The 106,549-nt window shown below is 33.7% G+C and overlaps 8 protein-coding genes and 2 non-coding genes across 13 annotated transcripts; 4 read left to right on the top strand and 6 right to left on the bottom strand.

Moving 5' to 3' along the window:
- Positions 1–9,466: 9,466 nt before the first annotated feature.
- Positions 9,467–11,525, top strand: LOC130622402 (potassium voltage-gated channel subfamily KQT member 2-like). Its single transcript, XM_057437858.1, has one exon. The coding sequence runs from the start codon at positions 9,585–9,587 to the stop codon at positions 11,094–11,096; it is 1,512 nt and encodes a 503-aa protein (XP_057293841.1). The 5' UTR covers positions 9,467–9,584; the 3' UTR covers positions 11,097–11,525.
- A 2,730-nt stretch (positions 11,526–14,255) lies between these two features.
- On the bottom strand, positions 14,256–15,018 carry LOC130621334 (putative nuclease HARBI1). The gene is made up of 2 exons (XM_057436629.1): positions 14,350–15,018; positions 14,256–14,291 (listed from the first exon to the last, which is right to left on the bottom strand). Exons 1-2 carry the CDS (start codon positions 15,016–15,018, stop codon positions 14,256–14,258), a joined length of 705 nt encoding a protein of 234 aa, XP_057292612.1.
- Positions 15,019–25,187: 10,169 nt separating this feature from the next.
- Positions 25,188–25,260, top strand: Trnar-ucu (transfer RNA arginine (anticodon UCU)). Its single transcript has one exon. It is a non-coding gene; the product is annotated as a tRNA-Arg (tRNA).
- Positions 25,261–28,333: 3,073 nt separating this feature from the next.
- Positions 28,334–28,406, top strand: Trnar-ucu (transfer RNA arginine (anticodon UCU)). The gene has a single exon. It is a non-coding gene; the product is annotated as a tRNA-Arg (tRNA).
- Positions 28,407–36,592: 8,186 nt separating this feature from the next.
- Positions 36,593–46,652, bottom strand: LOC130622675 (WD repeat-containing protein 49-like). The gene is made up of 2 exons (XM_057438164.1): positions 46,456–46,652; positions 36,593–41,201 (listed from the first exon to the last, which is right to left on the bottom strand). The coding sequence occupies exons 1-2, from the start codon at positions 46,481–46,483 to the stop codon at positions 37,840–37,842; spliced, it is 3,390 nt and encodes a 1,129-aa protein (XP_057294147.1). The 5' UTR covers positions 46,484–46,652; the 3' UTR covers positions 36,593–37,839.
- Positions 46,653–49,564: 2,912 nt separating this feature from the next.
- LOC130622681 (M-phase-specific PLK1-interacting protein-like) lies at positions 49,565–72,666 on the top strand. Of its 4 annotated transcripts, none has more exons than XM_057438170.1 (4): positions 49,565–50,939; positions 52,942–53,178; positions 54,988–55,144; positions 72,216–72,666. In XM_057438170.1, exons 1-3 carry the CDS (start codon positions 50,910–50,912, stop codon positions 55,105–55,107), a joined length of 387 nt encoding a protein of 128 aa, XP_057294153.1. In that variant the 5' UTR covers positions 49,565–50,909; the 3' UTR covers positions 55,108–55,144; positions 72,216–72,666. The 4 variants fall into 4 exon arrangements, with proteins under 4 accessions (XP_057294153.1, XP_057294152.1, XP_057294155.1 ...); XM_057438169.1 differs by lacking the exon at positions 72,216–72,666 and having other exon boundaries at positions 49,568–49,803; positions 49,970–50,939; positions 54,988–55,342; XM_057438172.1 differs by lacking the exon at positions 72,216–72,666 and having other exon boundaries at positions 49,572–49,803; positions 49,970–50,063; positions 54,988–55,342.
- LOC130622677 (uncharacterized) lies at positions 55,880–60,787 on the bottom strand. The gene is made up of 4 exons (XM_057438166.1): positions 60,430–60,787; positions 59,925–60,006; positions 58,080–58,327; positions 55,880–56,750 (listed from the first exon to the last, which is right to left on the bottom strand). The coding sequence occupies exons 1-4, from the start codon at positions 60,712–60,714 to the stop codon at positions 56,343–56,345; spliced, it is 1,023 nt and encodes a 340-aa protein (XP_057294149.1). The 5' UTR covers positions 60,715–60,787; the 3' UTR covers positions 55,880–56,342.
- LOC130622676 (glycine receptor subunit alpha-2-like) lies at positions 65,604–79,197 on the bottom strand. Its single transcript, XM_057438165.1, has 10 exons — positions 79,106–79,197; positions 73,378–73,428; positions 72,989–73,068; positions 72,692–72,759; positions 72,131–72,357; positions 70,676–70,758; positions 69,728–69,856; positions 69,107–69,256; positions 67,184–67,437; positions 65,604–66,440 (listed from the first exon to the last, which is right to left on the bottom strand). Exons 1-10 carry the CDS (start codon positions 79,126–79,128, stop codon positions 66,099–66,101), a joined length of 1,407 nt encoding a protein of 468 aa, XP_057294148.1. The 5' UTR covers positions 79,129–79,197; the 3' UTR covers positions 65,604–66,098.
- A 1,303-nt stretch (positions 79,198–80,500) lies between these two features.
- On the bottom strand, positions 80,501–87,233 carry LOC130622679 (uncharacterized). Its single transcript, XM_057438167.1, has 4 exons — positions 86,747–87,233; positions 85,102–85,339; positions 81,230–81,370; positions 80,501–81,097 (listed from the first exon to the last, which is right to left on the bottom strand). Exons 1-4 carry the CDS (start codon positions 86,975–86,977, stop codon positions 81,009–81,011), a joined length of 699 nt encoding a protein of 232 aa, XP_057294150.1. The 5' UTR covers positions 86,978–87,233; the 3' UTR covers positions 80,501–81,008.
- Positions 87,234–93,869: 6,636 nt separating this feature from the next.
- Positions 93,870–101,558, bottom strand: LOC130621333 (uncharacterized). The gene is made up of 10 exons (XM_057436628.1): positions 101,440–101,558; positions 101,112–101,361; positions 100,910–100,935; positions 100,415–100,455; positions 99,600–99,621; positions 99,428–99,527; positions 96,421–96,591; positions 95,354–95,591; positions 94,824–94,964; positions 93,870–94,632 (listed from the first exon to the last, which is right to left on the bottom strand). Exons 1-10 carry the CDS (start codon positions 101,556–101,558, stop codon positions 94,349–94,351), a joined length of 1,392 nt encoding a protein of 463 aa, XP_057292611.1. The 3' UTR covers positions 93,870–94,348.
- Positions 101,559–106,549: the final 4,991 nt, after the last annotated feature.

Below are 106,549 nucleotides of genomic sequence, written 5' to 3'. Positions count from 1 at the left end.
ACGGTTAGTCCCAAGTAATCGGTAGTTACCCAAGCAGTAGAAGATGTCAGTTACTTCCAACTGGCTGCAATATAATTAGTCTTATACTTAAATTAAAATTACAATGCAATGGCTTCACTTTAAAAAGAGTTAACATCAATGTAATTTATCGATGTTGTGACGTAGCGTCAAACAAGTAATTTGTCGTTAGGCAATCAAGTTTTTTGCTAATTTCTAAGGAGAAAAAGTGCATGTCACAATTGCCCCTCAAACTTATTAAATTTTTGTATTATTATATCAGACTAGTCGATAAGCGCTTGGAAATATCTACTTAAGGCAGAAGAGCAATTAATAAGATCATTTGAATTTTGATGACGTCAGCAATGACAGATTAATACACAACAAAAGTTTTCTTCAAAATTTGTATACCAAGACCCTCCATTGCGTGAAGCTTAAAACGCTGATTAAGTAAATGTATAGCATTTTGTGGTTTTGATAAACAGTTATGAACAGTCTGTTCCATAACGAGTGAGTTGACGCAGTTTTGAGAAACCTACCCAATTTGATCTCAAGTGGCCTCTTGATACCTACGTGGTCAAACTTTTCATATCAATATAAGAGATGAAATTTATGAATAACTAATGAGTCAAACGTATACGTAACGAGTATACAGCTTGAAAAATACAACTAATGTTCGCTAACTAAGACTAATTACCTTTGTCACTTGCTATATATTAGGGGGAACAAATTTTTTGGGTTTTTAGCAGTCATGATTTGCTGCATTTCCTTAAAGTCTTGCAAGAGTGTCTTCACAAAATTGTATGTGCAAATCGTGGTGAATAGTTGCGTAGACTCAAGACGCGAGACTTGACTTCCGAGACTCGAGATCCGAAGATAGAGAACCAAGACTCGAGAACGGAGACCCTAATACAAATCCCAGAGACACAATATATTTACCTGATAATTATGAATAAAAAATATATGTATGTAGTAATCAAACCATTTACCCTGTCTCCATTCCTCGCCATCTTCATTGAACTTTAGACCAACCCAATTGTATGTATTGGCGACAACCATCAACACCTTCAGTGACTCGCTCGACATTTGTGTCCTCACTGAAGTCAGCAACGACCATCCTACCCCAAGAGTTGAACATAGCATATTTGCTGTTTCCCAATCTAAACTTTCCTCTTGGAAGCTAAAAGTGATATTATCAACGACGTATTTTGTAGCAGCTAAAATATAAATGTAACACTATTCGGTATTCAATCCGGGATGTTTCGAACATATTATGACCGGGCCTTTATGGGGTATCGCTTTTGTTGTCGTATAAAGTTTCATGCTTACTGTGGCTTTTCGAAAACCTCTTTCCGACTGTGTGATTTCCAGACCATATAGTACTATAATATACTACTATGTGTGATTTAGGCGGAATAATTTACCATCCCCCCTCTTAATTCCTGCAATTAATCGCAGCAAAGCTAGATAGAAAGCACCTTCCAAAAACTGTTTACTCCCTTACCTTGACAACCCACCACACACGCGATTAAAATTATCTTCCACATTTTGATTGCGCGCCAATTCTAAAAAAATAACGTGCATTAAGTGTAATTACTATCTCGGCTGCGAGGGTAGTATTAGTTTCCAACTCTTAACTGACTATGTCCCAAATGGTCAACTGCCATGTCATCAACGAGATTTCGTTCGCAATGTTTTAGCAAAACGTCTTCTAGGCAGATTCGAATCGGCACCGCAGCAAAACATTGCTTCTAAGTGCAACGCGCCAGCAACTGGACTACTGTGACAGAACTAATTCGTGAATATTTAATATTTAATTGAAGTTGCTAACCTTGATCTTTTTCGGCATTTTCTTCTTTGGGCTGGTGTTAAACAATACAAAACAATTTTCTTTTACCACCGTTGTATTTATTTGAGGAAAATAATTTCGTTCTTCGTAGTATAACAGTTTTTATAACACGGTAAACTTCAAAAGGAAACGACGTATTATGAAGAAAGATTTAAAAATACGCTTTTTGATAAAGGTGAAGTAGGGGAGGGGGGGTTCAGGGATTTTTTTTGTCTGTTAATATATGAACGAAGTAAAACCCATGCAATTTTTTATCATAAAAGATAAACGAAAACGCATTCTAATTGAAAATCATTCTAAGTACTGTCCAGTTGCGTATTCCCCATCTCAGCATTTTTAAAATGCAGTAAAATTCCTGTGTGCAAAATAAAAAAGGAATGACGATTCTGTTGTGCAGAAAACAGAAACAACAATTTGGGCAAATAAATTCACGTGCAGAACTTAGATTAAAACGTGTCAATTTAATAAATATTATTGCTTGTGGTGCAAAAGTTTCCGCGAAAGTATAATTAACATTACTTTGGTTTTGCAAAAGGTATTTTTTTTTTCTAAAGCAACACGGATTTATGTTCGCTTTGATTAATGATCCAATCACGGTGTCTGACAACGGACAATTCTTTAGCATGTGGATTAACACTTCGCAAGGGCAAAGTATTCATTTGTTCTTCAAAATGCTGCACATAACGTCCAGGTCAGCGGGTGCATTAAAGTCTTAAATTTCGTAGCTTCCCTTCTTTATACCAGCCAACGTAATGCATAGACGAAGTAAATCAATTCGCCGTATATATTAAATTTGATATCTTTTACATACTTTATGTGTAAGAATATCCAAATCCTAACCAGGTTGGTCGTTATTCTTATTTCTCTGTTGTTGAAACCTATTGTCATTAACTAAAATTTCCAGCCTGGTATTCTTATAAAGCATGTTCTTATAAAATAAAAAGCATAGGTGTACACTATTCTCACTTTATTTAAAGCTTTTATACCCAACCGTTTTCCTCGTTTTTGCTTTTTTTAGCAACCCTTACTACTTTGTTTAGTTTGGTTATAATGTACGCAAATTTAGTGGCTACATCTAGAAGCCTTAAGTTTTTATTGTGTCAAAAATGTTCTTTTTTTCTGACCAGAGTCATTTAAGTGGCTTTAAAACCTAGCATTGTTTGTGGTCACAGGCCAAGTTGCATACACCACTTTGATTTTTCCCGAATGTAAATTAAACAACAGGATTAGGTGTGTAACTATTTTGAATGTATTGTAGTTGCACCTTTTTTAAAAAGCGAGATAGTTTATGCAGCTTCTGCATCTTGTTATGCTAACTTTTACTTTCTTCAGAAACATTTTTTATCTTTTTAACTGTACTTTATTATCCAGATTTATAATATCTGAACACGCTAAATTTTTTAAATGTTTTTCAAAATGTTTTATGACATCACAAAGCAACCAATTCGGGTAACTCTTATCTATAGTTTTAATACTTTTATTTAATTATTGCTGCGGTATCAGATAAATAGCTAATCTGGATTTTTAATTAGCTTTAGGATCGTCAAAAAGCATTTAGTATCACATAACAAAAGCTAACAAAGACTTCTTTCTTAGAATATGTATGACGGCCTTGCAGACTCCATTGTGCTCAGTAATCACAGATCAGTGAGAGATGTTCCTTTTGTCATGGGTGATTGCACGCTTTCGAGATGTGAACGCTATTGGGGAATAACGCGAACTATATAACGCAAACCGAGCAATGTGTTGCAAACAGTTGCGCTAAATTAGAGCCGCCACAATGTTAACCTTTAGAGCAGTCATAATTATGTTCATTAAAGATCCAATATCTATTGATGCGTTATTCACGCAATTTTACCAATTTGAATTGCTTGCAAGACTTTTTACTTATTCCAAGATTTAAGTTTCTACTTTTTCGACAAACAATGTCGCCTTTCTTCACATTTGAAAGTGTCTTGTCAACGTACAATTTGGTATAAAGAACTAATACTAACGAAAGAAGGTTTTTAAACAGACGAGTAAAATATTCTCAGCCTTCTGATTGCGGTTTAGATAGCGAAAATTTTTGTTTGTTCGTTGTTTGCTTGTTTGTTTTTATCTACGTTATATAAGTATTAATTACGTAATTTTACGAAAAGAACCATTGTGAATGGATATTAGAAATACAGGCGATGCTCGATATCTCGTTCTCTAAGGTGACTGTTAAAAAAAGTTCTAGATATCGAAAGTTTGGGATAAAGTGTGATCCAGATATCAAGCGTCGAAGGCCTTTAAAGTTCGAAATAGCGAAATGCCCGTACCTGTTTACAAAGATTTACGCTTTGATTAGATTATTTAGCCGAGAACGAGGAACAGAAAAAAGACAGAATATATTACTAAAGAATGTATTACTAAGTTTACCTCTTCAAAAAAGCTTAAATTACTAATCTGCTTTCTCTTTATTATTATCCTTAAAAATAAGAGATTCTACAGGCTGCAGCAGAGTGAGCATTCTTTTGTTCGAAAAATAAGAAAAAAGTACGAGATAACGTGATAAAATGAGCTGAAGGGAGATAACGAAGCTCGAGATATAGAATGTAATTTTGCCTACAAGATATTGCAATGACTAAAGGGACCGAAAACAAAGTTCGAGACAGCAAAAATTCGAGATAACAGGTATTCGAGATATCAAGCGTCGGCTGTATTTATTATTATTATTATTAATATTATTATTATTGTTATTATTACTATTATATTAAACGCCTCGTGCGTGGTAATCAAAATATAGATATTATTAAATGGTGTGTAGAAGAATCGACTAAATGCGCGCTCTCTTTGTTAATTGACCGAATTATTAATGACATTGCTAACAGTGGGTTATAATTGATAAATCGCAGAATGAAAATAAATAGATAATACTTACTACTTCCAAAACCGAAGGAAACTTTATTCTATCAATTTATTAATGCGTAACACTAGCTACAGAAACAGAAGATATAACTTTAATATAGTTTCTTTAATATATGACTGCTTTAGAATTATTTTCACACTATTTGACAACAACAGGGAGGGAAAAATTATCCTTCTTTATTTTCTATTGTAAAAAGTAATTTGAACAAATGTGAAATTCACTGGGTTGATTGAATTAGCGGTATTTATTGATATTGATGAAAACTGAATCGAATTTATAAAAGTTTATATTTATATTTAACTGTTCTTCTAAAAACATCATGACGAACGCAAATTTTCAAGATATCCTAAATGAATGCTTGTTTTTTTCCTAGGCCATTGTGCTAAAGTTATTTGAGAAACCTACACTAAGTAGTTCATGGATGAAGAAAATGTTGAACAGCAGTGGGAAAAACGTGAAAAAAAATTTAAACGAAACTGTAGTTGTACATGCTGATATGCACTACCTGAAAAAAAAAAACACTAAGAGCAACTGCCTATTTAAGCATTTACTTTGAGTCCATTAAAATCTTATTAATTAAAGTTTTATAATGGTTTTAATGGACTGAAAGTGTTTTATCAGTTGTTTTAATTTTAATAACCAAACCTGACGTATAAACACAAAGTGTATAAAAAATATCAAATATCTACTGCTTTCTTGTTGTTCATAACACTATCAAGTTAGGAATTATTATAATTATAGACAGCATTAATTAAACTTCACATAATATGTAATTATTTATGTGTTATAATATTGCACAATGAATTTCCTTTTAAGGGTTTCCAATATTTGTTTTGTCCTCTATACTGAGACGCCATGGTTTTCAAGAAAGAGTTGCACAGATAGCTACAGATATATATGCGAACACACCCCCAAAACAGCATGTATGTTTTATTTAATTTGTTTCTTTTTTTACTTGCACTATATATGTCAACTACATGACCATTTATATACTACTACCTGAAAGCCCTATCATATTTATCAGCCTCAAGTTACACCGAATGGACAGGTTGTTCAGAATGTGTTGATTCGACACAAAGTCGAACGCAGGCATGTCTATGTTTCTGATAATTAATACAGAAAAAACGGGCTTGCAATTAAGCAACCGACAAAAACACTAGTACTGCAGTACTCCACCACTCTAATAAACATTTACAATCCTTGGCATACTACTAGTGCTACTTCTCACCAGCAAAAACCTTTCGACTAACAGCAGACATTCCACAATCTCAACTGTTACGACCAGCAACAGAGGTAATGTCTTTACATCTCTATAAAAAATCTTAAGTGTATCTACTGCTAGGAAGAGCCTGTTCCCAGGTCTAATCTATAATCTGCTGTCTAAAACATTTAATGAACTTACAACTTATAGGAGTGCCGAGGACAAAGTTGACCGTTAAAATTAATTTAATTCAATCAATTACGCCTTTACCTACGGGCGATATAATTCACCCAGCTGTTTCCAGACAAAGCTTAACCTTATTTGGTTCGGAGTTTGTTTCCGAACATAATATGACCCTCGGTCATAGACTTGATCCAATTGAATCAAACTTTCAGGTACTATAAGTACCTCACAAAAGGAACAAAATGACGTCAATAAGTTATTGCTTGCGTCAGCACATTTTCTGTGACGTTATCAAAAGCCTGAAATTTGTTCAAAATGCCACAATCTGCTAAAAATTTAATTACTTTACTGTTAGACCGAATTTTTACATTCTGTTTGAAGTTTCTAAAAGCTACATGAAAGTTATTTAACATATTTTCCGGTTTTTACATAGCTCGCATGAAAAGTTGCCAAAAATTGCCTGAGAATCTGGATTTTTCCGATTTTCTGGCAAAATCCGAAAAAATCGGGAAATCGAATCACGTGTCCAAAACATGGGTGGGCACTAAGGCACAGATATTTATGCATAGAAATATTTAAAATTCGGAGAAACATCAGTCCTTCTTTCATGAAAGATATTTTCCTTTTTGAGGAAACTGATAGGCCAGTAAGAAGTCAAAACATGAACAACCTAAAAACCATCAGTGTAAGAATAAGCACCTTTGGTCTATACAGTTTGCGATGTTTAGCCCCAAAAGTTTGGAATAAACTTCCTTTTCATACGAAGAGTTGCGAAGATCTAGTTAAATTTAAGCAAATGATTAAAAAATGGAATGGCTCTCACTGATCATGCACAGAGTGTCGGCAATTGATTCCATAACTTGCGTAATCAATACGAAAATGGGAGAGGGGGAATGTTTATCTTTTATTTATTATTTATTCATTATTTATTTATTATAGTTTTCATCTAAATTGTAAATATATAAAAATATTTGGTCGGTTTTGATTAGTTTTTTGCAAAATATTTTTTTTTTTAAAGAACTATTGTATATAATAACCGACGGTAAATAAATTAAATCAATCAATCAATCAAAAGTAACTCTTCATTACTATGCTGCATGGTTATACTGATTTTTTAAATTTAAGTTGATTAGATACTCAGTCTCACATTTACAAACTCTTTACTTCCCTATCCCTAGTATTAAACAACAGAAGGATGACTAAATCTCTCTAGGTCTCAAACAATAATTTAATCTGAAGTTGAAGTGAATCGAGTTAAACTTGGATGTCAAAATTGGGTAATTGATCATTATTAAAGGGATTATTTTTGAGTCGCCATTTAATTTAATGTACGCTCAGTTAAACTAGATTATAATTACGGAGAGTCGTTAGTTCTGCCTTTACAGTGAATAGAATAATCATAAAATTATATGGGCGTATCCAACTAAAACATATGTAATAATATTAACGCGGGTATTAAACGGTTTTTTATCACTTGTAATCAAACTAGCTATGATGTGCATATAATTTTAATAAGTTGTGAAGTCAACAAATATAATAGGATTTTTTAATTAAAATTATAATAACTTTAAAATTAAAGAACAAACATTTCATAGCTACAATATACAGTAACTCGATGGTACTAATATTCGCGGGTATTTATTTTCGCGCTTTTGACCGATTCAGATCAAATTTCCAAGTTATGCATGCACAAAATATTATTTAAAAAACCATTCGCGAAATTCGTGAAATTTTATGTTAAGGTGAATAAGAGCAATTCCATTCACGGAAGAAAATGAGAAACAAGTTTTCATTTTTAAAACATTCAATAACATTTTTACCTCTTTTGCATAAACCAATGTCCGCGAAACATTCTACAAGCGTGTAATATTAAAAGGCAAAATATTTGAAATCTTTGAGCTTGACTAGTTTGTAAAGCTAAATTAAGCGGAAGAATTCATAAATCATAAATCTATAAGCAGCTAAATTTTATTAGCACTTGAAATAAGAGTTAAAGGCTAAAATACATGGTAAGTTTAAACGTTTAGTTGTAAGAAAAAAACTTAAAAGTGCAGTTGCAGGTACTACACCTGTCTACACGTTAAGTTAAAATGTATAAGTTTTTCTAAAAAAATTTTTTTACAATAAATACCAAATAAAAAACACGTTTATCTTTCATTGCGGTTATTGCTATAGCAGCAGAAGGGGTAATCGTAGAAGAAAAAAAGCGGACTACTGGTTAGAAACCGAAAATATATGCTCAAATCTTTAGTTTAGCAATAGCTCATTAATTATTCTGTTAATATCAATAGAAAAAACTTAGCAAAAGTTGAACATGTCCAACTTTTAAAAAAACTTATAAAACCGAGAAAAGTTGTACATCTTTGCTGTTTACACGGTCTTAGCCTATAAGTGTATAAATAACTATTTATATGTGTGACCAAAACAGATAGCATAAATAGAAACAAAACCTTAGCCATCCCTATTTTAACCAGGAATGTTAAATGAATTGATTATCGAGTCAAATTAAAGTGGTTGTTAAATCAGGGTTTGGAGGTGGAAATTGTGTTGAACCTTTCTTTAGTCGCTTGGCTAACGAGCAGCCGGTATCGAATCTTAGTGATCCTTGCTAGAAAGTCTGCTTGTGAAAAACAGCTTATTTAATAGTGTTTATTGTCTGTCTCTTCATAACCGTTACTCGAAATGACGCACTTGCAATGCTTTTGAAACGAGTATCTCATGGACAATACCCAGATCAATTTCCTATACATAAAATAAAAAAATCAATTTGAGGAAATGTTATGCCAAATGTTTTCATAAGTCGTTCACATTTTCGGCTACTGGAGACTGTATCATCAATTAGTGTGTTTATAAAGAAAATTCAAATGAACATTCTGGTGGAAGAAAAAGTGTCGTGTATTTTGAGCGCGAGTAGAAAGACTAATCCATGTTTGAACATTTTAAATGTTTATTTTTGTTCTCCTCTGGATTATAGGTCAAGCATTTATCGTCATGAACGTTTTAGAACGCAGTCTCCTTCCAGATCTTCTTCTACAAGATTCACTGGGGAAAAGGTTGGTATTCCAATGAAGATACATGTAGCTAGAGAACTACAATATTACGCTGTTTGTGTAAACTGGTTACTTTGGTTTTCCCGCCAAATCCTACCGTTACGCATTCCAGATTAAAACTTATTACCAAGATGTGTAAGACGGGTAGCGTTGCAAATTAAGATCTTACAAATTATAAAGATCTTAAAATAAATTAATAAATAAATCAATACGCAGTCGACGCTAAGGATGATACGTTCACACACTTCTAGCTTAGCTGAAATTTTTTAATAGATTCTTGTGGTTTATTTACCCTCCTCCTCAAGTGTTTTAATAAGCTCAATTTCAACTATCAATGCAAGAAAGCCTATTAAACCTTGTTTACGAAACATTTTAATCAGTTTTAAAGAGAGAAAAGCACGACCCAGCTTCAAAATGAATGTCGAGAAAGAAACGAAAATAATTGAACCTATGAGTTCCTATAAACAAACAAAGCGTTTTGTTTACATTTTGCTGGAACGTCCAGAGAATATATTTCACATGTTTTATCACTTAACTCTGTTTATTTTCATATTTGGAAGTCTCGTGATTGGCATTTTATCAACAGTGGATGAATTAAACGAAGACAAAAAGTTGCTTCGTATAATGGTTTATTATGAAGTTGTGTTGCTAGTTTGGTTTTCTATCGAGTTTTTACTTCGATTGTGGTCTTGCAGCTATGTAGGGCGATATAAAGGCTTTGTTGGTAGACTCCAATTCATGAAATCAATATATATGGTTGTTGATGTATTTGTAATTTCCTCGACTATGGTAACAGCGATTCTACACGTCAATTACGCGTATTTTACAATACTACGGACAACTCGGTTCATGCAAATATTACGAATCCTAAGGATTGATCGACAACGTGGCGACTTGAAGTTTATGATCAAGGTTGTACGTCAACATAGTAAAGAACTCCTGACGTGCTATTTCGTCGGATTTGTTCTTCTGTTTACTGGTGCGTATGTGGTGTACTGGTGCGAAAAATCGGGTCCTGAAGATGACAAAATTAATAATATGGTCAATGGGTTGTACTGGGCTATCATAACGGTTACATCTGTCGGGTATGGTGATTATAGCCCAAAAACTTGGCCCGGAAAAATGACAGGTGGCTTATTTGCTTTAGTAGGTTGTGCATTCTTTGCTTTACCTGCTGGTATTCTAGGCTCTGGATTTGCACTACAAGTAGACAAAGAAAAGAAAGAAAAGCGTTACGTGAAAATTCGGAACCCGGCTGCGTGCCTTATCCAATCTGTTTGGAGGAACGCTGCTTTGCGTACAAGGCACAATACGGTGGGAGCAACATGGCTTTACCTTTTACCTGTGTTAAGACATCATCATCTACCTTATAACGAAGTATCGGAGATAAAAAAATTGATGATTCAGGAATTCAACAAAAAGCGTGGCGAATTGCCGCTTAAGACGTATAATACACTTATACCAAAAGATGAGTTACTGACAGACATACCAGATTATAAAAACACAGGAGCAACAAGAAAAAGTTCTAAAAGTTCAAGGTATTCCTACATCAAAGATTTACAAGGAAGGCATGTAAAGCCGAAATATAAAGTCGCGTTGCGTTTTATTATGATACTAAAGTATTGGGGTTTGGTCAGAAAATTTAAAGACGCCCGTTACCCTTTTGTTAACGTACAGGACGTCCTAGAAAAAACAGAAAAGGGCCATGTCGAAATCATAGGGCAGATCAAAGACGTAAAGGAAACTTTGAAAGAGTTTCAAACTCAGCTTAACGATATCAGACGTATGATAGCTTCCGCTAATCCTGTAAATCCAGTGGACGAGCAGTTTGCTTGCCCACAGATTATAATCACCGACGCTGATAAAAGGGAAAGACCTGATTCTGAAAATTTAAGCACTTCAAATTCGAGTTTGTGTGAAGCTTAGTCAGTCGGTTTAAAAAATTTGGACGCATGTGAGAATGATTTGAGATTTGTTTTGATATCAAACAGAAAATAAACAAACCCTCAAACTAAAAACTTGACATAGTATGACAAATCCAAATATACAACAATAAGTTATTGCTTTTTAGGATTAGCTTTAGTAAACTTGCACAATATTTTTTAAGCTTTAAAGCGTGGTGCCAAACGTAAGCAGTCGTGAAAAAGATCATAAAATGATAAGAAGAAAAAAAGTAATATTTTATATATCTTACTGTATTTACTGAAATGAGCACAGTGCCAATCATTCAATTTGGGACTTCTAGGGGCTATTTGTATGCAGTGACCTGGCACGGTTAACCGGGATGGCTTGGTTTTTGCATTATTTTTGTTTTAAGCCTAGGCTATGCCACATATATAGAGCATACACAGAGTTTTTTTTCCAATTTTGTATATAAAGCCTGCATGAATGTACAAAGTCTTGTATTTATTATTTTGGCAAACAAAATTGTTTATTTTGCGAACCAGAATTTAAGAAAATACAAATCAGCTATATTTGAATCGAATGTGTTATCGAATATCGCCTATGTTTATACCAAACCAACCGGCAAAGACAATATCTTTTTTACAATTTTTTTTAAATGCACCTGAAAACATCCTCTATAAATATGTTTTGTGTTTTATAAATGTTTTCTTTACTTTTTTTAATGGGTTAGAACAAATTACGTGATAAAGTGAAATAACTTCATTGACAAAGAATTTCGCTATTGTATTCTAATTTGCTGTGAAGAGTTTTAAAACCACGTGGAATGTAATTGCTTTGTTATAAATTAATGTGCACGCAAATTTTAGGCAATTAAACGTATTATTTGCAGTCTTTAATGAAATTTACAATAAATTGTTTTATGATAAGAGGCACTTTAAACGTGGTTTCTTTTAAGGATTTAAAAAACTAGTCTTTTTTACATAATTTTAATAATTGTTGGAATTTTTGAAATTTTATGTCTGTGTCTGACCATATAGAACTGCTGTTCTGCACGTAGCAGAATGGACATTGCTCCGATGTCATAGTAAAGTTTTTTTTATTATCTTTACTCAAAATAATATTTTTAAACATATTACTTTCATACCCGCTAAGAATATCAAAATCAGAAGTATTGTGTTTTATCTGAAATCTTAGCCTGATAGCTATTCTTATAATCTATTCCCATATAAAACATATTCTTATAAAAGAAACATACTTCCCTGTACCCTTAACCGTTTTTGTCCCAAGAAAAATAAATACAAGGTAACTACAAATAACTCGTTTTCATGCTATTTCTAGCGCAACTCCTCCAGGTAGAGAGCTTATCAATAGACCATGTATGGAAGACGGTTAGATGAACATACCATATTACTGAGATCATAACATTCTCTTCTAGCTTATGTATTCGCCTATCATAAGAGCTGCCTGTTTATATGGAGGCCAGCTAACCCGGTTAAATAGGCTGCCATTACAAACTATGGTGCATAGAGAACAATAAATATATAAAAACCCTCCATATGAATAATATCTAAATATTAGGTCACATGAGGCGAGCTTGGCTGGTGTGAATAACGCTTATCTAACAAATAATGCTTATTTTGGCAAAACAACGTTAAAACATTGCAATAAAATAGTCGGATGATATTATGTCAACCTATTTTTCCAGCGAAAAATAGGTTGATAAAAGAGTTTGGAAAGGGGGTCGAGGTGGTGCAAATACACTTTTGTACAACTTCAACAGGATCTATTCAAAAGCTGAGTTTATTATTGTTTTATAATATTTATCAAGCACGACATTTCTAAATCACAATACTTGTTAATTTTTAGTTTTCGTGAAATAGACGACTGGCATAAAATAAGTTTTGATTTCTTATCCTTGCTTGACTGTGTACAATACAGTGGTTTCCAGACACGAAGTAAAAATAGTAGAAAATGGCCTATTTAACAACAGGTCATGGTTTGCAATAATGATTGCAATAATGATCGGCAATAATGATTCGTCCGATTGACGATAACACTGTCCAGACGGTATGTCTATTACCATTATGCTATTAAGCTGGATTTCCATCAGTGCGAATTCTCTTATCGCTCTGGCTTTTTTGACCCATTGATCTTTTTTCGCACTAGTGGAAATTGCAGAGCGACACTTTTTTTGCTCTTATCGCCCAATTTCAGTGCGATAGTCAGAGCGACAATTATCAAAAAGTTTTGATATTTATCGCTCTGAGTTTTCGCCCAAAAGTGCAACTTCAAAGAAATACCGAATGTCCATTTAAAATAATTGAATAGATTCTATTGAAATTTAACTTCAGCACATGCTTACACTGTTGAGTACAAGAAATAGTTTCATATGTGTTGTGAACCGAGCAGTGTTGTAAAAAAAGTTTTTATAAAATGGGAAAAACAAATAGGTGCGACTTAAGGGAAGATGAATATTTAGCAGAGGCTGTTCGAAATTTTTCATGTCTGTACGACAAAAGTTGCAAAGAGTATCGAGAAAAAGATCGAGTGGCAAATGCTTAGAAGAATGTTGAGGAGGAGTTAGGATGTGAAGAGGGTAAAGTTTATCCTTGTTTGTCAGTTCAATGCGCTACATTTTTGCGCTGTTAAAACTTGAGCGTATTCAATAATTTTCGAATAACCTAAAAAATAAATCTGCGTCGGGATCAGGTTTGGCTGACGTTGAATCATGTGTCAAAGATTTGAAAGAATACTCTTTTTTATCTTGGCTTGATAAGCATTATCAATTGAGAGACACAAAATCAAATATAGCGGCTCCGGAGGATGAGGAAGATATTGATTCTTATTCGGAGGCAGCGGTTGAAGATTATTTAAATAACGAGAATGACCCTGCTACAAAATCACCAAGTTTGGCCAAGATGACAACTATTGATCCACCATCTGTTACTTCAACAAAGAGGAGCGGGCGTAAGAGTACGAAAGAAGAAACAGAAACGTTTGCTTTGAAGAGCATCGGCGAGGCTTTTGCATTGAAAGCAACTCAACGTGGTAGTGCTAAAAAGGACGCAGATGGGCTGTTTGGGGAAATGGTTGCTGAAGAATTAAGACAAGTATCTGGGCGAAGCAAGATTATGCTAAAGCACAAAATTCAAACCGCAATCTATGAATGTCATTCATAGATTATGAATGCTTCCCGCATTTCTGTAGCACTTCTTTCTGGCCGGGAGCCCCGTACATTACATAAGTCATAAAGACATCCTTCGTTCTGCCCCACCTGTCTTCTCCATTCCCCAGGCGTAATCTCCCCATTCGTGTCTGTGCTATCGACAAAACCATTTGGACAATACATTGCGGCTTCAGTTTGGCGTAAGTAATTGTGTAAAGCAATTGCTCCGAGCGTAAAATTTTCAACATTTTTTACCCATGCTTTTATTGGGCGGCTAAATATTCTCCATCTAGCCCGCAATAAGCCGAACGCGTTTTCAATAACACGCCAGGCACGAGAGAGGCGATAGTTATATACTCTCTCAGGCTCGTTCAGCTTGCCAGGATATGAGTGCATCATATTTTTCTTTAAGGGGAAAGCTTCATCTCCAACTAGAAAATAAGGTAATGGGTCAAATTTACATCCAGCTAGTGACGTAGGTGGTGGGATTTGAAGGGATTGATTTTCCAGTTGCATTCCAATTTGACTCTTTGATAAGACACCACAGTCGTTGTTACTTTCATATTGTCCTACATCTACGAGAATGAAGTTGTACTTAGCATCACAGACTGCTAACAGTATGATGCTGTAGAACCCCTTGTAATTGTAATAGAGCGATCCTGAATTGGGAGGGTTTTCCATGGCAATATGTTTCCCATCGATTGCCCCTATACAATGTGTGAAATTCCACGTGTCTTCGAATTTATTTTCGATTCTTAACCACTCTTCTTTGGACATAGGGGGTCTTACATATTTGCTTAGGTTCTCCCAAATTGCTGCAGCTGTTTCAGACAGAATTCGTGAAATAGCACTCGCGCTAATGCGAAAGTTGAATAATAGAGATTGTTGAGAATCACCTGAGGCAAGATAACGTCAGCTGCAGGAATTGAATTTCGAAAATTTGTGTCTCTTTTTTGGATTGATGGACCTACCAGAGACAATAAATGTTCGAATCTATCAGGAGACATTCGAAGAAATCTATGAAATAAAATATTAAATAAAGTTTCAAAGAAAGAAATAATAGAAATGCTCTCCATAACTATCAAAAGGAAGCAAACTTGGAACTAAAATTTACTAGATACCTAAAGTAAAATTCTCTATCGTGCAATTTCATTTCTTGAAGCAGTTGATTATACATTCCTTTCAATTCTCTTTCTCTATAAATTTGACGAACCCAAGAAAATGGCGATTTTCTTCGTCTCTTTTTAATTATACTTGTAATGACTATTAAGGCAGCTACAGCTTCTCCTTCTTCTGAACTGTCTGCCATCTTGAAATGTGTGTGTTCACATAAGAAAATTTCGCACAAAAAATAATTTGTATTGGCATGCTATCGCACTGAAACTCATTTGCAGCGTAGAACTCCTGTCGCACTAAAATTTTGTGTAATTTTAGAGCGATAGAAAGATTCGCACTGGTGGAAATCCGCCTTTACTGACCCAAATAAGTATCTACGTATATAATTAGTAATAGATTTCAACTTCAAATCCTTAATATTATTCTTTTGATAGTAGGAGGCAAAAATAACTGAATTCACCGTTCATATAAGTCTTTATTAAAGTCTAGTAGTTATCGTAGTAAAATGTATTTATACATCTGTCGTTATGGTTTTTGTTCAGACTTTAAAGAAATATACAGACCTTGTGGTGTCTATTACGAGGTTTGAAATTATTGCGGTTTTTAAGGCATGTCTTTTAAGCGAAAATGACATAGCAAACATTTCCTGCCGCTGTCTAAAATACTCTTAAATAAACAGCATTTATTACTTTATGTTCTGCGAAGGAGAGACAAATCCTTCGGTTTAATCTGATAATTTGATAATCCTATCATATCAGATAATCATGCGACAATATTTTAGTTATACAAAAAATTTGAAGTTTGGGGAAACTTTGAGAAAAAAAATGGTGTCTGAAAAGACTTAGACAAGTAAAATAAGCGGGAATCAAAAACGAAAAAGATATTACGATATTTCTCGAGAAACAAGTGCGATAACTGGTTTATCATATAAACCAAGCATTAATCATTGTAATTTGATTTACGGTTTATGAAGTTCAACAGCGAAAAAATTTATTGCAAGATAATAATGTCTTTTAATTTATAAGGTGGTAATTATTTCGAAAGAAAAACAAAGCTTGTTTATGTAACGTCTCAATAAAATTAAATGAAAACAAGAAAGACATTCGTTTGAGACATCTACGTACTGATTCCAGCACTCTTTTTGCCGTTTTTCTTATCACCTGTTTTAGCCCATTCTTTTTTTTTAAACCATACGATTCATAAAATAAGGTATATTTGTTAAGCAACTGTGGTAGTCTAAAATTTCCAATCTCTTTATCCTACACTTTTCTGCGTTTTTATGGCATACAGACATTGATAAGTTTCTCCCGTGCGATCATTCTCAAGGCACCTTAAATAACTAGAAGAAATGAAAAAAGTTCTAATTAATTACAAACGCCTTGACAAGGAATGAAACCTCTTTTTAATTTTTTATCACACGTGAGACAAATATATTCTCCCCTATCAAACCTGCTAACATGCGCAATATAAAAAAAATCCACTTCAGTCATTTTATAATTGTCACTATCAAATACAATCACTGATCTCCTATAAAGGCATCTGTTACAACACACACAAACATAATATGGCACTTTTCTTACTTTAACTTTGAATCTTTTTACTTTAACATCAATTGGAACCAAATTTTTGAACGCTTTAGCTGCATAAGCCTTCATTACTTTTTTTCTTATGCTCACACTTAGAGAATTTTCAAAGTGATGATAGTTTTCAACCATTCACGTTTTTTTTTTAATTTATACTTTTCGAAACTTTTGAACTTTCATAATTATCAATCATTCGTTTCTTTTTCAAACCATATTTTTCATAAGACTTAAAGTTTTCATAGTTTTCCATCGTTCGTTTTCTTTTTAATTCATATTTCTCAGAACTCTTCAACCGCTGGTAATTTTCACGAGGTGTTTTTTCTGTTACTCATACATTTCATTTTTGACAGCAAGCGTATGACCACTCTGTAACGTTTTGCAAAATTCAACATCACAGGGTGTGGTCCTACTATGTTCTGATATGAGTTTAAATGTTAAACATTGCATATCATACACAGAGGATTGGAAACCATTTAAATAAGTTGCTTTAATATACTTCTCAATTACTATCAGGGATCTAAATTTTAATAGCATTGATTGACCATTCTCGATAAACTTCCCTTCATCACTGCGACTGTGAGAATCAAATAAAAAGAAATGATATATATTCCACGTAATACTGAGTGTACAACCTCCAATAATCTTTCTTTCTTTCTCTCTTAATTTTTTTAACGGAGAAATAAATTCACAAATATACAGGAAACTAATCAAATCCGACAAAAATTTGTGTATAGTTTTATGAAAATGTATAAAAATTATGAAAAATTAGTTAAATAGACCGAGTGACTAAAATCAAACTCCTTTAGTTTCGTTTTAAATTTTTTAAGGCTGTTACAACTTTTCAATTCGGAAGGTAAAGTATTCCAAATTTTAGGCCCCAAAAACATTTTTCCTAAGAATTCTTAATATTAAAGTTCAATATTTTAAGGTTATTTACATATTGACTTCGTACAGGCCTTTTTTCTTTCGCTGCGTTGAAAGATGTCTAACATAAATGGCGGATTTAAATTATTAAGAGATTTAAAAATCTCTATACATAAATTTCTTATTCGCATAATTTTCATGTAGTTACTCTTGTTCTTGCTAGAAATTATTTTTCTTTTCTCTCTAAATATTTGATATCTACAAAATTTAGGGCTCGCTTATGAAGTTTTTGGACCCTAGAAAGTGATTTTGAGCATGCGAAATTCCAAATAAGTGGACAATAGTTGAAGTTTGAATACACAAAACTTTCTGCTAAGACACTCTTAGCTTTAAAACGAAGTATGTTTTTTAATTTATACAAAGCATTTTGTTGCGCAGATGCTTTCTTGCAAACTTCATTTAAGTGCTTATCAAATCTAAGGTTATTGTCAGTTTTAACTCGTAACAGTTTGACTGTGTCTTCCGAATATATGTTTTTATCTCCCATTCTTATCAGTTTACTACTTGTGTTTTTCATCCTATCTTTGCTAATGATAATGCATTAAAATTTGTCAGGGTTAGCAATCATTTTATTTTCATGTAGCCATGCTAATGCCTGCTCAGACTCACCTTTTAAAATTTTATTGAGTTTTTGAAGTGAATTGGAAAAGCTTGACAATGTATTATCATCAGCATAGTTGTGTTGGTCACTTTTGGTTATGAAAAGAAAAATATCGTTAAGACAAATATTAAAAATTATCGGTCCTAAGATTGATCCTTGCGGCACACCTAAAAGAATCATTTGGAAAAGACTGTAGTGTCCGCTTATACGAGTAGATTGTTTTCGATTTGTTAGGTATGACAGGACAAATTTCAGGGCATTAATTTCAAATCCATATGCTTCAAGTTTAGCGATTAGTAAATCATGTGGCACGTAATCGAAAGCTTTTGATAGATCCATTAAAACTGCACCAACCACATAATTTTAATAAAGTTTTTTCTTCTATTCTTCTATTAAACGAATTAAGACATGCTGTGTATTATAGTTTTTCCGATAGGCTGACAAAAATATTGAAAGTTTCGATTCTATAAAAGACAGGATTTTTGTCTCTACCCGGAGAGGAATTTATGTTTAAATTAATAAAAAGTTTTGTGATTATGTTGTCATCTACCTCCTCAATGTTAAAAAAAATTATATTTTCGTTGCAGGCTTTAATTGTGACAATACTCGGATGACTCTCGTATGTTTTAATTATGTCATTAATTAGTTTCTCTTTTTCTAAGGAATTTCGATAATCAATTGATATTGGCTTGGTTCCACTACTTTTCTCTACAATGTTTATATAGTGATCATTAAATAATTCAGCAAGCTCACTGTCATTGGTTACCTGAGCACCATCTTTGATAATCATAATGTTATCATTGTTCAAACCACTTTTATTGTTTATAACCGCCTTAATAGTTTTTCAAAAAGTTTTATTTTCTACAATCCCAGAATCTATAACATTTTTAAAATACATTTTTATGGCTTTCTTTCTGAGGCCAACACACTTATTTCGTTGTTTTTTATATTTAATCTTGTTTTCTTCAGTAGGATCTTTATTGTATCGATTTTTAAATCTTGACCTGGTATAAATGGCTTGTTTAAGTTCTTTATTCATAAAAGGTGCTTCATTTCCCCTGAGCAGTTTCTGTTTTAAAGGAGCATGCTTTTAAATAATAGAACAAAACGTTTTTGTCAAGTTGTCGTAATTTGAAGCAGGGTCATTTTCATTAAAATCAAAACGTATATTTTCAACATCAGAAAGAAACTTTCTCGCATCAAACTTTCTGTAACTTCTATAAAAAATTTGTTTTGGTTTTAAGCTTACCAGATGAGATCTTAGGAAAGCTGTAATCATCAGATGATGGTCACTAAGTCCAGTCTCAGTAACCATAGTTTTTTGAAAAGACCTTTGTTTACTCGTTAAAATAACATCAATTGATATTCCTTGTTCACTTGCAAAACATGTTTTGTCTTTGGCTAAGTTTTTTAAGTCAAAAGTATCGCAAAGAGAAGTTATGTAATGATAATTTATTATCTCATGTTTATGTCCTCCATCACAATGATGTTATCACAAGATGAGAGTGTTTTGTTTAGAATTTTCTCCAAATCTTTAAAGAAACTTTGAAGATTAGAATGACGTGGTGGACGATAAAGAGTGACAATAGGCCATTTTTTGTTTCTGATACTTAGCTCAGAACATATAATTTCATTACTTGTAAAATTAGCTGTGTTTATTTGCTTACAAACCACTCCCTTTTTACATACTCAATTAGCCCACCCCCATTTTTATCCCGATCTTTTCTAGATCTTAATTCATAATCATCAAACTGACTATTTGGAAAAGTAATATCTAATTTTGTTTCAGATAATACAAAATAATCTGGAGTAAATTTCACAAAGATTTCCCTTATGATGTCAATTATTCTTTTCCTTAAACTATTTATGTTCAAATATCCTATCTTTTTTATGAAAAATAATCAATAGAATCCCATTAGCTTTGGCGTTTTTACTTGCAATGAAAACATTTGTGATAATCAAGAATAATTTACGTTCATTCACAACATTTGTATTGATAACTTTCTAAGCATTTCTATAGCACACAAAGATTTAATACATATCCAAACTAGCTTATTGGGTAATAGTTGTTCCATTGTTTCACTGCGAAAAAAACATTTTTTCTCAGATATCGTAACATTATTACCACGTTACATGTAGATTTTTTTGTTTTAGATTACTTATACAAAATATTGTCTTTAGGATCTTCTACCACTAAAAAGGATGTCGAGTTTTTCTCTCTATTCTTACCTGAAATGTATAAAACAAACAAACCCTTTCTCCCCCATTTTGCAAAGTTAAGTTCTAAGGAACTTAACTAAATTAAATCATTGTGGAAATTCTTTCTGTGGACTTTTATCCTCATCTAAGGAAATAAAAAAGTCATACTTTTAAGTTTCATATTAATGGTGAACATGGTTTTGTATCTTCATGTATGATGTTAATGAAAAACTTAAAGTGAATTTTGTCATGTCAGATAATTTTTCACACCAGTGTTAAAATCAATCAAATGTATTTGTTATTATTATAGACTACAACACTGGTGGTTACGCCACAAACTTATCCCCAATGAAGTCACATGCAAGTGATAACAACAACAAGTTTTTCAACTTCATAAAGTGTAAGAATGAGAATCGAGTAATATGTTTTTTTCCTGAGAAGACAAATTCCTTTTTGAAATTAGTAAATGTGAAGATGGATTTGAAATAAAAAAGGTCAAAAGAGGAAATGGTGATAACATAAAAGTAAATAACTGGTCAATAATAAAGCAAGCTAAACCTTCTTTTACTAGGTCAATGACACCCAAGAAATATTTCACGATTGTCCAGATCACCAATAATTCTTTCCTATATGATTTGGTGAACTCTGTGGCGTACCTTTATAGTTTAAGTTTATAAGAAGTTCATAAGAGCACTCTACTTTTTATACATAAAAGTCCACAGAAAGAATTTCCACAATGAATTTAATTTAGTTAAGTTCCTTAGAACTTAACTTTGCAAAATGGGGGAGAAAGGGTTTGTTTGTTTTATACATTTCAGGTAAGAATAGAGGGAAAAACTCGACATCCTTTTTAGTGGTAGAAGATCCTAAAGACAATATTTTGTATAAGTAATCTAAAACAAAAAAATCTACATGTAACGTGGTAATAATGTTACGATATCTGAGAAAAAATGTTTTTTTCTCAGTGAAACAATGGAACAAAGCTAGTTTGGATATGTATTAAATCTTTGTGTGCTATAGAAATGCTTAGAAAATTATCAATACAAATGTTGTGAATGAACGTAAATTATTCTTGATTATCACAAATGTTTTCATTGCAAATAAAAACGCCAAAGCTAATGGGATTCTATTGATTATTTTTCATAAAAAAGATAGGATATTTGAACATAAATAGTTTAAGGAAAAGAATAATTGACATCATAAGGGAAATCTTTGTGAAATTTACTCCAGATTATTTTGTATTATCTGAAACAAAATTAGATATTACTTTTCCAAATAGTCAGTTTGATGATTATGAATTAAGATCTAGAAAAGATCGGGATAAAAATGGGGGTGGGCTAATTGAGTATGTAAAAAGGGAGTGGTTTGTAAGCAAATAAACATAGCTAATTTTACAAGTAATGAAATTATATGTTCTGAGCTAAGTATCAGAAACAAAAAATGGCCTATTGTCACTCTTTATCGTCCACCACGTCATTCTAATCTTCAAAGTTTCTTTAAAGATTTGGAGAAAATTCTAAACAAAACACTCTCATCTTGTGATAACATCATTGTGATGGAGGACATAAACATGAGATAATAAATTATCATTACATAACTTCTCTCTGTGATATTTTGACCTAAAAAATTTAGTCAAAGACAAAACATGTTTTGCAAGTGAACAAGGAATATCAATTGATGTTATTTTAACGAATAAACAAAAGTCTTTTCAAACACTGTGGTTACTGAGACTGGATGTAGTGACTATCATCTGATGATTAGAACTTTCCTAAGATCTCATCTGGTAAGCTTAAAACCAAAACAAATTGTTTATAGAAAACAGAAGCTGCTCAGGGGAAATGAAGCACCTTTTATGAATAAAGAACTTAAACAAGCCATTTATACCAGGTCAAGATTTAAAAATCGATACAATAAAGATCCTACTGAAGAATACAAGATTAAGTATAAAAAATCACGAAATAAGTGTGTTGGTCTCATAACGAAAGCCATAAAAATGTATTTTAAAAATGTTATAGATTCTGGGATTGTAGAAAATAAAACTTTTTGGAAAACTATTAAGCCGTTTATAACCAATAAAAGTGGTTTGAACAATGATAACATTATGATTATCAAAGATGGTGGTCAGATAACCAAAGATAGTGAGCTTCCTGAATTATTAATGATCACCATGTTAACATTGTAGAAAAAAGTAGTGGAACCAAGCCAATATCAATTAATTATCGAAATTCCTTTGATAAAGAGAAACTAATTAATGACATAATTAAAACATACGAGAGTCATCCGAGTATTGTCTAATTTAAAGTCTGCAATGAAAATATAATTTTTTTTAACTTTGAGGAGGTAGATGACAACACAATCAAAAAACTTTTCACTAATTCAAACATAAATTCCTCTCCAGGTAGAGACAAAATACCGCCAAAACTTGTGAAGTTAGCTAGTGAATATCTGATTGGTCCATTGAAAAATGCTATAAAAAGCAGCATAAAATTGAATATTTTTTTCCGATGGAGCCAAACGTGCAACAGTAGCACCTCTTGACAAAGAAGGCAAAGACAAACATAGCATTAGAAATTTTGAACCTGTTAGTGTGTTGAATGTATTTTCAAAATTCTATGAAAACATGATGAAGAATCAAATCATGTCTTTCATAGAATCGAAACTTTCAATATTTTTTGTCAGCCTATCGGAAAACTATAATACACAGCATGTCTTAATTCGTTTACTAGAAGAATGGAAGAAAAAAATTGATATAAATTATGTGGTTGGTGCAGTCTTAATGGATTTATCAAAAGCTTTCGATTGCGTGCCACATGATTTACTAATCGCTAAACTTGAGGCATATGGCATATGAACAAATAGAGAACAATCTACTAGTATAAACGGACACTACAGTTTTTTTCAAAGGATTCTTTTAGGCGTGCTGCAAGGATCAATCTTTAAAATTTTAAAAGGTGAGTCTGAGCAGGCATTAGTATGGCTACATGAAAATAAAATGATTGCTAACCCTGACAAATTTTAATGCATTATCATTAGCAAAGATAGGATAGAAAACACAAGTAGTAAACTGATAAGAATCGGATATAAAAACATATATTCGGAAGACACAGTCAAACTGTTAGGAGTTAAAATTGACAATAACCTTAGATTTGATCAGCACTGAATTTAATTTGTAAATGTTTTACGTGAACAGTTGCATCACTGTTTAATTATTTTAGTATATAGCTTCTTTACAAGACGATTATGAGGGGGACGGTCACCTTTTGACTCAATATCGTTATACCATCGTCCTTTACACTGTAAATAGGCATTAACATCAAATAATGGCCACAAATCCTTTTACCAACGGCATTTCTTTTTAAAGTGTTTTAAGTTTAAGTTAAAAAGCTATTTTTATCAAATTTTTTTATTCAGAAACAGGCGTAAATCTGTAGCTGCAATTATTTATAAAGGTTTGTACTTTTTAAAATTTGAAGATCTTATTTTATAACAAGAAAGTGTAAATTATGAGGCGTAATCAACATTGACCTGGTTTTGACCTTTCGTCAACCACATTTTCCGGTCTATTAAAAACTCAAAATTGCAATTAAAGAAGGCTTCTTTTATGCAACATTCAGTTATTTTTTGTTACGAGGACGTATTCAAATTCAAGATCGAGTGATATTGCCCCCACATATTATACTTCGCATGTTACACACACACTATGTTATATGTTTAGTAATAATTATTTTTTTCTTTACTAATGTTTGAACTCATTTCGAATTTCAAGTCTTTATTTTATATCAGAAAGTGTAAATCATGCGAGGTTTCATCAACATTGACATGATTTTGACCTTGCGTATATTACTTTTTTCGGTTTTACAAATTGTTCTTGATCTAAGATAGCCAATATTTAATAAAAGCTTGTCTTTCTGTACTTTATACTGTGACAAAAGTGTAGCAATCCACCTACTTTTCGTAGTAGAGAACGGTGATAAGATAAGACCCACACAATTTTATTTATTCCTACGCTATTGCGCGTAAAAAGAAAAAAGAACTAATGATTAGATAAAGACAATTTTTTGTAAAGTGAATAATTCTTTTTACACAAACGGTGAAATCTCTTTATAGCACAATATTGGGGCCAAACAAAGTGTTCGCGATAAAGATTGTTCGCCATACACGATTCTTTCTTAATAGGCTTAAATAAATAGCAAAGTGTTCAGGACCAGCAAGAACCTAGAGAGAACATATTGTAAATCTATTGGGAGTTATCACTTCTTTGACCATGAAGTAATCATAAATAATTGAAATAAAAAGACAGAAAAGAAATTAGCGAAAATGCATCATCGTTAAGTAAAACATGAAGCCTTGGCGTCGAATCCAGAATAAACCAAAATTGCGCACATCTCAGTTACTTATATGTGAATCTATATTTATCATTAATTTTTTAAGGCTTGTGACGAAACTATGTAGTACCAAAAAAATTAATCAATGATGCAACTGTTCACGTAAAACATTTACAAATTGAATACGTTCAAAAGCATGGCCGCGTGGCCCAATGGATAAGGCACCTGGTTTCTACCTAGGCGATTGTGGGTTCGAGTCCCATCGCGGCCTACATTTTTTTTTCACTTACTTGTCTTGCTTCAAATGCGTTGAGATAAAATCATTTTGTATTAAGGAGGACAAACAAAAGAAGCATAAGGAATCTCAAAAAAAGTAGTAGTTCCACCGCAATATCGGTACAAGCTTGAAATTAGCAATTTGAAAATCAAATATCTTTCTTCTTCTCACCTTTATATATTCATTTGTTTCACGGTAATCCACGCCGTGAAATACCGTGACATGTGCCTTTATTTGTAGATTGATCATGTAGATTTATTTCACAGTGTATGCGAAAATCCGTAAAAAGATTTCAAGAGCTGCAGTTTTTGGATTACGAAAAACGTCTTAATCGGAATTAAAGTTGTATAAACATTGACTGCTAAGCATTTTGTTGCTGAAAGGAATATCCTTACCTGTATAATTAATTACCAGGTTAATGTTTGTATATTTATAAATATGGGAAAACAAGGCAATCTCTGAGTAGTTTTAAAAAAGGATTGTATAACATATATGTATTTTAGACACTTTTTAAACGCAATAAAATGCAATGAAATGTTATAGATACTATAAATCTTAACATCTGATCTCTTTTTGACAATAATTTTTGTGTAGGTCCAAGCTGAGCCACTAGATGCATTGCGTCACTTCTTATTAACCGGTTTATTCACAAAAAAGGAGACGAACTTTGTTCTAAAACTATACGGTTTTTATATGTCGATGTCGTTTCTAGGTGCTATTAGTACTGTAATGGATGTTTTTGGATTGTGTATTTTATGGCACGAATACATGAAAGTATGGCTAAGCCTATGCAAAAGCTGCGCGATTTCCATTTTTGTAAATGCAGCTCTTTATCGGATTCCGCTAAAACAACTGGTGAACTTTATATATGCTGAACGAATTGGTGATAAAACTTTTTCGAGAATTTTTGGTCACTGATTCTTTCGGTTCAAAACCTGGAAAATCGGGAAAAAAATTTTTTCGGAGCGATCTATGTAAAAATCGCAAAATATGTTTAATGACATTTTCTAGCTGTCAGACTGTAACTACACGCTCCAGAGAGAATGTAATAATTCGCTCAGGAGCGTAAGTAATTGAATTTTAAGCAGAAGTATTAAATTAGATAAATTTCAAGCTTTTTAGTGCTGACATAAGCAAGAATTTTTTTGGCTGAATAATAAATAAATAATCAATAAATATACAATAACCTTTCCACAAACATTAACCTGGTAATTAATTTTACAGGTAAGGATATTCCTTTCAGCAACAAAACGCTTAGTAGTCAATGCTTATACAACTTTAATTCCGATTAAGACGTTTTTCGTAATCCAAAAACTGCAGCTCTTGAAATCTTTTCACGGATTTTCGCATACACTGTGAAATAAATCTACATGATCAATCTACAAATAAAGGCACATGTCACGGTATTTCACGGCGTGGATTACCGTGAAACAAATGAATATATAAAGGTGAGAAGAAGAAAGATATTTGATTTTCAAATTCCTAATTTCAAGCTTGTACCGATATTGCGGTGGGACTACTACTTTTTTTTAGATTCCTTATGCTTCTTTTGTTTGTCCTCCTTAATACAATAATGATTTTATCTCAACGCATTTGAAGCAAGAGAGAAAAAAATGTAGGACGCGATGGGACTCGAACCCACAATCGCCTAGGTAGAAACCAGGTGCCTTATCCATTGGGCCACGCGGCCATGCTTTTGAACGTATTCAATTTGTAAATGTTTTACGTGAACAGTTGCATCATTGATTAATTTTTTTGGTACTACATAGCTTCGTCACAACCCTTAAAAAATTAATGATAAATATAGATTCACATATAAGTAACTGAGATGTGCGCAATTTTGGTTTATTCTGGATTCGACGCCAAGGCTTCATGTTTTACTTAACGATGATGCATTTTCGCTAATTTCTTTTCTGTCTTTTTATTTCAATTATTTATGATTACTTCATGGTCAAAGAAGTGATAACTCCCAATAGATTTACAATATGTTCTCTCTAGGTTCTTGCTGGTCCTGAACACTTTGCTATTTATTTAAGCCTATTAGGAAAGAATCATGTGTGGCGAACAATCCTTATCGCGAACACTTTGTTTGGCCCCAATAGTGTGCTATAAAGAGATTTCACCGTTTGTATAAAAAGAATTTTTCACTTTACAAAAAATTGTCTTTATCTAATCATTAGTTCTTTTTTCTTTTTACGCGCAATAGCGTAGGAATAAATAAAATTGTATGGGTCTTATCTTATCACCGTTCTCTACTACGAAAAGTAGGTGGATTGCTACACATTTGTCACAGTATACAGTAGAGAAAGAAAAGCTTTTATTAAATATTGGCTATCTTAGATCAAGAACAATTTGTAAAACCGAAAAAAGTAATATACGCAAGGTCAAAATCATGTCAATGTTGATGAAACCTCGCATGATTTACAATTTCTGATATAAAATAAAGACTTGAAATTCGAAATTAGTTCAAACATTAGTAAAGAAAAAAATAATTATTACTAAACATATAACATAGTGTGTGTGTAACATGCGAAGTATAATATGTGGGGGCAATATCACTCGATCTTGAATTTGAATACGTCTTCGTAACAAAAAATAACTGAATGTTGCATAAAAGAAGCCTTCTTTAATTGCAATTTTGAGTTTTTAATAGACCGGAAAATGTGGTTGACGAAAGGTCAAAACCAGGTCAATGTTGATTACGCCTCATAATTTACACTTTCTTGTTATAAAATAAGATCTTTAGATTTTAAAAAGTACAAACCTTTATAAATAATTGCAACTACAGATTTACGCCTGTTTCTGAATAAAAAAATTTGATAAAAATAGCTTTTTAACTTAAACTTAAAACACTTTAAAAAGAAATGCCGTTGGTAAAAGGATTTGTGGCCATTATTTGATGTTAATGCCTATTTACAGTGTAAAGGACGATGGTATAACGATATTGAGTCAAAAGGTGACCGTCCCCCTCATAATCGTCTTGTAAAGAAGCTATATACTAAAATAATTAAACAGTGATGCAACTGTTAACGTAAAAGATTTACAAATTAAATGCGTGTAACAGCATGGCCGCGTGGCCCAATGGATAAGGCACCTGGTTTCTACCTAGGCGATTGTGGGTTCGAGTCCCATCGCGGCCTACCTTTTTTCCTAAGAATTTTTTTCTAAATTTCTTCTGATTGAAACGCATTAAATGAAAGGATGGACACTTGTTTACCAACTAATTGAATACTTGAGGCGCACCATTACTACAAACTCGTAATTTGTTCGTCGCTGTTGTTGCCTAGTCGAAATCAGCAAGCTTAAAAAAAATCCTTTTTCTCTTTTTCATCGTCATGTGATCTTTTTCATCTTCATGTAATAGTTTGGTAACATGTTAGTGCACGCTATAGCATGCTGTAATTGCGTGTGTTTTTATATTGACCAACCATTTTTATCGACTTAAATTTAAGAGTTTTTTTGTTTTTGTTTTTTAGCGTTTTAGGAACCATAAACCACTAAAAAATACGAGGTTACAAATTTTCCGTAAATATTTTTAGTTGGAATTATTTTATCAAAATTACTCTGGCATCCATTTTGTATTTGAAAGACTTAGTTGGTACTTCTTATAATTAGCCAGAAACAGATGGAAGGTTTTTAAAATTTATTCCGTAAAAGGGACTAAATCTTGTGCTGGTGACTAATATATTTACTGACTAAGATTTTTTACTGACATTTCTTTAATCCACTATTAGTTTAGCATTAAAGTAGTTAAGAGATCCACACAAATTTTGATATTAAAGTCGATCAAATCAAACAGGCTATTGTTGCAGCATACTGCAGTGGAATACCACGGCCCAATTTGTAAGGAAAGAAGTGACGTAAATATGTGTTTAGCGGAAAGTAATACAAGTGGAGATATATCGGAAAATTTAGTTCGAGTGCTATTAAAATAGCAGGTATCAAAGCATGAACTTGTCCTTTAAAAGAAAGTTTTTTGTTGGATATGCAGTTCCGTGAATTGTTCCATTTTTCATATAGTATCTAATAATGTGTTTTCCTTAAATTACCTGACAAGACATATGGAAATATGGTACCTTCATGCTCCTGGCAATGATTTTAAAAAAGGGCCTTCTTTATCAGTTTTACGTAGTTTTGGAGGGGTGTCAATTGTCAGGGGGTGGAACGTATTGCAAAAATATACTGAGTGGGAAGTCATAATCACAACACAGAAAGAGAATTACGTAGGAAAGAGTGCTGTCATAATTTTAAACCTGAATGGAAGTATTTATGTTGTCAATATATTAGCGTTAAATAAACTAAAAAATGAGATGTATATTTCACAATGACCCGATTTATCAGTAGCTATCAGACGCTTTAAACTGTTGTTAATTTAATCTATATTTAGCTTATGATGTGTACCCATTAACACCAAGAATGTTCTGCAATTTAGACGCAAATTGTTATAAATTGTCTTTTGGATGTTCATGTAAAGATGCTAATGCCGGCACAGGTTACGTTGGAAACGTGAAAAAGATGGCGGAATAGACCCTTTTACTGATAAGGCTACCATTTTTAAATTTATGACTGTGCAATGCAGTATTGGGAAATCAGGGTATCTTATGTAGTTTCGGCAAAGGTTACTTACTGTAAACATTGGTAAGAAACTGTCTAACAATGGTGTATTCACAAGAAGAATTAAACAAGCGGAGTGTTGAAAACTTAAGGAGTTATTTGTTAGCTAAGGGGATTCCTTTAAGTGGGTACTTAAAGTTGATTTAATTAAGAAAGTGCTTGCAGCAGAATTGCTTAATCTCCCTGTATCTTCATCGTTGGAAAGAAAACAAGAAGACATTTAAACCGACTGTCGCATGTATCAAAATACTCTTTCCAGAACAGATAACCACTGGATGGATGACTGAATACGTGTACTTTCCTGATATCCCAACCAAATGCCTTCTGGATTATGCACAGAAAAGTCTGGCTATCCAAGCTTTAAATGAAGGAGAGAATTTAATGAATGCTGGACATGTTAAATTTTAAGTTCAATAACATATCTCAATGTCTGCGTTATTGTTTTGTTCGTGGAGATGTCGATGGATACCACAAACACGGGTTAATGAAACTCTTTATAAAACCTGGGTGCGTATGAACATTATTAACCATGAAGTTTTAACTAGTGAATGTGGTTGCATTGCTGGATACAGTGAAAGCTGCAAATATGTTTTTTCACTGCTCGATTTTGCTGTACATCAGGTTGCATTGGGTTTAAATAAAACATGTACGTCCAAAACTCAATTTTAGAACGAAAGAGTGGTTGAAGGTCGACATAAAGTTCATCTTCCTGCAAAAATGTCGTCAATATCTTTTAAAAGACCACATCCCGAGCATCTACCAGACCATGTTAAAGTACGTCGAACTTCATTTGATTCTCATGCTGTGCATCAACGTACAGCTAATAATATTAATTGAGATCAATTAGCATCGGCTACTGATGGACAGGATTCATTTTATGTATTCGAAAGAATGTTTACCTTGAAAATGACTACAGCTACAACTCTTACCGGAAAATATATTAAATGTGGAACTATGAAGGACATCTGCAAACAATCATCATCGCCATCTGAATTTTTTGCTACACTTGCAGAAAACAGGACAGAGAATCATATTACCATTATTGAAGATTTGACTAAGGGTAAAGCAAGTAATAAGCACTGTGAATCTAGCAAGCTGGAAATTAAGTGTCCGTTTGATCATCGGGAAAAAACTATTGAAGAGTATGTGAAACAGAGAGATGCATGTTTAGAATTAAAATCTGGTGTATACAGTTTAAAGCTTACACATCAATATTACATTTAAGTACTGTATCAAATGTTTGTTACTGGTTCTACATACACAAATTTTGTTGTTTATCTACCCAAAGAGTCAGGCACAGTTAGAGTTCTTAAAGATTCAGAATTCATTAATGTTATTCCACTTTTGGAGGGTTTTTTCAATATGCATATCTTACCAGAAACGTTTAAAAAAACATGATATTGTTTTATGCTCGGATATATCAAGTAATGAAGTAACAGAGGAATTAAACCAATTGTTTCCCCTATGAGCCCCTTAGCTAACAATACTCCGGTTAACGGCTTTTTTTAAAGCGACACATTTGTAAAAAACATTGCTTTGGTAAATGTATATGCTTATGTATATACGACGAAGACTATCACCAACGTTATATAAAAGGAGAATAATTAAATTTCACGATTTTCTCCAACGACAACTATCACACCTATATAAAATAGTTCTAAACTAAATTTTTAAAATAAAAACATAAAATCGCGAAATTATAATGACTGCAAAAATTTCATGCAATAAGTAATAATTTAATAATTAATAATATGTATATATATGCTTGTAAAAAACATGATCAAAATTAACATTTTTTATAAGTTTGTGGCTTTAAAAAATGCTTTATTGTTGATAATATGTCAAGAAGCCTTGTCACTGCAATCAATTGAGGCCAAAACTACTTTACTAATGGGGGTTGCATATTAACAATAGCTGCAGCAATTGTCCAAATGTGATTACACATATCGCTCATTGATATTGGTGATATGTTTTTCAATAATCAGAATTCTTTCAACCGTCCATTAACCCTTTCAATATGTGTTCTTGCGCGTGCTACTCTTTTACCATGATAAATTTCTGATCTTACAAATTTCCTTTCTTTTTTGGCGAACAAAAGGAAGTAGAACACTTGTAACTTGGTGGAGCAAAAACAGATCTTGAACATTGAAATCTTTATCAAACAGAACCATAAAACCAGGATGAAATTTTGAAACAACATTTGTATCTTCAGTAATAAAACGATCTGCGCTAGATGCAGCATAGGCAGGAGATAGTACAAAATTTAAGTTTTTTAGCGTGTTTCGGCTTTTGTGGGTGCTGTATGTTTGGTATTGTGCTGCAACATTTTTTGAATGTTCAACATATTGTTCAGTGTTGTCACCAATACCTTCACATTTGTTGAAAGTACCAGAAAAATGGTGGTGCTTATATGCTAGCGTTTCATCAGGTGTTGGCAAATATATTAGTTGTTCAAATTTCAAACTAAGAAAAGTAATGAATGTTGTGATAATGTTGGAGGCATGTCGATATTCCAAATCTGAAAGCTTCAATTTGCTATAGAAGGCCTCTTTGGGAGGTAACTCCGTTTCCTTAAATCGTTGCCAGCTATCCATATACTCATAAGGATAGATACCTTTCCTAAGCATCAGCCTGAATACATCATCTTCGCTGAAAAAGAAGCTCAAGGCTGGTGCGTTTGCTTTTACCTGCTCCTTGTCTAACTGCTTCGTGGTACTAGAGTCGCAATTCTTGCACCAAAAGCTTGCTACATACTCATCATCAATGTTCTTAAATTCCAAGCATGTATCTGCGCACTGCTGGCATTTCATTCCTGCCGTGTTCGTACCAATAAGGTTACTTGCCAATTTCTCCAAGCTTGATGCCATGAATCTACAGCTGTCTATGAATCTGATCTCGATCTTCTTGTACGTTTCACCATCATCGTGCCCCATACCTGCAATGGGTACCTTTATTTTTACATTGAAGGAGATATACTTTTCAGTGTTTTCAGCGATGCAACCAATATCCTGGGTATCATACTTCTCCGCCAATTCTCGAATGAACAAGTGGGCGTCGTACCACAAAAGATTGTGGAAGATCACTGGCACATGGCTGGGTATCTTGTAGTTGAAATTGCAGGTATTGTGCGCGGCACCTCTGTATAGACCCGTGTAGTGACAATAGTCTCGAACTTTGCGGTTCTTTGGATCATCGTCGAAGGGTTTCATGCAGATGTGACATATCTTTGCCGCTTCATGCTCTCTTTATAACACCTCCATTAGGGGCAGCATGTCATGCTGTGGAAAGGTAGCGTAGAGCCGCTTTACCTCATCCTCCAGGTGTTGAACGAACATCTTCACACAGTTTTTGCCACGATATCTATACAAGGGATCTGGTACATCCCTATATGCGAATGTAGTATACGTGCACCACCCACACGGTACGTGCGTATTCAGCTTTTTTGTCTTGGTCTCCTTCGCATTCTCTTTCATTGGGATCAACAGGCTCTCGAAATCTGCATAGACGGCTAAGGGTACTTTGAATTGCTGCTGACCATCAGTATAGTATAGCCACTTTTCCTTTTTGCTTGGCATCGTGATCTTAACCGCTTCGTTGTCTTTGCAGTAGGCATAATGCTTGTCTCGCGATTCGATTGTTGGAAACGCCTGCAGACAGTTCATACAAAAGTGCATCTTTAAATGATTCTTTGATGTGTCACTACCCAATAGCCGTGAGAGATTTTTGATGGTTATGTAGTGAGTCTTTTTATCATCCGTAAGGAGTAACAGATTAACCTGTTTCTCGCGTCCATTGTATGTAGATCGACGCAGGATATTGAAAGTCTTCCCCGTCACGTACAAGACGTTCACCGCGATGTCTGGGTTGTTTTAGTGATATCCTTGATGGTTGTGGGAAACTCGATGTCCTGCCAGTTATACTGTTCCATATAGGGTTTCAGCTTGCTGATTCTCTGCGGATCGCTGGTTATATCCTCATGATGTAGAGCGGCTATGATACTCCACTTAAAACACTCTTCATCGTTGTTTTTCGGGTTAATAATGGCTTTTTTGCTAGCTATCCACTTGGGTGCTTCGACATACGAGGAACCTCTCGTCAGATTAAGCTTGTGGAAGTCCACGTCAAGATGTAGGATGCGGCCGATGCTAAAACCGCTATTAGGAAGTGCTGGGTTCTCCACATGCGTTTTAACTTGGGTAAACATTGTATCCAGCACCTCGTCCACGACGCTACCCTGAAAGACCGATGTCATGTTGCTGTGAAAGACCTTATTGATTTCAATAAACTTGTTTGTATCATCCTCGCTGGTATCCTCCACTCGTTTCTTCCATAGAGTCGAAAGGGAACACTGCACCTTAGCAGACTCCATGTCTTTAACCTGCTTCTCAACCAGGGTTTTCACGTGTGATCTCACCATCCCCAAGTACCCATCGACAATCGTACCGTCTATGCAAGGGATGCGGAAGCTTCTGAAGGTTTTATGGTGAGCATGTTTAGGTTCTTGGGGTGTGAAATCTTGGTTCGGTTTATCTTCAGTATGATCCTCCTTTGCCTCTTGCTCAACTTCACCGATCAGGGTCTTTCTTGCCCCATCATAAAGAGCAAGGATGCTATTTTTTAATGATACAAATCTATCTTGCACCGACTTTCTAATACCCTCTGGTACATATTTCACAAGCCAGTCAGACCACTGTCGCAGTTTACTCTTGACTACTGGACGTGTCTTTGTCATCTCTTGGCGCTCCAAGACATTCATGGCTTCGGGTGTGGGAAGTCGAGGTTCAATCTTGCTCTTAATTGGACGAGTTTTTGCCATCTCTCGACGCTCGAATATATCCAAGTCATCTGGTGTAAATGCTTCTGCCCTTGATTCCGGCGTAGGAACAGGTCTTAATAAAACAACAAGGTCGGCTTTGCGTAGCTTTGAATAGCCCGTAAGTCCATACGTAAGTCCATCCGTAAGTCCAAATAAATACACATACTGTTTCACAGTATGTGTATTCATTTATTATATATAATTTTTGATTTCAATCAACAATATTTCTAGCGCGGTCGTATTTTAAGTAAGGTAATTCCCCTACTTAATCTCTATTTTTGTTGATGTCAGCAATATTCCCGTTAGTCGCTATTGCGCATGCGTATTTCATGCGGTATTTCCGGAATTTTTCGGATTTGTGGGATTCAGGGTGATTTCGGATTTCGGGAATTTAGGGAATTTCCCTTGTCGTCGTCATCGACTGCGCTAGAACGAACATTTCTGCTTTGTTGGCGGCTGGTACTGGTTCAAGCGAAATGAAAAACACGGACGATTGCGGAAGAAGTTGCGCGTAGATGAGTTAATAAAAAAGCAACTAAAAAACTCAAAAATCTTTTTGAACGCCTCCGTAAAAGGTGAGATTTGTGAATTTATTATATACAGATCAAGATACGTGTTTTTTTTTTATAAATAAACGCATTTTGTATAAGAAAACGCATGTTCGATTTTGATACTTTTCGAATTCAAGATAGTTCGATTTAAAAATTTTGTAAGTACACAAAACAAATTCGAATCATTGTTTATGTGAATTGAAACAAAGAGATGGTTTCAAGTGAGCCACTTTTATATCTTTTGTGTGCTATAAAAATGTTTTTTATTTCCTTACGTTTTTATGTTACAATGTTAATAATGGCTTCCAAAACCGGTTAGTATGGCTGCATACAAAGACCAATTAAATCATCGGATTTTTCATACTAACCCGTTTTTTGTATTAGTCAGGTAATAATGTTGAATATTGTATTTCTGTTGCTGTATCAAATATGCAATTAAATTTTCGCTTGTTAAAATGTGATTTTTTACATTTTCCCGCTTCTCATTGAATGTTTATTTTTTAATCGATTTGTTTACATCACGTGGGTATCACTCAATGATCTCATTAGGTAAATTTCAATCGATCTACGAAAAAGTAGAATGCAATCAACTTTGAAACTCGATCGAATTTGACTACCAGATCGATGTAGCTATTTTTGGTAAATGCGTCGCTGCGATTTAATCGCCGGTGGTTTGGAGATTTTTGTAATCAAGCGATAGAAAAAAGCTCCCTCGCAAAATTGAATGAATTCAAAATTGTGAGGAAACTTTTGAGTGATACCAATCAGATGCCTTGAAAATAAAATGAATGCATCACCCTTTACAGACATCGCTTGCGGCATTTAAAAACAAAATGGCATATGAACTTAATGGAAGTCACACGAGCGATAAAATCGCAGTCACATTTTGTGCTCAGGCACAAATATCTGATCTATGGAAATTCACCTTTATAATGAGATGGCGCCAAATTTATTAATAAACAGACCGGAGAAATTTCACAGAATATTGAACGCGGAATATGGAGGCTTTATTTTTATTTACGATCAATATCAATATGGATTAATATCAAAGACCAGATTCGCTGGTCTGGAATGTCCCGTAAAACCGCATTAGACCAATTAAAAAATGTCTTTAAACAAGAAACATGTGCTGTTTTTATATCAAAGGGGTACTTAAAGCCGTTTGTTTAAAAAAGGCGCATTTTTACCTTACACTTTTACGCACATTTTACCCAGAACACCTGTTAATAGGCGTTTGTTACAAAATACCAGTTTTTACATTCACCCTTGAATCCTGAGTTATTTTATAGGTCAGTATATTTACACATTTGTCAAACTCGTGGCTATATTCAGAAAAAAATATTAGATGTTTCTCTATAATGTGATGATAGCACCTTTTTATCAAAAATAATAAATTAGAAAAAAGTTAAAGATTAAAATACAAAAATTGCTATTATATAAATATAACACGACGAAAATTTTTTATTACTGAACTTACTTAACCTTGTTTTCTATGTTTACCGCAAATGACAGATTAAGCGCCGCGGTCGAATAAGCGCCCTGGTGTTAGGGAAAAATTTGTAAGTAAGCGCCCCTCCCCTAAGGGAAAAGAGGGCCCTTATTTGGATCGGTATGAAAAACACCGTATATAGACATAAAAGATACATTACTACTATTGTATTTTTTCTTTTTTGTTTGTATTTCAATTTTGTATTTATAAAAATTATGAGAATGAAGTTTACAAAATCTGCTTTTCTAAAAAAAATTAATAAGCGCCTCTGCTAAATTAACCGCCGTTGCCAATTAAGCGCCCCCTGTCAAGATGAAATTTTTAAGTAAACGCCCCGGGCGCCTGATCCGTGATTTACGGTATTGGTAAGCCCATCTAAAACATCTTTTGCGCTATAAAAACTTTGTAAAAATGTTGCTTGTAAGGAATATGAATATTTAGTTATGAAGCATAGTTATTATATGTCGTTATAGCATATTTTAGTAGATTTGGGAATTAAAAAGTTTCTTTGTGGCTCCCGCAAAAAAGTTTTTTGTTCGACTCTCCTTTAGGGTGACTTTTACAAGAAACATGCATACAAGAAACATAGGCTCAAATTGGCAAAGAACTAAGAAACATCTAAGAAACATGGGCGGGCTCAGGAAGGCAAGAAACAATTTTTTTCTAGGACATATTCTTCTTCAAGAACCAAAAACTGAACAGAAAGCTCTAAAAGTCAAACAAATCATAAATATTTCTATCATCTGCACACTCTTCTACCAGCATAGCAAACAGTGAAAAAAAATCAGCGGAGGTTGTATGCACATTTTTATGGTGAAAGAAAACTCACAGGAAAACATTTGCATCGATTTTTCTCAGGTAGGAAGTATGTTTGTTTATCGAAAAAGCATGTTTTTGAAACAATTGAGAATAAGAAACAAATAAGAATCATTCGAGGCTTATTTCTCGCAAAAAATAAGAAACATTGAGCCTAAGCCCAAATGCATCTTTCTTGTAATAAAAAAACGTGTATAAACAAATTTCTCAATGAACACAAATATTACTTTTTAAGACACCCTGCTCCCCGAATCTTCGTTAAAAATGCTCTATTACGTCATCTTCACTTATGATTCAGTGACACTCGAAGAAGAAACCGAAGTACCATCTTCTATTATGTTTTTCCATCGATTACTTTTTAAAGATGTTTTAGCAAACATATAATTCGATCTGCTTTGACCAGCTCGACTGACAGATTCTGACAAGCGAGAAAAAACCGTCTGTCTGGAACCAATTAATTTATGGGCGGCCTTCATTTTTGACTCCATATCCAGGATGTACTTAGGAAATATACTTTTCTCATCATGGCGTAAAGTCAGCATTTCAACAGTGGGCGGTAATAGATCATTCGATGTCGACACTTCGTCTTGACTGCCTAGAAAATACTTTTCTGGATGTGTAACAAAGTCTGGTTTTTCAAATGAGCAAACAGCATTTATTTCCTTTGTTTCCAAACAACGATATGACCGTGTTTGTTTATCATTAGAAACAGATGTAGAGATTGTCTCTAGCTCGTAAGGTTGCTTTCGATTTCGTTTCGTATTTCGCACTTCCTGATATGTTTTACCTAGAATAGTCCTATCCCATGCTTCGCTATGTACGTCTTCTACTGGTGTGTATGTCTGCGAGACACTAGCTGTTTCAGTCAATGGTGTCAGATCATGTACAGGTTTTTGGATTGATTCAGAAATATCTCCTTCAACGGTGGGTAAAAGATTCTCAACCTCGTGTTCATTACCGAGATCACTTTCGTCAACTAGCATTTCTTCAGCGTCTGTATGAATCACTGAAGGGTCCAATAGCATATCATTTAAATTCCAATGTGTTTTTTGTCCAAAAATGCCAATGAGTTGGTCAAAATGATGCAAGGCTACAGAGCAATCACAGGATGCTGTCAAGATCAGTAAATCATCTTTCTTTTCAACAAATGCAATTCTCGTTATGGCGTCAATGTGTGGTTTGAAAGATGTAGCTAACAAAGGCGCACTAAAAACACTTACAGCGGTGGAATAACTAAAATCCGCCTGTTTGTTGATAGCGTAGTTATCAATGTTCCAAATTTTGCACATTCCAGATTCATCTCCTGTGCCTAAATAAATATTATTAGAATCAATGGAAGAAACTACAGCGCCAAAATAATTAAAAGCTTTGAATTCGTTTATTTTTTCACATGTCGAACTGTTCCAAAAACGAACATGCCCATCCAGATGACATGAACACAAATCGGCTGTGTATGGTTCTAGACTGTTTCTCTTTTTTAAGAAGTTTATCGCTGTTACAGCGCTAGATGAATCTGGAAAATTCTCTTCCGGTAACTTATTTATCGAAGTTGCACGAGCAACTCGTTGTCGATTTCTACTCGCGGTACGACTCAATCGTGAAAAAGGACGTTGTTTATCAGAAGATGACGTCAAAGGTGGCAGTAATCTACTTTTGGTCCGTTTTCGCTGCTCGCTTATTTTCTTGGTTGAATTTTGAGTGTTGGTATTCCAAAACACTATATCGCCATCATAGCTCCCTGTAACTAGATGTCTTGGTTCTTGAAAATCTGCTACTAATATATCATCGCAGTGTTGATTCTTTCCTTTCCAATTAATCGGATATAATTCATACGATTTCATTTCACTTGTTGGGAAGCAACAAACCTCCTTGCTCCAACCAAATGCTAGTACCATTCTGTTCAAACAAAGAATTTCACCAATCTCACAAGGACTACCATTCTCAACGATCAGATCGTGATGACAATGTCCGTTAATATCCCAGATCTTTATTATACCGTCTGTTCCGGCAGTTAGTATGCGAGTCTGCGATTGATCAACTGCAACAGCAGTAATCTCCGCATCATCATGTGCGCTTAGGAAATGCTTTATTTTCTGCCCCGTGTTTAAAATCCATATATTGATAGAAGACCTCTCACACACGCTAACAACTTGATCAAATTTGCTATTATAAACAACATCTGTAACAGCAGCCTCGTGACTTACAATACGATCTCTGACTCCTGTTTTCATTTTCAACAATACCAAAGTATGGTTAAACGATGTCAACAAATTCAATCGCTCATGATCGAAAAACATAAATATGTTAACATCAGGACCTTTCGGAAAAACACCAGTCAGTCTCTGCAAACAAAGCTGCATATTAACATCCCAAACTCGTAAAACTTTATCCTTTGATAAACTTATCAACTGTTGCTTGGAATGATGAAACTGAACGCCGACGATACTTTGCATGTGTCCACGCAACACTCCCACAGGCTTGGATACAACGTACGGGTTCCACAAACATATGCGATTATCAATACCTGCTGTAGCAATAAGATTTAACTTTTCTTGATAATCAAAACAATTCACACCTAAAGGTATTTTAACCTTTGTCAATCTGACGCCTTTCCTAGCTTTACCTAACCATGCTAAAACAATCGAATCCGTAGCGTTTGTTGAACAAGATATAAAACAATCTAACAACGAAGCATATCGAACCTGCCGAACCCAGGCGGTATGGATATGGTATGAGAGATAGGAAACAGAGGGATGTATACCTGCAATGAATTCCTTCAGTTGCATTGGAAAACATGAATCCGGGTTATTGTCAGACTTTAACGGTCTATCAAACAAAATACCGTTTGCCACACTGAAAAATAATATATGAATTTCGCCATTGGTGTCACCAAATGCTAATATGGACTGTCTTTGATTATTACGATTAGTCCAATAGTTTACACAAAGAGGGATGGATTTCAATCCGTATATTTTATACTGGCACACAAAGTCTGTCTTACTTGACAAATCATAGATCCATAGTTCCCTACTAGTTGTAGAGAATACAACTTTATTTACATTTGACATTAACATTGCATCTGTAATCCACAAATCTTTCGAGCGTATTACTTCAGGATTTGTATGCACCTGACAGGTCCTTTTTAATTTAAACTTTTCATTCATCATACAGAGTAAACCATCTTTGCTAACAGTACAATACCTATTCGGAGATGATAACATAATCCTGCATATAAAGCCTTTGTGAGGCGTTGGTATTGGTTTAAGATCTTGCCATTGTGGTATCTGTGTAGCTTTTATCCTGTCATCTCTTTCATAAAACTCTAACAAAAGATGATTTGAAAACCTATCCCAACTAATTTGTCCTTCTCTGGAGATATCAATTAAATCAAATAAATCCGAATAGTCTTCAGTGCTACCTTTTAATAACGTCGACTCTAAAATCTTACAGAATTTCCCTCTTGACATGTACTCTTCGTCAGTTAATTTCGATGCTTTCAGGAATGCATTTTGTATTAGCATAAGATCATCTGCATTTAACGAAGTGAGAAAAGTTCCTTCTCCATCTGATGACTTACTTTCGTTGTCCAACATTTTACTTCGTGCAGAAGCACTAAACGTTAGTAACAGAGCATTTTGTTGTTTGTTATCTTAAAGGAAAAAAAATACATACAATAGCAACAATACACAATGATTTGTCAGATTTATACAGAGCACGTAGACTAAATATTTCGTGGATTTCTTTTTATTAGTCGATATACTTACATTTAGCTACACGAAAGGTATTTCTACGAATAGATCAGAACTGACATTTTCGTGTGCATTTATTTTAGCAAAGTTGACTTGTGTTATCACTTTCAAACCTGACTTTGGCTTATTTGGTGGCGTACCTGCTGTCTAGGCGATGAGCAGTTTTGGGGATTGAAACATACATCATTACGACAATATTCACATATTTCGCAGATTATCATTAGAAATTAGGGGTTTAAGACAATGTGGATAATAATCTTTGAGCGTTGTCCAAAATATCCTCGCGTAAGAGTAAAGTAATTTTACGATTTACGAAATCCCTTAAAAACAACAATTTTTGACAATTATGGTTTCCATCATTCGTAAGTCATTTGCGAGTTTTTTTTGGGAGTTTTTACAACGCCTATTATAGGAAGGTAGAATGTTACAAATTATTGCAGTCCAAAATTCACATTAATACAGTTACTTTAAGATAACAAGTGCTATCTTAGATAGCTCTATGGATGTGATTTTGGAATGCGTGAATATTCACATCAATGTCTTGATTGTAAGAACTCGAGTTATCTTGAGATTACATATTACTGTGATAATTATATCTTTAGTTTGTAGTTATTTCGAGATTAGAGGTGTTACTAATACAATTTTACGATATTTTGCTAATGGGGTGTTTCTGAAGATAACATTATCTTCGTTTCAAACTTAAATTAAGCAAATTAAGATAAATTTAGAAATAAATTAAAATAAAATAAAATAAATTAAGAAAAATAAATTAAGCAAACTTAAATTAAGCAACAAATAACAATTACAGCACATATTTCAGTAACATTTTTTCCGAAATTTTGTAATGCACTAATTTTCAAAATAGTCATTCTACTTGTGTCTCAAAATTCATTTGGTTAGGATAAAGGTCTGGCAAAAAACAAACAAGTAAAAATAAGATAAGTTAACTCTGACGTACAAATTAGTCCGTTGCCGAAAGCGGTCATTTAGGCGTACAAACGAATAGAAAACAAGATATATAGATAGACAAAAACATTAAAACAGTATATACAAACAACTCAACAATATTATGATAAGCCAATTGTGGAAAACATTAAGTAAAAACATACAGGCGAGAGTGAGCGGCAAAAAAGGTTGTTCGTCTGAAACAGTAATTTAAAGAACCAAACCCATTGGAATATAAATCGCGTGTCGAAATAATAGGTCAGGTGTGGGAAATTTTCCTTAAAGCATTTGAAAAAGGAAGGCATATTTTTGAAAATAACTAACAAGCAACACAAGCAGTACTTTTACTACTTGTAACTGCTTTTGTGTTGTGTTGCACGTGCTTGCTACTAAGGTTGGTTGTTAGGGTTCGGACATATTTAATTAATCGATAAATCTCCAAGAAATTAACCAAGTTGGGCAATATTCCGTATTTACCGGCTGCTAAAGTTTAAAACGCTTTTTTGTTTCGCGTATTTTGAGTACTCTCCAGCTTTCCCGTAACTTAAGATAACTTTAGATAGCTCTAACATCAAAGGTTGAAAAGCCGTTAATGTTACCACGATCAAGAAATCTTACAATATTTTTCTTACAAACTGTTTTCTTAAGATAACTCGAGTTATCTTACAAAGAAGACAATAATGTAGATATTCAGGCATTCCAAAATCTCATTAGTAGATTTATCTTAGTTAGGTTAGTGCTTGTTATATTAATAGATATTAATGTGACTTTGGAGTGCCATAACTAATATATACCCAAAAAATCACTCCGAATTCTATAATTTTAGGTTTTTACATCATCACCATCACCATCATCATTCTCGACCCAATTTCCGTTTTCCATGGTATGATGGGTTTCACAGGGTATATTAACAACCCTCTCCCCATCTAATCTAGACTGTCTTGATCCAAACTCAAATTCCTCTGCATCAAGTCTGTCCTTATTGCCTCCTACCAAGTCTTTCTCGTTCTACCTCGGGCTTCGCCCCAGGGACTATAAGTCTACACTTTCTTGCCCCATTATCATCCTCCATTCTTTCGTGTCTCAAACAACTTAATCTTCTTATCTAGATAACATCTTTAATGCTACGGATACTTAGCCTCCTTCTTACCTCATCTGTACTCTCTCTGTCTCTAAGACTGGCGTCACATCCACCTAACCATTCTTATATCATTCCTTTCTAAACGGTCAAGATCTTCCTCCCCATGTCTCACTAATGTATAACATAACACTTCTGGCAGGCTCATACAACCTAACTTTTACCTAAATTGACAAAACTTAATTAATACTTTAAATATCACGAAAATTCTGACTTTTTAAAATAATATTTAGAAAGTATCAAAACCACCAAAAAACACTTTTTAGAATTCAGAACAATTGACTATTAAGGCCACAAACCAATCAAACAATTTGTACCTATGTTTGATGGAATGCTGGAAGAAAATTTAAATGTTTCATGGAATTAAATCGCTTACTCTCAATGAAAGTATCAACTACACAAAATAACAATTCAGACGGTAGACGTTCGAAAGAATAAAAACATTCAGAAGTCGAAATGTCGCTCAACTGAACTTGCTGCAACAATCTCTATCAACACAGTGAAATTGAAAGTTAACGATGGCAAAATGGTCGGTGCCGCATTTTTAGACCTCACAAAAACATTTGACATGATAAGTCATGGTAAACTACTGTCAAAATTAACTAGTTTTGGAATTGTTGGAGACGTTTTTTTAGTAGATTTCAGCAAGTTTAATACAAGAATTCTTTGTCTGATGAATATCCAGTCAAGAGTGGAGTACCACAATGGTCAATTTTGGGCCCACTTCTACTTAATATGTTTTTCAATAATTTTTGTACCATAGTGAAACACTCTGAAGTAGTCAAATATGCAGATGATACTGCTTTATTTGTTGCTGGTAAGGACTTAGAGATCATAGCAACCCGTCTTTCTTCCGACATGAATTGTGTATATACTTGCATGGTGTTTGGAAAATAAATTAATTTTAAATCTCGGAGCAGGAAAAACTAAAGCAATGCTATTTGGCTCAAAAAATAACCTCTCTAAACAAAACAGCTCATTAAGCGTAACCTATGGCTACCAAACTGTGAGGGTAACATCCACATATAAATATCTTGGTGTCTTATCGAACCATCATTAAATTTGTGCAGCAACTTTGATTTAACGTATCAAAAAGCTTCTGGTAAATTACGTTTACTATGTGGCATTCAACCACTGATTACAGAAAAGCTGCATGGGCAACTTTTCAAACAATGATTCAACCAGTATTAGCATATTGCAGATTTGTCTTTACATAGACGAGCAACTTCAATTATTGGAAATCAATCAAATCTATCATATTGACACTGTCAACATGATAGAAATGCAAGCTTGTAATTTCATTGGCCTTTGCTTGGACAACGATGTGTGTGAAAATTTTAAAAATTACTTAACAAAAACAAAGCACACAAGAAACACACGTAAAAACAGAAATAGCTTGAAATTACCTAATCTTCGTTTGGAATATGCTTGTGGAGCTTTCTGTTACACTGAAGCACATATTTACAATACACTTTAGTCTTTTATGGCTTTTTGTTTGTTTTTTGTTTTTTGTCTTGATGAGCTCATTTTTTCTAGTGTGGTATTTTGATTTTTAGCCTTTTTGTCTGTGTGTTTTCTGAAGTTATATTTTTTATATATATTGACCGTTTTTTATTGTATACGTTTACACTTTCTTGTTTTATTGTTACTAATATTTTTTATCCTATTTATTTCAAGGACCCATGTTGATAACAGACTTTATAATGTTTGAAATGGCTATCCTTGTAAAACATTCGTCAAATAAATAAATAAATAAATACCAACTTTTATTTGTTTGGACTTATGACAGTTAAACTGAAGCTGCTGCCGCTTCTTGTGTAGGCAGTTGAATAACAATGGTAAAAGATCTGGAACAAAGTAGTAAGTGCAGTGATAATATCATTTCTGAAAATATTTTTGACAGATTGTAGAGGAGATCTCCAAAATTAGCAACACAAAACAGGGAAAAAGGTCCAGGAATGAAGTTTCGAACAAAACAAAACATAACAGGCAACTATTTGTTGTGGTTTGACTTTCCTGACTTTTTTACTGTGAAAATTTGTTTGAAATGTATTAGCTAGCTAAGAAGGACAACAATAAATGCTTAAGAAACAGCACTGAATGTAAATATATACAGCATCGTTTATTACAATTGTATTTCCTATCACAAGAAGTTTAGTAACTAAAGTAAGAAATAAACTTTCAATGAAGGAACGCCAGAGAACGCTATACCTACCTACCTTGGGCTACACATTTTTGATCAATGAAAAACACAAAGCAGCACAGATTTAACATTTTTTAATGGTCTACTTTTGTATGAAGTTTTTGGTAGAGATGTGAATTCAGGTTCATAACGATTTTATTTCAATTTTCATTAAAAAAAGAAAGTTTTCTTTTTACGCATGATCTGATAAACAAATGCCCTTTAAACATAATACGCCATATGCACTGCTTTTTCTTGATAATAAAATAAGGTAAAAAATGCATTACATGGTCTTTGATTTTGAAACAATCAGAAATGTTGTTCTTTTACAGAAAATAAAAAAGAAGGTATATAAATGTATATATACAGGGAAAACATAGGCACTTTCGTTGTGTCATACCTACATTTTTTTAAAACTTCCTTTATAAGAACACAAGTCTCAAAGTATGAACAGAGGCAGTTAAGCTACTTTGGTATTGTTGCCTGTCATGCCTTTCCTACCCCTCACCTTGTCTTCTTAATTTCTTTTCAAGTTTGACTTGCTGTTTTGTGCTTTTTTTGCCCTTATTGTGTCTGCTAAGATAAAAACGCTTAATTGGACATAATGGAACACATCAACTAAAAGTGCTACCTGCAATTCTACGCTTGCTATCCTTCGGGACCTTGTCCCTTACTCTGCATCCCTTTCTATATTGATCGCTTAGTTATCTTAAAAGAAGGTGTAGATGGTGATGGTGTAGTCAAAACAATAAAGTTAGTAAGAAATTGGAATGGGCATACTCGTTTTATGTAATATGGATATGGTGCACACACTACACAGCTAGCTTAAAATGGGAGCTTTAAACACTCTTGTGATCCCTTCTGCTGGAAACAATTGAAAAGGACATACCTTTAGAAATTACTGAGGATAACCACATAAAATAAAAATTACTTCAAGGCATAATAAAAATGTTTAGCTAGCTAACTAATGATAAATACAAAGATGCATGGGTAGAAATCACGGTCAATGTTTATCCAGCCTTGTTTCTTCAAAAAGTATTTACAAAGAATAACAAAAGCATTTAGAATAAGCGAGATGGCAATATTGTATCTAAGGAAGAATGCAACATTTGCTAAATGCTGATGTTCTGCCCAATCTTGGAACGCGCCCCGTCTTAAGACTGGCCAGGCCAATCTTCCGACAGTGACAAATGGGTGGCCAGTCTTAAGACTGGACTGCCCAATCTATGGACGTACATGCCCAATCTTTAGAACAATTGTGGAAGACAAACAGAACAATAAAATTTTTAGAATTTACCTCTTAATAGGAACTTTAAATTGAAACTTTTCTTGGAAAATCAAAAGCCAAAAATTTATATATACCATGTATTTTATGTATATAAAATTGAAACTACTCAACCATTTTAGCATAGTCTATAAAGTTTTTCTTCTATAGACTATGATATTAGCTAGCTGGCTACAGCTCGCTAGCTGACTAAACATCTCATCCAATGAAATTAACGTCTAGCTAACTAATAATATGGTTGAATACGACTTTTCTGATACTTCATAAATATAAATATTTTATTTTTAAAATTTAGCCACTATTACAAGCTGTATGTAAATGCTAAATGTATAACACATGCTCTACCAGCTACCTAGCTACGATTTTCACTCTACTGTGTCCAAAAACAGGCGGGGTCAATTCAACAGTACCCAAAACAAGATGTTTTAATGTGCCTGAGAATGTTTGTTGGGAGTCGCAAAAAACACAGCTCGTGTGGTGCATCCCTTCCTTAAAATTTAAACAGCGCCAAAGATGGGCCTAACATGGTCTTTTGCCCAATCTTGTGACGCCCTGCCCAGTCTTAAGACTGCCCGGCCAGTCTTAAGACTGGGCAACTTTATGTCCAAAGATTGGGCAGCGTCCTAAGATTGGGCAGAACACTGAGATTGTTCTGACCAGATTGCGAAAACGGCCTATTTGTAAAGAGGACGGCCCGATTATGTGTTTTTGGCCCTGTTATGTCGTAGTGACCGGATTATGATTCGCTTTTTTGATAATCGGGGACAGAGCGAAGAAGACCCTGGTCCCCGGCCAGTTAGGGTCTATTTCGTTCTATGAAAAATTTTCTTAAAGTGATAAATACTTTATTCGGAGAAACTTTCGCGAGAGAAACTTTCGCGCATTTCGCGTTTTTTGGCCTTTTTCGCGAAACTTTGTCTCGTGAAACTTTCAAAAATGGCCATTCGGGAAAGTTTATTAAGTACAAACTTTTTAAATTGTCGATCCGCGGTAGTTTATCCACTAAAATTTAAAAGAAATTTGCTGTTACTGTGGAAACTTGCTGGTTTTAAAAGTTATTTCTTGACACGCCCTCACTTGGCTCGCCGTCCCCATAAAAAAAGAGACAACTAGCGCTGGGAACAAGATTGGAATAAACTATGAATGGTATGACTTATAACCGAAAAACTAGCAATTTTTGTAAACATTGGCAAATCATCTATGCCACACAAAGCTAAGAAACTCATCAAATGTCAGTTCAAATGGGCCAATTATATAACATATATACAGTGTCTTTCTGAGCTTGTAGGGGGGAGTGGGTTGATTTTGCCTTCCCCTGCATGAATACGGCTAAGGTATTATTGAAATTAACTTTCTCAGATACACTTGATTTCCCCTTCACGGACGTTTTGCAAATTGGGTCCCCAGAAATATACATATTTGTAGGACTTATTCTTGTGCATCTGATTTCAGACAAATATGTTGCTACGGCATTTTATACAGGAATAAAGTCTTTTATTCTATCATAAATTGCAAGCATTGAAAAAGTTGAGCTATGTAATTGCTTAATGTAAACAAAGTACCAAGCTAAAATACATAGCTGTTATCAGCACGTCTGCAGAAGGTTTTTCATCACCTAACTACGTGCTAAGCATATTAACAAGCTCGTTTTAGTTAGATAGCTTAGCTAGAGGTACAAAAACGCTCTAAAGCATAGTGATAAGAAAACAGGGTTGTTCTTTTATTATACAGCAGTCTACTATTCTTTCTTAATGTACAACGCAGCACCAGGACTAAGTTAGTTATATTTTAGTAAATCTAACAAAGTAACACCAAAACGTTTTTCATAAATTTTGCTGGCTTTATAAAGTTTTGCTTACAAAACTGATTGATCACGGCTTCATGCACCATTATTATTAACCTGAAAAAGTGCTGACTAAGGTAAAAAAATCATCATAAATATGCGAAAATGTGAAAGCCAATCATTTTTCAAAATCCGGTTAACGATGCCAGGGTATTTTTCGACGTCATCTTTCATATCAAAAATTCAAAAAACCCTGGGGACGAGGGTGGTGGAAAAGCAGCCTGTGATTGGCATTTTCTTCAAACTTTTGGCATAGCAAAGGAACAAAAGTCTCGACGTAATTTGTTTCTGCAAGATAAAACAACATTGTGAGTTGTCAACGACCTTGATGCTGACAAGGAGCTCATGGCAATAGATTTGGAACTTCACACAATATACTTTGAAGTAACTAAATTTTACGTAACTAGATTTTGCGGATAGGGATAGCATATTTTTATTTTTCGCGGAAATTAAGCTCTTGGGATGACTAAATTTTTCGTTTTGCAGAAATTAAGTTTGATGAACAGTTTTTGAACTTGCGTATCCCAAAATTCAGTTTCCACGAAATTTCGTTTTATTTGAGAACAACAACAACTTTGCCACCAGGACAGACTATTTGCTTGTCAAGTGATGACGAATGATATAAAAGCCGGACATGTAAAGTGTCGCACATAGCCGGCCGGCCCCGATTATGTTCGTTTTTTAAGTAACAATTGATATTAGACTGTCCTACATCAACCGGCCTTTGCTGATTATGTTCGTTCTATAAGCATCAAATAATATTTTTAACTGACGTACATAAGCCGGCCTGTCCTGATTATGTTGCCCCGATTATGTATTTTCTGCCCTGTTTATAAACGGGGCAAGCTGCAACATAAATAATCCGCACAGCGTTCATAATCCGCGCAGAACAAGATGTCTCCGACCCCAAAAAGTTCCTGTTTTACAGAATACATACTCTCTCCGTTTTAGTTTGAATTACTATGTGTTTACTTACATGGGGGCTCAAAAACACACACAAAGCTTTACCTTTTCTTTCTCAAATAAATTGAATACGATCAGGTACTCCTGATCGACAGACTCCATGTAAAAGGATAGCTTTAAATCTCTAAGAAGCTATTTAAAAGAATGTAAGTCCTAATTGTTTAACGGAACTGTCGTTAGCTAGGGCTAGCTAGCTGGCTAGATAAACAGTAGCAGTCGAAAAAGGCGACGAACTAAGAATCAGACAACGAAAACAGCCTTGAAAATCAATCATACATGCTTATGTGACCAGCAGTTATTTTTTCACTTTAGTTGGCCCTGCCAAGTTTTTCTTAGCTGTTTGGGTTGGTTTTGCGTGATTTTTGGTGATTTTGGCTGGTTCTGGGTGATTTGGGTAGTTCCATAGGTTAGTAATGCTGTTTTCATGTTGGTAATTCAATTTTTGTTTTGTGTTCATCTCCTCCCATAAGTTAAAAAACAGTGTTGTATAATAAAGTTAGTTTAATTGCTATGGTTTTGAAGCAACAACATAAAATTAAACAACAACAATGACAGATAATGTTGATGTATATTTCTCTTGTTTCATGCCATAACTACACTTAAGTTTAGGGAAAGGGGGGATATCAGGTTTGGTATCAGGGGCTCCCAAACCAGATGCATGTGTCTCCATCCTTACACTTAGTAAGACGTATCTCGTGGAAACGTCTGTGTATCTCGTGGAAATACAACCCTATTAGCAAATCTTGCTTGGAAATTGCCTACATCTCAGCAACTCGCTTGGAAATTGCCTACATCTTAGCAACTCGCTTGACAATTGCCTACATCTCAGCGAATCTCATGGAATCGCCCACACCTCAGCAAATCTCATGGAAATGCCTACTACCTGCTATGGCGTATCTCATGGAAGCACAACTCATTTGTTAGGAAAACTAAAGCATCTTCATCCCATTTGGCTGACGAGGGAAGCCCGACGTCTTAGCAAAATGTGATGAAGGAAACTAGTTGACATTAGCGGCTCCCTTTTTATGGGCAGGCAAGGCAATCTTAGGGGCCTGCATCTACAACAGTATTGGTTAGTTACCTTGAGGGCCTGGGATAAGGGGCACCCTAGTGTTCATGCCCTGTGACCACCCTTTTCACTAGTCTACCATTCTAGATTTGGAAAAGCATTGGGCTTCTAAAATATATCCTTCAATGATGCTAGTAGCCATCTTTGTTGGCACTTGAATTCAGTATTTAAGTGCCAACAAAGATGGCAATCAAAGCCAAGCCCTTCAACAAGGTATAAATACTTACTTCAGCAACTGCAATTAACCTGTGGTGAACCGTTGGTCCACCATGTTGTTGCTGTATATCCAATAAATTAATATTTCTAGGCTTTATATATTTGTATACTCATAACTGTAGATTGTTGGTAAAAATATATATTATTATCTTGTTCAAAATTACATAAATTGAGGCTGGTGAGTTTTGCTTTTTTAAAAAAAACCCTATATATATATATAAATCTCTATGAAACTTATAATAGGGAAAATATAATAACTCTTGTTAGGATTATCCTTAGAACTTGAAACTTACAACACAACTTTGTTTTATCAAGTAGAATCATTTTCCATGTTTTGGACACGTGATTAACGCGATCTCTTCAGATTTTACCCAAAAAAACAAAAAAAGAACGGCAATTTTTGGCAATCTTCCATGCGATATATCCAAAAACGGGAATATATGTTAAATAACTTTATGAGGCTTTTAAAAACTTCAAACAGAATGTTAAAATTCATTCTAGAACTAAAGTATTTGAATTTTAAGCAGATATGTTCGAAAAACCCTGGACCAAGTATGGTTAAGGACTTAAAGCTTACCTCCTGCAAAGAAACAAGTTGATTTCATATGAAATAAGAGAATAATTCTTGAAAGTTTAAGGACAAGTTTATAAATATCAGACCATATTTTGATGATTTTTGGACATTGGTATAAGTTGTTTTAAGTTTACCAGAAAATGTTTATAAAGAATAAGTTAAAAAACGAATTTGATTTTAAGCGTTATAGCCAGAAGTTCCTGAATATGAAATCCCTGTTTTCATAACAGCCAATATTAACATAGTTATTAACGTTTGTTTCAGGAACAATAAATTGATAAAAAATTAACAAGTGCAGAATTTTGAAATTGATAAACACTCTAAAGCTACAAAATTGTTAGGTTTTATCAGCTTGTGACACCAAAACAAAAAGAGACAGATAACTATTTTTTTGTAATAATTTTATATGAATATACAGTTAACTGGAACACTACTGAATCCTATGTAGAGAAAAAATGTGATAATTTCTTAACAAATCTGAAGTGGGATATTTTTCTTTGTAAATACTCCACTTCTAGTAATTTTGTTATCAAATCCTATCCAATTCATTCATACATAGTAAACATAGTATGGTAAACATATATAGTAAACATTTTCAACCATATGTGGCAGTAATCATTTATACTCTCAATACTCAATGAGTCTAACATAACAGTCTAAAAAACTTAAAAAGGCAATAATAAAGTAGAGTTTGGTTATGTAAATTGTTAAGATTTTATCATTTTATTACCCCTAAAATTGTTTTTAGGCATTATTACATATATAAGACTTCATATGATTTTAATGTTCTTTACAAAATACAGGACATTTATCTAATTGAAAAATGAGTATCATTATGACATTTTCGTTTGTTAAAAATTTATCAGTATATTGTTAAAATACTCTGATAAATTTGTGTCTTGAAATTTTTTTTCATAAACAAACAAGGAGTGCTTTAAATAGAATAAGGAGATTGATAACACAAGGATAACCAAAGAAATGATAAATTACTAACAATGTTACTTTTTTATCAAAATCATGTCCCACAACAGTTTTTTTGGTATTTTGACCAACTTAGCATTTAAAGAACAAGCATAGCAGCATCCCTGAAAATTTTAGCAACCTAGGCGGATTTATAAACAAATTATGAGGAACTTTTGCTTTTTGCAATGTCCAAATCAGTGTCTGATATTTATGAATTTGTCCTTAACTATTTATGTGGAAATATTCCATCATCCAATTGCTGTAATAATTTATCAAGGAAACTAAATATTAATATTCATGTAAAATAATGGTAAAATCTTAAAAACTGATTGAGATTTGTCAAGCTATGACACTAAAATGACAATTCTGTTGACTTCCTTTATCCTCAGCTGCAAAAATAAATACTGCAAAAATTTGATCATGTTTGAAATATCTTGATAAATCAACATATTATTTTTGTAGAAAAAAATTATGCAGAGGTATAATTCTCCTGGAAGAAGGGGTGGCTCATTTAATAACAGTGGAAGTTATTCACCAAGAAATTCACCGCAAAACCAGTTCAACTCATCCTTTCAATTTGCACCACCTGCGTATCAACAGCAACATTTAAACCAATCGACACCCCATGCAAATTGGCAGCAGCAGCAACAGCATAGAAGTTATCAATTCCGGCCAAGATACGAAAGTCCTTATAAAAAGGTAGCTTTTTAATTAGCACTATAAATTGCACTTTTTTTGATTGTACAAATCTCTTGAATTCCTTTTTTAAAAAAATGCAAATTAAAGTTCTAAATAATTGCTATGGTTGTGAAGCAAGTCTTTGGTTTATGTCAATGGTTTATGTTCCTGAGCCTAGTAACTAGCCACTTATGCTACATAGGTTTTAACATTTTGGACGAATGTACAACATGATCACTTTGTTAATTATAGTATTGCAGAGTTTGTATTTTGAGCAAGTTGTTGGTTGGTTGAAAAAGTTTTAAACTTTTTATTTCTGAAATTTCTATTGTATTTTCTGCATTTTGTTCTTCACAATTTGGGCTAACTCGAACATTTTTTTGTATTATGGTCAGATTTTCCTAAAAAAAAACAGGATGTAAAGATACTGAGTCCACTGAGTTTTAAACAAAATTCTTGATCTACCACTTCCAGACATTTAAACCAAAATTGTTCTTCAAAATTTAATTTTTCCAGGAAAAACCAGCAAATGAAAATACGAAAAGTCTTTTTAACCAGCAACTCCCATTTGACCTTGTTATTGAGAAAAATAAGTAAGCTTTAGTTGCAGCATTTCGTTTCGCAATTCAACTAAGCCTTTTCCCTAATAACAGCAATCAAAGGCTAGGTCCGGTGTGGCAGAAGTATATAAAGAAATATAGTCAGGATGATTTTCATTGCAGGATTTTCAAATGAATTTCTTTGTGTTTTTTTTTTTATTATTTCAAACTTGTATTTTTGTTTTGCTTGAATTTTTACATCACAATTTCCGTTAGTATGTACAACATTCATTTTCTGCTGTTCCATTTGTTCTGCTAAACAGCTCTTTGGAATTTTCAAAGAGCTGTTTCAAAGTCACTGTATAATTTTCACGTGTTTTCTCAGTATTTCGTAATTCCATTTCTAATTTGTTAGACATTGACATCAATGTCATTTGGTGTTTTAACTTGATGTTTCGTTTTGATACAGTTTCTATTGTCAATTTTTCGCTTTATTTACCTTTTTTTGTGTTGTTTTCGGTACATTCCATTTACCTATAGCTTACTTGTGAATGCAACTTTTTTCATTCCGGCAAGCTGTTTATCACACCCAAAAATTTTTTTTTGGATAAAAAGAAATTTTGCGAGTGCCAAATGACTGCATAACGTGAGCTTGCTAAGTAAAACCAGCTTACTGCATTGCTCAAGGCACTGATAGCTCAAAAATTTTGCGAGTTTGTAGCGCTGATTCAATATAGGCCGAGCGAAATTAACTTCCGATAGGCTCAGTGAGATTGTAATGCGGTGTATTATTAGAAGATAACTTTAGCTAGTTTAAATTTCAGCGCAGTCAGTTTTCGAAAGCATTGCCAGTATAAAAAGAGCTATTGTTGATCTCTTGGTATAAACAAAGTGTATTCCTGTTTAGAAAATATTACCATGAGTTATCTTTGCTTAATTACATGCGAAAGGGATTTATTCTTGCCTTTTTTTCTATACGTAAACGAAGGATTTTTAAATAAGGTGTAACAAGTGAAAATTTTGTGTAATGAATCTTTTTTCATGTTCATAAATTCTTGGAAAACCGGCTTTTGAGGCTTTTTTCAGAGTTTGCCCCCTCTCCCCCACAGTCAGTGATGATTTTGTGTTGATTTCTCCTCCAAAATATTGCCAGCGACTCTGTAAAAGACCTCCAATCGACACTGAAGTGGATTTTTCAAAACTATGATAAACATAGTTGTAGATTGATAAACATAGTTGTAGATCCTGCCTATCGGTTCATGTTATCATTAAAATGTCTAACTTCTTTTAGAATTACAACGAACGAAACACTTCAATCGAAGCCTACTTCAAACCCTCAATGCTTGAAGATCCGTGGAAGAAATTGGAAGAAAAAATGTTGAAAAAGAAGATGGAAGAGGAGGAAAAATGACAAATTAGAAAAAGTGCCTGTTAATTGAGAAATAAAGGTAATCCCATTGTCAAACACAAACATCTGGCGAACGTCATTGTCAAATTTGTGGGAAATTGAACATGTTGTTGACAGAAGTGAGACTCACTTTCGATAAAGGCTTTATAAAAAACTGGACAAAAATGGCGTCTATAAATTGATATTCATTTTTGCTTGTATTGCAAATTTTAAATAATTTTTAAACACTATATATAAAGCTTAGTTTTCATTATTATGGGTTAACATGAGTTAATTTCGATGAGTTAATCTAACCCAAGTTAACCCAAGTAAAAACGTGTAAAAAACAGGTGTAACTTACATTAAATCATGGTTAACAAGATACCAACAATTTGTATACAAGTCATAGTTGGAAAGCGATACTATGCATAAAATCACATTTTAAAACAGAAATAAAATAAATTTAAAAATAAGTAAGGTAGAGTTTATTAATCCAGGAAGAAGACAACAACGATAAAACGGCGAAAAAGATAAAGGGTAAAGGGTACTTGGCAAAAACAGGAAAAGTTTTCGATTATTTTAAGTTAATAATTAATAAATTTTGATATTTGCTTGGTATTTCTTGCTTAGTAAATATGCTTCGCACTCAAATCCTTGATACAAGTAAAAGCAATTCGTCCTCTATAAACCATCCCAGCACTGTCTTCAAGAGAAAAGTGCGAAAGATGAGTTAATTTCTTCTTAAGTGAAAAATATTCAACCTACGAAACAAAACAAAGAAAAAGACTTCATAAAATTAAAAGCCACACTACCACATAATTTTCTTCTCAAGGGGGAACTACAGATAAATTTTAACCCATGTAACATGTAACAATAACTCAAAAACATTAGATTAGTATTATCTTCAACGTAATTCGTAAAAATCATAAAAACAAATAGGTTTAGCACAAATTTGTAATGAAAAACACAAAACAAGAAATGCGTAATATAAAGGACGGGCGACCCTGTGGAATTTTCCACGGGCTAACGACTGGTATTTTCTCTGTCTGTCAGCAAGAAAAGGGTCGTGCAATGGGCACACTAAATAGCATGTAATTTAATGACAGACGACCCTGAGGATTTTTTTCAGAGTATAACGACTAGTATTTTGTCTGTCTGTCAGCAAGAAAAGTGTCGTGCAACGGCCACACGAGATAGCGTGTAATTTAAAGACAGACGACCCCGAGGATTTTTTCACGGGTTAACGACCGTCTATACGTCTATGTCTTGAAAGGGTAATCTGTTAACAACGCTTCTTTTCCAGTAACAGTACTTCGGAATTCGTCCCATGTAACTAATGCATCAGAGTACGGTGGTTTGTTCTCGTAAGCAGCTGCAATTTCCTTTGCCGTTAAAATTCTATTCCATAAAAAAAAATTGGTTATGCTTCCTCCAATCCCTTGATTCACTTCATTCACAACACACCTATCGTTGCTCCCTTCATCGGCGTCATTGCCGAGAGCAAGCTGTATAAACTGCTTGCTGTTGCTAGAATGCAAAGGAATTATTTTTGAATTTTTGATTTTTGATTTTTCTTGAGCGTTAATGAAAAATTTCATCAATGACTTGTTTCCGTCGAGCGTCATGACAACGTGACTCCATTGGTTATCTAATGGTTCCTGATAATGCTGAAAATGAAGAACATGTAGTAAATAAAAACAAAGAAAGAACAATATGTACCAGTTTTTAAGTGTAATTCTTTTAGGAATGAGAGGCATGGTTAGGATTAAATCATGTCAGAAGTTATGTGGAACACGCAGCGAAATAATCGTTTTTCAACCTTTATTTGAAAAGTCTTCAAATGTCAACCTCGATCCCAGGGCCTGTAGCGTTTTTTGATGTGAGGATGAAACGCGTTCCATCCTCATATCAAAAAACGCTACATCCCCTGGGATCGAGGTTGTTCAAATGTGACAAACAAAATAAAACGTAACATGCGTAAGCTAGCTCGCAAAACAACAGCCAAAATAAATTTTGCTTTACTGTAATAGCTAGCCAAAGTTCTTAAACCCAATTATTTTTATTTTGCGCATGAATCACGAAGTTAAATTTTCGCGAAGTTAATTTTACGCCGCAGTGAAAAGGTTAGTGTTTACATTGCATTTCACTTCGGGTAGCAGAAGATATTCAGGGGTGGTCCGTGTTGAAGGGCCTATTTTGCTAAAAAGATTTGTTAACATTTAATTCCGCATGCTCAATATTTATTTGAACATGCGCATTGACTTTTTTCACTACGGTCTCTATACATGATGAATTGTCGAGCGAAGTGTAAATCAGGCCGAAGTGAAACTCACTTCGCCTTGCTCATGTAAACAGTACCAGTGTTTTCATAGCGCATAGAAGTATTGAATTTTGACTTCAAGCGAAGTGAAACCTTATGTGCACGCCGCCTAACTCAAACAAATACAATCCTCTTGATTTTGGACCAGACACAGTGCACCAACTTTCATTTTTATCCGAGCCCTCAATCGAATTAATTATTCTTTGTGAGAAATTTCCTAAGACATCTAAATTCTTTGTTTACGGAAAATTTCCTTTATAAAAATACAGACTTTATCAATCAACTAAAAATGTTTGGTCCACAAGCAGAAATATTGGTTATTATGATACGTGATAGATAATGACGTCAAAATCTCCGAAAGGGACAAAGATCACTCACCCCTCTTTATCAATACTAGCCCTGCGAGCTGGTAAACAAAAAAATTTTGTGTTACTATATCGAGAAAAATTTCCCCCTTGTGCCGGCTGTTATATTTTTTTTATTATTTTCACAATGTTCAAGGCTGTCAATTTTTTTGCCACAATACACTAAATCAAATCGGTAAGGGATAAAACGGTTAAGCCATTTGCGCACCATCTCTTTCAGCTTGGGTAAAGAATCAAAACTTGTAATTGGAAAACTCAATTTTACATTAAGAAAAAAGTAAAAATGTAGACTACTTAATGTTATAACGTACCAATCTGAATGAGTGCTTTGGAAATCTCGTTAGATATGATCCGGATGTTCCGTAAAGTAGACCAAAATCGTCACAATGCTTTCTTGGTTGAACCTTCGATAGTAGAAACACAGTCTGTGTCCTTGTCGGTGGATCAGTCATTTTCATCCAAAAAGAAACCGAAACTTCAGTCAGGGGAGCCAGCAATTCTTTTCTTAAGACAGGTATCTCAGTTGTAGACTTCACAAACCGGACGGCGAAAGATCCGTCTAAAAAAGTGTTGGTATGGAAGTAATATAATCTGCAACTCACAGGCAGACAAGGAGAAATATAGTAATGCTCCCTGCTTTGTCAAAGATGGTAGTTGTAACACAAGGTTGGGTGTTTACGTACAGGTAAACTGCACACAGCCTAGTGGAACGCGTAGTGCAGGTATACTTTGCGCCGTACACCAACAGTTCAAATAAAAACACAGGGTACATGCTATCGTAACCTCGTCTTAATTAAAATTTGTTATAAGAGATTCAAACAAATTTTAAAGGAGAGGCGAACTGCGCAGGGCACGGCTGCTGAATATACGTTCATGATGCCAGTGTTGATTTTAAAGACCAGACTGATTGGCTTGGTCTGCCCCAAAGCTATCATAACAAAAAAACTCTATAAACAATGACTAAGAATGTTTTGATATTGAAGATATTCGTAGAGTTACAGCACCTTGGACAAAATATAATAAATCCACGGGTTTTGCCCCTCCTTTAAGTACCGCATTTCGTATGTCTCGCTACTAGTGGTATTCAAAATTTTCGTTCCTAGCCAAAAATTCTAAAACTGAGGCTTTTAAGATCTGTACGTGGCTAAAAACAACCCTACCAGCAATACTAGCCAGATACGAATTGAGGGATTTCTTCAATGCAGACGAATGGGTCTTTGAACATTTGAGGCTATAACGTTGTGCAGGTGGAAAACACAGCAGATTGCGATTAACCGGGTTGGCTGCGTCTGATGAAAAGCTTACAATATTTGTGATTAGAAAATCTGAAAAACTACGAAGCTTCAAAAACGTACGCAATTATTCTTGTCGATATCAATCTCAAAAGAAAACATGGATAGATGAAGCACTGTTTGCGGAATGGTTGCGCGAGCTCGATCGTAAATTTGATATGCAGGGAAGAAACATTGTTTTGATGGTCGATAATTGTTCTACCCATGAACATAGGAATAAAAGCCATCAATTTACAATTCCCGCAAATAACAAATAACACTTCCTGTACACAGACAATGGATCAGGGAGTTTTTAGGTTTGCACCAGTTTTTAATCTACTTCCTTTCAAAATAGAAGACGCTGTATGTAATAGTAATAGTAATAGCTGTAAGGTAATAGTAGTATCGAATGTTTTCATTAGGAATTGAAGGTTTTCAAATTTCTTTCAAAATAGTTCTTTAAGCACGAAGCTAGTGCGAATGATAGCACAATATGGAAGCAAATATTATTGAAATTGTTTACCCGGGATAGCCCCTTCAGTCCCTACTGGTACTGCTATTAACGAGGGTCTTGCGACAGGGGTCCTAGTGCATTTAAAGCTCCCATTTAAGCTACGAAAGTCGTGCGAGCACATCAATCGCTCAACTAGACAAACCACCGAGATATCAATCTTATTCTCATGCTGAGCGTTAAGCAAAAAGGATAGATTCACATTTTTAAAAACTCTGGCATGACTCGGCTAGGGTTTAAATCCAAGATCTCCCGCGCTGGAAGTAAACGCTCTACCACAAGGCTACCAGTTGGTCACTTATAAAAAAAGTCAAAATATATTTATTATAAATAAAAGTAGAATTAATTTGACTAACAGATAGAAGTAAAGCTACCTTTTTCACAGTTCCTTCCAAAAAATCCTGGTTTGCAAGGCTTTTCTTTCGACTTGGCAAGGCATACATCTGCTGGACACACCTAATACGCAGAGCAGAAACTGTACACCTATTGTCACCATTGTATAGAGCATGATTTGTGAACTTTACAATCAAGACTGATAAAATAGAAAGGATATTTTAATATTTGTTGAAGTAGCTAGTAAAAGAAAGAAATAATGACAGAATGTCAAACACACAAAAGTCTTTTAGCAGCTTTACTAAAATATATTCAGTAATCCACCAATTTTTTAAATTTCAAAAATAAAATTCAACTTTGCTGTGTAGAAAGAGGTCTTTGTATTAACTTACTCAACAATAGAATAAACCACTCCAATTCTCTTTAACTTACGCGGGTGTTTTTCGTGTGGAAATACCACAAACGGTCCCGCGGTTACGTAATTGACTAAATGGCTTAATTGCGCACGAAAAGTTTATATTCATATAAAAAATAGACAAAACTAACCTTCGAAATAACATTCATCTTTAACCTTTTTTCCACATCGTTTATTTCATTTCGATAATCTTTCAATAGGAAGCAGTCATTATTTTGGTCGGTCGATAGAGCAGCTTCAAAACATTGCGTGTGTTGCAAGCATTTCAAATAACACGATACTGTGGACGAACGGTCTATCTTTGTTAGAATGTTACTAACAGCAATATATTTAGTGCTTATCTGACCATACTGGCCATAAGTACTGAAGCATAAACGCCATAAAGTTACACAAAAAAATATGAAGAATGATTTCATCTTAATATTTATGTTGTTAAGAGTTGATTCTACGTTTACAAGAAAAATTTCCTTCTTGTTTTTAATTAGAACTATGTATCAGACAGGTGAATAGCTCTGTTTCTAGCGTGTTTTATTTCTTTCTTTTTTTTGAAACATCTTCCTAGGTGTCTTTTGTAAAATGTTTGAAAACTGCCCGTTTATTCTTTTGTATCTCTGTTACACAAACAAAAATTCTTTGCTAAATAATTATAAATAAATAAATAAATAAAATTACCTATAATGAATACAAAATAAAGTTTTTTTGCAACATGTTTATGCGTTCACACATTCATTATTTAGCCTGTTAATTGGTACTAATTTTGTTGTGTCTAATCTTTCATAGTTAACTGAAACAATGTGTATTTCGTATAGGATATTAGCGAAAATTGGCAGTCTATATCGGTGTGAAAGTAAATAAAATTAACAGATTTGCATATCTTAGTCTTGGAAAAAATAGTGTGATGTAGAAAATTCCATGATACAAATCAGCAACAACGCCTTAACAACCCCAGTAATCATGTAGTTCAATATTCCATTTAGTTAAACAATTTTAAAATCTCTGCATTTAAATATCTTGTTTTTAGGCGTTTGAAACTTTTTTGGTGCTTTCTGGCCTTTCTGGTGGTTACTAGTGCTTTCTAGTGGTTTGGACACTTTTTTTTTTCTTTTAGTGGCTACATTAACATCAAAAAATTTCGAACGTTAATTTTCAGATACTCGATTTCAGAAAAATTTCGGACGTGAAAGAAATTCACTTTTAAGTGGATTTTTGTCTATGTCCGCAAATGTAGAAGTACAACGAAAAAATATAGGCAATATAGGCTATTTTAGGTGAGTTAAGTAGTGCCTATATAAAAAATAATTTTTAAGAAAATTATGTACCGGTTGCGTTTAATGTGTAGAACTTAAAACACTGATTAAGAAAATGTATAGCATCGTGTGATTTTAACTAACAGGTGAGGGAAAATGAGAGTTAAAAAATTGTGTTGACGTCAGCAAAAAACCACTGAAGTACAAAAAGAAACTGTACACCTATTGTCACCATTGTATAGAGCATGAAACGCTGGTCAAAAAACCTTACATGTCCTTTAAAAATATTACCATTTATCTGTTTATTTATTGTCATTGAATATTATAAATATTATCATGTCCTGGACAAATGAGTTTATTCTAGGCTACGTTTCCACTGCTACAGTGCTAGCATATTCAGTGGAGAAAATAACCAAAAGAAAAAACTATCTGATACTTGCAAATGGGTACTCGAGACAAACCATTAAAAAGGTTGAAAGGAAAATCAGGAACAGAACTGATAAAAACAGTGAAAGGAAAGGTGCAGAAAATGAACCAGTCGCTACAGTGTGTATGCCATATATACCAAAAAACAAGTAACATACTTCTTTGGGTATTGGAAGATAAATAAAGCCAGTGTTTCAATCTAAAAACACGCTACGTAGTACACTGTCGCATCCGAAAGACAAATTATGTCTAGAGAGTTAATGTAATACTGTCTACGAAATTTTGTGTAAGGATTGTGTGATGCTAATGTTAAGAGCACAAAAGAACAGTACGTAACGCAGAGACAGACTAAAATAAGATGGCGGACCATAGCCCGAAAAATAATCAGACATGGCGTAAAAAAAACCCATAAGCCGAGTCCAATTGGACAACAGGAAAAGTGAAAGAAACCATAAATAGTATGGACAGAAATATTCATATCAATAGTATTTCCTATCAACCTCCAGAAATATGGTTACCTGCACTTCGGAAAGCGAATATTTAGAAGAAAAGTGCAAAATGGTGCGGGACAAACGTAACAAAAAGAGAAGTCATCACTACCGGTTGCAGGGTTGGTGCTTTAGCAACAGGTATGGAAGGTATAGCGATGAGAGTCAGCCAATCAGGTCTGAGGAATGCTTCGAAAAGGCTAGGGGTGAAGGCTATGAAGCATGTGAGTAAAGGCTGCTCGTACTCCAAAGTAAACTCCATCATAGATGTCATCTCTAAGGTCATAAAGAACGGTGTTGTTAGCAATTACGAACTTAGCTTGATCATGCAGGAAAAGCAGCGCTATATGAAGCTGAAGAAAGAGATGGCAGTGTGTAAAACGTATGGTGAATAACATCGATTAATGATAGCATGCGGAGCTGGTCGTAAGAGGTAACAAGGCAAAAATTGGGTACTAAAAGAATTAAAATCTGTTCAGAATGTAAAAGTTGCGGAGAGGATCCGCCGTATTTGACAAAAGTTTTGTATGTGACCTTAAAAACGTCTTAACTTTTGTGTCCTTGCGTAACAATTTGCCAATGGGGAGACCATATTTCTCCAGCGCAATTAATCACCTCCCCAATGGCAAAGTTGATTAGTATACCACCGTCATGAATTATACGACTTTTTTTTTGTCAAGTTCCTCTATGTATAGATTTAGATTTACTACTTGTGACGTCTGCACACACAACATACAGTACGACCCATGGTCTCCGTTGTACCGTTCTTAAAGTTGACTTTTCAGATGGAACTCTCCAATTCCTCTCTTAACATCTTCAATCTTTCTTTGATACCTAAAATCGCCGCTTCTTTCTTAAGGATGTTCATGTTTCTTACAGGGCCATTCTTTCAGCCAGCATCGGAGAATGGGCAAACTTTTCAGGTTGTTGCATACACAGCTCTCTCCATTATAGGTGATGTGTTTACTTTTAGCAGCACCAGCACAAAATTTTACCCTTCACTACAAATCTTCGTCTACACTTGCATCTATCATTAAGTCTACGTTCACAGCCATCGCGCACTGTTGTGTCGTGACTTTATCTTATGTCCCCTGGAAACATAAGATCCTTCGTCATTACTAGAGTACAAACCCTATCCGATATCAACCGTATATAATAAGTTGTCAATATCATTCTCATTTTTTTCTTCCTTTTCACTTCTTGCTATAAGAACCGTGACCATGAGGGACACAAAGAACTCAATACCAGCGAGAAATGTATTTTTAAACCATGCGAATGTTGACTTCTCTTACTTTTTTTGAATTTCTTTTTTTGAAGGGGAAAAATGTGGGGCAGCTCCGGAGATAATCGGAAGCGGAGAGTTCGAAGATAGATTGAAAAGGTGCTGAGAAGCGATGCATCGATTTGCGAGAATGTTTATTAAGTGCGTCATGCGGAGCGGTCGAATGCGAGGATGCACCAATATTCAGAAGTGTGTACGGATACTCATGACAGAGACGATGAGCACAGGTAGGAGGTGGGGATGCGTCGATGTGTGCGAGTGGTTATGGATTTTGTTGATAAAGATATGCTCCTAAAAAACCCTCTTGTTTTATATTTTGTATAAACGTTTGTGTGAAAGCACCATATACAATGTTTCCAAGATAATAGTCTTTGTTGATTTGAAAATTACTCATTGCTTTTTTGGACATTTTGATTTAAAATATTTAGTAAAGGGCAGTACGGAAGATCATACACAAAATAAATAGGTAAATAATTTTGTGTTCTTAACCGGTTATTTTTTTCAATTTGTGTATGTATTTGTGGGAGAGGATAGTATGCAGCCCAATGAATGATTTTTCCAAATTTCCAAGCAGAAGGACAGTAATAAGTAAGTACTTTTTTATGAGAAGAACGTGAGTGATAAAAAGTTATAGTTATAGGTGATTTTGTGACTGTTGATGTTGTAATTTTCTATCAACTAAATTTCACATCTTGCGCGCTGTTGTTTTTATATTTTGTGTAAGGTTTAAATGGAAACAAAATTTCAAATTTGACTTTCAACAACTTGCTTTGTTAAATTAGGACTGTTTTCCTTGAAAACGTTCATTTGCATTTTCAGCTTAATTTTTTTGGCAAAGGGCAGTATTCAATGTACTGAAATATTTGCTGATGTCATCAAAATTCAATTGGCAGATCTTTCCTATTGTTTGTTTACCTGAGTGGATTTTTCCACAGGCTTTTATTTATTATGCATATTTTAGATACAGTTAGCTCCCAGTAACTGGAACACCGGATAACTCGAACTTTAATTATCTCGAACCATTTCCTAGGGTCTTTTGAATTTTCGTTAATACTTTCCTATAAAGAAAATTCGGTTAACTCGAACCAGTGAAACTCGAACATTCGTTAACTCGACCCTTTTTCATCGTCAAGATTGCATATTATCCCGGTAACTGCCACCTCAACTCTTGAAAAATTGCATTTTATCGAACTATAATCTCATTGTGCACTAAATTCGACCTTACGGGAGCTTCGTTTAACTCGAACATTCGTTAAGTCGAGTAATTTCCACGGTTCTTTGGAGGTTCAAGTTACCGGGTGTTAACTGTATATGGAATAGCAATATTCTAGCTACCACTAGAATCTTAAAACCAAAAAAGGATGGCATTTCTCAATCTTGTCTGATATCACATCGTGGAAATCGCATCAAAGCAATGTGCTATACGCATTCTCTTTTAGGAAACCAGTGAAAGGCTCTAGCATTGGCAGTTTTTCTGAGTTTTTGTTCTTATTTGGTTTTTTAAACTTACACATATACTAAATAAAATTGACATGGACTTGTTTTTGTATTTTATTTCATCACACAAGCATATCTACAAAGTTTCAGCCGTTGTGAGAAATAAAACAAAACAATATATATTCTGGTTAAAATAAATGAATGGAAATAACAAGTTTCGTGATTTTTAAATGTTGTCGATAAGTATTTCGATTACCTAGTTTGGTAGAAATTTACCATGTGCAAAATATTTACCAAAATTAATAGCTATAGCTAATCAAATATGAGTTAGGACCAAAATTTCTCTTGCATATTTTCTCCAATGCTTACTAAAACCTAACTTAAAATAAAACAAATATAACAACAAAATACAGCACAACATGCTATTATATATATCCCTATATATCCCTAGCTAGTTGTTAATAATTATTACACTAATATGTACAATTGTAATTTCCAACAAAAAATTTAAGCTGGTGATAAATGTTCTGTCAAAGCCAGTCATTATAATGTCATTTTAAGTGTGTATTTTATTTTTGCTCGATTTAATCAGCGCTCTTTTTTGATACAGCTAGCTATACTTTGCTAGCTATAATTTGTTTATTCCCTCTTGTCATAGTGCGCTAATAATTATTAAAAGGTAGAAGGTCAGATTATTGAAAATGCTGTGTGTGGCGCACGTCAGAAAAATTTTGGGGGTGGTGTACGTCAAATTATTGAAAATGCTGTGGGTGGCGCAAGTCGGAAAAATGCTGTGGGTAGTGCACGTCAGAAAAATGTTGGGGGTGGTGCACGTCAAACTAATGAAAATGGAGTTGGTGGTGCACTTCAAATTTTTGAAAATGCTGTTGGGGGCGCACGCTAGAAAAATGTTGTGCCAATTAGTGAGGTCCGTCTAAAAGTTTCGATGTAGTGTGATGAGTCATATGATATGATACCCAAAACACCATGTTAAAGCAAAAATAGCTGAAGGGAAAGAAAAATCTGCAGATAACATCAAGTGTGGTTGGTTTTCCCTGAACACGGTATGCTTTATAATAGTATGGCATCTTGTCTCGATCAAGTTTAGGCGGTGATGGTTTTTTCTTATCTGCTTCTTTCGTGTAAGTGTAAGCAATATATCTGCCTCGATTATCTAATTCTGTTTTAGTAACATTTTCTTTAATTTTGAACACGCTTTGAGGAGGAACAGGTTTCCTGCAGCTGCCTGTGAACATGTCATTCTAAAAGTAACAATGAATAGAAGAAATCACAAGAAGTAATGATACAGCAGATGATTTTTTAGCCAGTTTTAATTTTTCATATGCTATCGACATTTTGATCAATGCGTCCTGCAATGGAGCTCCTAGTGTATTGGAAAATAGTGCGAGGGGAATTCCCATCATTACCAAAATTTCAAAGTTAGCTACAAAACCACAAAATTTTCCACAACTAAAAATACCAGAAGATGATGAAATGAAAACCTAGAAAAGTTCTTCGAATTGAGAAACCAGATTGCATGCGCAAATGGTCCATGTAAATACAAAGATCTAACGTCGGATCTGTCTAATAAGTGATGAGCAACATTTTGTTTCAAATTTACTATAAATTCCTTGAAATGAAGTACTAGTAACGCTAAAACCGCCAAATTCATTCACGGATTGGTATGTGGTCGGACAATCCAATCAGTCAAATGTTTGTCAGGCAAGCTGCACAGAAAAGCAACTCTCAGTTTTATTCTTAAATTCTGGTCAGAATGTGGTGAAAATAGAATTTTAGGTTTATGACTACATTCAGAAATTAGTGCCTGTACTTCCAGGTCTTCGTGACATGTCTAGATAACTATAAAACGCATTTTTGTGGCTCACACCAAGGATTGATCATTTGATGCTTTCGAGAAAACACCGTTGTCCCAATACTTGTATGCAACACTGCTATCTTATACAAAGGATATACATAACATAGTGTAAAGAAATGTTTCACTCACAAATAACGGCGCTGAATCTGCTCTACCTTCTTTGCCACGAAATGAACTTTGTCTTTTTATTGTTAGACTTTTCTTTTTTTTCGCCTTGAAATTTAAGTTCTGCACAACAGTATATTCTAGAAGGGCGCAAAATATAAAACAGAATGATCCGATGAAGTAAACATCAATAGCTTTAACGTAATTCACTCTTGGTAAACTTCGATTGACTGATCCCCATATGGTACTAATAGTAAGAAGTGGTATAATACCAAGTCCTGAAATAATACAAAAATATGAAAGTGAAGTAAAAATTAACTAATGAAAACAAAATATGAAATTACTGAACGGAGCACTTGCACAAAATTGTTTTAAATAAATCAACTTCGTTTCTAGTTCCTATTATATTGCTTATATCATAGGGTTGGTAATGCGATTAATTTTGCCTGTAGAAGGCCATGGGGACGAGGTTGCAGGTGAATTTTCTTTTTCGTTTAAAAATGTTTCTTAGATGACTTAATCGTTATTTTTTCTTTAGCTTGCGTGTGGACTATAGAAACTTGGAACTTAGATGGCCAACTAGATATTGTCTCTTTAATAATAGCCGTATTCCGTCTGTCTGTTCGTGCGTCTGTTTGTGTTTCTGTTACGGAAACACGGTATATAAATGAAGGGCGACTCCGTGGATTTTTCCACGGGCGACTAGTATCTATAATAACGGCCGCATTATGTGTGTTCAAAATGGTTGCGCGCAGCTTTTTTCGGAAAAGTTGCGGGACCCGATATTTACGGTCTTCCGTTTTTCGGCTGGACGCAGCTTAAATTCGAAGTAATTTCGGATTACGTTAGAACCGGATAAACAACGGAAACATGCTCGAAGGCCATTTTGGTTTGAAAATGATGTTGTCTGGCTTGTAAGTCTCCTTTTGACTTTTTTCTCTTTTAAATACTTTGTATCTATAGGAATATTTATTTTGATGTTTTCAAATGTTGAGATTGTCACGTTTTCTAGCAAGTATAATTCTTAAACAAACCAATTTTTAAGTTTTAACTAGGATTGAGATTTTAAGGCAGCATTCTGCTAGGAAGCTATAGCTGCCCTTATTTATTCCCATTCTTTTGATGTTTTTATTCAGTTTGGCATATCAATATTTATCTTTATGTATTGGTTGTGGCTAGCTCTTCATAGCTATCTCTGGCTAAAAAGTTAAAGTAGCCAAATGTAGTTTTAAGCTAGCTACTACAAAACAACAAAATTCTTATGCTAAATGCAGTTAGGTAGCTACACCTTTTATTACTGTCATGAAAACTTATTCTGCAAAATTAAATGGCTGAGTTATATTTTTAATTGGACGGGTTACGACAAGCTCTTTTCTGTGTTTTTATTTAAACCAAAGTTGCGAGAAATTTTTTTTGGAAAAGGGTAATGCGCATATATGCCTGTTTAACTCTGTTTGACTGTACTAACCGCTCAGTCATGGTGTCATTATTAATTTTTTAACTTTCACAAAATCTTGATTGTTTCTGCTATGACAGCGTAAGAACGGTTTGTAAACTCTGTTTTTTATTTCAGCTATCATTGCGGGAAAGTGATTTTTTAAAAATATGCTACAGTTGCAACACTGTGTATTGGTGTATGCACTTAAGTCGATTTGCGACATGCCGTGTACCTGTACTAAAACGCTCCACCTGAATGTGTGACACATTTTACGGCTCCTATTCAGCGCTCCACAGAGTATTTAACGGCGAGTCACACCTTGACTTGTGGATTACCCCGGCGCTTGCCGGGTTTCCCTGGCTAGTTTCTTTAATGATAGCCGTATTCCGACTGGCTATTTGTGCGTGTGTTTGACTTTGTGTTACGGAAACACGAAATAGAATATATAAAGGACTTTTCCACGGGTAAACGGCTAGTATCCAATTAATAATTTTAAAATTCGTACTTACCAACCCTCGCTGACACACAGTTCTTATGAACCCAAAATGAAACGAAAGAAATGCAAACAATAGCGGTGGAAGGGAAGAAGATTTGCATCAGAGAGACTGCCATGCGTCTTTGAAATACGAAGGTACCTTCCAAGATACTGTACACACCACCTAAACAATGATTTAAAGTTTAAAATTTTAAGCAAAGTTCCATCTTTAGTTTAATATACTGTCTTTTTAAAGATTTGCTCCAGAAAAATACGAAAGTTGTTTCATCTAACGATTCACATTTTAAGAACATACTAAAGGAGGATAAGATTACTAATAGTCACGCTACAACAGGATTGTTAGTTAAAACAGCCTACTTAACTAAGTTTTCTTCAAGGAAAAAAATTCGCATTTCTCTCATACGATTCATGCAGTTCAACTGACAATTTTTCATCACTAAACATATACTGTAAATAATGAACCTACATATAGGTTTATTAAACAGTTAGGGATCAGTGAAGCAACCAATTGATTAATGAGCCGAAGGAGCAGGGTAGACAATTATCCAGGAATATTCTATATCTAAAGGTTGTCCTGTTACTATGAAACTCACCCTTAGATTTCATTCAAATAAGAAATTACGATAGATCATACTTGATAAATATTTCGTTAAGTGTGCTGATTTACTGAAATTCACAAGAGTGTATTGTGAGATCTCCGGCGACACTATGCTCAGTCCTTTCTGGAACCACCGATATCGAACATGCTCTTCTGTGTATGCATCTAAAACATATTCACAAAAATTTAGAAAAACATTTTGTTAACACCTACACAAATCATATCTTAAGCAAGCCTAACCTCGCCTTAGATTTGTTTTGCCCTTCTTGAAATTAACCTGTGCGAAATAGGTTTATTTTTACGAATTATTTTCGCGAACATTTAAAATAGGCGAAATAAAAAATGTATTTACGTTTAACTTTGAAGACTATATAATTCATTTGTAGGAGACAAATAATGAAAATAATATAAAGGTAAAAAATATTTATTTGAAAATTTAAAATATACAAAACGGACTCCGTTAAGACAAAATTTAACACAGCTTTTTACTTTTTGAAGAGAATTATAGAAAGCAAATCTAAGCGTAGCACAATTCTTGCAACAGCCAATCCATTTTTTTTCGATCTGATCATGTTTTACATCATAGTCCTGACGCAGAAAAAACTGAAAGAAAGTTAGTATGTTCACGTTGTTTAGATTTTGAAAGTAGCTACGGAGAACAAAAATTTATATTTGTTTTAAGTGAACAATTTTATCTTTTAAATGAGGCAGTAGCATTCACAGGCGCATTTTAACCAAGGGATTATATAATAATCGTTTGGCTAACATGTAACTTTTAAATAAATGGTGCTGCTAGTGCTCTTTAATACAATATAAACAGTTTGTCTATCTACACCGAGAATTTTAGAATAGATCAATTTTATATCACGAAAAGGGCAAAATTCATCTGCGAAGGTTAAAATTAATCGGTGTATTGCGAGCACTCGCACCAACAATTTCAAAACATTTCTTAGATTGCGTAGGTTAACAAAAAAATCTGCTTACAGCTTTCCAATGCAATGCCACAAGTTTGAATATCCATCGGGTATGTTTTGAAATCCATATCGCATGTAGCAACTAACGTCACTCTAAATTAAAAAATAATAAAAAAAACAGAGAATCCCACTTTACTCCTGTTTCTGTTACGAATTTAAAACCGCGCAGGGTTGGGCACTAGCTAAGCGCTTGTAGGGAGAAATTTTGATTTTTTGTTTTGTTAGCCTAAATAAATTTAATGATCAGTTTTTCATAGCTGGGTAATGCTACAACAAGAGGTAAGAAATGCATGCATAACATCTTACATTTTCATAATACGCTTAAAAAAGTTCTTGCATTGAAGATGGTATTTTTATATGTTGTAGGGAAAAAGAAGTTGTTTGTTGATTCCTTTGAAACTTTTTTAAAAAATATTTTTTTATTCTTAAATTCATGGGTTAGGGTTAGGGTTAGTGTTCATGTTTAGATTACTTAAAATTCAGCATCTTATGATGTCGTAAGTAAGTTTTGAAAAATGCTGAAATTACATTTTATCATATAATTTAAAGATGAGGACATTTTTAAACAATAAAACTTTACAAATGTCAACATATCATCAACATTAAAGCCAACGCTGTTTAAACGATTTGATATTATGTGAATTTGCAAGATATCTCAAGTGTTAATTTGAGCTTGCTGCCTTATTACATCAGTGATGACAATGTCATAAGTTCGACAGTAAGCTTAATATCGTGAAAAGGAAAAAAGAATCTAAAAAAATCCAAAAACCTTGATAAACAAATTTTCATCCTCTTTAACATACAAAAATATCATTCTCAATGCAGGAATCCCTTTTTTTACGAGTCAAAATTGTTCATATGCAACATTGAGGCGCACAATTTTAAAGTAAAGTTGGATTTGGCATTACACTGTATTCATTTCTATACAAGGTTAGCAATGTTAGGAAATCATTGTGTTTGTGATACAATTTTTCGCATTATAGGCACTTACCAACCCACCCATTGGCGCAAATGCGTTAAAACAAATAAAAATCGATATTTGAGTGACCCTAAGGAAAACTGCATTGAAATTCAAGAATAAGTTTCTTCACCAATGATAAATAATACAGAGCAGAGTCAGATACAGCTAGTTTTGAAAATTTTTAATTTGCATGTTGGCGTATAAAAAAGTCGGTAAATTTTCTAGCGAATGCTAAATAAAAAAAATTGAATTCTTGTTTAATACAACTTTTCGCGGAAGCTTGTCTCTTCTTAATAATATACGCTCTTATGTCAGTACTGAATAGCTTTCCTTTAAATTATTGTATAAATAAAACACCAGTTCAAAAGTAAGTATATAAAGAAAAAAGTGACTGCGGGGGGAGGTTCAACATTTGTCCCTACAAGCGCTTCTCTAGTGCCAGATCTGCGTCGAATGAAACTCCGTAATAAACTCGATTCTTTGTATAATATTTGACAGTATTACCTTGTTCCCCAGAACACGGTTCCATCCGGGTATATATCAAGTTTTTCGTTACTCACAGTAACTGTATGCTTTATTGCTTTTATAGCGTTGATGAAATGTGTGTCCGGAGTCCAAATAAAGTCCGGTGGTGTGTTTCGCCCTAATAGCGGAATGATTTTGTTTGTCATGTTATGACGCAGCCGATAGTCGATCCATTTTTGACGAAGAAAAATATCAAGTAAGAACGTCTAAAAAAGAAAGGTTTTTATATTGTAAGCTCATATTTTTTAATTTTGATATTGACTGTTCTCGAAAGGGACTATTTAAAGCACTTTTTAGTTTTGTTGTCGTTTTCTATCACACGCCAGTCTACATTTCGAATGTTTGTTAGAGTGTTTTCACTTAGGTGAATATAAAATGACACTCTATATGCATGATCGCTATCTCGATATTTCAAGAGTGCTCATGCTTGATTTTATGCTATCAATTATAAAAAAAAATTTATTTGGTAATTGGATAATAGTCTACTTTCTTTGCGCCAAGATGGCAGCAGTATCGAGTGATATTAATTGACTCACTTACCATTTTAAGCTCGCTTATTGCACCAAAACTCAAAATTGCTATATCCACATCGACAGTTGTGATATTACCTGAAAATATATTGTTGCTTTTGTTTGAAAAACAGGACACAAGAAAAGAAATGATAAAATAATGTAGAAGTTGAATTAGAGCTGTATGTATATTCTTATCTACAAGCCAAAAAACTCTCTATATATTTCAAATAGCGAATCGTTTCATTGGTGAGAGGCGATTTAAATATAGATTTTACTTGTCCGAAATATACAGTGTACATTGTTTTTTTAATAAAAAAAATAATACCCATATAATTTGGTCGCATTCTTTTGTCATAGTTAACCAGTAATTTTCGAAACTGTTCAGCCACTTCGAAATCGTGATCACTGTTAAAAACACAAGAAATAATGATGAAATTGTTGTTTTGAAAGGATAACAAACTTCTCTTGCCCATTCTGTTATTAGAATGGAATCCTTTCCTTTGTTAAACTTCTTTATCGAGCGTAGAAAGAACCCCTTTATAGCTTCAGATAATTATAAACAGAAAATTGCCCGTTTAATCTGGACGAATGCAAGAAGAAATCAAATGTATGGCATCAATTAGGCTTCTCATATGAACTGTGTTCCTTGAAGACTCAATACCAACCTTTTGAGAATAGTAATGGGTCAACAAAAATAAAACAACTTTAACTTACTCAACGGACAACGCTTGTACACACTCATGCATTCCGCCCAATAGTAAAAACCTAAAAAAAATATGAGAATGCAGTGAAAATTAATAAATCTGACTTTCATAACTGGCCATTATGCTTAGGCTTCCCTGGCTGAGCAGCTAGCTATGACCGGGTAATGACAGGCTTTTGCAAGAGTTTCTATTGAAACTGAAGTTATTAAAAAATTATATTTTGAAAATAAATCAGATAAAGACCTTATTTGACTTATCATTTTTTAAATTGAAATTCTGTAAAAAGGGTTATTTTAAATAAATTATTATAATGAAAAATTATTTTTCGCTGAATTTATAAGAATTTTAACTCAACAGTAATACAGTGATAGTGCAGCTTTTGGAATTCGCTGATCTGAAATGTCTTAACGACATCAGATTTAAATTGAGGTCGCAAAAAAGGGTTATTAAGAAAGGACGTTGCACCTAGACAGCAAAAAAAGTTTTAGTAGGAATAATTTTGTGGATCTTGTCAAAACTGCTAAGATTTCATTCATGAAGTAAATCCCGGTAACTCGAAAATTGGGTTACTCCAGCATTCGTTAAATCAAAACATTTTTTCGTTCTCCTGAGGCTCATCTAAGTAACTCGACCGTTTTACCCGAGAAAAGGCTAGATAAATGTCAGGTTTTAAGTATATTTAGTTCGTATTCAAAAAAAATAAATGGTTGGTGTTAAAATACTTTTTTGTTTATTTTCAATATACATTTGATCAATAAAAATCTTGAAATAGACGGGCTTGTTCAAACAAATCAATGTTAAATCTTTTAAATGAATAAACTTTTGCGATCTGGTTTCTGCAAAATGTCCAGAAGAATAAACTCTTAAATAAAAGACTTGAAGTGCACACACTTTAAAAACATGCAAAGTCTGAAAATAAGGAAACGCCTTTTTGACACCGCTGTTTAAAATTTACACATGTAAATAAGTAAATTAAAATTTAACCGTGGGTTACCGAAAAAAAATATTTTTTACTGTTTTAATCAAAACAATCTAAACTACAAGAAAGCGATTTTCAATAGCGAACAACCTGATGGAGAAGTTACAGTATCATATGGCTGATCGCTTGCTGATTGCATATCTATTGTGTTGGTTGAATATTTAAAAAAATACTAACCTGATCGGCGAGTGGCCCAGATTGATCGAAAAAACACTTTTCACAGGAAAGAGAACTCAAACAAATTGTACCATTTTGTACCCACGTGTATATGACACCTGGTTTAATGTTTACATATTTAGACTAAGTTGACATTTCCGCCGGACGGTAGAAAACATGTGCATTACATGCGACTAACTTTTTGTAAGCTAACTTGTAAAACAGTAACAAAGGGTGGCGAGGTTTCGCTTCATACTTCTCTCTAGATTACTGATTAGCTGTTTATTCAGCATTTTAAAAATCGAAGTGCCTACAAGTACGTGACCGTACTTTTACTTTTCTTGGCTAGAAGTACGGCATTCACATATTTTTACTTTTTTTGCTAGAAGTACGTGAATGCGAAAAATGCTGGTCAGCGTACATAAAATCACCGCTGACGCCCTTCGCGCATGACGTGCAGAAGGTGCGAAATAGCATTCCTCGTGAGTTATTTACAAGTGAAAGAATTGTTGTTGATTAAAAAAACTAATTTATTGAAAATGAATGTTGGTAATGAATTTGTAGTTTTGACGAATTGCTAAAGGCTATTAACAAGCATGAAAAGTCAACTTTTACACAACTGTATGTAAGGAGTTCAAGATCAGTAGAAAGTGCAGCAAAAAGAGCTAGCAAGAAAGTTCTTAAGGAAGAGTTAAAGTATGCCGAAATAGACTACGCTTGCATCCATAGGGAAAAAGAATTCAAATCAGCTGCCACTGGAAAGCGCAAACATAATGCGTAAGTTTTTTTTATATAAGATTGATATCCGTATTTTTTTCGTTTTAAAAATTATTTTTCTGTGAAAATATTACATTACTATCACTTTTTTGCAGCTCATTAATTATTAACTGAGATAACTAGATTATGTAATTTCTTTACCAGTGCACTTGCCAATGCTTGTACCTTCTGAATTATAAATTTTAGAACTTACAAAGTGAGAATAAATAGTTCTGGACAAAAACTGTATGTGAAATCAATTACAGGGGAACATAAACATCCTGTAACTAAAGTAAGTTACCTCGATTGTATGCTTAGAGAAAATCTGACCGTATAGCATAGTTGCGACGAGATAAATATTCCGTTTTTCCTTACAGGAATGTTTTGAGCATTTGCCTAAACAACGGAAGGTTGATTATGAAAACTTTTGCTGCAGGCGTCACAAATGTTAAAAGTGAAAGCCAACAAAAAACTAATTCAAAACCATATTTCCAATCTGTGTGGGAAAAATGTTATCTTGAAAGACCTTCATAACATGAGCTCAAAAAACAACGAGAGTGGCCGAAATAATGTACAACAGCTACTCGAAGAAATGAAAAGTGTGCCAGGTAAATTTGAATGAAAGTGAGTGTAGTTAGTATTCTTCCATAATAAAAAATTCCGATGCGAAAATAAATGTAAGATAATAACTAGCAAAATTTTTTAGGGCAACTGTGGAGGTACTTGTTGACCACAGCAATACATTGAACGCCATTTACTATCCGGATGATATTATGAAGAAGACATTTAACACCTAACCAGATTTATTGATGCTTGATGCAACATATAGGTTAAATGATCTGAGGATGCCCGTGTACATCTTACTATGCGTGGTTGGCAATGGCGAGTCTGAAATTGGACTGTCTTAAACGAAGACAAGGATACAATTGTCAGAATGACAGATTGCTTCAAAAAGTTCAATCCTTTGCATCATCTAGTTGAAGTCATTATGATTGGACCTGTTGGAAAAAATTGAATTAATCGAATTTAACTGCGATAAAAAAGCCGCAGAAAAGTATCTTGACGAAGGCGGAGCAATTAGTCCAGAAAGTTGTTCGGTAAAAAAAAAGGTGAGATCACACAAAACAAACAAATATTTGGTATTTGTTTATTTCCAACATTTTTGTATATTTCTTGTCGTCATTTCTTAAGATTTTAGTATTACGTTTTTAGGTAGAAATACGGATGGGGTAACAAGTGTAGAGTGCAAATCCGTTAAGCCTCCTAAAGATGCATGTTCAGGTAATAATCGATTTCCATTTTTGTATAAACAGAGTTAATTATTTTTTCAAATTTCCGAATTTTGTTTCAATGTAGAGTTTTCCGTCATAAAGCTTCCACCGAAGATGCCAAAAAAGGAAGACCAAAAGGATTATTTAATGCCATTGGTCTTCCCAAGAAAAAGAGTGAAAAACTCATTCCATATGTGTCACTGCCAGTTATTGATCGAAAGAAATTGTTTCTGATACACCAAGTATTGCGCGTTATGTAGAAATAAAATAAAGTTCAAATGTTTGTTTAGATTTATTAAAGTGTATCACGAATGATAAAAGCATTATTGAAGAGGTTATCATTGGCGCGTTGTTAATCACAAAAAAACATCTCCGAAACAACCTAAACCCTAAATTGACAGATCAATTTTTTCAATTAACCTTTATTAAAGAATGCTCAGAAAATCAAGCCTGGAAAGAGCTATTGAGATTTTCAAAGAGAAAACAAAATTGGCTTTGTAAGACTTGCCGAAATCCTTTGGAAGAATCCCAATCCGTTGGATGTGACGGTTGGTACCATTTGTCCTGTATTGGAAAAAAATACCGGCGAGACGCATATGGTTCTGCCGAGAATGCTTTAAACAATAGGAAAAGCAATTTTTTTCGTGGAAACTAAATTTTTGTTTTCGTTTTCGTTGTAAACGCACACACGTACATTTGCAAAAATGCTATAAGATTTTCCTAACGCTTTTTTAAAAAGAATAATGTGTTTTCGTTTCATCCTCAATGTTCCTCATTTTTGACTAATAAGAGCATCATATCTTCTTGATAATATTCTTAACATGACTATAGCCTGGAAACATAAAATCAGCCTTGTAGCATACGTAGTCAAAGTTGTAGAGATGTAAATAAAAGCTCCTAATACAGAAAAAAACTTAAAAAGAAAATATCTTTTCATCGTCAACTCTCCAACCAACCCGCTGGCCAAACGACTTCTAGAAAAAAGACATACGTGAATGCCGTACTTCTAGCAAAAAAAAGTAAAAATACATGAATGCCGTACTTCTAGCAAAAAAAGAAGAAGTACGGTCACGTATTTGTAGCCACTTCGTTTAAAAATCTTTGACAAAAGCTGGTTAATGAAGTACTTTCAATAGACAGCCGGAATATGTTCCTCTTAGTTATAGGTAGCTATATCCCTCGTTTTCTAATGCAATAGTAGCATATTCGGATTCTTCGTAATTCAAAATGATAAATACTTTCTTCTGTGTAAAAAATATCTCAAAAAAACCAATCAGATACCATCATGTCACCAAACGAGTCCAGAGCTAATTTTGAACTTAACCTCAAGGAGCTCCCGTGACTAGAATAAGTTATCACCCACGGAATTGTAAGCTATTTGCGGAGTTTTTGTTGTTTAAAAGATAGATTTAAAAGAGTTGTTTATAATAATTTACAAAGTTACGGGGGGGGGGGGGGATTTTTCAAAGAAAATAAGTATAAATATAAAGTCTTGAAAGAAAAATATACTGCTTCAGCTGGATGAGAAATTGTTTTGATTATAACAAACTTTTAGGGAAAACCTCCCGGTAAAAGTTTACACAAAGTGTAATTTTATTTCCAACGATAGATTCAAAATCGAGCAAAAGGACATTCCAATTTGCAACAAGAACTAAAAAGAATGTGGAATAATAGCTACACACATTTAAAGAAGAGGCGAACTGCGCTGCGGCACGGCTGCTGAATAAAAGTTTATGATAAGTGTTGATTTTAAAGACCAGAATGATTGGCTTGCTCACCCGCTCCATAAACTATAACTATAAACCATACATCATTTTGTTTGCATTTTGTGAGTGCTGAATTATTTATAATTGAGTATTTTTACGCATTTGTCAAACGGGTGGCTAAATTCAAAAACAATGGGATATATTTCTCTTTATTGTGATTGTCACGGGTCAATGTACACAAAGTTGAAGATGAAAATGGCAAAAATGTTAAACAACATGTAAAGAACATATTTTTATTATTTTGTACTACCTAACTTGCCAATAAAATAGCGAGTAAAGATAAAGAAAGTAAAAAAAAAACAAAGAAAAAAGATGAAGCCACCGTATTGCACGTTCGATTTGTTATTGAAGGTTTCCGGTCTGTATATTTATTCAAAGCTGGTGCCATATCATGATAACAAATTTTATCGTTCGAAGTGTAGTATGTTGTGGAAAAAGGACTCAAAACATAAAAAATATTGTTGTTGGTTATGACAGATATTTCTTTAGTTTAAAGAAGTTTAAACGAAGGTTATAAAAAGCTGTTACTACTATAGTACGTAAAATATTCTTGGTTATCTCAAGTAAAAAATGTTATTCTTGATGTTTAATAAAAAGTACATTTAAAACCTACTTATTTTCACCCCATACAGCCATGGAATTTCTGTAAAAATGTTGTTAGAAAGATATATAGGTAGTTAGTCGTGAAATATAGTTTTTTTACTTGGTGATTTTCTTTCGCTTAAAATTTATTTTCTGGCTGCCACAAAATAGTTTGTGGTTCGCGTCTCCTTTAAAAATTACTATTTACAAATTAGAAAATGTACTCACGTAAATAATAATTGTTTCAACATTATTATTTTTTCAACTAAATCTTCTGGAATTAATAAACTTTAATAAATCTTCAATTTACTTTGTGTTAAGATTTTTATTTTCAAGTTTATAGTTTTAATAATTAATATAACATCACAGCTAAAGTGGGTTTTTCAAATTTAACTTCACTGTTGTAATTCTATGTAAAAAAAAATATGTTGAATGTATTTACTCATGGCTGTTAGGGATTTCATCAAAGCGCAAACCGATTCACGATCTATTTCCAACTGTATCTAATATGCATTTGGCGCATCAGGAAAAAATGCGACATGCTGAGACGAGTAGTTGCTTAAAAAATCAGTTATAAGTTTTTAAAGATAAAATATTTAGGGGCTGTTTGCATTAGAGCTTGGACTTACCGTTTATATGAAACATTTTTCCCCGTTAAATGCGACCCCGTTAAAAAAAAAACGGGAGCATAAATCAGGCAGGACGTTTTCTAATTATAAAAAAAACCGTTCCAGGACAAACGTAATAATTTTTCTCATATTTTATTTAAAAGAAGAAAAAAATTACCGCACACTTATTTCCATATTCCATGGGCGGATCAAAATCTTCCCAGCAAACGGTAATCGGCCCGTTCCTACTCTTATTTAAACAGCCCCTTGGATAATAAGAGATGGATACACGGTACGCTTTTTCGCATACAATTTGAAGTATACGACAAATCGTGTCGCGTAAATACCTAAAATGGTACAAAAAGTACCAGTTATAACATGTCGCTCGAGTTTTTCTACATTAACACATTATTACGAGATTATATTATCATGTTTCATGGAAGTTTTCCAGTGAAGTATTTGGCGTACTTCAAGGAAGAGTTTTTAATGCGTTGACCGCGTTTTCAGAACTCTCATTATTTGGGATTAGAGAAAAGTATGTTCTCGGGAGGAACACAAAAACGCAATCATAATCAGGATAAAAATAATGATAGTTGCTGAAATTCTTCGATAATCATGAAAAGCAACCAAGATTGATTACAAAAGATAAAAGTACTTTATTTTATCTAAGAAGCACCTAGTCCGTAGTAAAACTCACCTCGAAGAAGTATAGTGGATTAATATAAAAAGATTTGACCGCTAGTTTCGTTTGAGGGTTTATGTATAAGAGAAAGAAACCACATGCTATCGGTAGAAGTGACCTATGAATCACGTGGTTAAAGCTGTACACTGACTTTGTCATAACTGCAAACCGCCGCCGTTAGATTAAACTACTAGAAAATCCAGTCAAAATACCAAAACTAAAATTTTTCATGTATGATGGGGATATGATAATTTGAATTTTATGACGTCAGCGAAGGGCCGCCAATATTGTAGACCGGGTGATTGTGTCCGGATTTTGCGCATTCATTAAAATCGGTCTAATGCACCAACACTTTGCTTGTTTACCCGTATGTAATATATTATCAACGTACTAAAAATAACATACATCTTCTACTGGTATAATATTCTAAATGATAATGTGTAGCAGAAGTCACAATGAAAGCAACGAAAAGTTGAATGTTGTACAAAGAACATGTTGCTTCGTTACACAGACTATTGTTGTTGCGTTTGGTGATTTTTCCTATGTACTTGCACGTAAGCCAGGGATGCGTGTACTCCTTCTCAGTGTAAAATAAATGTTTATCAACCCCGTTTTTCGGAACCGAACACGCGGACTGGTAATTCGTTATAACCTAATTTTTGTTGCAGCATTTTGTAGGCCAGGTAAATTAATTATGACATCGAATTTCTTTAATTCTTCCTTCCAAAAGTCAAGCCCACTAACCTGACCAGCCATACAGTTACTTTTATCTAACTTCTCGCGACCTAAATAATTGTATCCAGGTCCAACACTATGTGACGTATAAAGATATCCAAATGCATCATGGGCGGCTGCATAATAACGCCATAGGTCCTGTTTGATCAAACAAGGCGTCATGTATTAGCCCTGTATCTCCTGGTCCAACACGACCTAAAATAAATGTCAAAATTTGGAGAAAATCTGCCATAAGTAAGATTCCGTACCTTTTACGGTAAAACGATAAGCTTGGGTTTTTATTTACCGGATTATAAGTAAAACAATGCGAAAAAGAGCTAGACATACCTGCATTTGGTTGTAGAAGTACACCAAAAATTGGATCTAATGCCCCCCCTTCAACATCCACCCAGTCTGCTATTACTTTTCCAGCAAGCAACTGTTGGCGTGTTCCCCAGTATTGTTTAGTTTTCATTTCTTCAGATTTTTCTAAACAGAAAAATATTGCATGAACAAACCCTTCTTATAAAGCACAAGAGACACACAAGAACTTTAGAAATTATAACCTAGCGTTCAGTTAAGAATTGACTTTGGTAGAGATGTGCTTAATAACAAACCTTTTTATCGCGGCACCATTTTGAATTTTCTGGTTTCGCAGTGCATTTCCGGATGGCTGGGGTATTATTATGTAAAATTCAAATAATCAGAAGACCAGAGCTATTTTTGGAGCTTGGAAGTTTGTTTATACTTGGGTTTTTGTAAAATGGGAATTAATGATCGTTGTGCTGTTGAAGTTTGTAATAATGTTCGAAAATATGAGGATAAATATGTCATTAAGCTGCATTTCTCTGCACACGATGTGAGTCTTGAGCTAAAATTTTGGTCTTGTCGAAAGGTGGGTCTAAAATCTTAAAAAAAGGATCTACGTCATTTGTGAAAAATCACGTATTGCAAACACCACCATAATTAAATGGCTTTTTTTGAAAGCCACAGATTTTTAAAAAAATGTTTTTTATGCCTTACTTTCATATAAGAAATGTTAACAGGAATTAATTTTAATTTAGAAATTTTCTCCTCGCCAACAGCACACCGTAAAAAAGCATTACAAGGTTTATATGTAATAAATACAGTTAAAAACATGAGAGGGCGTTTATTTTCCCTTTCCGTAAAACTTAATAAACAAGTCAATCTTGTTCCCATGCCTTTTTTGGTTCTCTTTTCCTTTGGGATAATTAGTCGAATATATGTTGAAAACAATATGCAATAGATTCAAAGAGAGCAACGCCAAAAGAAGTTTAGGTGATTTTAAGTTTTAGCAAAAATACACACTGTAAATGCACGCTTTAGCATTTACAGCATGAAATTTTGTGTCAAAATGTCTATGTCTATTTTTTGGTCTAGGCAGTTCGCTTTCAAGAACACTTATCATTTATGCAAACATTCACACTCGTGACAAATATTCTGTTTTTATTTCACAATACAACGCTACGCTGATACAGCCCTTAAAAATTTAAAACATTTCAGGATTTTCTGTAATTGTACTTTCGTAATTGTAAACATTATGGTAAAATGAGACGACAGTCTAATGGAATTGTGAAACAGTATGCAACAGCAAAAAGCCATAAATTTGATGACGTGCGTATGTAAAGTTAATTACAAGTTACAATATCTGAAATTTCGACTAATATTTATAATATAGTATTTCTGGGACACAAAATTCTCCAGTTTTTTTAAAGTTTACTACCATAAGATCAAAATGAAGAATACATATCCTATGACGTCGATTCCTTGTTTACGAATAGACCTCTTGGTGCTACTATAGATCACATGCTGCTTGAGATTTGTGAAACAGGAAGATGTAACCTATCACATCTCGATTTTAAAAAGGTGCTTGTGACAATTACTACAGAATATGCATTTACTTAAGGAAATTTTTTATAAGCAAAAGGGGGGAAACTGTTATTCGTCATACTGTCCCATATTTGAATAACTAAATCGGAAAATAAAATTGCAAAACCATGTAAGCCAGTGGTTAATAAAAGTTATATGGACGATATCATTAATAGAAGAAGAAATGATACACCTGATATTTTTTGAAGGTCTAATTAATGTAACAAGACGACAGCTATTATTAATAACAATAATTAATTCATTAACCTTCGAATGAAAACTTAATTTACAACATATACAGTATATACAACATAAACGACAACAACAATAATTAATTCATAACTGGCTTTCAAACAGCGCAGTCGGGGCAAATTTGCTTGTAGGAAAAAATTTTTCATAATGCATATCTAACTGCATATGTAGCAGCTTATACTGTCTTAATTACATGATTATCTAAAAGCGAATATCTAACTCCACCGACTACATAACTTTATGGTTTAACATCTCTTTTTGACAATGATTTTGTTATTGATTATCCATATCTTGCTTCTTTCGGCTTGATATTTGATTATGTATTTCTTCTACTTCCGAAACAATTATCTAGCTAGGTATAACTGTTGTTTTCTTGTCCTTGTTCTAGGTAGCTATGTCCAAACATACATTACATTGTACATTGTGGGATATATATAAATCCAACGTCAATACCATGAAGGTTGAATTTGAGAAAAAGTGTACTAATGTGTCATCAGTGTATCATCTATTTTCTAACAAATATTCAGTCTATACTCACTGCGTCTGCAGTCACATGAATAGCCATGTGCCATTTTCCACCTTTGAACATTGTAAAAGTTTATAACTGTAAGTTTTTTTACTTGAAGCGTTTTAATAAAGGTAATATGCCATAAAGAGGACTAGTAGCACCATTTTAACACGTTATTTAGAAGTTAAACGTTGGTATAAAAAGCATAAAAATAGGAAAGAAACAACAGAAGGTTACACATTTCTGCCTTTTTCCGTATAACACAAATAATTTTTTAAGAAAAAGTGACGAAGGAATTGGACTGGGCTATCGAGTCAAACATAAACAGTCTAAAATTTGTCCCTAAAAGAGCGCTTTCCTCGTGCCCAGACTGCGCTGTATGAAAGTCGGTTATCAACGTGCAAATGAAAACTTAATTTGTATCACCTGCAGATAAAACACAACAATAACAATTCAATAACAAACGATCAATATTCGCAGAAGAAAAAACTGTAAATACCCCACTTCTTTCGACATAAAAGGGGTGTGGGTGAGAAAAAAGTAATCTGTATGATTGGAACAAAGGAGGGTGTGAGAAGAAAATAAAAAGAATAACGAAAAATAGGAGCCGGCTTAGCATCTCCTTACCAATCTAACACACTCCCTCGCATTGAAACGGTTATCAATAACACCTAAGCACAATATAAAACTCGTACAAACTTAGAAACCTTGTTTATTCCCCTTAGAAGACCATCACTGAACGTACAAGTTGATGTCAACATACTGCATCTATTCAGTCATGGCATGTCATCGCATCACGTGAGATTAATGATATTTGTTTTTAATATAACGCTTTATTCTTGCATCTACGGCAACTATATATTTCTTATATGTAGATTTTTTCATTTTTTAATTTATTGTAATATCAGTGCTTGTGATAAAACTCTGCTAGTTTTCTGCTTATTTCAACTTATTACTTATATGTCGGTTTTATTTCTCTATCTTTCCATATATCTTAAGTTTAGTTATGTCCTAGTGATTTTTCTTAACAAAATGTAACATAGTAAAACTGCTTGCACGACCCACTGTATCCTAAAAAAAGCCACACTCTCAAGTTACAATCTCACAAGTCATAGTTTATACATATCCAAACTCTGCGTTGTTTGAATTAAGCAATTTGAAATATTGTAAATTCAACATTCCTAACATGACCTGGAAACATCAGATTACGGTGTTTTTGTAACCTTTTTTAAATGTTTTTTTTACATAGTCCCTTAGACAACTTGTGGTGATGGGTGAAAAGTATAGGAAGGAATTTACCCAGTCTAAGTTTAACTTTTTAGGAGAAGGACCTTTATTATAACCAAAACATAATTTTGCAGCTCTTCGGTCCTGTGTCGCCTTGTATTTTTTTCTTCAATTCAAATTATCGCTATCGGTGAAAAGGTTGATCGAGGAAATAAAATGAGAGGATTTAAAAAACTCAATTATATGAAATATATAAAATTATCTACGAAAAAAAAAGGCACGGTCCCTAAAATTCCTAAACTTTAAGATCTTAAAAGAAAGCAATGGCACCTCATATACTCACTTGTCCTAGCACAATAAACTTTTTTAAATCTTTGATTGTGGCGCAGCAAACGTTCAAAACATTCTTTAGTTGTTTCCCCTTCTCTTTTTCTTCTTACAGCTACCATATTGATTATTTGTGTGTATTCTTCATCGTCAGCCGTAAAATTTACTGGTTCAGTTTCTCGTATTACTCGATCTAGCAGTTTTAAGTAATAGCCCAAATTCAGTTTTGTTTTGGTTTGAGATTTATCCATAGACTAGAAATAAAAGAGAATTTTTGTGGCATTTAAAACTTCAACACTACCAGAATATAATAATTATCTAACAGTGTATTAATTGAAAGGCTCCCATTTCTTAATACTCCCTCGAAGCAAGGAGGTTTTGCTCGCATGAATCCCGTTCTTACCTAGGCTTTCTTTCATTGGAAAACGTTTTCGTAGAAATTAATATTTAACAATTGAGTCGACTTTCAAGAACTCAAACTCTCAGACGAAATAGTTCGAGTTATCGAGTGGAAATGTATTCCATTCCTTCCTTTGTTTGTTCAATAAACTTTCAGTTTTTAAAAGCTTTCTAGAACAAAACAATGTAGTATTTGATTGTTTTGTCCAAAATCTAAGAAAAGTTTGAGTTATCGAGAAAACCCGTTGGACCTTCAAGATATTTGAGTTCAAGATGATCAAGACATTCAAGATTTCGAGATTTGAGTTATCGAGAGTTTTTTAGTCTAAATACATTAAAGCTCAAGGGCCCAACAAAAAAGTCTGAGTTATCGAGAAGTTCGAGAAATTAGTGTTCTATTTTTTTTTTTTTTTTAATATTTAATTTTTTTTTATAATATACTAGCCACAAGTAACTTTTACCCCTCGTTGAATGCCCGCCAGAGCGGTAAAAGAGAACCGTAAACTGTGCCACACATTCAGGTGCAGCGCTACAGTACAGGAATATAGTATGTCGTAAATCGAGGAAAGCGCACACAGCACTATGTTTTTTCCGATGCAATATAATTTTTCTTAGAATTAATTTTACTGAAAATTCAGTTAAAATACAAACACGGTTTACAACCAATATTATTTTATTTTATGGAGTGAGTTTCCGTAAAAGTCAAAAATGGTGACACCGGAGTGAGCGCTTAGTACAGGTAAGCCGTGTTGCACATCCGTATACGCATAACAGCCACTGAAAAAAAACCATGTTACAGATCCATAAAAGCTTGCAACTCTCTTTAAAAAAAACTTAACTTCGTTTTAAACAAACTCATAGGAAACCGTCTGTTGTTTACACCGGACTTAGTACGGGCAAACATGTAGCTGCTAAGCCTAAACCATGTTGCATATGCATATAGGCGTAACAGCCTTCTCCAAAGAACTTTATCGCTATCTCGGCTTAAATTAAAACACAAGAATTTACCCGTTGTTACCCCTTCACTCCAGCAGTTTTATTTTGCAGAATAAGTTTTTTTGTCTGTAATAAAGGTGTATCTCGCTATTTAGACAAATGGGTACTATATATAGTAGAAATACATTTATTTAGTAAAAGCCTTCATAATAGCTCAGCAAACACATTTGATTAAAAACATTATTTTTGTTTTTATTGCCTCGAAGCATATTTGTTCAGGATTTAAAAGTTTCCATCTTATTGTAAGAAATAACCAGTAAGTTTACCTTCTCGTCATTTAAGTTCGTCTGACCTCGGAAATTACAGCGAACTAGATGTTTACAATAGATTTCAATCTCTCTTGTTGTATTAGTACTTTTAATCTCGCATGAATCTGAAGAAATATCTTCAAGCATATACTTATCTTCTGGTACATCTTCAACTGTAAACTCCTTCACAGGGTTTATTTCTTCTTCCTCTATGTTACTAACTTCTTCTTTTGCAACATCATTTCCCATGTCCTACAAATGATGCTTGTTGAATGTTTCTTGCTAAACGATCTTGGTATGCTTTCAAAAGTTTTATAATGATAAACCACAATCTATTAAAAAGTGTTGTTCTTATAATTACGACCTACTTTTGATGAAACGACATAATTTCATGTTGCGAATTGTCTTGTTACTAAGGTGATGGAATACACAGATTACTAAAGATGAACACTACAATACATGGATTAGGTATCCCGTTTAAAAAATCGCACACGTTAGTGAAATTATTTTCAACATTAATTCTATTTAAATAACCCCAATTTTTTTATAACGCCTTTATACTATGTTTGATGGTTATAATACTTACCGAGTTTCAATATTTATTTATTAAAAACCTGTGTGCCGATTTTTTAGGCCCTATACCTTTCAGACGCTTCAATGTTGGCTATTACTCGAAACTACCCCTACAAATCTCTATGAAGTCCTTATAATTGGGAAATTATAATAACTCTTGTTATGATTATTCTAAAAACTTAAAATTTACAATACAATTTTTTTTATCTTATATAGTAATATGACGTGTATGGGACAGTCATAGTGGATATCGCCATTTTTCTTTGATGTCGCCGAAATTTTCTTTGAAGTTGCCGAAAAAAGTATGTCTCAAATTTTAAAGTTTATGACGTTACGGCGCGACGTCAATAACACTACTTTAACGTCAATATCCTATTTTAAATTACTGAAGCCATTACAGGGCACTAAAAACTTTAGGGCCAAATAACTTGGAAACGAGGTAATGAAGTTAATGATTTTTCACTGCGTGGGTAACTAGGGACCACCTAGGACCAATTTCGGTAATTTTCACAAACCTGGGTCCCTGAATACATTTCGGAATGCACGGGTTGATGACGTCATCAAAAAACTTTTAAACCCTGATATCTCTGCAACCGTTTATCAAAAGTACATGACCCTACACATTTTTCTTGATCAGCGTTTCAAGATCTACACGATGGAGGCAACAGGTATACAAATCTCTAAAAAAAATTTTAAGTTTTGACGGGCCATTGCTGACGTCAGCAAAATTTTTAAACCCTTATATCTCATTAACTGGTCATCAAAATCACACGATCATATACATCTTCTTGATCAGCAATTTAAGCTCTTGCACAATAGAGGCAACGTCAAAACAAGGTTCTGACTTTTTTTGTGGATGGGTTTCTGACGTCATCAAAATTCAAATGACGCTTCTTTTTCATTTTTATCCTGCCTTAGTGGATTTTTCCACAGGCCTTATCGACTAGTCAATAATTCTATAGAATAATTCTATATGTTTTTAAACACTTGATTAATCTGATTTCCCGATTTTTTTGGTTTTTACCTTATAATCTGGAAAACCGGATTTTTGGGCAATATTTTGTATTTTTTTAACCAAACTATGCAAAAACCGTAATGTATGTTGAATAACTTTTATTTAGCTTTTAAGAAATTCAAACGGAATGTGAAAAATCGCTCTAGAACTGAGGTAACTGAATGTTAGATAGATAACAGTATTTTGATCGATTTTCAACCTATCAATGACGTCACAGAGAAAGTGCTGATATAAGCAAAAACTAATAAATAATATTTTACAGAAGGCGCGTAAAAAATGATATTTTACAGATTGGCTGTAACGCTATATAAGGTATTCTTTCAGATTGAAAAGTGATATAAAAGCTAAAACAGAGGAGTCTGTTTAAAGCGGATATGTTCATAATTCCACAAATCATGTAAATCGACCAGATTCTTCGATCCCCTGGTCGTGTTTTTCATCATGTAAATCGACTTTAGAAATTTTCTAAAATCGAATCATGAAATTCGAATGTTTGTTTCAAATATTTGTTTCGAGTACTGGCGCGGCTGAAGCACAATGAAGTTACTTTAAAAGTTAAATATGATGCGTTAAAAGAGCTAGAAAAGGGTAGGCCGCGTAAATATGTGGCTGAACATTTTAATGTTCCCAGCAATACCATTTCTACCCGGAAGAAAAACAAACAAAAGATCTTCGATTTGTTTAATCAATTCGTTATTAAACATTAGCATGTCAAAACAGGAACTTACAATAAGTTTAATGAAGCCTTGTTAAAGTGGTTTAAGTCAATGCGTGGTCACAACATTTCAATTAATGTTCCTATTTTAGTGGAAAAAGCGCAAGAATTTGCGAAAGCACTCGACTTCTCTGTTGTGCGAAAACATATGCATGATGAGATTGTTTATAGAGTGAGATTCGAATGCGAAACCACAATGCAAATGTGTAGTATGTCAAATTAAACAAGAAACGGCGGTCGGCTTGATATCAGTGTACAGCTTTCCTGCCAAAAAGAGAAGAATATGTCAATATACCGATCTAGATATAATTGAAAATAATAATTAGCTGCGTTTCAGAGACTCTCATGAAACATTGGAAGATCAATATGATGTAAGTTTGCTCAAGGAAGTGCTAAGGACAGTGAATTATTACAAAAGTATGGCATAATCATTAATGAACAGATAAATTTAGGGATTTTGGAGAAATCTTCGGAAAGCTACATAGTGTTTCTAAATATTTACCTCATTTTCCATTAATAAGAGGAATAGCGCCACTACAAAGTTACGCATTTTATGGCTAAGCTACTGATGGTGGTTGTATTAAATAAGTGTCTAAATCCAGAATATATAAAATGATATAGAAATATATCATTAAATATATAATGATATAGAAAATTAGTGTGAAATCTTCAAAAAGAAATTTGACAAATTATTTCAATCTATGATCCAATCGGGATCATTAATCCTATTATCCTCCCAGTGAAATGTTCTTTTCGGATATTTGTTTATCTGAAATAGATTGGGACAAACCTCTTATGAAGATCTTTATCACAGGTGGCAAAGTATCTGGAAAGATGTTAGTAAATTTAACATTGAGATTGATTCACCTGTGGTGCCATTTAAACAAAATGGAATGCATGCCTTTTATGACATCTCCATGGTACCTGTGTATATCTGAAATTTCTGGACCTTTCTAGCAATATAACAACAAAATGGGTTACTACTAAGTCTCAAGTGAATTCTACACGTAAGTACATTACACTAAGATTGAAGTTAAAGTGGGCCTTGTTCATGTTTCAACTTCTAGAATCAGAGTATATAAATTAAAGCATATCTATGATATTTTTAAAGTAGTAGCTTGGACTGACTATTGACAGTTGTTAATTATTAGATAGTAAGCAAATAGAAGAAATATGAAATGTTTATTTAACCGATGGGAAAAAGTTAGAAAAATTAGAGATTAATTAAAAATGAAAATAAAATTATTTTTAGCAACCTTAAGTAAACATCCTGCTATTTCTAGAGAATGAAAGTTTTTGATTTACAGGATAATTAGCTCGGGTTCCATGTAGCTTTTTAGCGTATGTGATTGTTCATTATGCGTTGATATTACTATTGTGTGGGAGGAGCAGCAACACTCGTTCGATGTGTAAGAAGAATCCAATTTTAGTTCGGTAGTCTTGAACTATCAGTGGTGGCACGAGTTTTCTTAGTGACCCTACAAGTCTTGTGTGTGAACAAATATATGTTAATATTAATAATACAAGTTGGTGTATGAACAATTAGTTATTAATAGTGGTGGCGCGTGTTTTCTTAGTGAGCCCACAAGTCTGGTGACTGAACAATTTGATGTTAGTAGTGCTTGCATGTGTTTTCTTAGTGAACCAACTAGTCTGATGTGTGAACAATTAATTGTTAGTAGTGGTGGCACACGTTTTCTTAGTGATTCCGCAAGTCTGATGTGTGAACAATTGATGTTAATAGTTGTGGCCATGTTTTTTAGTGACCCTACAAGTCTGATGTGTGAACAATTAGATGTTATTAGTGGTGGCATGTGTTATCTAAGTGATCCCACAAGACTGGTGTGTGAACAATTAGTTGTTAGCAGTGGTGGCATGTGTTTTCTTAGTGACCCCATAAGTCTGATGTGTGAACAATTAGATGTTAGTAATGTTAACACGTGTTTTCTTTGTGACCCTGCAGTACAAATAGAGTAGATAATCGGCTTGGAAAATTCAGTTTATTGAAGAAACTGGTACGCATTACAGCAACTGTGTTGCGCTTTGTAAAAAAGTTATATGTACTAACATACTATCTTGGGATGTGGGTCCTGAAATATAAAGGGTGTACTCCCGAAGAACCTGCATTGTTGAGGTGTGGTGCTAAAAACCCGAATTGTTTACCAGGTGCCAAAGAAGCCGTATTGTTGGTGCCTAGTGCCCCAGAATCTTTATTGTTGTAGAATGGTCTTGAAGAAACTGGACGGTTATCGTCAGATGACTTAAAACCTTTTTTAAATTGATTAATTTTGCACAAAGGGACATTGTATCTCACGAAAAGAACTTGAACGTTTTTGTGGATGATAAATGGGTATTACGATGTAAAGGGAGAATTTATTATATACGAACTTGTATTTAACTTCTTTAATTACTCACCCAAAACGGTCGGACATAATAGTTGCAAACAAATCATTACAAACCTACGACGTAAACATTGCGTAACTAAATGTCGAAATCTTGTCCGTCGTATTCTCAAAAATTCTGCAATAAATTTGAAGGAAAACCGATAAAGTACCCAAATCCTGCAGTTTTTCCTGAATTTCGTTTACGACTGTTGCACACATTCGATGTAGTGGGCATAGATTATGCTGAGCCAGTTTTTGTAAACGGTATTTATGATGCCAGGGGTAATATGAACAAAGCATAGATAAAACTGATCACTTGGAATAACAACCGAGCATTCTATTTGGATTGAGTTTCTAATCCCTCCAGGTTTAGAATGTATTAATGTGTTAAGACGTTTTATTTCACGTTTCGGAGCAACATCAGATTTAGTATTAAATAATAGCAAAGCATTCATCAGCGAAGAAACAAAAATCTGGGCAGCAAATAGAAACATTAGACGGAGATTTAATTTAGATACTGTACCCTGGCAAAATGTTCATTGGCAACCGTACTGACATGAACGAAAGGAAAGACAAGCTTTTTTTATCCCTTTTTTTAACTAGACAAGGACGCTATAGTACGTTGAGAAGACGTGTTAATAAATTGATTCCTCTAGAATTACATTCGCGGAAGGGAGATCGTAGTGAAGGCGCCGAACAATGATGACCAAATTAAAAGTGCAGTAGTAACAGAAATAAAGTTTATTGATGAAAAAGACATAAGTTGAAAGGACTTTAGAAACTGTTGTTGTTAAGCCAGCTTTGTATACAATCCTCGTTTTTTGGAGTGGTACGGCTATTATGTAAAATATCGTTTGTTTACAGCCATTCTGTAAAATATCGATTAGTTTTTGCAAGTCAGCACTTTTTTAACTTTTGTTCTCTTCTTAAAAATACATTCATGGAGGCTGTAGTTTTTATATATTCTACATATGGCAGAACAAAGAACTTAATCAGGTTGCTAATCTGCAAAAACGTTAAGTCGTTCATAAAATTTTATACTTTGTTTTTATAGCATTAACTTCAAATTAACTCGAGCAACTTTTGGTAGCTCATGTGTGGATTATTATTTGTACTACCTGTGCTTTTTATTTTTTAGTTAATAAACCCTTTAAATATTTTCTACAAAATGCATAAAGTGTCAGCCACAAATTGTACATTAAATTTCCTCTTTATTGGACGTTCATTAATACTACTGTTTTAAAATCCTTTGTCTCCTTTTAGAGTATGTAATGCCTTGTGCTGCCAATTCCGCCATGTCAAATAAAACAACTGAAAGGAAGTAAATCATTAGTGGTAGCAGGACTTAAAGTATGGGCAATATCTAGAAAACTAAGGTTTAAGTAAAATTATTCAAAGTTACTGAAGTCTCAATCGTCATCATCGTCATCATTATCATGTGGAAGACCGTCAAGAGAAGTATTGGTAATAAACGCCACACCGAAGAGTCAATCACCTTTTTCAGCTAACAATCCTGAAGGAAACTTACAAAATTTGGGACCTTAAAGTATTTGTCAGAAATGTGTTTTTTTAGGATTGGAGCTTATTGAAAGTACAGGCTTATTAGAAGGAAAGAGCATAATCGAGTACTGATGGCAACGTACGTTTTCATAATTAAAATAGACAGCTACATACGTTGTTTATTAAACATCAACATAACTGATAAAAAATGTTTTTAAAATCCTATGGCTAACTATAACAACTGAGGAGAAGGGAGAATTAGTCCGCTATCTAGAAATAATACAGTCGACAGTTTGGATTGCCGAAGGTTAACTGTTGAACTAACCAGCTAAAGATATGTTAATGATGCGATCAGCTGATTTTAAAGGAATGTACCTCTCTCACTGAACTTTATAGCAGGGTTACTACTGACACGTTTGACTATGCCAGCTAAACTTTTGAAGCACTTATAATTGGTTTCATTTCTTGAAAAAATCTACAGTATCTTTTAAGCATCGTTCAGCCTTTTTAAAACCAAAAACCAATAAGTTTTACAGTACATAACTGGCAAATCTGGAGATGTGCACAGCTGTAGCTAGCGACACAAAAAACAAATTTTAGAGGGTGGGATCTACCCCTAGTGTTAGATTTTTCCTCCATATTAGCTCAAAATAACTTTAACACTAAAGCAACTTTAAAAGACCATATCTGAAAAATCTATGAACTTAACTATCCGTCAGCAATTCCAAATTTCACTTGAATATAAGGCAAAAGGCACTGCTTCATTGCGATCACCTCGTTTTATAAAGTACAGCTTCGTTTTCATTTACGGAAAAGTGGATACGAAAATAAGTGTATTTAAGAAAATCTTCTAGAAATTATAGTGTGTTTCTCCACTATACTTCATTTTTGTCGCAAAATTTCCGGCAAACGAAATAAAAATTGTTGTAAATATTGTATCGCGGAGATTCGCACTAAAAGTCTGAGCTACCAAACTAACAATTATCGCGAAAAAAGCAGTGCTTTTGATTCGTTTATACACATATTTAAGACTGATGATTCGGTAATTGAATCGAGGCAAGAAGTCCCGGAAAACACTGGATTGTTTATGTAAATATTTATCCGGGGCGGGTTAAAAAATTGTTCGGGAAAAACATGTGGCGCGGGTCGGAAATAAAGCTGCGGCGCAACTCTTTTGAACACACAGACAAAATATTGGAATCAAAAGGTCCAACAAATTTCAGATAAGGATTACATTAGATAGATATCTGTCCTAGGTAACCAAAACAAACAACTATTGAACTTCACTATGTTTTCAAACGTAACCAAACAATATTCTCCATTTTAGTAACGCAAGATCTGATGTTTACAGGACATAGAAATACGTATTTCCAAAGTTATTGCGGGGATGTTATGTAAACGACACATAAAAATAGCAACATGCAAATTGCCAGTTATAATTTCATAATTTTTGCTGCATTTTCGAGACCAGGTAAATTAATTGTAACATCGCGTTCCTTTAACACTTTTACCCAAAATTCGATTCCTGTAAATTGGCCTGCCATACAATTACCATTGTCTAATACTTCTCGGTCTAAATAATCATATCCGGGCCCCACACCATGCGATATATAGAGATATCCAAATCCATCATGAGCAGCAGAGTGGTAAGCCATATGTCCTGTTTGATCAAAAAGGGCTTTATGTATGAGTCCTGTATCTCCTGGTCCAACGCGACCTAAAAAAGGATGAGATCTGATTAAACTGTCGAACGATATCACGGGGGAAGTAGAGAAGAAACTAAAAAAATGTCTCGTTCACCACTCCTAATCTGAACACGGTTTAGGAAGGTACGCCGTAAATATATTGACCAGAAAAACAGAGTATTTTAGAATATGGCTTAGTAGCATAAAACAGAACTTAAAGTACCTGCGTTTGGTTGTAGAAGAACACCAAAAATTGGGTCTAATGGTCCCCCTTCAACATCCACCCAGTCAGCAATTACCTTTCCAGCAAGTAACTGTTGGCGTGTTCCCCAGTATTGTTTAGTATTCATTTTTTCTGATTTTTCTAAACAGTAACAGGTATTTAAAAATAGTTGTACACAGCTACATAAAACTGATAATGACCTAATTGACATGCATTTGGATGAAAGCGAGAGAATACTTGAACAGTTTTGTAGAGATTTTGCTAACAACTTAAATTGTGCCTTTTAATAATTATCGGCTACGAAAGTCTGACAAGCGTCAGTAAAAAATGCTTTGAAACGATTTTAGCAGAATATATGTATCCTATAATGACAATCAACAAGGAAACGAAGTCCTTTAACAAAAGTTGTGAATTTGTTGATAACAGACAAAACCTAGTCTAATTCAAATACGATTAGGAAGACAGAGAAGCACTACAGTATGGTTTCTACAAAATTCTGGTAGACTAGAAAAACATATCTGAGGCCTTACTTCCTCTTGCACGATAAATTTTGACAAAACGTTTATTCTCGCGCTGCAATCGTTCAAAGCATTCTTTTGTCGTTTCTCCTTTCCTTTTTCTTCTTACAGCTACCATATTGATTAATTGTATGTATTCCTCATCGTCACCAGTAAAATTTACCGGTTCAGTTTCTCGTATTACTCGGTCCAGTAGCTTCAGATAAAAGCCCAAGTTTAATTTTGTTTTGATTTGACAATGATCTGTGGACTATAACGAAGAGAGTTACTTAGTTAACAGAAAAAATGTAATGTTTTGGGATATTTCCCCCGTCTGTCACAACTCAGCCTAGTACCTATAAAAAACAACAACTTTTAATCATTTTCAGGTGGACTAGACATACGCAACTATTGGAAACGTAGCAGCTACCAGGGTAGCTATAAAAAACAACCTCTATTTAAGAGTAGAATCTACAAGGATTTAGTTATGTCTTTACATTGATACAAGGAGACTTGCATTAAATATATTCTAAAGTCGCTTGGTTTCTTAATATTATACCATCTCGGCACACAAAAAATCCGTAATTGTAGTGCGTCGGAGAAATAAAAGTACTTATTCTTGTGTGATTTGTTTTTTTCAAACAAACAATCAAAAATGAAAATCAAAATAATGATCCACTTTATTTTATCACAAACTCTCTTCCTTCAGAAGCTGTCACAAGAAAGAGTGCTTCAAATTTCTTCGCCGAATGAATATATAAAAAATTTAGGCAAAATTAAGAAATTCGTCAAACTTGATGTATTTGGTGCGGTCTATTTCCATCTATATTAACATTTTTTAAAAAGAAGAAGTCAACTTGTTAAAAGTAAAAATACACAAGAAACGTATAAAAACATTAGAAAAATAAAATTATATGTAGGTAATGTAAACAATAAAATGACATGAAATGTGCTTAGACGTATTTTCACCACACAACTTTAACGCTTGCATAGGAGTTGCATATGAGTAAAAGGACATAATACCCCCAAAAACCAGTACGTGAGAAATTTTTGTTAATTTCTTCTTATTAAAGAGAGATTAGCTAGATAAAATATACTACCTCCTTGTCATCTAAGTTGGTTTGACCACGAAAATTACAGCAAACTAGATGTTTACAACAAATTTCAATCTCTCTTGCTGCATTCGAACTTTTAATCTCGCATGAATCCGAAGAAATATCTTCAAGCGTGTACTCCTCTTCAGGTGTTTTTTTTAACTGTAAACTCCTGAACTGGTTCTATCCGTTCTTCCTTTGAGCGATAAATTTCTTTCGCGATCTTATTCACTGGTTTGGATGTTTTCACGACAACATTTCCCATAATCTAGAGTTATATGCTTTTCTTTACTTGATTTTCGATTGATTGAATAATTAAATTATTCAAACAGTTTTTTAATCGAGTGTAATAGGTTTTCACAGATCATTGCCAGCTTAATTAAGACATACTTCTGAAGCGACATTTTTCTATATTGCTAATTTTAGCGTTACCATAGTGAAATATAAATAAAATGAACGCAGTTTCGGCACACGTGTAACATCAGACAACTAACAATTTTTCTTCTTTTTAAAACGACGACGGAATATTTTTATATTTGTAGGCAACATTTTAACTTAAACCATAATCCCCAAAAAATAAATAGCCTGCAAGCTCGTGCAATAGCCTTTTGCTCCTGGCAAATAACTCGGGTTCTTACATTTTTAGACTATTTTTTAGGGCACTACATGAAAACGGTGAAAGGCTGCCGAAATTCCACACATCCAGTGTGTGACAGAAATAATTATATCTTGCCTGTATTGATAATTATTCTTGGTAAATATAGCAACATCGTGTTATAGCTTATCGAGAAGAAATATTTATGCCAAACCAGTGCAAACTTGTATGGTGTATCTGTCTAAGCTAGACTAGTACTTCCACAGAAAGAAAAAACGTACACCTCATATTGTAATACTAGCTAAAGTAAGATTATGTATTACTGTACATGTTAGGCTATATAATATTAACAAAATGGTCAAAATATTTCTGGTGCAACAAACTTATTTATTTAAAAAAAATATTACTTTGGAATATATAGCTAGCCAGGTATGAGTTTTTTGTTATTGCTATAGGACTAATTCATGGATGCACATATCGGTCATTGTTATAGCTAAATAAAGTTTTTTTGCAAAAAGACTAATAAATGAAAATTAAATTTGTTGTGTTTAGCATAAAAATTTTTTTTAAGAGGATTGAGAAGTGGTTTTGTATTGATGCAAAATGAAATCATTTCGGGGTTTATCTTATTGTCATTTCAATCTCTAAATGGTCACTGAATTTAAAACATGCAAAATCAAACTTTAATGCAGAAAACTGCATGTGGGTAAAATTAATGTGTTGTGTACAAAGTTATAATGAATGTGATCCCCAAAATAAAAATTTGATGTAAACATAGCAAAATAGTATTACGGTTTAAGATCTTGTTTCGCCCCAACGACAAATAGATATCTACGTGGGTAATTTTGTCAAAAATGTGTATATTCACTACAGTCCTTAGCTTTGCTAAGGTATTTTGTTGCTTTTAATAGACTTTTCTCCCTATCTTTATAAGCGTAATTTGAGGTTGAATACTCTACCACGGTGCTGCAAAATCGCACCCAATTTTTCTGGACTGGATAAAACATTTGGCCTGAAACCTAGAACATGTTTTATTTAGGCCCTTTTAGAATTATTTCAATCAAGTGATTTGAGTTTTATGGTTTCTGCACTTGTGTCTTTGTAAAAATTGAAATGTTTTTTAAAAAAGGTTTAACAGAGTGCCCAAAAATGACTAAATTCAGGAACTCAGGAACTCAGGAACTATGATGATAGTTTAAATTTTTTGGACTCTATGTCTATTAAATCCTTGCAAAACCATACTGTAATGAATCTAAGATAGCGGTAAGCAATTTAATATCTGTAGGCAGAGTATCAAAATCATGTAAATGCGTTCCTTAAACATTTTTTTACTAATCCTCTTGAAAAATTTCAAATATTTTTGTGATTTAATAGTTTTTTTAACAAAATTGCTGAAGTTATTTCTGAGAAATAATGAGTAGATTTGTTGAAAACCAATGTACCAAAGGTTTTGGCCATAATATTACGAGGTGGACAGCCTGTATTTTAGTTAAATTGAGGCAGGAAACTTTTTAGAAGGTAAATTTTTAGGCATTTTTTTGATATCCTATATCGTTAATGTGACTACACCTCCCAGCCAGCACCAGGCGTTTTTTAGAATTATAAGTAAGGACTGTTCTCCGTTTTTAAAAGACGCGCAGGTATTCGACGTCTTTTAGACGTCTTATAAACTTTTAAATCGATCACGACTTTATAATGCATTTAAAACTCGTTTTGTTGTGGTTTAGGGAAAGACGCGTAAAAGCAGGCTTTTGAAAAGTTGTCCTTTACACGTCTAAACGATGTGGGTTTTTTTTGGTTTGTTTGTTTGTTTGTTTGTTTTTTTAATTGAATGCGCGCTTATTTTGTTAAAAAAAACATGACTTTTTTTTTTTTTTTATTTGAACATACTATTCTATTTATTATTTATTGTTATAATTCTTAATATAATAGTGACATAACAGATGAGCTTATGTCTGTAGTTCGTTCTAGAACGTAAATAAATGAATTTTATAGTATACTAAATTAGACAAATTTCAAGCCTTCGATGACGTCACAGAAAAAGTGCTGACATAAGCAAGGATTTTTTTTGCCATTTTTTTTTTCAGGACGTACTTAAAGTGTGCTAAGTTTGATTAAATTTGAATCTGGGGGTCTGGGGCTAAATTCTTTACCCAGTGCGGGTAAATTAGGTGTGTTCTTTTCATTCTCAAATTATGCCTCTAATAAAATTGTTGATGTAAGCAAAAAACATTCTGTAATACTTCTTAATCTTAAAAAATCCCAAATCTCAATCCAAATTGACGTTAGAATAACTGTGCTTAGATGAATAAAAGTGGAATCAAGATATTACTGTACTTTGATTTAGGAAGTATTCCCCTCTTGGAGATTGACACATTGATTATTTTGCACACTAATTTTGCCGAGAAATTTCCTTACCTTTGAAAGAAATGATGATAATGACATATTTGCTGCAATTTTGTTAAAGACTTTCTTAAAGAGCTTCAAATCAGTTATAACGTATCCTTCTCTCCAACGTCTAACAGATTAAGCAAGTGTTAAATGTTTATAAAACAAAACTGTTTTCAGAGAAAACAAAGGATTACCATACCTTGGCAAATATTTGATTATCACTAGGACAAACAGAACAAAAACACATCATACATCGAAAATTTAAGCAGAGTCAAAATGATCACAGTAAAGAGTTATTTCGCAATGAACCTCGTAGCGAGTCGTAATGACTCTGTTAACAGTGTTTATCTTTTCCCTCATTCCAATGACGCGTTTATGAGGGACATTTTTTAATCCAAGAGGGGGTCATTTCAAAGCTGGAGACATTGTTAATTTTTATTTTCTCATAATGATTTTGACGTGCGCATAAGGATTTTGATGTTCGCAAACAGATTTTGATGTGCACATAAAGATTTTGATGTGTACATAAGGATTTTGATGTTCGCAAAATGATTTTGACGTGCGCATAAGGATTTTGATGTAACGTCATTAATACGACCTCGTAATATCACCAATCTACCTAATTTTGCCTATTGCTTGAAGTTATAAGAATTGTGTTAAAATGAACGGAAATAAATTTGTGCAGAAATTAGACGAAACGTCACTCTACGTTGATAAGAAAACAATGGCAGCATGAAACATCTGAGCCTTTAAAGCACTCTTGAGCACAAATTTAATGGTCAATCCTTACAATAGCTCCTAAGGAAACAAGAAAACCTAAAATACTTGAAGCTCATTAGATTACGTCACAGGACCTTCTTTAAATGACCAAATTGACATATATGGAATCTGTTTTATCATTTATTTATATCGTATATTTATTCATATATATATTTATCGTGTTTTTACTTGTATTGATGGGTGTAATTATATGCTTGCAGATAATAAATTTTAAATTCTTGAGAATTTATTTACCTAACGATTTAAAATCTAAGCCAAGTTTTTTTACAGGGATACTGAACGAGAACAAAAATGTGTTGATGTGGAACATAGTTTTTAAGGAACGATCTCTACATGTCAAACGGTGTTATTTTTAAATACAATGCAAGCAAATAGACAAAATATATATTAAATAGAATTGTATATATTACATAAATAATTTACGAAACAAATTGAACTTTAAACGTGCAGTATATATTTTAAATAGAATTGTATATATTACATAAATAATTTACGAAACAAATTGAACTTTAAACGTGCAGTATATATTTTAAATAGAATTGTATATATTACATAAATAATCTACGAAACAAATTGAACTTTAAACGTGCAGTATATATTTCAAATAGAATTGTATATATACATAAATACATAACGATAAATGGAATTTTAAAGACAGTATATACACCCATTTTTTTTAAAAAACGGTGTGAATAGATTTTACTTCTGGGTGACGAACAGTGTAGTTACCTATGGCGAAATTGTACCACCGTACGCTATAACAATATATCTAGTTTGAGAACACCACAAAATGCTTAACATTAAGCTCAAATGCTACAGTAATATTTTTATAGGTTTACATTGTGTGTTGTAAAATGCCAGTTGCTGTCGTTGTAAGTTATTTTTTTGAGCTAAAATATCCTATAGGTGAACACTAAATACAAATATATACCTTTCCTTTTTCTACCATTACAATGATTTGGTTAATGACGCGACAGGTTCGACTTATAAACAAATAACTTTTAACATTGAAAGCATGCCAATTTTCATCGCCATGTTGTTCTCTTTTATGGTTTTCCAAGAAAAACTTTGCCAATATAAGCCTTGCCATCATTTCATTGATTACAAGTTTTTCCGGTATAGGTTTTGTCAAAGTGGAAACATGACTCTTTAATTTTATAGTGTCAGAAACCAGAATACTACTAAATGTTTTGTCACATTTGTCGCACTTCAGGTTAATCCCTTTATGTTTGGTATTTTAGTGATGTTTTAGTTCCTACTTTCCTCTAAAGTTCTTCTCGCAGTCGTCGCACTTTACCTTTTGTCCATCTATGTGACTCTGTATGTGTTTCTTCTTGAGATGTCGTGCAATTTCAAGCTCACAAATTTTACAGTACATGTTGCCTAGTAAACCGTTTTGTAGTCGCCATTAAGATCAAAACTTTTTTCCTACTTGGGAACCAATTACCAGCACATAAAATGATCACAAGATATGTTCTTTGTCTACTTTGTTATACAAAGTCGGCCCCATTTTATAAAAAAAAGTAAACAGCTCCTGGATCAAGGTTGGATCAAGGTTCCCCAATCTGGAAATTGGCGCCTAAATCTGAATGTAAGAATTGGAGCCCAAAACGGAACAAGGAGTTTGACGCTAGGTTGGAGGTGAACAAAGGAAGAGGATAAATTTTTTGTAGTTCTATTGTTTCATTGTTTTTGTGTTATGCTTCATGGGTTAAAAATTTCGTCAAACAGTAAAATAGTTGCCTCTTTTATTTTTTAATAATAAGATGTGATGTTTTATAAAAATACAAGATGCCCAGTTAGCTATAGCTAGCTAGCCACGCTCTTTTTAAATCTTTTCCGCAACTGTCTTGAATTCCCTTAGATGTCTTTGTTATTCTTTAGATGTTTCAGCTTGCTAGGTAGAGCTCCAACATTGGTTATGTATAGCTAGCTAGAAATAATAAGAAATTCGGCTAGAGGCTAGCTAGCTTTAGCGCTATAAAGAGACTCACTACACCAGCTTATTATTATTTCTTTCTTCTATGTGCCACTTCCCTACCTTTAGTTTCATAAATGGTTCCAGATTTGTTTGGTAGGAGTAGTAAGTCCCTCCCCCCATCCCTTAAACTTCTTGTTGGTTACTACTAGGGGTACTAGGGGGTATATACTCTTTCAATAAGACAGCTTGTGTTTACAACTGGATATCTTTGAATTTTTAAATCAAGCAAGCAATTTTTTTGCACACACGCACACAATATTAATATATATTAATTCGGTAAACTGTGCTAATTTTGGGATACTTTAGACTTAAATGCTATGACATTCTTCAATGGGATAGATAAGGCACTGGACACACCCGTTTTGAAAAGGTGGCCATCTCCGTTTTTATTAAAAAATGAGTGCCTACCAAGACTGATTGTGTTGAAAATGCATGAAAAAGAAAAAAAATGAAAGTTGGAGATTTCACATTGATATTCAGAAGTTCATTTGATAAATGTACCAAATACACTTAGTAAGTTATAGTCGAATGCTTCAAATTGTGCTGTAGAAAATAATTGTTTTTGCTATCATGATGTGACACCCCCAACAATAATAATTGGAGGAATGGAAGTCATTGTGGTTATGTTGTAATTTAAATGTTTTACTTAATATCTGTTTTTATTGTACTAACATTTGGTCATCCATCCTTTTAGCAGTACGAAAAAATACTAACGACAGTTATTAGTAAATAGCCTCGCATTGTAGAGGAGTACGCAACTGTTAGGGATTCTCGTGTGAGTAGTTAAAGTTATTTAGCTACCTTGAGGGAAGACATTGGTTTCCGAACTAAAGTTTGCAAATAGAACCTCGAGAATTGCGCAAAATGCAGAACTTTTCTGAGTTGTTTTCTATACATTTCTGTTGCAGATGGAATCGGTTTACACATGTTTTGGTGTGCAAAATACCAAATTGCACATAGTTTACCCAAAAGCCATCCTGATTCATGTTATATGGACCTAAAAAAAACATGATTGTTATTTTATAATATCACCCATTATATATCTAGGCTACAAGCTGTTTTATTACTACGTTTGTAGATGATCATAATGTTTAGGAAAAAAGTTTCGAATTCTAGAAGCATCTCTACATGCAAATTAATATTTTCCCAAACGCTATTTTGAAGAAATTTTGAAATTCCGATCTTGAGACTGACAATTGTCAAAATTTCATGTCTTTACAAGCGTTATTCTTAAAAAAAAGAACTTTAAGGACATTTGGTATTGCAAAAGGGTATGAGTTCAATCCTAATTTTATCTGCAATACTAATCTTAGCGATGTCAAATCTAACAGTTAATGCGCTAAATTTTTTTTTTTAAATGTTATATTAATGTATTATAAATATTTACTTAACAATTGTTCCAAATAATTAATATTTTTATAAAGAAAGTAACATTTTTCATACAAGAGAAGTTGTTTTATTCTTTGAAATTCCCCAACAAAATGACTCGCTTTGCCGGTTCCAAGTGAATCCTCTTCTGGAGTCATTTTGACAGTGCCTATACCGACTCTTTTTTCAGTGTTATTCGGAAAATACTCGTTTTACTGGATCATAATGACTACTTTTCTGGAGTCATTTTTTACAGTGCCTATACCGACTCTTTTTTCAGTGTCATTTGGAAAATACTCTTTTTCAGTGTCATTTTAATGTAAATACTCTCTCAGTGTCATTTCTGCAATACTCGTCCGTAGAGTCAAATTGACTAAAATAACTCTTACTTTCGAATCAATTTGATTCTGATAATATTGTCAGTGTATTTTCATTGATTGAAGAATTAAGTATTTGTTAATATTCAAAAAATTTCTCCGCGTGACAAAACTATAATTTTGTGCACAAAAGTTTTACAAACAAAAGGTTTGGCGGACGTTTTTCTCACGTTATGGTTATTGTTAATGAAAATAAAATTATTTGTACCGTATGTCATTTTTTCTCATATACATCAGCAATAAATACAACTTCCCAAAAAACATACTAAATAAAATTAACAGGGTTTTATCGATGTTATAATACCCGTATACGTCTGTCCGTCCGTCTGTTTGTCACGCAAAATGGTAGCTTAACTGCGCAGGTAGCGAGACGCACGCAATGCGGTATAAAAAGGACGAGCGAACCCGTGCATTTTTCAACGGGCTAACGACTAGTAATAACAAAATATCAGATTAAAACTGTGTCAAGTATGCACAACTCGTGCTATGTGGAAATCTCCAGTGTTTCAACCCACAGGAATAGTAACCCACTTTGTCTCCAGACTGGGTTAAGGCGAACATTTCGACGAGGCTGTCAAAATGTATAAACACAATAATCATTAGATTGCTGATTGTCTTTCTGGAATATTAAAAAATATAATTGCATGAATATTACTAAATATACATATAATCGTAGTAGCCATAACTTTCTTTGCAATACAGATATCCAAAACAGGTTTTATGATATCATAAACAGTAGGTATTTGTAAGGGTAAGGTTGAGACACAGAAAAAAATATTAACATATTGTTAAGATATTTATTCAAATTTAAGCTATATGTGGATAAACATAAAAGATCCAATTATCTAAAGTGTTAAGCATAACTAGCGCACATGAAAGCAAAACAGCAAAATATCTAAATAATTATTAAATAAAAAGTTACGTGATCAATTTTGATGCTTAGTCAATCTTTATATCTTTATATACAGTCAATTTAAATATAATTTTCTAAAAAAGTGTGTAAAACAAATTATTTCAGAAAATATTTTCTAGGAATAAATTTGCTCTTAACTACAGAGATATATATTTCTATGTTCTGGCACACGTCAATCAAACTGTTAACAGTATAAATATTTCACAAAAAACACTCCTTGTACACCTGACTTTTCTAAAATATCTCCCCCCCTGACCCATCTGTGCATGTACGAAAAAAATGACGTCATCCGAAAAATATCGGCGCATGCGCTAAACCTTCACCAGTATTCGACAGAGTGTGACGCCATCATGCGCAAGTTGAATCAGGGAAATCCTCTAATTCAAAATTTTCTGTCCGTTTGTTCGAGTATCTTAATCCAGAATTTTAACAGACGCATGAGTAGTTGGTTCAGAAATATCCTTGCTCAAGTAATGGCACATGCCCTTTGAGTCAAGTATATTCCAGATCGATTTAAGAACCACGAAATGTGTAATAAAGCAATTAAAGAGGATCCCGAGGTGTTCGAGTATGTTCCAGATCTATTCAAGAAATATTGATACGAAAATATATAATAAATAAATATGAGTTGGTGATTTCAAGATATTCCAGATGACTTCAAGACTCAGGAAATATGCAATAAGGTGGTTGATCACTGGCTTCTTTGGCTCAGATATGTCCCGGATCGATTTAAGACACAAGAAATGTACAACAATATAACTGAAAAAGAACCCAGGATGATTGGGAATGTTCTGGATCAAATCAAGGACATGTGCGCCCAAGCGCCCCATATCCCCAAGCACGTTTCGAATAATCTCAAGACGCTGGAAATATGCAGCAAAGCACTCGGGCATGTTCCGGATCATTTCAAGACGCAGGAAATGTGTAATGAAGTAGTTGAAAGGGAACAGGTACGTTCCAAATAATCTCAAGACCAAGGAAATGTGTAATAAAGCATCAGACAAAAAGCCCCTTATACTCCCGTTTATTCCGGACAGATTCAAGTGTAAGAACATGTGCAATAAAATCATTGACAAGGATACCTCTATGGTCGCATATGTTTCTGATTATTTCCTGGATATGAAAACATGCACGAGAATTGAACAAAAAATAAAAAGAGGATGGCGCATATAATAAAATGAGTAGCAAATCATCATTGGGAATAATTAAAGATATGTTCGGTGTATTTTTTATCAGTGCCGTAGTCTCTATGTAAGTATTGGCTCTGGCCCTCCTGAGAATCAATGAAGAAGATAAGGAACTGATTGAAAAACTAAAAGGTTGGGTTTCTGAATTTGGAAAGAAGGGTCTTGCTACACTAAGGGATTGGGTTAGCGATTTAGAATTGTAATGTATTGATTCAATGTACTTTATGGCTTAGAGGAACCGTAAAATAAAACGATGAAGGAACATTGTGATGATTGTGAATGTCTACTTGATGAATATGATAGTTGCAAATGTGGATAAAAACTTGTGGTGGAAGGTAAAATATTATGTTGGCATTTTTATCATGAATATGGCATTTTTATCATGAATTACTAAATCAAAAGAAATTTACAGTAATGTCATACTGTACAAAATTAAAGATGTGAACCTTGAAAACCTAGTGGTGAGTGAGTCAATTCCAGCAAACAAGGGTAAAGATGAGCGGTTTATGATTGGTTATCATGACCAAGACGGCAACCTATCCC

This window comes from Hydractinia symbiolongicarpus, chromosome 12 (genome assembly GCF_029227915.1).
Source record: "Hydractinia symbiolongicarpus strain clone_291-10 chromosome 12, HSymV2.1, whole genome shotgun sequence".
NCBI lineage: Eukaryota > Metazoa > Cnidaria > Hydrozoa > Anthoathecata > Hydractiniidae > Hydractinia > Hydractinia symbiolongicarpus.
The sequence above is the reverse complement of the archived record's forward strand: the minus strand, read 5'-3'. Positions and strand labels throughout refer to the sequence as shown.

What these genes read in the sequence shown, in the direction of transcription:
- LOC130622402 (XM_057437858.1), top strand. Translation starts at nt 9,585, where the DNA reads ATGAATGTCGAGAAAGAAACGAAAATAATTGAACCTATGAGTTCCTAT.
- LOC130622681 (XM_057438170.1), top strand. Translation starts at nt 50,910, where the DNA reads ATGGCAATCAAAGCCAAGCCCTTCAACAAG. An exon ending in AAGCCAAGCCCTTCAACAAG is followed by an intron (nt 50,940 to 52,941) that starts GTATAAATACTT and finishes TTATTTTTGTAG; the next exon opens with AAAAAAATTATGCAGAGGTA. An exon ending in ACGAAAGTCCTTATAAAAAG is followed by an intron (nt 53,179 to 54,987) that starts GTAGCTTTTTAA and finishes AACTTCTTTTAG; the next exon opens with AATTACAACGAACGAAACAC.
- LOC130621334 (XM_057436629.1), bottom strand. Translation starts at nt 15,018, where the DNA reads ATGTCCAAAGAAGAGTGGTTAAGAATCGAAAATAAATTCGAAGACACG. An exon ending in CTGGGGAATGGAGAAGACAG is followed by an intron (nt 14,292 to 14,349) that starts GTGGGGCAGAAC and finishes GCTCCCGGCCAG; the next exon opens with AAAGAAGTGCTACAGAAATG.
- LOC130621333 (XM_057436628.1), bottom strand. Translation starts at nt 101,558, where the DNA reads ATGTACTGTAAAATTTGTGAGCTTGAAATTGCACGACATCTCAAGAAG. An exon ending in GAGAAGAACTTTAGAGGAAA is followed by an intron (nt 101,362 to 101,439) that starts GTAGGAACTAAA and finishes CAAAACATTTAG; the next exon opens with TAGTATTCTGGTTTCTGACA. An exon ending in TATCATCATTTCTTTCAAAG is followed by an intron (nt 96,592 to 99,427) that starts GTAAGGAAATTT and finishes GGATAGAACCAG; the next exon opens with TTCAGGAGTTTACAGTTAAA.
- LOC130622676 (XM_057438165.1), bottom strand. Translation starts at nt 79,128, where the DNA reads ATGTTGAAACAATTATTATTTAC. An exon ending in CAATAAGCGAGCTTAAAATG is followed by an intron (nt 72,358 to 72,691) that starts GTAAGTGAGTCA and finishes TTTCTTTTTTAG; the next exon opens with ACGTTCTTACTTGATATTTT. An exon ending in ACCGTGTTCTGGGGAACAAG is followed by an intron (nt 70,759 to 72,130) that starts GTAATACTGTCA and finishes TTTTTAATTTAG; the next exon opens with AGTGACGTTAGTTGCTACAT.
- LOC130622679 (XM_057438167.1), bottom strand. Translation starts at nt 86,977, where the DNA reads ATGGGAAATGATGTTGCAAAAGAAGAAGTTAGTAACATAGAGGAAGAA. An exon ending in CGAACTTAAATGACGAGAAG is followed by an intron (nt 85,340 to 86,746) that starts GTAAACTTACTG and finishes TTTTATTTCTAG; the next exon opens with TCTATGGATAAATCTCAAAC. An exon ending in ACTTCTACAACCAAATGCAG is followed by an intron (nt 81,098 to 81,229) that starts GTATGTCTAGCT and finishes CATTTATTTTAG; the next exon opens with GTCGTGTTGGACCAGGAGAT.
- LOC130622675 (XM_057438164.1), bottom strand. Translation starts at nt 46,483, where the DNA reads ATGTGGTTATCCTCAGTAATTTCTAAAG. An exon ending in ATCCTCAGTAATTTCTAAAG is followed by an intron (nt 41,202 to 46,455) that starts GTATGTCCTTTT and finishes TTTTCCTTTAAG; the next exon opens with ATAACAAACAACAAAATGCT.
- LOC130622677 (XM_057438166.1), bottom strand. Translation starts at nt 60,714, where the DNA reads ATGAAATCATTCTTCATATTTTTTTGTGTAACTTTATGGCGTTTATGC. An exon ending in AGATGAATGTTATTTCGAAG is followed by an intron (nt 60,007 to 60,429) that starts GTTAGTTTTGTC and finishes TCTGCGTATTAG; the next exon opens with GTGTGTCCAGCAGATGTATG. An exon ending in CAAAGCACTCATTCAGATTG is followed by an intron (nt 56,751 to 58,079) that starts GTACGTTATAAC and finishes CTTCATTTTCAG; the next exon opens with CATTATCAGGAACCATTAGA.